Below are 144,179 nucleotides of genomic sequence, written 5' to 3'. Positions count from 1 at the left end.
TAACCACCCCCCCTTACGACATGCTTCAGAAACTAAAAAAATGGTCCGTTTTCAAATGTTGCCTCTTTGAACTACAATATACATTTGTACGTGGAAAATCACTTTTAAAGATAAAATGAGATGTTTAAAGTGATTTTCATGCTTCCAGTGGCCTTAAACACAAGATTTGAGGAATGGGTAAAAGTGAATGAAAATGGCCAATTTACTCACTCTGCGGCCTTAAAAAGTGTTTCTCCTCCACGGGAAGTGAATAAAATAACATTTGGAGGCCTTTATTGTTCAATCAAAAACGCCCGATTTTTGATGAAAGAGATAACCACCCCCCCTTACGACATGCTTCAGAAACGAAAAAAATGGTCCATTTTCAAATGTTGCGTCTTTGAACGACAATTCACATTTGTACGTGGATAATCACTTTTAGAGATGAAATTAGATGTTTAAAGTGATTTTCAAGCTTCCAGGGGCCCTAAACACAAGATTTGAGAAATGGGTAAATGTGAATGAAAATGGCCAATTTATTCACTCTGAGGCCTTAAAAAGTTTTTCTCCACCCAAGAAAGGGAATTAAATACCATTTGTAGGCCTTTATTGTTCAATCAAAAACGCCCGATTTTTGATGAAAGAGATAACCACCCCCCCTTACGACATGCTTCAGAAACTAAAAAAATGGTCCGTTTTCAAATGTTGCCTCTTTGAACTACAATTCACATTTGTACGTGGAAAATCACTTTTAAAGATAAAATGAGATGTTTAAAGTGATTTTCATGCTTCCAGGGGCCTTAAACACAAGATTTGAGGAATGGGTAGAAGTGAAAGAAAATGGCCAATTTACTCATTCTGAGGCCTTAAAAAGTGTTTCTCCTCCACGGAAAGTGAATTAAATAACATTTGTAGGCCTTTATTGTTCAAGCGAAAACGCCCGATTTTTGACGAAAGAGATAACCACCCCCCCTTACGACATGCTTCAGAAACTAAAAAAATGGTCCGTTTTCAAATGTTGCCTCTTTGAACTACAATTCACATTTGTACGTGGAAAATCACTTTTAAAGATAAAATGAGATGTTTAAAGTGATTTTCATGCTTCCAGGGGCCTTAAACACAAGATTTGAGGAATGGGTAAAAGTGAATGAAAATGGCCAGTTTACTCACTCTGCGGCCTTAAAAAGTGTTTCCCCTCCACGGGAAGTGAATAAAATAACATTTGGAGGCCTTTATTGTTCAATCAAAAACGCCCGATTTTTGATGAAAGAGATAACCACCCCACCTTACGACATGCTTCAGAAACGAAAAAAATGGTCCATTTTCAAATGTTGCGTCTTTGAACGACAATTCACATTTGTACGTGGATAATTACTTTTAGAGATGAAATTAGATGTTTAAAGTGATTTTCAAGCTTCCAGGGGCCCTAAACACAAGATTTGAGAAATGGGTAAATGTGAATGAAAATGGCCAATTTATTCACTCTGAGGCCTTAAAAAGTTTCTCTCCACCCAAGAAAGGGAATTAAATACCATTTGTAGGCCTTTATTGTTCAATCAAAAACGCCCGATTTTTGATGAAAGAGATAACCACCCCCCCCTTACGACATGCTTCAGAAACTAAAAAAATGGTCCGTTTTCAAATGTTGCCTCTTTGAACTACAATTCACATTTGTACGTGGAAAATCACTTTTAAAGATAAAATGAGATGTTTAAAGTGATTTTCATGCTTCCAGGGGCCTTAAACACAAGATTTGAGGAATGGGTAGAAGTGAAAGAAAATGGCCAATTTACTCATTCTGAGGCCTTAAAAAGTGTTTCTCCTCCACGGAAAGTGAATTAAATAACATTTGTAGGCCTTTATTGTTCAAGCGAAAACGCCCGATTTTTGACGAAAGAGATAACCACCCCCCCTTACGACATGCTTCAGAAACTAAAAAAATGGTCCGTTTTCAAATGTTGCCTCTTTGAACTACAATTCACATTTGTACGTGGAAAATCACTTTTAAAGATCAAATGAGATGTTTAAAGTGATTTTCATGCTTCCAGGGGCCTTAAACACAAGATTTGAGGAATGGGTAAAAGTGAATGAAAATGGCCAGTTTACTCACTCTGCGGCCTTAAAAAGTGTTTCTCCTCCACGGGAAGTGAATAAAATACCATTTGGAGGCTTTTATTGTTCAATCAAAAACGACTGTTTTTTGGAGAAAGAGATAACCACCCCCCCTTACGACATGCTTCAGAAACTAAAAAAATGGTCCGTTTTCAAATGTTGCCTCTTTGAACTACAATTCACATTTGTACGTGGAAAATCACTTTTAAAGATAAAATGAGATGTTTAAAGTGATTTTCATGCTTCCAGGGGCCTTAAACACAAGATATGAGGAATGGGTAGAAGTGAATGAAAATGGCCAATTTACTCATTCTGAGGCCTTAAAAATTGTTTCTCCTCCACGGGAAGTGAATTAAATAACATTTGTAGGCCTTTATTGTTCAAGCGAAAATGCCCGATTTTTGACGAAAGAGATAACCACCCCCCCTTACGACATGCTTCAGAAACTAAAAAAATGGTCCGTTTTCAAATGTTGCCTCTTTGAACTACAATTCACATTTGTACGTGGAAAATCACTTTTAAAGATAAAATGAGATGTTTAAAGTGATTTTCATGCTTTCAGGGGCCTTAAACACAAGATGTGAGGAATGGGTAAATGTGAATGAAAATGGTCAATTTATTCACTCTGAGGCCTTAAAAAGTTTTTCTCCACCCAAGAAAGGGAATTAAATACCATTTGTAGGCCTTTATTGTTCAATCAAAAACGCCCGATTTTTGATGAAAGAGATAACCACCCCCCCTTACGACATGCTTCAGAAACAAAAAAAATGGTCCGTTTTCAAATGTTGCCTCTTAGAACTACAATTCACATTTGTACGTGGAAAATCACTTTTAAAGATAAAATGAGATGTTTAAAGTGATTTTCATGCTTCCAGGGGCCTTAAACACAAGATTTGAGGAATGGGTAAAAGTGAATGAAAATGGCCAGTTTACTCACTCTGCGGCCTTAAAAAGTGTTTCTCCTCCACGGGAAGTGAATAAAATACCATTTGGAGGCTTTTATTGTTCAATCAAAAACGACTGTTTTTTGGAGAAAGAGATAACCACCCCCCTTACGACATGCTTCAGAAACTAAAAAAATGGTCCATTTTCAAATGTTGCGTCTTTGAACGACAATTCACATTTGTACGTGGATAATCACTTTTAAAGATTAAATGAGATGTTTAAAGTGATTTTCATGCTTCCAGTGGCCTTAAACACAAGATTTGAGGAATGGGTAGAAGTGAATGAAAATGGCCAATTTACTCATTCTGCGGCCTTAAAAAGTGTTTCTCCTCCACGGGAAGTGAATTAAGTAACATTTGGAGGCCTTTATTGTTCAAGCGAAAACGCCCGATTTTTAACGAAAGAGATAACCACCCCCCCTTACGACATGCTTCAGAAACTAAAAAAATGGTTCATTTTCAAATGTTGCCTCTTTGAACTACAATATACATTTGTACGTGGAAAATCACTTTTAAAGATAAAAGGAGATGTTTAAAGTGATTTTCATGCTTCCAGGGGCCTTAAACACAAGATTTGAGGAATGGGTAAAAGTGAATGAAAATGGCCAATTTACTCACTCTGCGGCCTTAAAAAGTGTTTCTCCTCCACGGGAAGTGAATAAAATAACATTTGGAGGCCTTTATTGTTCAATCAAAAACGCCCGATTTTTGATGAAAGAGATAACCACCCCCCCTTACGACATGCTTCAGAAACGAAAAAAATGGTCCATTTTCAAATGTTGCGTCTTTGAACGACAATTCACATTTGTACGTGGATAATCACTTTTAGAGATGAAATTAGATGTTTAAAGTGATTTTCAAGCTTCCAGGGGCCCTAAACACAAGATTTGAGAAATGGGTAAATGTGAATGAAAATGGCCAATTTATTCACTCTGAGGCCTTAAAAAGTTTTTCTCCACCCAAGAAAGGGAATTAAATACCATTTGTAGGCCTTTATTGTTCAATCAAAAACGCCTGATTTTTGATGAAAGAGATAACCACCCCCCCTTACGACATGCTTCAGAAACTAAAAAAATGGTCCGTTTTCAAATGTTGCCTCTTTGAACTACAATTCACATTTGTACGTGGAAAATCACTTTTAAAGATAAAATGAGATGTTTAAAGTGATTTTCATGCTTCCAGGGGCCTTAAACACAAGATTTGAGGAATGGGTAGAAGTGAAAGAAAATGGCCAATTTACTCATTCTGAGGCCTTAAAAAGTGTTTCTCCTCCACGGAAAGTGAATTAAATAACATTTGTAGGCCTTTATTGTTCAAGCGAAAACGCCCGATTTTTGACGAAAGAGATAACCACCCCCCCTTACGACATGCTTCAGAAACTAAAAAAATGGTCCGTTTTCAAATGTTGCCTCTTTGAACTACAATTCACATTTGTACATGGAAAATCACTTTTAAAGATAAAATGAGATGTTTAAAGTGATTTTCATGCTTCCAGGGGCCTTAAACACAAGATTTGAGGAATGGGTAAAAGTGAATGAAAATGGCCAGTTTACTCACTCTGCGGCCTTAAAAAGTGTTTCTCCTCCACGGGAAGTGAATAAAATACCATTTGGAGGCTGTTATTGTTCAATCAAAAACGACTGTTTTTTGGAGAAAGAGATAACCACCCCCCCTTACGACATGCTTCAGAAACTAAAAAAATGGTCAGTTTTCAAATGTTGCCTCTTTGAACTACAATTCACATTTGTACGTGGAAAATCACTTTTAAAGATAAAATGAGATGGTTAAAGTGATTTTCATGCTTCCAGGGGCCTTAAACACAAGATATGAGGAATGGGTAGAAGTGAATGAAAATGGCCAATTTACTCATTCTGAGGCCTTAAAAATTGTTTCTCCTCCACGGGAAGTGAATTAAATAACATTTGTAGGCCTTTATTGTTCAAGCGAAAACGCCCGATTTTTGACGAAAGAGATAACCACCCCCCCTTACGACATGCTTCCGAAACTAAAAAAATGGTCCGTTTTCAAATGTTGCCTCTTTGAACTACAATTCACATTTGTACGTGGAAAATCACTTTTAAAGATAAAATGAGATGTTTAAAGTGATTTTCATGCTTTCAGGGGCCTTAAACACAAGATTTGAGGAATGGGTAAATGTGAATGAAAATGGTCAATTTATTCACTCTTAGGCCTTAAAAAGTTTTTCTCCACCCAAGAAAGGGAATTAAATACCATTTGTAGGCCTTTATTGTTCAATCAAAAACGGCCGATTTTTGATGAAAGAGATAACCACCCCCCCTTACGACATGCTTCAGAAACAAAAAAAATGGTCCGTTTTCAAATGTTGCCTCTTTGAACTACAATTCACATTTGTACGTGGAAAATCACTTTTAAAGATAAAATGAGATGTTTAAAGTGATTTTCATGCTTCCAGGGGCCTTAAACACAAGATTTGAGGAATGGGTAAAAGTGAATGAAAATGGCCAGTTTACTCACTCTGTGGCCTTAAAAAGTGTTTCTCCTCCACGGGAAGTGAATAAAATACCATTTGGAGGCTTTTATTGTTCAATCAAAAACGACTGTTTTTTGGAGAAAGAGATAACCACCCCCCTTACGACATGCTTCAGAAACTAAAAAAATGGTCCATTTTCAAATGTTGCGTCTTTGAACGACAATTCACATTTGTACGTGGATAATCACTTTTAGAGATAAAATTAGATGTTTAAGGTGATTTTCAAGCTTCCAGGGGCCCTAAACACAAGATTAGAGAAATCGGTAAATGTGAATGAAAATGGCCAATTTATTCACTCTGAGGCCTTAAAAAGTTTTTCTCCACCCAAGAAAGGGAATTAAATACCATTTGTAGGCCTTTATTGTTCAATCAAAAACGCCCGATTTTTGATGAAAGAGATAACCACCCCCCCTTACGACATGCTTCAGAAACTAAAAAAATGGTCCGTTTTCAAATGTTGCCTCTTTGAACTACAATTCACATTTGTACGTGGAAAATCACTTTTAAAGATAAAATGAGATGTTTAAAGTGATTTTCATGCTTCCAGGGGCCTTAAACACAAGATTTGAGGAATGGGTAGAAGTGAATGAAAATGGCCAATTTACTCATTCTGAGGCCTTAAAAAGTGTTTCTCCTCCACGGAAAGTGAATTAAATAACATTTGTAGGCCTTTATTGTTCAAGCGAAAACGCCCGATTTTTGACGAAAGAGATAACCACCCCCCCTTACGACATGCTTCAGAAACTAAATAAATGGTCCGTTTTCAAATGTTGCCTCTTTGAACTACAATTCACATTTGTACGTGGATAATCACTTTTAGAGATAAAATTAGATGTTTAAAGTGATTTTCAAGCTTCCAGGGGCCCTAAACACAAGATTTGAGAAATGGGTAAACGTGAATGAAAATGGCCAATTTACTCACTCTGCGGCCTTAAAAAGTGTTTCTCCTCCACGGGAAGTGAATAAAATAACATTTGGAGGCCTTTATTGTTCAATCAAAAACGCCCGATTTTTGATGAAAGAGATAACCACCCCCCCCTTACGAAATGCTTCAGAAACGAAAAAAATGGTCCATTTTCAAATGTTGCGTCTTTGAACGACAATTCACATTTGTACGTGGATAATCACTTTTAGAGATGAAATTAGATGTTTAAAGTGATTTTCAAGCTTCCAGGGGCCCTAAACACAAGATTTGAGAAATGGGTAAATGTGAATGAAAATGGGCAATTTATTCACTCTGAGGCCTTAAAAAGTTTTTCTCCACCCAAGAAAGGGAATTAAATACCATTTGTAGGCCTTTATTGTTCAATCAAAAACGCCCGATTTTTGATGAAAGAGATAACCACCCCCCCTTACGACATGCTTCAGAAACTAAAAAAATGGTCCGTTTTCAAATGTTGCCTCTTTGAACTACAATTCACATTTGTACGTGGAAAATCACTTTTAAAGATAAAATGAGATGTTTAAAGTGATTTTCATGCTTCCAGGGGCCTTAAACACAAGATTTGAGGAATGGGTAGAAGTGAATGAAAATGGCCAATTTACTCATTCTGAGGCCTTAAAAAGTGTTTCTCCTCCACGGAAAGTGAATTAAATAACATTTGTAGGCCTTTATTGTTCAAGCGAAAACGCCCGATTTTTGACGAAAGAGATAACCACCCCCCCTTACGACATGCTTCAGAAACTAAAAAAATGGTCCGTTTTCAAATGTTGCCTCTTTGAACTACAATTCACATTTGTACGTGGAAAATCACTTTTAAAGATAAAATGAGATGTTTAAAGTGATTTTCATGCTTCCAGGGGCCTTAAACACAAGATTTGAGGAATGGGTAAAAGTGAATGAAAATGGCCAGTTTACTCACTCTGCGGCTTTAAAAAGTGTTTCTCCTCCACGGGAAGTGAATAAAATACCATTTGGAGGCTTTTATTGTTCAATCAAAAACGACTGTTTTTTGGAGAAAGAGATAACCACCCCCCCTTACGACATGCTTCAGAAACTAAAAAAATGGTCCGTTTTCAAATGTTGCCTCTTTGAACTACAATTCACATTTGTACGTGGAAAATCACTTTTAAAGATAAAATGAGATGTTTAAAGTGATTTTCATGCTTCCAGGGGCCTTAAACACAAGATATGAGGAATGGGTAGAAGTGAATGAAAATGGCCAATTTACTCATTCTGAGGCCTTAAAAAGTGTTTCTCCTCCACGGGAAGTGAATAAAATACCATTTGGAGGCTTTTATTGTTCAATCAAAAACGACTGTTTTTTGGAGAAAGAGATAACCACCCCCCTTACGACATGCTTCAGAAACTAAAAAAATGGTCCGTTTTCAAATGTTGCCTCTTTGAACTAAAATTCACATTTGTACGTGGAAAATCACTTTTAAAGATAAAATGAGATGTTTAAAGTGATTTTCATGCTTCCAGGGGCCTTAAACACAAGATTTGAGGAATGGGTAGAAGTGAATGAAAATGGCCAATTTACTCATTCTGAGGCCTTAAAAAGTGTTTCTCCTCCACGGGAAGTGAATTAAATAACATTTGTAGGCCTTTATTGTTCAAGCGAAAATGCCCGATTTTTGACGAAAGAGATAACCACCCCCCCTTACGACATGCTTCAGATATTAAAAAAATGGTCCGTTTTCAAATGTTGCCTCTTTGAACTACAATTCACATTTGTACGTGGAAAATCACTTTTAAAGATAAACAGAGATGTTTAAAGTGATTTTCATGCTTTCAGGGGCCTTAAACACAAGATTTGAGGATTGGGTAGAAGTGAATGAAAATGGCCAATTTACTCATTCTGAGGCCTTAAAAAGTGTTTCTCCTCCACTGGAAGTGAAATAAGTAACATTTGGAGGCCTTTATTGTTCAAGCGAAAACGCCCGATTTTTGACGAAAGAGATGACCACCCCCCCTTACGACATGCTTCAGAAACTAAAAAAATGGTCCGTTTTCAAATGTTGCCTCTTTGAACTACAATATACATTTGTACGTGGAAAATCACTTTTAAAGATAAAAGGAGATGTTTAAAGTGATTTTCATGCTTCCAGGGGCCTTAAACACAAGATTTGAGGAATGGGTAGAAGTGAATGAAAATGGCCAATTTACTCATTCTGAGGCCTTAAAAAGTGTTTCTCCTCCACGGGAAGTGAATAAAATACCATTTGGAGGCCTTTATTGTTCAATCAAAAACGACTGTTTTTTGGAGAAAGAGATAACCACCCCCCCTTACGACATGCTTCAGAAACGAAAAAAATGGTCCATTTTCAAATGTTGCGTCTTTGAACGACAATTCACATTTGTACGTGGATAATCACTTTTAGAGATAAAATTAGATGTTTAAAGTGATTTTCAAGCTTCCAGGGGCCCTAAACACAAGATTTGAGAAATGGGTAAATGTGAATGAAAATGGCCAATTTATTCACTCTGAGGCCTTAAAAAGTTTTTCTCCACCCAAGAAAGTGAATTAAATAACATTTGTAGGCCTTTATTGTTCAAGCGAAAACGCCCGATTTTTGACGAAAGAGATAACCACCCCCCCTTACGACATGCTTCAGAAACTAAAAAAATGGTCCGTTTTCAAATGTTGCCTCTTTGAACTACAATTCACATTTGTACGTGGAAAATCACTTTTAAAGATAAAATGAGATGTTTAAAGTGATTTTCATGCTTTCAGGGGCCTTAAACACAAGATTTGAGGAATGGGTAAATGTGAATGAAAATGGTCAATTTATTCACTCTGAGGCCTTAAAAAGTGTTTCTCCTCCACGGAAAGTGAATTAAATAACATTTGTAGGCCTTTATTGTTCAAGCGAAAACGCCCGATTTTTGACGAAAGAGATAACCACCCCCCCTTACGACATGCTTCAGAAACTAAAAAAATGGTCCGTTTTCAAATGTTGCCTCTTTGAACAACAATTCACATTTGTACGTGGAAAATCACTTTTAAAGATAAAATGAGATGTTTAAAGTGATTTTCATGCTTCCAGGGGCCTTAAACACAAGATTTGAGGAATGGGTAAAAGTGAATGAAAATGGCCAATTTACTCACTCTGCGGCCTTAAAAAGTGTTTCTCCTCCACGGGAAGTGAATAAAATAACATTTGGAGGCCTTTATTGTTCAATCAAAAATGACTGTTTTTTGGAGAAAGAGATAACCACCCCCCCTTACGACATGCTTCAGAAACTAAAAAAATGGTCCATTTTCAAATGTTGCGTCTTTGAACGACAATTCACATTTGTACGTGGATAATCACTTTTAGAGATAAAATTAGATGTTTAAAGTGATTTTCAAGCTTCCAGGGGCCCTAAACACAAGATTTGAGAAATGGGTAAATGTGAATGAAAATGGCCAATTTATTCACTCTGAGGCCTTAAAAAGTTTTTCTCCACCCAAGAAAGGGAATTAAATACCATTTGTAGGCCTTTATTGTTCAATCAAAAACGCCCGATTTTTGATGAAAGAGATAACCACCCCCCCTTACGACATGCTTCAGAAACTAAAAAAATGGTCCATTTTCAAATGTTGCCTCTTTGAACTACAATTCACATTTGTACGTGGAAAATCACTTTTAAAGATAAAATGAGATGTTTAAAGTGATTTTCATGCTTCCAGGGGCCTTAAACACAAGATTTGAGGAATGGGTAGAAGTGAAAGAAAATGGCCAATTTACTCATTCTGAGGCCTTAAAAAGTGTTTCTCCTCCACGGAAAGTGAATTAAATAACATTTGTAGGCCTTTATTGTTCAAGCGAAAACGCCCGATTTTTGACGAAAGAGATAACCACCCCCCCTTACGACATGCTTCAGAAACTAAAAAAATGGTCCGTTTTCAAATGTTGCCTCTTTGAACTACAATTCACATTTGTACGTGGAAAATCACTTTTAAAGATAAAATGAGATGTTTAAAGTGATTTTCATGCTTCCAGGGGCCTTAAACACAAGATTTGAGGAATGGGTAAAAGTGAATGAAAATGGCCAGTTTACTCACTCTGCGGCCTTAAAAAGTGTTTCTCCTCCACGGGAAGTGAATAAAATACCATTTGGAGGCTTTTATTGTTCAATCAAAAACCACTGTTTTTTGGAGAAAGAGATAACCACCCCCCTTACGACATGCTTCAGAAACTAAAAAAATGGTCAATTTTCAAATGTTGCGTCTTTGAACGACAATTCACATTTGTACGTGGATAATCACTTTTAGAGATAAAATTAGATGTTTAAAGTGATTTTCAAGCTTCCAGGGGCCCTAAACACAAGATTTGAGAAATGGGTAAACGTGAATGAAAATGGCCAATTTACTCACTCTGCGGCCTTAAAAAGTGTTTCTCCTCCACGGGAAGTGAATAAAATAACATTTGGAGGCCTTTATTGTTCAATCAAAAACGCCCGATTTTTGATGAAAGAGATAACCACCCCCCCTTACGAAATGCTTCAGAAACTAAAAAAATGGTCAGTTTTCAAATGTTGCCTCTTTGAACTACAATTCACATTTGTACGTGGAAAATCACTTTTAAAGATAAAATGAGATGTTTAAAGTGATTTTCATGCTTCCAGGGGCCTTAAACACAAGATTTGAGGAATGGGTAGAAGTGAAAGAAAATGGCCAATTTACTCATTCTGAGGCCTTAAAAAGTGTTTCTCCTCCACGGAAAGTGAATTAAATAACATTTGTAGGCCTTTATTGTTCAAGCGAAAACGCCCGATTTTTGACGAAAGAGATAACCACCCCCCCTTACGACATGCTTCAGAAACTAAAAAAAGGTCCGTTTTCAAATGTTGCCTCTTTGAACTACAATTCACATTTGTACGTGGAAAATCACTTTTAAAGATAAAATGAGATGTTTAAAGTGATTTTCATGCTTCCAGGGGCCTTAAACACAAGATTTGAGGAATGGGTAAAAGTGAATGAAAATGGCCAGTTTACTCACTCTGCGGCCTTAAAAAGTGTTTCTCCTCCACGGGAAGTGAATAAAATACCATTTGGAGGCTTTTATTGTTCAATCAAAAACGACTGTTTTTTGGAGAAAGAGATAACCACCCCCCCTTACGACATGCTTCAGAAACTAAAAAAATGGTCCGTTTTCAAATGTTGCCTCTTTGAACTACAATTCACATTTGTACGTGGAAAATCACTTTTAAAGATAAAATGAGATGTTTAAAGTGATTTTCATGCTTCCAGGGGCCTTAAACACAAGATATGAGGAATGGGTAGAAGTGAATGAAAATGGCCAATTTACTCATTCTGAGGCCTTAAAAAGTGTTTCTCCTCCACGGGAAGTGAATTAAATAACATTTGTAGGCCTTTATTGTTCAAGCAAAAACGCCCGATTTTTGACGAAAGAGATAACCACCCCCCCTTACGACATGCTTCAGAAACTAAAAAAATGGTCCGTTTTCAAATGTTGCCTCTTTGAACTACAATTCACATTTGTACGTGGAAAATCACTTTTAAAGATAAAATGAGATGTTTAAAGTGATTTTCATGCTTTCAGGGGCCTTAAACACAAGATTTGAGGAATGGGTAAATGTGAATGAAAATGGTCAATTTATTCACTCTGAGGCCTTAAAAAGTTTTTCTCCACCCAAGAAAGGGAATTAAATACCATTTGTAGGCCTTTATTGTTCAATCAAAAACGCCCGATTTTTGATGAAAGAGATAACCACCCCCCCTTACGACATGCTTCAGAAACCAAAAAAATGGTCCGTTTTCAAATGTTGCCTCTTTGAACTACAATTCACATTTGTACGTGGAAAATCACTTTTAAAGATAAAATGAGTTGTTTAAAGTGATTTTCATGCTTCCAGGGGCCTTAAACACAAGATTTGAGGAATGGGTAGAAGTGAATGAAAATGGCCAATTTACTCATTCTGAGGCCTTAAAAAGTGTTTCTCCTCCACGGAAAGTGAATTAAATAACATTTGTAGGCCTTTATTGTTCAAGCGAAAACGCCCGATTTTTGACGAACGAGATAACCACCCCCCCTTACGACATGCTTCAGAAACTAAAAAAATGGTCCGTTTTCAAATGTTGCCTCTTTGAACTACAATTCACATTTGTACGTGGAAAATCACTTTTAAAGATAAAATGAGATGTTTAAAGTGATTTTCATGCTTCCAGGGGCCTTAAACACAAGATTTGAGGAATGGGTAAAAGTGAATGAAAATGGCCAATTTACTCACTCTGCGGCCTTAAAAAGTGTTTCTCCTCCACGGGAAGTGAATAAAATACCATTTGGAGGCTTTTATTGTTCAATCAAAAACGACTGTTTTTTGGAGAAAGAGATAACCACCCCCCCTTACGACATGCTTCAGAAACTAAAAAAATGGTCCGTTTTCAAATGTTGCCTCTTTGAACTAAAATTCACATTTGTACGTGGAAAATCACTTTTAAAGATAAAATGAGATGTTTAAAGTGATTTTCATGCTTCCAGGGGCCTTAAACACAAGATTTGATGAATGGGTAGAAGTGAATGAAAATGGCCAATTTACTCATTCTGAGGCCTTAAAAAGTGTTTCTCCTCCACGGAAAGTGAATTAAATAACATTTGTAGGCCTTTATTGTTCAAGCGAAAACGCCCGATTTTTGACGAAAGAGATAACCACCCCCCCTTACGACATGCTTCAGAAACTAAAAAAATGGTCCGTTTTCAAATGTTGCCTCTTTGAACTACAATTCACATTTGTACGTGGAAAATCACTTTTAAAGATAAAATGAGATGTTTAAAGTGATTTTCATGCTTTCAGGGGTCTTAAACACAAGATTTGAGGAATGGGTAGAAGTGAATGAAAACGGCCAATTTACTCATTCTGAGGCCTTAAAAAGTGTTTCTCCTCCACGGGAAGTGAAATAAGTAACATTTGGAGGCCTTTATTGTTCAAGCGAAAACGCCCGATTTTTGACGAAAGAGATAACCACCCCCCCTTACGACATGCTTCAGAAACTAAAAAAATGGTCCGTTTTCAAATATTGCCTCTTTGAACTACAATATACATTTGTATGTGGAAAATCACTTTTAAAGATAAAAGGAGATGTTTAAAGTGATTTTCATGCTTCCAGGGGCCTTAAACACAAGATTTGAGGAATGGGTAGAAGTGAATGAAAATGGCCAATTTACTCATTCTGAGGCCTTAAAAAGTGTTTCTCCTCCACTGGAAGTGAAATAAGTAACATTTGGAGGCCTTTATTGTTCAAGCGAAAACACCCGATTTTTGACGAAAGAGATGACCACCCCCCCTTACGACATGCTTCAGAAACGAAAAAAATGGTCCATTTTCAAATGTTGCGTCTTTGAACGACAATTCACATTTGTACGTGGATAATCACTTTTAGAGATAAAATTAGATGTTTAAAGTGATTTTCAAGCTTCCAGGGGCCCTAAACACAAGATTTGAGAAATGGGTAAATGTGAATGAAAATGGCCAATTTATTCACTCTGAGGCCTTAAAAAGTTTTTCTCCACCCAAGAAAGTGAATTAAATAACATTTGTAGGCCTTTATTGTTCAAGCGAAAACGCCCGATTTTTGACGAAAGAGATAACCACCCCCCCTTACGACATGCTTCAGAAACTAAAAAAATGGTCCGTTTTCAAATGTTGCCTCTTTGAACTACAATTCACATTTGTACGTGGAAAATCACTTTTAAAGATAAAATGAGATGTTTAAAGTGATTTTCATGCTTTCAGGGGCCTTAAACACAAGATTTGAGGAATGGGTAAATGTGAATGAAAATGGTCAATTTATTCACTCTGAGGCCTTAAAAAGTGTTTCTCCTCCACGGAAAGTGAATTAAATACCATTTGTAGGCCTTTATTGTTCAAGCGAAAACGCCCGATTTTTGACGAAAGAGATAACCACCCCCCCTTACGACATGCTTCAGAAACTAAAAAAATGGTCCGTTTTCAAATGTTGCCTCTTTGAACAACAATTCACATTTGTACGTGGAAAATCACTTTTAAAGATAAAATGAGATGTTTAAAGTGATTTTCATGCTTCCAGGGGCCTTAAACACAAGATTTGAGGAATGGGTAAAAGTGAATGAAAATGGCCAATTTACTCACTCTGCGGCCTTAAAAAGTGTTTCTCCTCCACGGGAAGTGAATAAAATAACATTTGGAGGCCTTTATTGTTCAATCAAAAATGACTGTTTTTTGGAGAAAGAGATAACCACCCCCCCTTACGACATGCTTCAGAAACTAAAAAAATGGTCCATTTTCAAATGTTGCGTCTTTGAACGACAATTCACATTTGTACGTGGATAATCACTTTTAGAGATAAAATTAGATGTTTAAAGTGATTTTCAAGCTTCCAGGGGCCCTAAACACAAGATTTGAGAAATGGGTAAACGTGAATGAAAATGGCCAATTTACTCACTCTGCGGCCTTAAAAAGTGTTTCTCCTCCACGGGAAGTGAATAAAATAACATTTGGAGGCCTTTATTGTTCAATCAAAAACGCCCGATTTTTGATGAAAGAGATAACCACCCCCCCTTACGACATGCTTCAGAAACTAAAAAAATGGTCAGTTTTCAAATGTTGCCTCTTTGAACTACAATTCACATTTGTACGTGGAAAATCACTTTTAAAGATTAAATGAGATGTTTAAAGTGATTTTCATGCTTCCAGTGGCCTTAAACACAAGATTTGAGGAATGGGTAGAAGTGAATGAAAATGGCCAATTTACTCATTCTGCGGCCTTAAAAAGTCTTTCTTCTCCACGGGAAGTGAATTAAGTAACATTTGGAGGCCTTTATTGTTCAAGCGAAAACGCCCGATTTTTGACGAAAGAGATAACCACCCCCCCTTACGACATGCTTCAGAAACTAAAAAAATGGTCCGTTTTCAAATGTTGCCTCTTTGAACTACAATATACATTTGTACGTGGAAAATCACTTTTAAAGATAAAATGAGATGTTTAAAGTGATTTTCATGCTTCCAGTGGCCTTAAACACAAGATTTGAGGAATGGGTAAAAGTGAATGAAAATGGCCAATTTACTCACTCTGCGGCCTTAAAAAGTGTTTCTCCTCCACGGGAAGTGAATAAAATAACATTTGGAGGCCTTTATTGTTCAATCAAAAACGCCCGATTTTTGATGAAAGAGATAACCACCCCCCCTTACGACATGCTTCAGAAACGAAAAAAATGGTCCATTTTCAAATGTTGCGTCTTTGAACGACAATTCACATTTGTACGTGGATAATCACTTTTAGAGATGAAATTAGATGTTTAAAGTGATTTTCAAGCTTCCAGGGGCCCTAAACACAAGATTTGAGAAATGGGTAAATGTGAATGAAAATGGCCAATTTATTCACTCTGAGGCCTTAAAAAGTTTTTCTCCTCCACGGGAAGTGAATTAAGTAACATTTGGAGGCCTTTATTGTTCAAGCGAAAACGCCCGATTTTTGACGAAAGAGATAACCACCCCCCCTTACGACATGCTTCAGAAACTAAAAAAATGGTCCGTTTTCAAATGTTGCCTCTTTGAACTACAATATACATTTGTACGTGGAAAATCACTTTTAAAGATAAAATGAGATGTTTAAAGTGATTTTCATGCTTCCAGGGGCCTTAAACACAAGATTTGAGGAATGGGTAGAAGTGAAAGAAAATGGCCAATTTACTCATTCTGAGGCCTTAAAAAGTGTTTCTCCTCCACGGAAAGTGAATTAAATAACATTTGTAGGCCTTTATTGTTCAAGCGAAAACGCCCGATTTTTGACGAAAGAGATAACCACCCCCCCTTACGACATGCTTCAGAAACTAAAAAAATGGTCCGTTTTCAAATGTTGCCTCTTTGAACTACAATTCACATTTGTACGTGGAAAATCACTTTTAAAGATAAAATGAGATGTTTAAAGTGATTTTCATGCTTCCAGGGGCCTTAAACACAAGATTTGAGGAATGGGTAAAAGTGAATGAAAATGGCCAGTTTACTCACTCTGCGGCCTTAAAAAGTGTTTCTCCTCCACGGGAAGTGAATAAAATACCATTTGGAGGCTTTTATTGTTCAATCAAAAACGACTGTTTTTTGGAGAAAGAGATAACCACCCCCCTTACGACATGCTTCAGAAACTAAAAAAATGGTCCATTTTCAAATGTTGCGTCTTTGAACGACAATTCACATTTGTACGTGGATAATCACTTTTAGAGATAAAATTAGATGTTTAAAGTGATTTTCAAGCTTCCAGGGGCCCTAAACACAAGATTTGAGAAATGGGTAAACGTGAATGAAAATGGCCAATTTACTCACTCTGCGGCCTTAAAAAGTGTTTCTCCTCCACGGGAAGTGAATAAAATAACATTTGGAGGCCTTTATTGTTCAATCAAAAACGCCCGATTTTTGATGAAAGAGATAACCACCCCCCCTTACGACATGCTTCAGAAACTAAAAAAATGGTCAGTTTTCAAATGTTGCCTCTTTGAACTACAATTCACATTTGTACGTGGAAAATCACTTTTAAAGATTAAATGAGATGTTTAAAGTGATTTTCATGCTTCCAGTGGCCTTAAACACAAGATTTGAGGAATGGGTAGAAGTGAATGAAAATGGCCAATTTACTCATTCTGCGGCCTTAAAAAGTGTTTCTCCTCCACGGGAAGTGAATTAAGTAACATTTGGAGGCCTTTATTGTTCAAGCGAAAACGCCCGATTTTTGACGAAAGAGATAACCACCCCCCCTTACGACATGCTTCAGAAACTAAAAAAATGGTCCATTTTCAAATGTTGCCTCTTTGAACTACAATATACATTTGTACGTGGAAAATCACTTTTAAAGATAAAAGGAGATGTTTAAAGTGATTTTCATGCTTCCAGGGGCCTTAAACACAAGATTTGAGGAATGGGTAAAAGTGAATGAAAATGGCCAATTTACTCACTCTGCGGCCTTAAAAAGTGTTTCTCCTCCACGGGAAGTGAATAAAATAACATTTGGAGGCCTTTATTGTTCAATCAAAAACGCCCGATTTTTGATGAAAGAGATAACCACCCCCCCTTACGACATGCTTCAGAAACGAAAAAAATGGTCCATTTTCAAATGTTGCGTCTTTGAACGACAATTCACATTTGTACGTGGATAATCACTTTTAGAGATGAAATTAGATGTTTAAAGTGATTTTCAAGCTTCCAGGGGCCCTAAACACAAGATTTGAGAAATGGGTAAATGTGAATGAAAATGGCCAATTTATTCACTCTGAGGCCTTAAAAAGTTTTTCTCCACCCAAGAAAGGGAATTAAATACCATTTGTAGGCCTTTATTGTTCAATCAAAAACGCCCGATTTTTGATGAAAGAGATAACCACCCCCCCTTACGACATGCTTCAGAAACTAAAAAAATGGTCCGTTTTCAAATGTTGCCTCTTTGAACTACAATTCACATTTGTACGTGGAAAATCACTTTTAAAGATAAAATGAGATGTTTAAAGTGATTTTCATGCTTCCAGGGGCCTTAAACACAAGATTTGAGGAATGGGTAGAAGTGAAAGAAAATGGCCAATTTACTCATTCTGAGGCCTTAAAAAGTGTTTCTCCTCCACGGAAAGTGAATTAAATAACATTTGTAGGCCTTTATTGTTCAAGCGAAAACGCCCGATTTTTGACGAAAGAGATAACCACCCCCCCTTACGACATGCTTCAGAAACTAAAAAAATGGTCCGTTTTCAAATGTTGCCTCTTTGAACTACAATTCACATTTGTACGTGGAAAATCACTTTTAAAGATCAAATGAGATGTTTAAAGTGATTTTCATGCTTCCAGGGGCCTTAAACACAAGATTTGAGGAATGGGTAAAAGTGAATGAAAATGGCCAGTTTACTCACTCTGCGGCCTTAAAAAGTGTTTCTCCTCCACGGGAAGTGAATAAAATACCATTTGGAGGCTTTTATTGTTCAATCAAAAACGACTGTTTTTTGGAGAAAGAGATAACCACCCCCCCTTACGACATGCTTCAGAAACTAAAAAAATGGTCCGTTTTCAAATGTTGCCTCTTTGAACTACAATTCACATTTGTACGTGGAAAATCACTTTTAAAGATAAAATGAGATGTTTAAAGTGATTTTCATGCTTCCAGGGGCCTTAAACACAAGATATGAGGAATGGGTAGAAGTGAATGAAAATGGCCAATTTACTCATTCTGAGGCCTTAAAAAGTGTTTCTCCTCCACGGGAAGTGAATTAAATAACATTTGTAGGCCTTTATTGTTCAAGCAAAAACGCCCGATTTTTGACGAAAGAGATAACCACCTCCCCTTACGACATGCTTCAGAAACTAAAAAAATGGTCCGTTTTCAAATGTTGCCTCTTTGAACTACAATTCACATTTGTACGTGGAAAATCACTTTTAAAGATAAAATGAGATGTTTAAAGTGATTTTCATGCTTTCAGGGGCCTTAAACACAAGATTTGAGGAATGGGTAAATGTGAATGAAAATGGTCAATTTATTCACTCTGAGGCCTTAAAAAGTTTTTCTCCACCCAAGAAAGGGAATTAAATACCATTTGTAGGCCTTTATTGTTCAATCAAAAACGCCCGATTTTTGATGAAAGAGATAACCACCCCCCCTTACGACATGCTTCAGAAACTAAAAAAATGGTCAGTTTTCAAATGCTGCCTCTTTGAACTACAATTCACATTTGTACGTGGAAAATCACTTTTAAAGATTAAATGAGATGTTTAAAGTGATTTTCATGCTTCCAGTGGCCTTAAACACAAGATTTGAGGAATGGGTAGAAGTGAATGAAAATGGCCAATTTACTCATTCTGCGGCCTTAAAAAGTGTTTCTCCTCCACGGGAAGTGAATTAAGTAACATTTGGAGGCCTTTATTGTTCAAGCGAAAACGCCCGATTTTTGACGAAAGAGATAACCACCCCCCTTACGACATGCTTCAGAAACTAAAAAAAATGGTCCGTTTTCAAATGTTGCCTCTTTGAACTACAATATACATTTGTACGTGGAAAATCACTTTTAAAGATAAAAGGAGATGTTTAAAGTGATTTTCATGCTTCCAGGGGCCTTAAACACAAGATTTGAGGAATGGGTAGAAGTGAATGAAAATGGCCAATTTACTCATTCTGAGGCCTTAAAAAGTGTTTCTCCTCCACGGGAAGTGAATAAAATACCATTTGGAGGGCTTTATTGTTCAATCAAAAACGACTGTTTTTTGGAGAAAGAGATAACCACCCTCCCTTACGACATGCTTCAGAAACGAAAAAAAAGGTCCATTTTCTAATGTTGCGTCTTTGAACGACAATTCTCATTTGTACGTGGATAATCACTTTTAGAGATGAAATTAGATGTTTAAAGTGATTTTCAAGCTTCCAGGGGCCCTAAACACAAGATTTGAGAAATGGGTAAATGTGAATGAAAATGGCCAATTTATTCACTCTGAGGCCTTAAAAAGTTTTTCTCCACCCAAGAAAGTGAATTAAATAACATTTGTAGGCCTTTATTGTTCAATCAAAAACGCCCGATTTTTGATGAAAGAGATAACCACCCCCCCTTACGACATGCTTCAGAAACTAAAAAAATGGTCCGTTTTCAAATGTTGCCTCTTTGAACTACAATTCACATTTGTACGTGGAAAATCACTTTTAAAGATAAAATGAGATGTTTAAAGTGATTTTCATGCTTCCAGGTGCCTTAAACACAAGATATGAGGAATGGGTAGAAGTGAATGAAAATGGCCAATTTACTCATTCTGAGGCCTTAAAAAGTGTTTCTCCTCCACGGGAAGTGAATAAAATAACATTTGGAGGCCTTTATTGTTCAATCAAAAACGCCCGATTTTTGATGAAAGAGATAACCACCCCCCCTTACGACATGCTTCAGAAACTAAAAAAATGGTCAGTTTTCAAATGTTGCCTCTTTGAACTACAATTCACATTTGTACGTGGAAAATCACTTTTAAAGATTAAATGAGATGTTTAAAGTGATTTTCATGCTTCCAGGGGCCTTAAACACAAGATTTGAGGAATGGGTAAAAGTGAATGAAAATGGCCAATTTACTCACTCTGCGGCCTTAAAAAGTGTTTCTCCTCCACGGGAAGTGAATAAAATACCATTTGGAGGCTTTTATTGTTCAATCAAAAACGACTGTTTTTTGGAGAAAGAGATAACCACCCCCCCTTAAGACATGCTTCAGAAACTAAAAAAATGGTCCGTTTTCAAATGTTGCCTCTTTGAACTAAAATTCACATTTGTACGTGGAAAATCACTTTTAAAGATAAAATGAGATGTTTAAAGTGATTTTCATGCTTCCAGGGGCCTTAAACACAAGATTTGAGGAATGGGTAGAAGTGAATGAAAATGGCCAATTTACTCATTCTGAGGCCTTAAAAGTGTTTCTCCTCCATGGGAAGTGAATTAAATACCATTTGGAGGCCGTTATTGTTCAAGCGAAAACGCCTGATTTTTGATGAAAGAGATAACCACCGCCCCTTACGACATGCTTCTGAAACTAAAAAAATGGTCCGTTTTCAAATGTTGCCTCTTTGAACTACAATTCACATTTGTACGTGGAAAATCACTTTTAAAGATAAAATGAGATGTTTAAAGTGATTTTCATGCTTCCAGGGGCCTTAAACACAAGATTTGAGGAATGGGTAGAAGTGAATGAAAATGGCCAATTTACTCATTCTGAGGCCTTAAAAAGTGTTTCTCCTCCACGGGAAGTGAATTAAATAACATTTGTAGGCCTTTATTGTTCAAGCGAAAACGCCTGTTTTTTGGTGAAAGAGATAACCACCCCCCCTTACGACATGCTTCAGAAACGAAAAAAATGGTCCATTTTCAAATGTTGCCTCTTTGAACTACAATTCACATTTGTACGTGGATAATCACTTTTAGAGATAAAATTAGATGTTTAAAGTGATTTTCAAGCTTCCAGGGGCCCTAAACACAAGATTTGAGAAATGGGTAAATGTGAATGAAAATGGCCAATTTATTCACTCTGAGGCCTTAAAAAGTTTTTCTCCACCCAAGAAAGTGAATTAAATAACATTTGTAGGTCTTTATTGTTCAATCAAAAACGCCCGATTTTTGATGAAAGAGATAACCACCCCCCTTACGACATGCTTCAGAAACTAAAAAAATGGTCAGTTTTCAAATGTTGCCTCTTTGAACCACAATTCACATTTGTACGTGGAAAATCACTTTTAAAGATTAAATGAGATGTTTAAAGTGATTTTCATGCTTCCAGGGGCCCTAAACACAAGATTTGAGGAATGGGTAGAAGTGAATGAAAATGGCCAATTTACTCATTCTGAGGCCTTAAAAAGTGTTTCTCCTCCACGGGAAGTGAATTAAATAACAATTGTAGGCCTTTATTGTTCAAGCGAAAACGCCCGATTTTTGACGAAAGAGATAACCACCCTCCCTTACGACATGCTTCAGAAACTAAAAAATTGGTCCGTTTTCAAATGTTGCCTCTTTGAACTACAATTCACATTTGTACGTGGAAAATCACTTTTAAAGATAAAATGAGATGTTTAAAGTGATTTTCATGCTTCCAGGGGCCTTAAACACAAGATTTGAGGAATGGGTAGAAGTGAATGAAAATGGCCAATTTACTCATTCTGAGGACTTAAAAAGTGTTTCTCCTCCACGGGAAGTGAATTAAATAACAATTGTAGGCCTTTATTGTTCAAGCGAAAACGCCCGATTTTTGACGAAAGAGATAACCACCCTCCCTTACGACATGCTTCAGAAACTAAAAAAATGGTCCGTTTTCAAATGTTGCCTCTTTGAACTACAATTCACATTTGTACGTGGAAAATCACTTTTAAAGATAAAATGAGATGTTTAAAGTGATTTTCATGCTTCCAGGGGCCTTAAACACAAGATGTGAGGAATGGGTAGAAGTGAATGAAAATGGCCAATTTACTCATTCTGAGGCCTTAAAAAGTGTTTCTCCTCCACGGGAAGTGAATAAAATGCCATTTGGAGGCCTTTATTGTTCAATCAAAAACGACTGTTTTTTGGAGAAAGAGATAACCACCCCCCCCTTACGACATGCTTCAGAAACGAAAAAAATGGTCCATTTTCAAATGTTGCGTCTTTGAACGACAATTCACATTTGTACGTGGATAATCACTTTTAGAGATAAAATTAGATGTTTAAAGTGATTTTCAAGCTTCCAGGGGCCCTAAACACAAGATTTGAGAAATGGGTAAATGTGAATGAAAATGGCCAATTTATTCACTCTGAGGCCTTAAAAAGTTTTTCTCCACCCAAGAAAGTGAATTAAATAACATTTGTAGGCCTTTATTGTTCAATCAAAAACGCCTGATTTTTGATGAAAGAGATAACCACCCCCCCTTACGACATGCTTCAGAAACTAAAAAAATGGTCCATTTTCAAATGTTGCCTCTTTGAACTACAATTCACAATTGTACGTGGAAAATCACTTTTAAAGATAAAATGAGATGTTTTAAGTGATTTTCATGCTTCCAGGGGCCTTAAACACCAGATTTGAGGAATGGGTAGAAGTGAATGAAAATGGCCAATTTACTCATTCTGAGGCCTTAAAAAGTGTTTCTCCTCCACGGAAAGTGAATTAAATAACATTGTAGGCCTTTATTGTTCAAGCGAAAACGCCCGATTTTTGACGAAAGAGATAACCACCCCCCCTTACGACATGCTTCAGAAACTAAAAAAATGGTCCGTTTTCAAATGTTGCCTCTTTGAACTACAATTCACATTTGTACGTGGATAATCACTTTTAGAGATAAAATTAGATGTTTAAAGTGATTTTCAAGCTTCCAGGAGCCCTAAACACAAGATTTGAGGAATGGGTAAACGTGAATGAAAATGGCCAATTTACTCACTCTGCGGCCTTAAAAAGTGTTTCTCCTCCACGGGAAGTGAATAAAATAACATTTGGAGGCCTTTATTGTTCAATCAAAAACGCCTGTTTTTTGGTGAAAGAGATAACCACCCCCCCCTTACGACATGCTTCAGAAGCTAAAAAAATGGTCCGTTTTCAAATGTTGCCTCTTTGAACTACAATCCACATTTGTACGTGGAAAATCACTTTTAAAGATAAAATGAGATGTTTAAAGTGATTTTCATGCTTCCAGGGGCCTTAAACACAAGATTTGAGGAATGGGTAGAAGTGAATGAAAATGGCCAATTTACTCATTCTGAGGCCTTAAAAAGTGTTTCTCCTCCACCGGAAGTGAATTAAATACCATTTGTAGGCCTTTATTGTTCAAGCGAAAACGCCCGATTTTTGACGAAAGAGATAACCACCCCCCCTTACGACATGCTTCAGAAACTAAAAAAATGGTCCGTTTTCAAATGTTGCCTCTTTGAACTACAATTCACATTTGTACGTGGATAATCACTTTTAGAGAGACAATTAGATGTTTAAAGTGATTTTCAAGCTTCCAGGGGCCCTAAACACAAGATTTGAGAAATGGGTAAATGTGAATGAAAATGGCCAATTTATTCACTCTGAGGCCTTAAAAAGTTTTTCTCCACTCAAGAAAGTGAATTAAATAACATTTGTAGGCCTTTATTGTTCAATCAAAAACGCCTGATTTTTGATGAAAGAGATAACCACCCCCCCTTACGACATGCTTCAGAAACTAAAAAAATGGTCCATTTTCAAATGTTGCCTCTTTGAACTACAATTCACAATTGTACGTGGAAAATCACTTTTAAAGATAAAATGAGATGTTTTAAGTGATTTTCATGCTTCCAGGGGCCTTAAACACCAGATTTGAGGAATGGGTAGAAGTGAATGAAAATGGCCAATTTACTCATTCTGAGGCCTTAAAAAGTGTTTCTCCTCCACGGAAAGTGAATTAAATAACATTGTAGGCCTTTATTGTTCAAGCGAAAACGCCCGATTTTTGACGAAAGAGATAACCACCCCCCCTTACAACATGCTTCAGAAACTAAAAAAATGGTCCGTTTTCAAATGTTGCCTCTTTGAACTACAATTCATATTTGTACGTGGAAAATCGTATTTTAAAGATAAAATGAGATGTTTAAAGTGATTTTCATGCTTCCAGGGGCCTTAAACACAAGATTTGAGGAATGGGTAAAAGTGAATGAAAATGGCCAATTTACTCACTCTGCGGCCTTAAAAAGTGTTTCTCCTCCACGGGAAGTGAATAAAATACCATTTGGAGGCCTTTATTGTTCAATCAAAAACGACTGTTTTTTGGAGAAAGAGATAACCACCCCCCTTACGACATGCTTCTGAAACTAAAAAAATGGTTCATTTTCAAATGTTGCGTCTTTGAACTACAATTAACATTGTACTTGGATAATCATTTTTGAGATAAAATGAGATGTTTAAAGTGATTTTCTAGCTTCCAGGGGACCTAAACACAAGATTTGAGAAATGGGTAAACGTGAATGAAAATGGCCAATTTATTCACTCTGAGGCCTTAAAAAGTTTTTCTTCACCCAAGAAAGTGAATTAAACGACATTTGTAGGCTTTTATTGTTCAATCAAAACCGCCCGATTTTTGATGAAAGAGATAACCACCCTCCCTTACGACATGCTTCAGAAACGAAAAAAATGGTCCATTTTCAAATGTTGCCTCTTTGAACTACAATTCACATTTGTACGTGGATAATCACTTTTAGAGATAAAATTAGATGTTTAAAGTGATTTTCAAGCTTCCAGGGGCCCTAAACACAAGATTTGAGAAATGGGTAAATGTGAATGAAAATGGCCAATTTATTCACTCTGAGGCCTTAAAAAGTTTTTCTCCACCCAAGAAAGTGAATTAAATAACATTTGTAGGCCTTTATTGTTCAATCAAAAACGCCCGATTTTTGATGAAAGAGATAACCACCCCCCCTTACGACATGCTTCAGAAACCTAAAAAAATGGTCAGTTTTCAAATGTTGCCTCTTTGAACTACAATTCACATTTGTACGTGGAAAATCACTTTTAAAGATAAAATTAGATGTTTAAAGTGATTTTCATGCTTCCAGGGGCCTTAAACACAAGATTTGAGGAATGGGTAGAAGTGAATGAAAATGGCCAATTTACTCATTCTGAGGCCTTAAAAAGTGTTTCTCTTCCACGGGAAGTGAATAAAATACCATTTGGAGGCCTTTATTGTTCAATCAAAAACAACTGTTTTTTATAGAAAGAGATAACCACCCCCCCTTACGACATGTTTCAGAAACGAAAAAAATGGTCCATTTTCAAATGTTGCGTCTTTGAACGACAATTCACATTGGTACGTGGATAATCACTTTTAGAGATAAAATTAGATGTTTAAAGTGATTTTCAAGCTTCCAGGGGCCCTAAACACAAGATTTGAGAAATGGGTAAATGTGAATGAAAATGGCCAATTTACTCATTCTGAGGCCTTAAAAAGTGTTTCTCCTCCACGGGAAGTGAATTAAATAACAATTGTAGGCCTTTATTGTTCAAGCGAAAACGCCCGATTTTTGATGAAAGAGATAACCACCCCCCCTTACGACATGCTTCAGAAACTAAAAAAATGGTCAGTTTTCAAATGTTGCCTCTTTGAACTACAATTCACATTTGTACGTGGAAAATCACTTTTAAAGATAAAAGGAGATGTTTAAAGTGATTTTCATGCTTCCAGGGGCCTTAAACACAAGATTTGAGGAATGGGTAGAAGTGAATGAAAATGGCCAATTTACTCATTCTGAGGCCTTAAAAAGTGTTTCTCCTCCACGGGAAGTGAATAAAATACCATTTGGAGGCCTTTATTGTTCAATCAAAAACGACTCTTTTTTGGAGAAAGAGATAACCACCCCCCCTTACGACATGCTTCAGAAACTAAAAAAATGGTCCGTTTTCAAATGTTGCCTCTTTGAACTACAATTCACATTTGTACGTGGAAAATCACTTTTAAAGATAAAATGAGATGTTTAAAGTGATTTTCATGCTTCCAGGGGCCTTAAACACAAGATTTGAGGAATGGGTAGAAGTGAATGAAAATGGCCAATTTACTCATTCTGAGGCCTTAAAAAGTGTTTCTCCTCCACGGGAAGTGAATAAAATACCATTTGGAGGCCTTTATTGTTCAATCAAAAACGACTGTTTTTTGGAGAAAGAGATAACCACCCCCCCTTACGACATGTTTCAGAAACGAAAAAAATGGTCCATTTTCAAATGTTGCATCTTTGAACGACAATTCACATTGGTACGTGGATAATCACTTTTAGAGATAAAATTAGATGTTTAAAGTGATTTTCAAGCTTCCAGGGGCCCTAAACACAAGATTTGAGAAATGGGTAAATGTGAATGAAAATGGCCAATTTATTCACTCTGAGGCCTTAAAAAGTTTTTCTCCACCCAAGAAAGTGAATTAAATAACATTTGTAGGCCTTTATTGTTCAATCAAAAACGCCCGATTTTTGATGAAAGAGATAACCACCCCCCCTTACGACATGCTTCAGAAACTAAAAAATTGGTCCGTTTTCAAATGTTGCCTCTTTGAACTACAATTCACATTTGTACGTGGAAAATCACTTTTAAAGATAAAATGAGATGTTTAAAGTGATTTTCATGCTTCCAGGGGCCTTAAACACAAGATTTGAGGAATGGGTAGAAGTGAATGAAAATGGCCAATTTACTCATTCTGAGGCCTTAAAAAGTGTTTCTCCTCCACGGGAAGTGAATTAAATAACAATTGTAGGCCTTTATTGTTCAAGCGAAAACGCCCGATTTTTGACGAAAGAGATAACCACCCTCCCTTACGACATGCTTCAGAAACTAAAAAAATGGTCCGTTTTCAAATGTTGCCTCTTTGAACTACAATTCACATTTGTACGTGGAAAATCACTTTTAAAGATAAAATGAGATGTTTAAAGTGATTTTCATGCTTCCAGGGGCCTTAAACACAAGATGTGAGGAATGGGTAGAAGTGAATGAAAATGGCCAATTTACTCATTCTGAGGCCTTAAAAAGTGTTTCTCCTCCACGGGAAGTGAATAAAATGCCATTTGGAGGCCTTTATTGTTCAATCAAAAACGACTGTTTTTTGGAGAAAGAGATAACCACCCCCCCCCTTAGGACATGCTTCAGAAACGAAAAAAATGGTCCATTTTCAAATGTTGCGTCTTTGAACGACAATTCACATTTGTACGTGGATAATCACTTTTAGAGATAAAATTAGATGTTTAAAGTGATTTTCAAGCTTCCAGGGGCCCTAAACACAAGATTTGAGAAATGGGTAAATGTGAATGAAAATGGCCAATTTATTCACTCTGAGGCCTTAAAAAGTTTTTCTCCACCCAAGAAAGTGAATTAAACAACATTTGTAGGCCTTTATTGTTCAAGCGAAAACGCCCGATTTTTGACGAAAGAGATAACCACCCCCCCTTACGACATGCTTTAGAAACTAAAAAAATGGTCCGTTTTCAAATGTTGCCTCTTTGAACTACAATTCACATTTGTACGTGGATAATCACTTTTAGAGATAAAATTAGATGTTTAAAGTGATTTTCAAGCTTCCAGGGGCCCTAAACACAAGATTTGAGGAATGGGTAAACGTGAATGAAAATGGCCAATTTACTCACTCTGCGGCCTTAAAAAGTGTTTCTCCTCCACGGGAAGTGAATAAAATAACATTTGGAGGCCTTTATTGTTCAATCAAAAACGCCTGTTTTTTGGTGAAAGAGATAACCACACCCCCTTACGACATGCTTCAGAAACTAAAAAAATGGTCCGTTTTCAAATGTTGCCTCTTTGAACTACAATTCACATTTGTACGTGGATAATCACTTTTAGAGATAAAATTAGATGTTTAAAGTGATTTTCAAGCTTCCAGGGGCCCTAAACACAAGATTTGAGAAATGGGTAAATGTGAATGAAAATGGCCAATTTATTCACTCTGAGGCCTTAAAAAGTTTTTCTCCACCCAAGAAAGTGAATTAAATAACATTTGTAGGCCTTTATTGTTCAATCAAAAACGCCCGATTTTTGATGAAAGAGATAACCACCCCCCCTTACGACATGCTTCAGAAACTAAAAAATTGGTCCGTTTTCAAATGTTGCCTCTTTGAACTACAATTCACATTTGTACGTGGAAAATCACTTTTAAAGATAAAATGAGATGTTTAAAGTGATTTTCATGCTTCCAGGGGCCTTAAACACAAGATTTGAGGAATGGGTAGAAGTGAATGAAAATGGCCAATTTACTCATTCTGAGGCCTTAAAAAGTGTTTCTCCTCCACGGGAAGTGAATTAAATAACAATTGTAGGCCTTTATTGTTCAAGCGAAAACGCCCGATTTTTGACGAAAGAGATAACCACCCTCCCTTACGACATGCTTCAGAAACTAAAAAAATGGTCCGTTTTCAAATGTTGCCTCTTTGAACTACAATTCACATTTGTACGTGGAAAATCACTTTTAAAGATAAAATGAGATGTTTAAAGTGATTTTCATGCTTCCAGGGGCCTTAAACACAAGATGTGAGGAATGGGTAGAAGTGAATGAAAATGGCCAATTTACTCATTCTGAGGCCTTAAAAAGTGTTTCTCCTCCACGGGAAGTGAATAAAATGCCATTTGGAGGCCTTTATTGTTCAATCAAAAACGACTGTTTTTTGGAGAAAGAGATAACCACCCCCCCCCTTACGACATGCTTCAGAAACGAAAAAAATGGTCCATTTTCAAATGTTGCGTCTTTGAACGACAATTCACATTTGTACGTGGATAATCACTTTTAGAGATAAAATTAGATGTTTAAAGTGATTTTCAAGCTTCCAGGGGCCCTAAACACAAGATTTGAGAAATGGGTAAATGTGAATGAAAATGGCCAATTTATTCACTCTGAGGCCTTAAAAAGTTTTTCTCCACCCAAGAAAGTGAATTAAACAACATTTGTAGGCCTTTATTGTTCAAGCGAAAACGCCCGATTTTTGACGAAAGAGATAACCACCCCCCCTTACGACATGCTTTAGAAACTAAAAAAATGGTCCGTTTTCAAATGTTGCCTCTTTGAACTACAATTCACATTTGTACGTGGATAATCACTTTTAGAGATAAAATTAGATGTTTAAAGTGATTTTCAAGCTTCCAGGGGCCCTAAACACAAGATTTGAGGAATGGGTAAACGTGAATGAAAATGGCCAATTTACTCACTCTGCGGCCTTAAAAAGTGTTTCTCCTCCACGGGAAGTGAATAAAATAACATTTGGAGGCCTTTATTGTTCAATCAAAAACGCCTGTTTTTTGGTGAAAGAGATAACCACACCCCCTTACGACATGCTTCAGAAACTAAAAAAATGGTCCGTTTTCAAATGTTGCCTCTTTGAACTACAATTCACATTTGTACGTGGATAATCACTTTTAGAGATAAAATTAGATGTTTAAAGTGATTTTCAAGCTTCCAGGGGCCCTAAACACAAGATTTGAGAAATGGGTAAATGTGAATGAAAATGGCCAATTTATTCACTCTGAGGCCTTAAAAAGTTTTTCTCCACCCAAGAAAGTGAATTAAATAACATTTGTAGGCCTTTATTGTTCAATCAAAAACGCCCGATTTTTGATGAAAGAGATAACCACCCCCCCTTACGACATGCTTCAGAAACTAAAAAATTGGTCCGTTTTCAAATGTTGCCTCTTTGAACTACAATTCACATTTGTACGTGGAAAATCACTTTTAAAGATAAAATGAGATGTTTAAAGTGATTTTCATGCTTCCAGGGGCCTTAAACACAAGATTTGAGGAATGGGTAGAAGTGAATGAAAATGGCCAATTTACTCATTCTGAGGCCTTAAAAAGTGTTTCTCCTCCACGGGAAGTGAATTAAATAACAATTGTAGGCCTTTATTGTTCAAGCGAAAACGCCCGATTTTTGACGAAAGAGATAACCACCCTCCCTTACGACATGCTTCAGAAACTAAAAAAATGGTCCGTTTTCAAATGTTGCCTCTTTGAACTACAATTCACATTTGTACGTGGAAAATCACTTTTAAAGATAAAATGAGATGTTTAAAGTGATTTTCATGCTTCCAGGGGCCTTAAACACAAGATTTGAGGAATGGGTAAAAGTGAATGAAAATGGCCAATTTACTCACTCTGCGGCCTTAAAAAGTGTTATTCCTCCACGGGAAGTGAATAAAATAACATTTGGAGGCCTTTATTGTTCAATCAAAAACGACTGTTTTTTGGAGAAAGAGATACCCACCCCCCCTTACGACATGCTTCAGAAACTAAAAAAATGTCCATTTTCAAATGTTGCGTCTTTGAACGACAATTCACATTTGTACGTGGATAATCACTTTTAGAGAGAAAATTAGATGTTTAAAGTGATTTTCAAGCTTCCAGGGGCCCTAAACACAAGATTTGAGAAATGGGTAAACGTGAATGAAAATGGCCAATTTACTCACTCTGCAGCCTTAAAAAGTGTTTCTCCTCCACGGGAAGTAAATAAAATAACATTTGGAGGCCTTTATTGTTCAATCAAAAACGCCCGATTTTTGATGAAAGAGATAACCACCACCCCTTACGACATGCTTCAGAAACTAAAAAAATGGTCAGTTTTCAAATGTTGCCTCTTTGAACTACAATTCACATTTGTACGTGGAAAATCACTTTTAAAGATAAAATGAGATGTTTAAAGTGATTTTCATGCTTCCAGGGGCCTTAAACACAAGATTTGAGGAATGGGTAGAAGTGAATGAAAATGGCCAATTTACTCATTCTGAGGCCTTAAAAAGTGTTTCTCCTCCACGGGAAGTGAATAAAATACCATTTGGAGGCCTTTATTGTTCAAGCGAAAACGCCCGATTTTTGACGAAAGAGATAACCACCCCCCCTTACGACATGCTTCAGAAACGAAAAAAATGGTCCGTTTTCAAATGTTGCCTCTTTGAACTACAATTCACATTTGTACGTGGAAAATCGTATTTTAAAGATAAAATGAGATGTTTAAAGTGATTTTCATGCTTCCAGGGGCCTTAAACACAAGATTTGAGGAATGGGTAAAAGTGAATGAAAATGGCCAATTTACTCACTCTGCGGCCTTAAAAAGTGTTTCTCCTCCACGGGAAGTGAATAAAATACCATTTGGAGGCCTTTATTGTTCAATCAAAAACGACTGTTTTTTGGAGAAAGTGATAACCACCCCCCTTACGACATGCTTCTGAAACTAAAAAAATGGTTCATTTTCAAATGTTGCGTCTTTGAACTACAATTAACATTGTACTTGGATAATCATTTTTGAGATAAAATGAGATGTTTAAAGTGATTTTCTAGCTTCCAGGGGACCTAAACACAAGATTTGAGAAATGGGTAAACGTGAATGAAAATGGCCAATTTATTCACTCTGAGGCCTTAAAAAGTTTTTCTTCACCCAAGAAAGTGAATTAAACGACATTTGTAGGCTTTTATTGTTCAATCAAAACCGCCCGATTTTTGATGAAAGAGATAACCACCCTCCCTTACGACATGCTTCAGAAACGAAAAAAATGGTCCATTTTCAAATGTTGCCTCTTTGAACTACAATTCACATTTGTACGTGGATAATCACTTTTAGAGATAAAATTAGATGTTTAAAGTGATTTTCAAGCTTCCAGGGGCCTTAAACACAAGATTTGAGGAATGGGTAGAAGTGAATGAAAATGGCCAATTTACTCATTCTGAGGCCTTAAAAAGTGTTTCTCCTCCACGGGAAGTGAATAAAATACCATTTGGAGGCCTTTATTGTTCAATCAAAAACGACTGTTTTTTGGAGAAAGAGATAACCACCCCCCCTTACGACATGTTTCAGAAACGAAAGAAATGGTCCATTTTCAAATGTTGCGTCTTTGAACGACAATTCACATTGGTACGTGGATAATCACTTTTAGAGATAAAATTAGATGTTTAAAGTGATTTTCAAGCTTCCAGGGGCCCTAAACACAAGATTTGAGAAATGGGTAAATGTGAATGAAAATGGCCAATTTACTCATTCTGAGGCCTTAAAAAGTGTTTCTCCTCCACGGGAAGTGAATTAAATAACAATTGTAGGCCTTTATTGTTCAAGCGAAAACGCCCGATTTTTGACGAAAGAGATAACCACCCTCCCTTACGACATGCTTCAGAAACTAAAAAATTGGTCCGTTTTCAAATGTTGCCTCTTTGAACTACAATTCACATTTGTACGTGGAAAATCACTTTTAAAGATAAAATGAGATGTTTAAAGTGATTTTCATGCTTCCAGGGGCCTTAAACACAAGATTTGAGGAATGGGTAGAAGTGAATGAAAATGGCCAATTTACTCATTCTGAGGCCTTAAAAAGTGTTTCTCCTCCACCGGAAGTGAATTAAATACCATTTGTAGGCCTTTATTGTTCAAGCGAAAACGCCCGATTTTTGACGAAAGAGATAACCACCCCCCCTTACGACATGCTTCAGAAACTAAAAAAATGGTCCGTTTTCAAATGTTGCCTCTTTGAACTACAATTCACATTTGTACGTGGATAATCACTTTTAGAGATAAAATTAGATGTTTAAAGTGATTTTCAAGCTTCCAGGGGCCCTAAACACAAGATTTGAGAAATGGGTAAATGTGAATGAAAATGGCCAATTTATTCACTCTGAGGCCTTAAAAAGTTTTTCTCCACCCAAGAAAGTGAATTAAATAACAATTGTAGGCCTTTATTGTTCAAGCGAAAACGCCCGATTTTTGACGAAAGAGATAACCACCCTCCCTTACGACATGCTTCAGAAACTAAAAAAATGGTCCGTTTTCAAATGTTGCCTCTTTGAACTACAATTCACATTTGTACGTGGAAAATCACTTTTAAAGATAAAATGAGATGTTTAAAGTGATTTTCATGCTTCCAGGGGCCTTAAACACAAGATGTGAGGAATGGGTAGAAGTGAATGAAAATGGCCAATTTACTCATTCTGAGGCCTTAAAAAGTGTTTCTCCTCCACGGGAAGTGAATAAAATGCCATTTGGAGGCCTTTATTGTTCAATCAAAAACGACTGTTTTTTGGAGAAAGAGATAACCACCCCCCCCTTACGACATGCTTCAGAAACGAAAAAAATGGTCCATTTTCAAATGTTGCGTCTTTGAACGACAATTCACATTTGTACGTGGATAATCACTTTTAGAGATAAAATTAGATGTTTAAAGTGATTTTCAAGCTTCCAGGGGCCCTAAACACAAGATTTGAGAAATGGGTAAATGTGAATGAAAATGGCCAATTTATTCACTCTGAGGCCTTAAAAAGTTTTTCTCCACCCAAGAAAGTGAATTAAATAACATTTGTAGGCCTTTATTGTTCAATCAAAAACGCCTGATTTTTGATGAAAGAGATAACCACCCCCCCTTACGACATGCTTCAGAAACTAAAAAAATGGTCCATTTTCAAATGTTGCCTCTTTGAACTACAATTCACAATTGTACGTGGAAAATCACTTTTAAAGATAAAATGAGATGTTTTAAGTGATTTTCATGCTTCCAGGGGCCTTAAACACCAGATTTGAGGAATGGGTAGAAGTGAATGAAAATGGCCAATTTACTCATTCTGAGGCCTTAAAAAGTGTTTCTCCTCCACGGAAAGTGAATTAAATAACATTGTAGGCCTTTATTGTTCAAGCGAAAACGCCCGATTTTTGACGAAAGAGATAACCACCCCCCCTTACGACATGCTTCAGAAACTAAAAAAATGGTCCGTTTTCAAATGTTGCCTCTTTGAACTACAATTCACATTTGTACGTGGATAATCACTTTTAGAGATAAAATTAGATGTTTAAAGTGATTTTCAAGCTTCCAGGAGCCCTAAACACAAGATTTGAGGAATGGGTAAACGTGAATGAAAATGGCCAATTTACTCACTCTGCGGCCTTAAAAAGTGCTTCTCCTCCACGGGAAGTGAATAAAATAACATTTGGAGGCCTTTATTGTTCAATCAAAAACGCCTGTTTTTTGGTGAAAGAGATAACCACCCCCCCCCCTTACGACATGCTTCAGAAACTAAAAAAATGGTCCGTTTTCAAATGTTGCCTCTTTGAACTACAATCCACATTTGTACGTGGAAAATCACTTTTAAAGATAAAATGAGATGTTTAAAGTGATTTTCATGCTTCCAGGGGCCTTAAACACAAGATTTGAGGAATGGGTAGAAGTGAATGAAAATGGCCAATTTACTCATTCTGAGGCCTTAAAAAGTGTTTCTCCTCCACCGGAAGTGAATTAAATACCATTTGTAGGCCTTTATTGTTCAAGCGAAAACGCCCGATTTTTGACGAAAGAGATAACCACCCCCCCTTACGACATGCTTCAGAAACTAAAAAAATGGTCCGTTTTCAAATGTTGCCTCTTTGAACTACAATTCACATTTGTACGTGGATAATCACTTTTAGAGATACAATTAGATGTTTAAAGTGATTTTCAAGCTTCCAGGGGCCCTAAACACAAGATTTGAGAAATGGGTAAATGTGAATGAAAATGGCCAATTTATTCACTCTGAGGCCTTAAAAAGTTTTTCTCCACCCAAGAAAGTGAATTAAATAACATTTGTAGGCCTTTATTGTTCATTCAAAAACGCCTGATTTTTGATGAAAGAGATAACCACCCCCCCTTACGACATGCTTCAGAAACTAAAAAAATGGTCCATTTTCAAATGTTGCCTCTTTGAACTACAATTCACAATTGTACGTGGAAAATCATTTTAAAGATAAAATGAGATGTTTTAAGTGATTTTCATGCTTCCAGGTGCCTTAAACACCAGATTTGAGGAATGGGTAGAAGTGAATGAAAATGGCCAATTTACTCATTCTGAGGCCTTAAAAAGTGTTTCTCCTCCACGGAAAGTGAATTAAATAACATTGTAGGCCTTTATTGTTCAAGCGAAAACGCCCGATTTTTGACGAAAGAGATAACCACCCCCCCTTACGACATGCTTCAGAAACTAAAAAAATGGTCCGTTTTCAAATGTTGCCTCTTTGAACTACAATTCACATTTGTACGTGGATAATCACTTTTAGAGATAAAATTAGATGTTTAAAGTGATTTTCAAGCTTCCAGGAGCCCTAAACACAAGATTTGAGGAATGGGTAAACGTGAATGAAAATGGCCAATTTACTCACTCTGCGGCCTTAAAAAGTGTTTCTCCTCCACGGGAAGTGAATAAAATAACATTTGGAGGCCTTTATTGTTCAATCAAAAACGCCTGTTTTTTGGTGAAAGAGATAACCACACCCCCTTACGACATGCTTCAGAAACTAAAAAAATGGTCCGTTTTCAAATGTTGCCTCTTTGAACTACAATCCACATTTGTACGTGGAAAATCACTTTTAAAGATAAAATGAGATGTTTAAAGTGATTTTCATGCTTCCAGGGGCCTTAAACACAAGATTTGAGGAATGGGTAGAAGTGAATGAAAATGGCCAATTTACTCATTCTGAGGCCTTAAAAAGTGTTTCTCCTCCACCGGAAGTGAATTAAATACCATTTGTAGGCCTTTATTGTTCAAGCGAAAACGCCCGATTTTTGACGAAAGAGATAACCACCCCCCCTTACGACATGCTTCAGAAACTAAAAAAATGGTCCGTTTTCAAATGTTGCCTCTTTGAACTACAATTCACATTTGTACGTGGATAATCACTTTTAGAGATACAATTAGATGTTTAAAGTGATTTTCAAGCTTCCAGGGGCCCTAAACACAAGATTTGAGAAATGGGTAAATGTGAATGAAAATGGCCAATTTATTCACTCTGAGGCCTTAAAAAGTTTTTCTCCACCCAAGAAAGTGAATTAAATAACATTTGTAGGCCTTTATTGTTCATTCAAAAACGCCTGATTTTTGATGAAAGAGATAACCACCCCCCCTTACGACATGCTTCAGAAACTAAAAAAATGGTCCATTTTCAAATGTTGCCTCTTTGAACTACAATTCACAATTGTACGTGGAAAATCACTTTTAAAGATAAAATGAGATGTTTTAAGTGATTTTCATGCTTCCAGGTGCCTTAAACACCAGATTTGAGGAATGGGTAGAAGTGAATGAAAATGGCCAATTTACTCATTCTGAGGCCTTAAAAAGTGTTTCTCCTCCACGGAAAGTGAATTAAATAACATTGTAGGCCTTTATTGTTCAAGCGAAAACGCCCGATTTTTGACGAAAGAGATAACCACCCCCCCTTACGACATGCTTCAGAAACTAAAAAAATGGTCCGTTTTCAAATGTTGCCTCTTTGAACTACAATTCACATTTGTACGTGGATAATCACTTTTAGAGATAAAATTAGATGTTTAAAGTGATTTTCAAGCTTCCAGGAGCCCTAAACACAAGATTTGAGGAATGGGTAAACGTGAATGAAAATGGCCAATTTACTCACTCTGCGGCCTTAAAAAGTGTTTCTCCTCCACGGGAAGTGAATAAAATAACATTTGGAGGCCTTTATTGTTCAATCAAAAACGCCTGTTTTTTGGTGAAAGAGATAACCACACCCCCTTACGACATGCTTCAGAAACTAAAAAAATGGTCCGTTTTCAAATGTTGCCTCTTTGAACTACAATCCACATTTGTACGTGGAAAATCACTTTTAAAGATAAAATGAGATGTTTAAAGTGATTTTCATGCTTCCAGGGGCCTTAAACACAAGATTTGAGGAATGGGTAGAAGTGAATGAAAATGGCCAATTTACTCATTCTGAGGCCTTAAAAAGTGTTTCTCCTCCACCGGAAGTGAATTAAATACCATTTGTAGGCCTTTATTGTTCAAGCGAAAACGCCCGATTTTTGACGAAAGAGATAACCACCCCCCCTTACGACATGCTTCAGAAACTAAAAAAATGGTCCGTTTTCAAATGTTGCCTCTTTGAACTACAATTCACATTTGTACGTGGATAATCACTTTTAGAGATAAAATTAGATGTTTAAAGTGATTTTCAAGCTTCCAGGGGCCCTAAACACAAGATTTGAGAAATGGGTAAATGTGAATGAAAATGGCCAATTTATTCACTCTGAGGCCTTAAAAAGTTTTTCTCCACCCAAGAAAGTGAATTAAATAACATTTGTAGGCCTTTATTGTTCAATCAAAAACGCCCGATTTTTGATGAGAGAGATAACCACCCCCCCTTACGACATGCTTCAGAAACTAAAAAAATGGTCCGTTTTCAAATGTTGCCTCTTTGAACTACAATCCACATTTGTACGTGGAAAATCACTTTTAAAGAAAAAATGAGATGTTTAAAGTGATTTTCATGCTTCCAGGGGCCTTAAACACAAGATTTGAGGAATGGGTAGAAGTGAATGAAAATGGCCAATTTACTCATTCTGAGGCCTTAAAAAGTGTTTCTCCTCCACGGGAAGTGAATTAAATACCATTTGTAGGCGTTTATTGTTCAAGCGAAAACGCCCGATTTTTGACGAAAGAGATAACCACCCCCCCCTTACGACATGCTTCAGAAACTAAAAAAATGGTCCGTTTTCAAATGTTGCCTCTTTGAACTACAATTCACATTTGTACGTGGAAAATCACTTTTAAAGATAAAATGAGATGTTTAAAGTGATTTTCATGCTTCCAGGGGCCTTAAACACAAGATTTGAGGAATGGGTAGAAGTGAATGAAAATGGCCAATTTACTCACTCTGCGGCCTTAAAAAGTGTTTCTCCTCCACGGGAAGTGAATAAAATACCATTTGGAGGCCTTTATTGTTCAATCAAAAACGACTGTTTTTTGGAGAAAGAGATAACCACCCCCCTTACGACATGCTTCTGAAACTAAAAAAATGGTTCATTTTCAAATGTTGCGTCTTTGAACTACAATTAACATTGTACTTGGATAATCATTTTTGAGATAAAATGAGATGTTTAAAGTGATTTTCAAGCTTCCAGGGGACCTAAACACAAGATTTGAGAAATGGGTAAACGTGAATGAAAATGGCCAATTTATTCACTCTGAGGCCTTAAAAAGTTTTTCTTCACCCAAGAAAGTGAATTAAACGACATTTGTAGGCTTTTATTGTTCAATCAAAAACGCCCGATTTTTGATGAAAGAGATAACCACCCTCCCTTACGACATGCTTCAGAAACGAAAAAAATGGTCCATTTTCAAATGTTGCCTCTTTGAACTACAATTCACATTTGTACGTGGATAATCACTTTTAGAGATAAAATTAGATGTTTAAAGTGATTTTCAAGCTTCCAGGGGCCTTAAACACAAGATTTGAGGAATGGGTAGAAGTGAATGAAAATGGCCAATTTACTCATTCTGAGGCCTTAAAAAGTGTTTCTCCTCCACGGGAAGTGAATAAAATACCATTTGGAGGCCTTTATTGTTCAATCAAAAACAACTGTTTTTTGGAGAAAGAGATAACCACCCCCCCTTACGACATGTTTCAGAAACGAAAGAAATGGTCCATTTTCAAATGTTGCGTCTTTGAACGACAATTCACATTGGTACGTGGATAATCACTTTTAGAGATAAAATTAGATGTTTAAAGTGATTTTCAAGCTTCCAGGGGCCCTAAACACAAGATTTGAGAAATGGGTAAATGTGAATGAAAATGGCCAATTTACTCATTCTGAGGCCTTAAAAAGTGTTTCTCCTCCACGGGAAGTGAATTAAATAACAATTGTAGGCCTTTATTGTTCAAGCGAAAACGCCCGATTTTTGACGAAAGAGATAACCACCCTCCCTTACGACATGCTTCAGAAACTAAAAAATTGGTCCGTTTTCAAATGTTGCCTCTTTGAACTACAATTCACATTTGTACGTGGAAAATCACTTTTAAAGATAAAATGAGATGTTTAAAGTGATTTTCATGCTTCCAGGGGCCTTAAACACAAGATTTGAGGAATGGGTAGAAGTGAATGAAAATGGCCAATTTACTCATTCTGAGGACTTAAAAAGTGTTTCTCCTCCACGGGAAGTGAATTAAATAACAATTGTAGGCCTTTATTGTTCAAGCGAAAACGCCCGATTTTTGACGAAAGAGATAACCACCCTCCCTTACGACATGCTTCAGAAACTAAAAAAATGGTCCGTTTTCAAATGTTGCCTCTTTGAACTACAATTCACATTTGTACGTGGAAAATCACTTTTAAAGATAAAATGAGATGTTTAAAGTGATTTTCATGCTTCCAGGGGCCTTAAACACAAGATGTGAGGAATGGGTAGAAGTGAATGAAAATGGCCAATTTACTCATTCTGAGGCCTTAAAAAGTGTTTCTCCTCCACGGGAAGTGAATAAAATGCCATTTGGAGGCCTTTATTGTTCAATCAAAAACGACTGTTTTTTGGAGAAAGAGATAACCACCCCCCCCTTACGACATGCTTCAGAAACGAAAAAAATGGTCCATTTTCAAATGTTGCGTCTTTGAACGACAATTCACATTTGTACGTGGATAATCACTTTTAGAGATAAAATTAGATGTTTAAAGTGATTTTCAAGCTTCCAGGGGCCCTAAACACAAGATTTGAGAAATGGGTAAATGTGAATGAAAATGGCCAATTTATTCACTCTGAGGCCTTAAAAAGTTTTTCTCCACCCAAGAAAGTGAATTAAATAACATTTGTAGGCCTTTATTGTTCAATCAAAAACGCCTGATTTTTGATGAAAGAGATAACCACCCCCCCTTACGACATGCTTCAGAAACTAAAAAAATGGTCCATTTTCAAATGTTGCCTCTTTGAACTACAATTCACAATTGTACGTGGAAAATCACTTTTAAAGATAAAATGAGATGTTTTAAGTGATTTTCATGCTTCCAGGGGCCTTAAACACCAGATTTGAGGAATGGGTAGAAGTGAATGAAAATGGCCAATTTACTCATTCTGAGGCCTTAAAAAGTGTTTCTCCTCCACGGAAAGTGAATTAAATAACATTGTAGGCCTTTATTGTTCAAGCGAAAACGCCCGATTTTTGACGAAAGAGATAACCACCCCCCCTTACGACATGCTTCAGAAACTAAAAAAATGGTCCGTTTTCAAATGTTGCCTCTTTGAACTACAATTCACATTTGTACGTGGATAATCACTTTTAGAGATAAAATTAGATGTTTAAAGTGATTTTCAAGCTTCCAGGAGCCCTAAACACAAGATTTGAGGAATGGGTAAACGTGAATGAAAATGGCCAATTTACTCACTCTGCGGCCTTAAAAAGTGTTTCTCCTCCACGGGAAGTGAATAAAATAACATTTGGAGGCCTTTATTGTTCAATCAAAAACGCCTGTTTTTTGGTGAAAGAGATAACCACACCCCCTTACGACATGCTTCAGAAACTAAAAAAATGGTCCGTTTTCAAATGTTGCCTCTTTGAACTACAATCCACATTTGTACGTGGAAAATCACTTTTAAAGATAAAATGAGATGTTTAAAGTGATTTTCATGCTTCCAGGGGCCTTAAACACAAGATTTGAGGAATGGGTAGAAGTGAATGAAAATGGCCAATTTACTCATTCTGAGGCCTTAAAAAGTGTTTCTCCTCCACCGGAAGTGAATTAAATACCATTTGTAGGCCTTTATTGTTCAAGCGAAAACGCCCGATTTTTGACGAAAGAGATAACCACCCCCCCCTTACGACATGCTTCAGAAACTAAAAAAATGGTCCGTTTTCAAATGTTGCCTCTTTGAACTACAATTCACATTTGTACGTGGATAATCACTTTTAGAGATAAAATTAGATGTTTAAAGTGATTTTCAAGCTTCCAGGGGCCCTAAACACAAGATTTGAGAAATGGGTAAATGTGAATGAAAATGGCCAATTTATTCACTCTGAGGCCTTAAAAAGTTTTTCTCCACCCAAGAAAGTGAATTAAATAACATTTGTAGGCCTTTATTGTTCAATCAAAAATGCCCGATTTTTGATGAAAGAGATAACCACCCCCCCTTACGACATGCTTCAGAAACGAAAAAAATGGTCCGTTTTCAAATGTTGCCTCTTTGAACTACAATTCACATTTGTACGTGGAAAATCGTATTTTAAAGATAAAATGAGATGTTTAAAGTGATTTTCATGCTTCCAGGGGCCTTAAACACAAGATTTGAGGAATGGGTAAAAGTGAATGAAAATGGCCAATTTACTCACTCTGCGGCCTTAAAAAGTGTTTCTCCTCCACGGGAAGTGAATAAAATACCATTTGGAGGCCTTTATTGTTCAATCAAAAACGACTGTTTTTTGGAGAAAGAGATAACCACCCCCCTTACGACATGCTTCTGAAACTAAAAAAATGGTTCATTTTCAAATGTTGCGTCTTTGAACTACAATTAACATTGTACTTGGATAATCATTTTTGAGATAAAATGAGATGTTTAAAGTGATTTTCTAGCTTCCAGGGGACCTAAACACAAGATTTGAGAAATGGGTAAACGTGAATGAAAATGGCCAATTTATTCACTCTGAGGCCTTAAAAAGTTTTTCTTCACCCAAGAAAGTGAATTAAACGACATTTGTAGGCTTTTATTGTTCAATCAAAACCGCCCGATTTTTGATGAAAGAGATAACCACCCTCCCTTACGACATGCTTCAGAAACGAAAAAAATGGTCCATTTTCAAATGTTGCCTCTTTGAACTACAATTCACATTTGTACGTGGATAATCACTTTTAGAGATAAAATTAGATGTTTAAAGTGATTTTCAAGCTTCCAGGGGCCCTAAACACAAGATTTGAGAAATGGGTAAATGTGAATGAAAATGGCCAATTTATTCACTCTGAGGCCTTAAAAAGTTTTTCTCCACCCAAGAAAGTGAATTAAATAACATTTGTAGGCCTTTATTGTTCAATCAAAAACGCCCGATTTTTGATGAAAGAGATAACCACCCCCCCTTACGACATGCTTCAGAAACCTAAAAAAATGGTCAGTTTTCAAATGTTGCCTCTTTGAACTACAATTCACATTTGTACGTGGAAAATCACTTTTAAAGATAAAATTAGATGTTTAAAGTGATTTTCATGCTTCCAGGGGCCTTAAACACAAGATTTGAGGAATGGGTAGAAGTGAATGAAAATGGCCAATTTACTCATTCTGAGGCCTTAAAAAGTGTTTCTCCTCCACGGGAAGTGAATAAAATACCATTTGGAGGCCTTTATTGTTCAATCAAAAACAACTGTTTTTTGGAGAAAGAGATAACCACCCCCCCTTACGACATGTTTCAGAAACGAAAAAAATGGTCCATTTTCAAATGTTGCGTCTTTGAACGACAATTCACATTGGTACGTGGATAATCACTTTTAGAGATAAAATTAGATGTTTAAAGTGATTTTCAAGCTTCCAGGGGCCCTAAACACAAGATTTGAGAAATGGGTAAATGTGAATGAAAATGGCCAATTTACTCATTCTGAGGCCTTAAAAAGTGTTTCTCCTCCACGGGAAGTGAATTAAGTAATATTTGGAGGCCTTTATTGTTCAAGCGAAAACGCCCGATTTTTGATGAAAGAGATAACCACCCCCCCCTTACGACATGCTTCAGAAACTAAAAAAATGGTCCGTTTTCAAATGTTGCCTCTTTGAACTACAATATACATTTGTACGTGGAAAATCACTTTTAAAGATAAAAGGAGATGTTTAAAGTGATTTTCATGCTTCCAGGGGCCTTAAACACAAGATTTGAGGAATGGGTAGAAGTGAATGAAAATGGCCAATTTACTCATTCTGAGGCCTTAAAAAGTGTTTCTCCTCCACGGGAAGTGAATTAAGTAACATTTGGAGGCCTTCATTGTTCAAGCGAAAACGCCCGATTTTTGACGAAAGAGATAACCACCCCCCCTTACGACATGCTTCAGAAACTAAAAAAATGGTCCGTTTTCAAATGTTGCCTCTTTGAACTACAATTCACATTTGTACGTGGAAAATCGTATTTTAAAGATAAAATGAGATGTTTAAAGTGATTTTCATGCTTCCAGGGGCCTTAAACACAAGATTTGAGGAATGGGTAAAAGTGAATGAAAATGGCCAATTTACTCACTCTGCGGCCTTAAAAAGTGTTTCTCCTCCACGGGAAGTGAATAAAATACCATTTGGAGGCCTTTATTGTTCAATCAAAAACGACTGTTTTTTGGAGAAAGAGATAACCACCCCCCTTACGACATGCTTCTGAAACTAAAAAAATGGTTCATTTTCAAATGTTGCGTCTTTGAACTACAATTAACATTGTACTTGGATAATCATTTTTGAGATAAAATGAGATGTTTAAAGTGATTTTCTAGCTTCCAGGGGACCTAAACACAAGATTTGAGAAATGGGTAAACGTGAATGAAAATGGCCAATTTATTCACTCTGAGGCCTTAAAAAGTTTTTCTTCACCCAAGAAAGTGAATTAAACGACATTTGTAGGCTTTTATTGTTCAATCAAAACCGCCCGATTTTTGATGAAAGAGATAACCACCCTCCCTTACGACATGCTTCAGAAACGAAAAAAATGGTCCATTTTCAAATGTTGCCTCTTTGAACTACAATTCACATTTGTACGTGGATAATCACTTTTAGAGATAAAATTAGATGTTTAAAGTGATTTTCAAGCTTCCAGGGGCCCTAAACACAAGATTTGAGAAATGGGTAAATGTGAATGAAAATGGCCAATTTATTCACTCTGAGGCCTTAAAAAGTTTTTCTCCACCCAAGAAAGTGAATTAAATAACATTTGTAGGCCTTTATTGTTCAATCAAAAACGCCCGATTTTTGATGAAAGAGATAACCACCCCCCCTTACGACATGCTTCAGAAACCTAAAAAAATGGTCAGTTTTCAAATGTTGCCTCTTTGAACTACAATTCACATTTGTACGTGGAAAATCACTTTTAAAGATAAAATTAGATGTTTAAAGTGATTTTCATGCTTCCAGGGGCCTTAAACACAAGATTTGAGGAATGGGTAGAAGTGAATGAAAATGGCCAATTTACTCATTCTGAGGCCTTAAAAAGTGTTTCTCCTCCACGGGAAGTGAATAAAATACCATTTGGAGGCCTTTATTGTTTAATCAAAAACAACTGTTTTTTGGAGAAAGAGATAACCACCCCCCCTTACGACATGTTTCAGAAACGAAAAAAATGGTCCATTTTCAAATGTTGCGTCTTTGAACGACAATTCACATTGGTACGTGGATAATCACTTTTAGAGATAAAATTAGATGTTTAAAGTGATTTTCAAGCTTCCAGGGGCCCTAAACACAAGATTTGAGAAATGGGTAAATGTGAATGAAAATGGCCAATTTACTCATTCTGAGGCCTTAAAAAGTGTTTCTCCTCCACGGGAAGTGAATTAAATAACAATTGTAGGCCTTTATTGTTCAAGCGAAAACGCCCGATTTTTGATGAAAGAGATAACCACCCTCCCTTACGACATGCTTCAGAAACAAAAAAATTGGTCCGTTTTCAAATGTTGCCTCTTTGAACTACAATTCACATTTGTACGTGGAAAATCACTTTTAAAGATAAAATGAGATGTTTAAAGTGATTTTCATGCTTCCAGGGGCCTTAAACACAAGATTTGAGGAATGGGTAGAAGTGAATGAAAATGGCCAATTTACTCATTCTGAGGCCTTAAAAAGTGTTTCTCCTCCACGGGAAGTGAATTAAATAACAATTGTAGGAATTTATTGTTCAAGCGAAAACGCCCGATTTTTGACGAAAGAGATAACCACCCTCCCTTACGACATGCTTCAGAAACTAAAAAAATGGTCCGTTTTCAAATGTTGCATCTTTGAACTACAATTCACATTTGTACGTGGAAAATCACTTTTAAAGATAAAATGAGATGTTTAAAGTGATTTTCATGCTTCCAGGGGCCTTAAACACAAGATGTGAGGAATGGGTAGAAGTGAATGAAAATGGCCAATTTACTCATTCTGAGGCCTTAAAAAGTGTTTCTCCTCCACGGGAAGTGAATAAAATGCCATTTGGAGGCCTTTATTGTTCAATCAAAAACGACTGTTTTTTGGAGAAAGAGATAACCACCCCCCCCTTACGACATGCTTCAGAAACGAAAAAAATGGTCCATTTTCAAATGTTGCGTCTTTGAACGACAATTCACATTTGTACGTGGATAATCACTTTTAGAGATAAAATTAGATGTTTAAAGTGATTTTCAAGCTTCCAGGGGCCCTAAACACAAGATTTGAGAAATGGGTAAATGTGAATGAAAATGGCCAATTTATTCACTCTGCGGCCTTAAAAAGTGTTTCTCCTCCACGGGAAGTGAATAAAATAACATTTGGAGGCCTTTATTGTTCAATCAAAAACGCCTGTTTTTTGGTGAAAGAGATAACCACCCCCCCTTACGACATGCTTCTGAAACTAAAAAAATGGTTCATTTTCAAATGTTGCGTCTTTGAACTACAATTAACATTGTACTTGGATAATCATTTATGAGATAAAATGAGATGTTTAAAGTGATTTTCAAGCTTCCAGGGGACCTAAACACAAGATTTGAGAAATGGGTAAACGTGAATGAAAATGGCCAATTTATTCACTCTGAGGCCTTAACAAGTTTTTCTTCACCCAAGAAAGTGAATTAAACGACATTTGTAGGCCTTTATTGTTCAATCAAAAACGCCCGATTTTTGATGAAAGAGATAACCACCCCCCTTACGACATGCTTCAGAAACTAAAAAAATGGTCAGTTTTCAAATGTTGCCTCTTTGAACTACAATTCACATTTGTACGTGGAAAATCACTTTTAAAGATAAAATGAGATGTTTAAAGTGATTTTCATGCTTCCAGGGGCCTTAAACACAAGATTTGAGGAATGGGTAGAAGTGAATGAAAATGGCCAATTTAGGGAGGAGCCTAGCGCGCAACCAAGATGGCCGCGTAGGTGCGAGGCTCCCGAGGACCTCCGTGACCTCCTACACATATCCTGAAAATATCCTGTCCTAGATGAGGGGACTGTGTTGGTGAGCCCGAGCTGAGGTGGCACCCGTTTTCCGCTTCCAAATTGGACCTCGGACACCGGCGGGAGCACCGATCGAGGTTTGCGGCCTTCTCCACGCCGAACCCCGGATTGGAGCTGTGGGGCGATCCGGAGACAAAGTGAACAACAGCGGCGGGCAGGGCTCGGCGACTCGCGTACCCCGCACTTTCACTTTCGCTTTTGCACCCTCCTTGCTGCCTCGGCGAGGTTGGGTCGCGGGGCACTGTGAGGTGGTGTGGCCTCGTTGGGGTACCCTGCCGGCCCGCCGGCTGTGATCCACCCCGCGGACCTGTGGTGGCCCCCACCCGGAGCCCGTGAACCGGCTTGCCTGCCCTTTACGACGTGATTGGCACGATCGGGGGACTGGAACCATGTCCACAAAGCAAGATGGTGACCGGGCAAAGGTGAAATCGACCCGACGTGGCGCAATCCATCAGTCTAACAGCATGGACCGTTACACCCTCCAGAAGGGATCTCCCGAGGTGCCGCGTAGGTCCCCTGAGGGCCCGACTGATGTTCCTGCTCTGCCCGCGGATCTGACCCTGCGGGATGTCATGGGCGCTATCGCCGAGATGAAGGCCTCGGTGGGCCAGCGTTTTGATACACTGGCGCAGAAGATTGACTCGGTCCTCGTGGATGTTGGCCTGGTGAGGGCCGATCTATCCAAGACCAATGACCGGGTCGATTCTTTGGCCCACACCACATCGGGCCTCACGACGGATGTGGCGGCCCTCCAAAAGGAGGTGCGCCGGCTTGGCCAGGCGAGTGCGCTGATGGATCGCCGCCTGGAGGATTCCGAGGGTCAGGCCCGGAGGAACAATGTCCGCATTATCGGGGTGCCTGAGGGACGTGAGGAGGCGGCGGCGGACCTATTTGTGGAGGACTTGATTCTCACCCATCTCCAGCCCCGGGGGCTGAGTAAATTCTTCGCGGTGGAACGGGCCCACAGGGTTCCCGGGGGAAGGCCTAAGGCCGGAGCCCCTCCGAGGCCTCTCATTGCCCGGATTTTCAACTTTCGGGACAGAGACGCTATCCTGCAATCCTCCAGACTACAGGGACCGGTCAGACTCGACAATATGGACATACATTTTTATCCTGATTTCACCCCAGCGGTCCAAAAGCAGAGACTGAGCTTTCTCGGAGTCAAACATCGTCTACGGGACCTAAACCTCAAGTATGCAATGCTTTTCCCAGCTAAGTTGCGAGTGGAGGTGGATGGCCACACGCACTTTTTTGATTGTCCCGAAGCGGCCGGGGACTGGCTGGATACTTTGTCTGGGGATCGGGATCGGGGGGGTGGGGGGGGAGCGGCTGGGGGAGAGGGCTCGCCGGATCAGGACTGAGGGACTAATATTAGGCCTCGCTCTGGACAAAATTGATGTCACTTTTGACTGTTCGTCTGTTCGAGTAAGTTCCCCTCCTGTGGAGGTCGTGTGGGGTCTCTTGGGGGTTCTCCCTCCTCCTCTGGGGGCTTAGTTAGTTTAACCATCTATGGGGCGACAGGCACACTGCACTTTGGGGGGGCTGTTCGGGCTCATGCAGGGGTGCAGGGAGGGGGGAGTTCTGTTGGGGTGGGTGGGTTGGGGTGGGGTGTTGTTCGTTTTTACCACAAGGCAAACCCTTTTTTGTATTGGTTTTAAGGTGCTCTCGGGGGGACGAATGATGGCTTCTGTGTGTGATGGGGGGTAGGGATTTGACTGTGTTGTCTTGGAACGTTAATGGACTGGGGGATAGGATCAAACGAGGTGTGGTCCTGCAGTATTTGAAACGAATCTCACCCGATGTAGTCTTTCTGCAGGAGACACACCTTATTGGTAATTCTTTTTGTGCCATGAATCGGCGTGGCTACCGTTTGGTGGCCCACTCGGGCTTCACGTCGGGCTCACGGGGTGTGGGCATCATGGTGAAGAACTCGCTCCCGTTGGAAATTGATGAGGTGCTCCATGATGATAGGGGACGCTACACTGTCTTGGTGGGGAGAATGGAGGGCAAAGTAGTTGTCTTTGTATCAGTATACGTCCCACCGGGGCTACAGTCGACCACTTTTGCAGACCTGGGGCGCCTCCTCCTTGGCCTTCCGGGGGGGCTTCTGGTGGTTGGGGGGGACTTCAATGCGGTGGTTTCTGGGACTGTGGATCGTCACCCCCCTAGGGACCTCCCCCGGGCACAGGCGTGGCTATCCGGCCTCCTGGATACACTGGGATTGGTGGACTGCTGGCGCTTAAAACATCCCACGCAGCTGCGGTACACTTTCCACTCGGGGGCCCATGGTAGCCTCTCACGGCTTGATTATGTCCTTGTCCCGGCGGCCTATGCTGGGAGGGTAGGAGAGGTGCGCCATTTGGCGCGGGGTATCTCAGATCACTCCCCGCTCCTGTTACACTTTGATGTCTTCCCGAGGGGTGAGGGCAGGGTAGTTCCAATCAATGCCTGGTACCTGCGCGACCCCACCATTCGCGCTGACTTGATTAAATCCTTGCAGCGATACTTTGATGAGAATGTGGGGTCCGTCCTTTCGGCTATCTCCCTGTGGGAAGCCTTCAAGACAGTTCTCAGAGGGGAGGCCCTATCCCTTATTTCCCATGCCCGGAGGCGCGAGCAGGAGGAGGTGACCCGGGTGGAGGCCGAAATTGCCGAATTGGAGGGTGATCTAGAGGGTGGGGTGACGGATGCTGCGCTACATGTCCTACAACTTAAGCAGGCGGCCTACAGGGCCCTTGTTACGGAGGCGGCCAGGGGCCTCAGTAGGGAGCAACAGGGGTGACTGTATGATGTGGGTGATAAGGCTGGTAAACTGCTTGCGTGGTTGGATAAAAAGGAGAGAGCGAATCGTGTGGTCCCGCTGATTGAGAGGATGGATGGTGTGAGTGTAACCGAGCCAGAAGAAATTGTCTCCTGTTTCGCGGATTATTTCCGCGAGGTGTATTCCCCGGTTTCTCCCTGCTCGGAGGAGGATTCCCATGCCCTGCTTAGGGATATCGCGCTGCCTTCCCTCTCGGAGGAGGACAGGGTGTCGTTGGATGCCACTCCCACCTCCGACGAAATTGCCCTCGCCATACGCTCGGTTGCCTCCGGCAAGGCCATGGGCCCGAATGGCATCCCTATCGAGTTGTATAAGTTGCGACCGGATGTACTGGCACCCCACCTCCGCGCGATGTTCCTGGCGGCCCACTCGCTGGGCTCCCTCCCGCTGGACCAGCGTCTGGCTACAATCGTGGTGATCCACAAGGAAGGGAGACCTCGGGACCGGGTTACATCCTATCGGCCTATCTCGCTCTTGAATGCGGAGCCCAAAATTCCCGCCAAGGTGCTGGCCAATCGGCTGGTCGGCGTGGTGGGCGATCTGGTCCACCAAGACCAGTCCGGCTTTATTCCCCATCGCAACACGGCCCTTAATCTGCGGCGCTTGCACGGGGTGCTCGCACGTGTCCCATTCGTGCGGGAGCCGGCCATATTGGCGTCCTTAGACGCCACCATGGCGTTTGACACGCTTGAGTGGCCATACATTTGGGCGATGCTGGCGAAGTTTGGATTTGGCCCGGGGTTCATCAGTTGGGTCAAATTGTTGTATTCGGGCCCATTGGCGCAGGTGGTGGTGAATGGAAGAGTATCGCCCCATTCGAGCTGGGCCGGGGCACGCGACAGGGCTGCCCCTTGTCGCCGCTCCTGTTTGCGCTGGCCTTGGAGCCCCTGGCGGAGTGGCTGCGGTGGCATCCTTCCATCCGGGGTCTCCGTTGGACCCCCGAGTACGAGGACCGCGTGTCCCTATACGCTGACGACATCCTTTTGTACCTAGCCTCCCCACGTAAATCACTGATAGTCCTGGTTGATGTTTTACGTTCATTCGGCCGCAACTCAGGCCTTGTCATCAACTGGGCTAAATCATGTGTGTATGTGCTCTCCGGGGAGGCTCCCGTCCTCCCGCGGGGCTGTCCGATCCAGATTGCCTCTCAGGGGTTTAGGTACCAGGGTGTCTACATTACTCTGGACCCGGACGCCCGCTACGAGCGGAACTTGCTTCCCCCCCTCCAGCGCTTGAAGGAAGACGTCGCGCGCTGGCGGCGCCTGCCGCTTTCGCCGCTCGGCCGGGCGGCGTTGTTTAAGATGATGTCGTTGCCACGCTTCCTGTACGCTCTCCAGAACACTATGGACTTAGTCCCGGCGCGCTACTTCCGTGAGGTGGAGAGTCTACAGCGCCGCCTGTTCTGGGACGGGAGGCCGCGTATTGCCCTGGCGAAGTTGACGCTCCCATGGTACGACGGGGGGATTGCCCTCCCGGATATTAAACGGTATTACTGGGCCTCCCAGCTAGCTGCAATTAACCATGGCCTCTACGGGCCCGCCTTAAACCCGGCATTTGAAATGGACAAGATGCTACTGCCCGGTGGCGACTACAATCGAGCGCTCTACTCTGGCGCGCCCGACGCTCACCTGACGGGACCTACGCGTGTCATGGTGCGAGTATGGCACGCGGCTAATGCAGCTATGGGGTGGAAGGACCGTTTGACTCGGGCGTCACCGCTGTACGCGTCTGAGAGGTTGGGCTCCCTGTGGACCTCGAAGGGCTTCGAGAAGTGGGACACGATAGGCATCAGTAAAGTGGGGGATCTCTGGACGAGGGGGGGATTTAAAACATTCGAGACGCTGCAGACGGAGTTTCAGCTGCAGGGCAGTGAATACTTTCGGTACTTGCAGGTCCGTCATGCACTGGGCTCCGTCTTCCCAGACGTTGCCTCCATCCCGGAGTCTTCCCCCCTGGAGGATAGAGTGCTAGATGGCCACGTCCCAGACAGCACGATCTCACTTATTTACAAAAAACTGATCAATGACCGCTCGGGCTTGCTGACTGGCCTCCGAGAGGCTTGGGTTGCCGATGGGCTGGAGTTGGACGACGAGGACTGGATTTCCGCGGTGGCCTCTCCGAAGGAGGTGGCCATACCGGCTCGCCTTCGCTTCGTCCAGCTTAAGATACTCCACCGGGTCTACATGACGGGGCCAAGGCTTCTGCGTATGGGCTATGCTGAGGATGGGTTGTGTAAGCGTGGGTGTGGTGCTTTGGCGACCTTTTTGCATATCTTGTGGGAATGCCCGAAGGTGGAGCGATTCTGGCATGGTGTGCACGAGGTCCTGCGAGTGGTTACGCGTGTCGCGCTGCTGCCTGAAGCGAGGAGATGCCTGTTGAATGTGTGGGAACCAACTGACTACTCGGCTCCGCAGACGTGGTGGGTGACTCTGGGATATATGATAGCTAAGCGTGATATTGCTCAACTGTGGGGATCCCAGAAGCCCCCGGCGGTGTCGGCCTGGAAAGAACACATGGACTGGTGCATGTTTCGAGAAAAGGTGGTGTATGTGGCGAGGGGTAAGCCTGGGACATGGGTGAAAGTATGGGGCCCCTGGAACGCCTACAGCGGGGGTATCTGCGCGCCACCATTGCTGCCTGCTGCCTCACCAGCCCCGTCCCCTTAGCTGACTCCTTCCCCCAGCCCCAGGCACAGGGTTCCCCCAGTCCTCGCTCTGTTCCCCTTCCCCTCTTTAGACTCCTGTGGATAGTTGGGGTCCCCCATTCGGGGAGCACATGCTGCTACTTTCGATTGCGGGTTGCCTTGTGGGTGTGGTTTTTCTTGTTGTTTGTATAAAATGAAACCGTATTGTGGGGTCTGACTGATGTGGCCCACGACGTTGATACCTCCTGATTATGCTCCTCTGCAACGCCAAGTGTTTTATGAACGTATGTCATATGCTCCTGTCATTCCTAGCGGCCGGCCGGAAGGTTGTAGGCCCATACTTGTATATTCTTGAGATTTGTAATAAACGGTTTCAAAAAAAAAAAAAAAAAAAAAAAAAGAAAATGGCCAATTTACTCATTCTGAGGCCTTAAAAGGTGTTTCTCCTCCACGGGAAGTGAATTAAGTAACATTTGGAGGCCTTTATTGTTCAAGCGAAAACGCCCGATTTTTGACGAAAGAGATAACCACCCCCCCTTACGACATGCTTCAGAAACTAAAAAAATGGTCCGTTTTCAAATGTTGCCTCTTTGAACTACAATTCACATTTGTACGTGGATAATCACTTTTAGAGATAAAATTAGATGTTTAAAGCGATTTTCAAGCTTCCAGGGGCCCTAAACACAAGATTTGAGGAATGGGTAGAAGTGAATGAAAATGGCCAATTTACTCATTCTGAGGCCTTAAAAAGTGTTTCTCCTCCACGGAAAGTGAATTAAATAACATTTGTAGGCCTTTATTGTTCAAGCGAAAACGCCCGATTTTTGACGAAAGAGATAACCACCCCCCTTACGACATGCTTCAGAAACTAAAAAAATGGTCCGTTTTCAAATGTTGCCTCTTTGAACTACAATTCACATTTGTACGCGGATAATCACTTTTAGAGATAAAATTAGATGTTTAAAGTGATTTTCAAGCTTCCAGGGGCCCTAAACACAAGATTTGAGGAATGGGTAAACGTGAATGAAAATGGCCAATTTACTCACTCTGCGGCCTTAAAAAGTGTTTCTCCTCCACGGGAAGTGAATAAAATAACATTTGGAGGCCTTTATTGTTCAATCAAAAACGCCTGTTTTTTGGTGAAAGAGATAACCACACCCCCTTACGACATGCTTCAGAAACTAAAAAAATGGTCCGTTTTCAAATGTTGCCTCTTTGAACTACAATCCACATTTGTACGTGGAAAATCACTTTTAAAGATAAAATGAGATGTTTAAAGTGATTTTCATGCTTCCAGGGGCCTTAAACACAAGATTTGAGGAATGGATAGAAGTGAATGAAAATGGCCAATTTACTCATTCTGAGGCCTTAAAAAGTGTTTCTCCTCCACGGGAAGTGAATTAAATAACATTTGTAGGCCTTTATTGTTCAAGCGAAAACGCCCGATTTTTGACGAAAGAGATAACCACCCCCCCTTACGACATGCTTCAGAAACTAAAAAAATGGTCCGCTTTCAAATGTTGCCTCTTTGAACTACAATTCACATTTGTACGTGGAAAATCACTTTTAAAGATAAAATGAGATGTTTAAAGTGATTTTCATGCTTTTAGGGGCCTTAAACACAAGATTTGAGGACTGGGTAGAAGTGAATGAAAATGGCCAATTTACTCATTCTGAGGCCTTAAAAAGTGTTTCTCCTCCACGGGAAGTGAATTAAGTAACATTTGGAGGCCTTTATTGTTCAAGCGAAAACGCCCGATTTTTGACGAGAGAGATAACCACCCCCCCTTACGACATGCTTCAGAAACTAAAAAAATGGTCCGTTTTCAAATGTTGCCTCTTTGAACTACAATTCACATTTGTACGTGGAAAATCACTTTTAAAGATAAAATGAGATGTTTAAAGTGATTTTCATGCTTTCAGGGGCCTTAAACACAAGATTTGAGGAATGGGTAGAAGTGAATGAAAATGGCCAATTTACTCATTCTGAGGCCTTAAAAAGTGTTTCTCCTCCACAGGAAGTGAATTAAGTAACATTTGGAGGCCTTTATTGTTCAAGCGAAAACGCCCGATTTTTGACGAAAGAGATAACCACCCCCCCTTACGACATGCTTCAGAAACTAAAAAAATGGTCCGTTTTCAAATGTTGCCTCTTTGAACTACAATATACATTTGTACGTGGAAAATCACTTTCAGAGATAAAATTAGATGTTTAAAGTGATTTTCAAGCTTCCAGGGGCCCTAAACACAAGATTTGAGAAATGGGTAGAAGTGAATGAAAATGGCCAATTTACTCATTCTGAGGCCTTAAAAAGTGTTTCTCCTCCACGGGAAGTGAATTAAGTAACATTTGGAGGCCTTTATTGTTCAAGCGAAAACGCCCGATTTTTGACGAAAGAGATAACCACCCCCCCTTACGACATGCTTCAGAAACTAAAAAAATGGTCCGTTTTCAAATGTTGCCTCTTTGAAACTACAATTCACATTTGTACGTGGAAAATCACTTTTAAAGATAAAATGAGATGTTTAAAGTGATTTTCATGCTTCCAGGGGCCTTAAACACAAGATTTGAGGAATGGGTAGAAGTGAATGAAAATGGCCAATTTACTCATTCTGAGGCCTTAAAAAGTGTTTCTCCTCCACGGAAAGTGAATTAAATAACATTTGTAGGCCTTTATTGTTCAAGCGAAAACGCCCGATTTTTGACGAAAGAGATAACCACCCCCCCTTACGACATGCTTCAGAAACTAAAAAAATGGTCCGTTTTCAAATGTTGCCTCTTTGAACTACAATTCACATTTGTACGTGGAAAATCACTTTTAAAGATAAAATGAGATGTTTAAAGTGATTTTCATGCTTCCAGGGGCCTTAAACACAAGATTTGAGGAATGGGTAGAAGTGAATGAAAATGGCCAATTTACTCATTCTGAGGCCTTAAAAAGTGTTTCTCCTCCACGGGAAGTGAATTAAATAACATTTGTAGGCCTTTATTGTTCAAGCGAAAACGCCCGATTTTTGACGAAAGAGATAACCACCCCCCCTTACGACATGCTTCAGAAACTAAAAAAATGGTCCGTTTTCAAATGTTGCCTCTTTGAACTACAATTCACATTTGTACGTGGAAAATCACTTTTAAAGATAAAATGAGATGTTTAAAGTGATTTTCATGCTTCCAGGGGCCTTAAACACAAGATTTGAGGAATGGGTAGTAGTGAATGAAAATGGCCAATTTACTCATTCTGAGGCCTTAAAAAGTGTTTCTCCTCCACGGGAAGTGAATTAAGTAACATTTGGAGGCCTTCATTGTTCAAGCGAAAACGCCCGATTTTTGACGAAAGAGATAACCACCCCCCCTTACGACATGCTTCAGAAACGAAAAAAATGGTCCATTTTCAAATGTTGCGTCTTTGAACGACAATTCACATTTGTACGTGGATAATCACTTTTAGAGATAAAATTAGATGTTTAAAGTGATTTTCAAGCTTCCAGGGGCCCTAAACACAAGATTTGAGAAATGGGTAAAAATGAATGAAAATGGCCAATTTACTCATTCTGAGGCCTTAAAAGTGTTTCTCCTCCATGGGAAGTGAATTAAATACCATTTGGAGGCCGTTATTGTTCAAGCGAAAACGCCTGATTTTTGATGAAAGAGATAACCACCCCCCTTACGACATGCTTCTGAAACTAAAAAAATGGTTCATTTTCAAATGTTGCGTCTTTGAACTACAATTAACATTGTACTTGGATAATCATTTTTGAGATAAAATGAGATGTTTAAAGTGATTTTCAAGCTTCCAGGGGACCTAAACACAAGATTTGAGAAATGGGTAAACGTGAATGAAAATGGCCAATTTATTCACTCTGAGGCCTTAAAAAGTTTTTCTTCACCCAAGAAAGTGAATTAAACGACATTTGTAGGCCTTTATTGTTCAATCAAAAACGCCCGATTTTTGATGAAAGAGATAACCACCCCCCCTTACGACATGCTTCAGAAACTAAAAAAATGGTCAGTTTTCAAATGTTGCCTCTTTGAACTACAATTCACATTTGTACGTGGAAAATCACTTTTAAAGATAAAATGGGATGTTTAAAGTGATTTTTATGCTTCCAGGGGCCTTAAACACAAGATTTGAGGAATGGGTAGAAGTGAATGAAAATTGCCAATTTACTCATTCTGAGGCCTTAAAAAGTGTTTCTCCTCCACGGGAAGTGAATTAAGTAATTTTTGGAGGCCTTTATTGTTCAAGCGAAAACGCCCGATTTTTGACGAAAGAGATAACCATCCCCCCTTACGACATGCTTCAGAAACTAAAAAAATGGTCCGTTTTCAAATGTTGCCTCTTTGAACTACAATTCACATTTGTACGTGGATAATCACTTTTAGAGATAAAATTAGATGTTTAAAGCGATTTTCAAGCTTCCAGGGGCCCTAAACACAAGATTTGAGGAATGGGTAGAAGTGAATGAAAATGGCCAATTTACTCATTCTGAGGCCTTAAAAAGTGTTTCTCCTCCACGGAAAGTGAATTAAATAACATTTGTAGGCCTTTATTGTTCAAGCGAAAACGCCCGATTTTTGACGAAAGAGATAACCACCCCCCTTACGACATGCTTCAGAAACTAAAAAAATGGTCCGTTTTCAAATGTTGCCTCTTTGAACTACAATTCACATTTGTACGCGGATAATCACTTTTAGAGATAAAATTAGATGTTTAAAGTGATTTTCAAGCTTCCAGGGGCCCTAAACACAAGATTTGAGGAATGGGTAAACGTGAATGAAAATGGCCAATTTACTCACTCTGCGGCCTTAAAAAGTGTTTCTCCTCCACGGGAAGTGAATAAAATAACATTTGGAGGCCTTTATTGTTCAATCAAAAACGCCTGTTTTTTGGTGAAAGAGATAACCACACCCCCTTACGACATGCTTCAGAAACTAAAAAAATGGTCCGTTTTCAAATGTTGCCTCTTTGAACTACAATCCACATTTGTACGTGGAAAATCACTTTTAAAGATAAAATGAGATGTTTAAAGTGATTTTCATGCTTCCAGGGGCCTTAAACACAAGATTTGAGGAATGGATAGAAGTGAATGAAAATGGCCAATTTACTCATTCTGAGGCCTTAAAAAGTGTTTCTCCTCCACGGGAAGTGAATTAAATAACATTTGTAGGCCTTTATTGTTCAAGCGAAAACGCCCGATTTTTGACGAAAGAGATAACCACCCCCCCTTACGACATGCTTCAGAAACTAAAAAAATGGTCCGCTTTCAAATGTTGCCTCTTTGAACTACAATTCACATTTGTACGTGGAAAATCACTTTTAAAGATAAAATGAGATGTTTAAAGTGATTTTCATGCTTTTAGGGGCCTTAAACACAAGATTTGAGGACTGGGTAGAAGTGAATGAAAATGGCCAATTTACTCATTCTGAGGCCTTAAAAAGTGTTTCTCCTCCACGGGAAGTGAATTAAGTAACATTTGGAGGCCTTTATTGTTCAAGCGAAAACGCCCGATTTTTGACGAGAGAGATAACCACCCCCCCTTACGACATGCTTCAGAAACTAAAAAAATGGTCCGTTTTCAAATGTTGCCTCTTTGAACTACAATTCACATTTGTACGTGGAAAATCACTTTTAAAGATAAAATGAGATGTTTAAAGTGATTTTCATGCTTTCAGGGGCCTTAAACACAAGATTTGAGGAATGGGTAGAAGTGAATGAAAATGGCCAATTTACTCATTCTGAGGCCTTAAAAAGTGTTTCTCCTCCACAGGAAGTGAATTAAGTAACATTTGGAGGCCTTTATTGTTCAAGCGAAAACGCCCGATTTTTGACGAAAGAGATAACCACCCCCCCTTACGACATGCTTCAGAAACTAAAAAAATGGTCCGTTTTCAAATGTTGCCTCTTTGAACTACAATATACATTTGTACGTGGAAAATCACTTTCAGAGATAAAATTAGATGTTTAAAGTGATTTTCAAGCTTCCAGGGGCCCTAAACACAAGATTTGAGAAATGGGTAGAAGTGAATGAAAATGGCCAATTTACTCATTCTGAGGCCTTAAAAAGTGTTTCTCCTCCACGGGAAGTGAATTAAGTAACATTTGGAGGCCTTTATTGTTCAAGCGAAAACGCCCGATTTTTGACGAAAGAGATAACCACCCCCCCTTACGACATGCTTCAGAAACTAAAAAAATGGTCCGTTTTCAAATGTTGCCTCTTTGAAACTACAATTCACATTTGTACGTGGAAAATCACTTTTAAAGATAAAATGAGATGTTTAAAGTGATTTTCATGCTTCCAGGGGCCTTAAACACAAGATTTGAGGAATGGGTAGAAGTGAATGAAAATGGCCAATTTACTCATTCTGAGGCCTTAAAAAGTGTTTCTCCTCCACGGAAAGTGAATTAAATAACATTTGTAGGCCTTTATTGTTCAAGCGAAAACGCCCGATTTTTGACGAAAGAGATAACCACCCCCCCTTACGACATGCTTCAGAAACTAAAAAAATGGTCCGTTTTCAAATGTTGCCTCTTTGAACTACAATTCACATTTGTACGTGGAAAATCACTTTTAAAGATAAAATGAGATGTTTAAAGTGATTTTCATGCTTCCAGGGGCCTTAAACACAAGATTTGAGGAATGGGTAGAAGTGAATGAAAATGGCCAATTTACTCATTCTGAGGCCTTAAAAAGTGTTTCTCCTCCACGGGAAGTGAATTAAATAACATTTGTAGGCCTTTATTGTTCAAGCGAAAACGCCCGATTTTTGACGAAAGAGATAACCACCCCCCCTTACGACATGCTTCAGAAACTAAAAAAATGGTCCGTTTTCAAATGTTGCCTCTTTGAACTACAATTCACATTTGTACGTGGAAAATCACTTTTAAAGATAAAATGAGATGTTTAAAGTGATTTTCATGCTTCCAGGGGCCTTAAACACAAGATTTGAGGAATGGGTAGTAGTGAATGAAAATGGCCAATTTACTCATTCTGAGGCCTTAAAAAGTGTTTCTCCTCCACGGGAAGTGAATTAAGTAACATTTGGAGGCCTTCATTGTTCAAGCGAAAACGCCCGATTTTTGACGAAAGAGATAACCACCCCCCCTTACGACATGCTTCAGAAACGAAAAAAATGGTCCATTTTCAAATGTTGCGTCTTTGAACGACAATTCACATTTGTACGTGGATAATCACTTTTAGAGATAAAATTAGATGTTTAAAGTGATTTTCAAGCTTCCAGGGGCCCTAAACACAAGATTTGAGAAATGGGTAAAAATGAATGAAAATGGCCAATTTACTCATTCTGAGGCCTTAAAAGTGTTTCTCCTCCATGGGAAGTGAATTAAATACCATTTGGAGGCCGTTATTGTTCAAGCGAAAACGCCTGATTTTTGATGAAAGAGATAACCACCCCCCCTTACGACATGCTTCTGAAACTAAAAAAATGGTTCATTTTCAAATGTTGCGTCTTTGAACTACAATTAACATTGTACTTGGATAATCATTTTTGAGATAAAATGAGATGTTTAAAGTGATTTTCAAGCTTCCAGGGGACCTAAACACAAGATTTGAGAAATGGGTAAACGTGAATGAAAATGGCCAATTTATTCACTCTGAGGCCTTAAAAAGTTTTTCTTCACCCAAGAAAGTGAATTAAACGACATTTGTAGGCCTTTATTGTTCAATCAAAAACGCCCGATTTTTGATGAAAGAGATAACCACCCCCCCTTACGACATGCTTCAGAAACTAAAAAAATGGTCAGTTTTCAAATGTTGCCTCTTTGAACTACAATTCACATTTGTACGTGGAAAATCACTTTTAAAGATAAAATGGGATGTTTAAAGTGATTTTTATGCTTCCAGGGGCCTTAAACACAAGATTTGAGGAATGGGTAGAAGTGAATGAAAATTGCCAATTTACTCATTCTGAGGCCTTAAAAAGTGTTTCTCCTCCACGGGAAGTGAATTAAGTAATTTTTGGAGGCCTTTATTGTTCAAGCGAAAACGCCCGATTTTTGACGAAAGAGATAACCATCCCCCCTTACGACATGCTTCAGAAACTAAAAAAATGGTCCGTTTTCAAATGTTGCCTCTTTGAACTACAATTCACATTTGTACGTGGAAAATCACTTTTAAAGATAAAATGAGATGTTTAAAGTGATTTTCATGCTTCCAGGGGCCTTAAACACAAGATTTGAGGAATCGGTAGAAGTGAATGAAAATGGCCAATTTACTCATTCTGAGGCCTTAAAAAGTTTTTCTCCACCCAAGAAAGTGAATTAAATAACATTTGTAGGCCTTTATTGTTCAATCAAAAACGCCCGATTTTTGATGAAAGAGATAACCACCCCCCCTTACGACATGCTTCAGAAACTAAAAAAATGGTCAGTTTTCAAATGTTGCCTCTTTGAACTACAATTCACATTTGTACGTGGAAAATCACTTTTAAAGATAAAATGAGATGTTTAAAGTGATTTTCATGCTTCCAGGGGCCTTAAACACAAGATTTGAGGAATGGGTAGAAGTGAATGAAAATGGCCAATTTACTCATTCTGAGGCCTTAAAAAGTGTTTCTCCTCCACAGGAAGTGAATTAAATACCATTTGTAGGCGTTTATTGTTCAAGCGAAAACGCCCGATTTTTGACGAAAGAGATAACCACCCCCCCTTACGACATGCTTCAGAAACTAAAAAAATGGTCCGTTTTCAAATGTTGCCTCTTTGAACTACAATTCACATTTGTACGTGGAAAATCACTTTTAAAGATAAAATGAGATGTTTAAAGTGATTTTCATGCTTCCAGGGGCCTTAAACACAAGATTTGAGGAATGGGTAGAAGTGAATGAAAATGGCCAATTTACTCATTCTGAGGCCTTAAAAAGTGTTTCTCCTCCACGGGAAGTGAATTAAGTAACATTTGGAGGCCTTCATTGTTCAAGCGAAAACGCCCGATTTTTGACGAAAGAGATAACCACCCCCCCTTACGACATGCTTCAGAAACGAAAAAAATGGTCCGTTTTCAAATGTTGCCTCTTTGAACTACAATTCACATTTGTACATGGAAAATCGTATTTTAAAGATAAAATGAGATGTTTAAAGTGATTTTCATGCTTCCAGGTGCCTTAAACACAAGATTTGAGGAATGGGTAAAAGTGAATGAAAATGGCCAATTTACTCACTCTGCGGCCTTAAAAAGTGTTTCTCCTCCACGGGAAGTGAATAAAATACCATTTGGAGGCCTTTATTGTTCAATCAAAAACGACTGTTTTTTGGAGAAAGAGATAACCACACCCCTTACGACATGCTTCTGAAACTAAAAAAATGGTTCATTTTCAAATGTTGCGTCTTTGAACTACAATTAACATTGTACTTGGATAATCATTTTTGAGATAAAATGAGATGTTTAAAGTGATTTTCAAGCTTCTAGGGGACCTAAACACAAGATTTGAGAAATGGGTAAATGTGAATGAAAATGGCCAATTTATTCACTCTGAGGCCTTAAAAAGTTTTTCTTCACCCAAGAAAGTGAATTAAACGACATTTGTAGGCTTTTATTGTTCAATCAAAAACGCCCGATTTTTGATGAAAGAGATAACCACCCCCCCTTACGACATGCTTCAGAAACTAAAAAAATGGTCCGTTTTCAAATGTTGCCTCTTTGAACTACAATTCACATTTGTACGTGGAAAATCACTTTTAAAGATAAAATGAGATGTTTAAAGTGATTTTCATGCTTCCAGGGGCCTTAAACACAAGATTTGAGGAATGGGTAGAAGTGAATGAAAATGGCCAATTTACTCATTCTGAGGCCTTAAAAAGTGTTTCTCCTCCACGGAAAGTGAATTAAATAACATTTGTAGGCCTTTATTGTTCAAGCGAAAACGCCCGATTTTTGACGAAAGAGATAACCACCCCCCCTTACGACATGCTTCAGAAACTAAAAAAATGGTCCGTTTTCAAATGTTGCCTCTTTGAACTACAATTCACATTTGTACGTGGAAAATCACTTTTAAAGATAAAATGAGATGTTTAAAGTGATTTTCATGCTTCCAGGGGCCTTAAACACAAGATTTGAGGAATGGGTAGAAGTGAATGAAAATGGCCAATTTACTCATTCTGAGGCCTTAAAAAGTGTTTCTCCTCCACGGGAAGTGAATTAAATAACATTTGTAGGCCTTTATTGTTCAAGCGAAAACGCCCGATTTTTGACGAAAGAGATAACCACCCCCCCTTACGACATGCTTCAGAAACGAAAAAAATGGTCCATTTTCAAATGTTGCGTCTTTGAACGACAATTCACATTTGTACGTGGATAATCACTTTTAGAGATAAAATTAGATGTTTAAAGTGATTTTCAAGCTTCCAGGGGCCCTAAACACAAGATTTGAGAAATGGGTAAAAATGAATGAAAATGGCCAATTTACTCATTCTGAGGCCTTAAAAGTGTTTCTCCTCCATGGGAAGTGAATTAAATACCATTTGGAGGCCGTTATTGTTCAAGCGAAAACGCCTGATTTTTGATGAAAGAGATAACCACCCCCCCTTACGACATGCTTCTGAAACTAAAAAAATGGTTCATTTTCAAATGTTGCGTCTTTGAACTACAATTAACATTGTACTTGGATAATCATTTTTGAGATAAAATGAGATGTTTAAAGTGATTTTCAAGCTTCCAGGGGACCTAAACACAAGATTTGAGAAATGGGTAAACGTGAATGAAAATGGCCAATTTATTCACTCTGAGGCCTTAAAAAGTTTTTCTTCACCCAAGAAAGTGAATTAAACGACATTTGTAGGCCTTTATTGTTCAATCAAAAACGCCCGATTTTTGATGAAAGAGATAACCACCCCCCCTTACGACATGCTTCAGAAACTAAAAAAATGGTCAGTTTTCAAATGTTGCCTCTTTGAACTACAATTCACATTTGTATGTGGAAAATCACTTTTAAAGATAAAATGGGATGTTTAAAGTGATTTTTATGCTTCCAGGGGCCTTAAACACAAGATTTGAGGAATGGGTAGAAGTGAATGAAAATTGCCAATTTACTCATTCTGAGGCCTTAAAAAGTGTTTCTCCTCCACGGGAAGTGAATTAAGTAATTTTTGGAGGCCTTTATTGTTCAAGCGAAAACGCCCGATTTTTGACGAAAGAGATAACCACCCCCCCTTACGACATGCTTCAGAAACTAAAAAAATGGTCCGTTTTCAAATGTTGCCTCTTTGAACTACAATTCACATTTGTACGTGGAAAATCACTTTTAAAGATAAAATGAGATGTTTAAAGTGATTTTCATGCTTCCAGGGGCCTTAAACACAAGATTTGAGGAATCGGTAGAAGTGAATGAAAATGGCCAATTTACTCATTCTGAGGCCTTAAAAAGTTTTTCTCCACCCAAGAAAGTGAATTAAATAACATTTGTAGGCCTTTATTGTTCAATCAAAAACGCCCGATTTTTGATGAAAGAGATAACCACCCCCCCTTACGACATGCTTCAGAAACTAAAAAAATGGTCAGTTTTCAAATGTTGCCTCTTTGAACTACAATTCACATTTGTACGTGGAAAATCACTTTTAAAGATAAAATGAGATGTTTAAAGTGATTTTCATGCTTCCAGGGGCCTTAAACACAAGATTTGAGGAATGGGTAGAAGTGAATGAAAATGGCCAATTTACTCATTCTGAGGCCTTAAAAAGTGTTTCTCCTCCACAGGAAGTGAATTAAATACCATTTGTAGGCGTTTATTGTTCAAGCGAAAACGCCCGATTTTTGACGAAAGAGATAACCACCCCCCCTTACGACATGCTTCAGAAACTAAAAAAATGGTCCGTTTTCAAATGTTGCCTCTTTGAACTACAATTCACATTTGTACGTGGAAAATCACTTTTAAAGATAAAATGAGATGTTTAAAGTGATTTTCATGCTTCCAGGGGCCTTAAACACAAGATTTGAGGAATGGGTAGAAGTGAATGAAAATGGCCAATTTACTCATTCTGAGGCCTTAAAAAGTGTTTCTCCTCCACGGGAAGTGAATTAAGTAACATTTGGAGGCCTTCATTGTTCAAGCGAAAACGCCCGATTTTTGACGAAAGAGATAACCACCCCCCCCTTACGACATGCTTCAGAAACGAAAAAAATGGTCCGTTTTCAAATGTTGCCTCTTTGAACTACAATTCACATTTGTACATGGAAAATCGTATTTTAAAGATAAAATGAGATGTTTAAAGTGATTTTCATGCTTCCAGGTGCCTTAAACACAAGATTTGAGGAATGGGTAAAAATGAATGAAAATGGCCAATTTACTCACTCTGCGGCCTTAAAAAGTGTTTCTTCTCCACGGGAAGTGAATAAAATACCATTTGGAGGCCTTTATTGTTCAATCAAAAACGACTGTTTTTTGGAGAAAGAGATAACCACACCCCTTACGACATGCTTCTGAAACTAAAAAAAATGGTTCATTTTCAAATGTTGCGTCTTTGAACTACAATTAACATTGTACTTGGATAATCATTTTTGAGATAAAATGAGATGTTTAAAGTGATTTTCAAGCTTCTAGGGGACCTAAACACAAGATTTGAGAAATGGGTAAACGTGAATGAAAATGGCCAATTTATTCACTCTGAGGCCTTAAAAAGTTTTTCTTCACCCAAGAAAGTGAATTAAACGACATTTGTAGGCTTTTATTGTTCAATCAAAAACGCCCGATTTTTGATGAAAGAGATAACCACCCTCCCTTACGACATGCTTCAGAAACGAAAAAAATGGTCCATTTTCAAATGTTGCCTCTTTGAACTACAATTCACATTTGTACGTGGATAATCACTTTTAGAGATAAGATTAGATGTTTAAAGTGATTTTCAAGCTTCCAGGGGCCCTAAACACAAGATTTGAGAAATGGGTAAATGTGAATGAAAATGGCCAATTTATTCACTCTGAGGCCTTAAAAAGTTTTTCTCCACCCAAGAAAGTGAATTAAATAACATTTGTAGGCCTTTATTGTTCAATCAAAAACGCCCGATTTTTGATGAAAGAGATAACCACCCCCCCTTACGACATGCTTCAGAAACCAAAAAAATGGTCCGTTTTCAAATGTTGCCTCTTTGAACTACAATTCACATTTGTACGTGGGAAATCACTTTTAAAGATAAAATGAGATGTTTAAAGTGATTTTCATGCTTCCAGGGGCCTTAAACACAAGATGTGAGGAATGGGTAGAAGTGAATGAAAATGGCCAATTTACTCATTCTGAGGCCTTAAAAAGTGTTTCTCCTCCACGGGAAGTGAATAAAATACCATTTGGAGGCCTTTATTGTTCAATCAAAAACAACTGTTTTTTGGAGAAAGAGATAACCACCCCCCCTTACGACATGCTTCAGAAACGAAAAAAATGGTCCATTTTCAAATGTTGCGTCTTTGAACGACAATTCACATTTGTACGTGGATAATCACTTTTAGAGATAAAATTAGATGTTTAAAGTGATTTTCAAGCTTCCAGGGGCCCTAAACACAAGATTTGAGAAATGGGTAAATGTGAATGAAAATGGCCAATTCATTCACTCTGAGGCCTTAAAAAGTTTTTCTCCACCCAAGAAAGTGAATTAAATAACATTTGTAGGCCTTTATTGTTCAATCAAAAACGCCCGATTTTTGATGAAAGAGATAACCACCCCCCCTTACGACATGCTTCAGAAACTAAAAAAATGGTCCGTTTTCAAATGTTGCCTCTTTGAACTACAATTCACAATTGTACGTGGAAAATCACATTTAAAGATAAAATGAGATGTTTTAAGTGATTTTCATGCTTCCAGGGGCCTTAAACACAAGATTTGAAGAATGGGTAGAAGTGAATGAAAATGGCCAATTTACTCATTCTGAGGCCTTAAAAAGTGTTTCTCCTCCACGGAAAGTGAATTAAATAACATTTGTAGGCCTTTATTGTTCAAGCGAAAACGCCCGATTTTTGACGAAAGAGATAACCACCCCCCCTTACGACATGCTTCAGAAACTAAAAAAATAGTCCGTTTTCAAATGTTGCCTCTTTGAACTACAATTCACATTTGTACGTGGATAATCACTTTTAGAGATAAAATTAGATGTTTAAAGTGATTTTCAAGCTTCCAGGGGCCCTAAACACAAGATTTGAGGAATGGGTAAACGTGAATGAAAATGGCCAATTTACTCACTCTGCGGCCTTAAAAAGTGTTTCTCCTCCACGGGAAGTGAATAAAATAACATTTGGAGGCCTTTATTGTTCAATCAAAAACGCCTGTTTTTTGGTGAAAGAGATAACCACACCCCCTTACGACATGCTTCAGAAACTAAAAAAATGGTCCGTTTTCAAATGTTGCCTCTATGAACTACAATCCACATTTGTACGTGGAAAATCACTTTTAAAGATAAAATGAGATGTTTAAAGTGATTTTCATGCTTCCAGGGGCCTTAAACACAAGATTTGAGGAATGGGTAGAAGTGAATGAAAATGGCCAATTTACTCATTCTGAGGCCTTAAAAAGTGTTTCTCCTCCACGGGAAGTGAATTAAATAACATTTGTAGGCCTTTATTGTTCAAGCGAAAACGCCCGATTTTTGACGAAAGAGATAACCACCCCCCCTTACGACATGCTTCAGAAACTAAAAAAATGGTCCGTTTTCAAATGTTGCCTCTTTGAACTACAATTCACATTTGTACGTGGAAAATCACTTTTAAAGATTAAATGAGATGTTTAAAGTGATTTTCATGCTTCCAGTGGCCTTAAACACAAGATTTGAGGAATGGTTAGAAGTGAATGAAAATGGCCAATTTACTCATTCTGAGGCCTTAAAAAATGTTTCTCCTCCACGGGAAGTGAATTAAATAACATTTGTGGGCCTTTATTGTTCAAGCGAACACGCCAGATCCGATATTTGACGAAAGAGATAACCACCCCCCCTTACGATATGCTTCAGAAACTAAAAAAATGGTCAGTTTTCAAATGTTGCCTCTTTGAACTACAATTCACATTTGTACGTGGAAAATCACTTTTAAAGATAAAATGAGATGTTTAAAGTGATTTTCATGCTTCCAGGGGCCTTAAACACAAGATTTGAGGAATGGGTAGAAGTGAATGAAAATGGCCAATTTACTCATTCTGAGGCCTTAAAAAGTGTTTCTCCTCCACGGGAAGTGAATTAAGTAATATTTGGAGGCCTTTATTGTTCAAGCGAAAACGCCCGATTTTTGACGAAAGAGATAACCACCCCCCCTTACGACATGCTTCAGAAACTAAAAAAATGGTCCGTTTTCAAATGTTGCCTCTTTGAACTACAATATACATTTGTACGTGGAAAATCACTTTTAAAGATAAAAGGAGATGTTTAAAGTGATTGTCATGCTTCCAGGGGCCTTAAACACAAGATTTGAGGAATGGGTAGAAGTGAATGAAAATGGCCAATTTACTCATTCTGAGGCCTTAAAAAGTGTTTCTCCTCCACGGGAAGTGAATAAAATACCATTTGGAGGCCTTTATTGTTCAATCAAAAACGACTGTTTTTTGGAGAAAGAGATAACCACCCCCCTTACGACATGCTTCAGAAACGAAAAAAATGGTCCATTTTCAAATGTTGCGTCTTTTAACGACAATTCACATTTGTACGTGGATAATCACTTTTAGAGATAAAGTTAGATGTTTAAAGTGATTTTCAAGCTTCCAGGGGCCCTAAACACAAGATTTGAGAAATGGGTAAATGTGAATGAAAATGGCCAATTTATTCACTCTGAGGCCTTAAAAAGTTTTTCTCCACCCAAGAAAGTGAATTAAATAACATTTGTAGGCCTTTATTGTTCAATCAAAAACGCCCGATTTTTGATGAAAGAGATAACCACCCCCCCTTACGACATGCTTCAGAAACTAAAAAAATGGTCCGTTTTCAAATGTTGCCTCTTTGAACTACAATTCACATTTGTACGTGGAAAATCACTTTTAAAGATAAAATGAGATGTTTAAAGTGATTTTCATGCTTCCAGGGGCCTTAAACACAAGATTTGAGGAATGGGTAGAAGTGAATGAAAATGGCCAATTTACTCATTCTGAGGCCTTAAAAAGTGTTTCTCCTCCACGGAAAGTGAATTAAATAACATTTGTAGGCCTTTATTGTTCAAGCGAAAACGCCCAATTTTTGACGAAAGAGATAACCACCCCCCCTTACGACATGCTTCAGAAACTAAAAAAATGGTCCATTTTCAAATATTGCCTCTTTGAACTACAATTCACATTTGTACGTGGAAAATCACTTTTAAAGATAAAATGAGATGTTTAAAGTGATTTTCATGCTTCCAGGGGCCTTAAACACAAGATTTGCGGAATGGGTAAAAGTGAATGAAAATGGCCAATTTACTCACTCTGCGGCCTTAAAAAGTGTTTCTCCTCCACGGGAAGTGAATAAACTACCATTTGGAGGCCTTTATTGTTCAATCAAAAACGACTGTTTTTTGGAGAAAGAGATAACCACCCCCCCTTACGATATGCTTCAGAAACTAAAAAAATGGTCCATTTTCAAATGTTACGTCTTTGAACGACAATTCACATTTGTACGTGGATAATCACTTTTAGAGATAAAATTAGATGTTTAAAGTGATTTTCAAGCTTCCAGGGGCCCTAAACACAAGATTTGAGAAATGGGTAAACGTGAATGAAAATGGCCAATTTACTCACTCTGCGGCCTTAAAAAGTGTTTCTCCTCCACGGGAAGTGAATAAAATAACATTTGGAGGCCTTTATTGTTCAATCAAAAACGCCCGATTTTTGATGAAAGAGATAACCACCCCCCCTTACGACATGCTTCAGAAACTAAAAAAATGGTCAGTTTTCAAATGTTGCCTCTTTGAACTACAATTCACATTTGTACGTGGAAAATCACTTTTAAAGATAAAATTAGATGTTTAAAGTGATTTTCAAGCTTCCAGGGGCCCTAAACACAAGATTTAAGAAATGGGTAAATGTGAATGAAAATGGCCAATTTATTCACTCTGAGGCCTTAAAAAGTATTTCTCCACCCAAGAAAGTGAATTAAATAACATTTGTAGGCCTTTATTGTTCAATCAAAAAACGCCCGATTTTTGATGAAAGAGATAACCACCCCCCCTTACGACATGCTTCAGAAACTAAAAAAATGGTCCGTTTTCAAATGTTGCCTCTTTGAACTACAATTCACGTTTGTACGTGGAAAATCACTTTTAAAGATAAAATGAGATGTTTAAAGTGATTTTCATGCTTCGAGGGGCCTTAAACACAAGATTTGAGGAATGGGTAAAAGTGAATGAAAATGGCCAATTTACTCACTCTGCGGCCTTAAAAAGTGTTTCTCCTCCACGGGAAGTGAATAAAATACCATTTGGAGGCCTTTATTGTTCAATCAAAAACGACTGTTTTTTGGAGAAAGAGATAACCACCCCCCCTTACGACATGCTTCAGAAACAAAAAAAATGGTCCATTTTCAAATGTTGCATCTTTGAATGACAATTCACATTTGTACGTGGATAATCACTTTTAGAGATAAAATTAGATGTTTAAAGTGATTTTCAAGCTTCCAGGGGCCCTAAACACAAGATTTAAGAAATGGGTAAACGTGAATGAAAATGGCCAATTTACTCACTCTGCGGCCTTAAAAAGTGTTTCTCCTCCACGGGAAGTGAATAAAATAACATTTGGAGGCCTTTATTGTTCAATCAAAAACGCCCGATTTTTGATGAAAGAGATAACCACCCCCCCTTACGACATGCTTCTGAAACTAAAAAAATGGTTCATTTTCAAATGTTACGTCTTTGAACTACAATTTACATTGTACTTGGATAATCATTTTTGAGATAAAATGAGATGTTTAAAGTGATTTTCAAGCTTCCAGGGGACCTAAACACAAGATTTGAGAAATGGGTAAACGTGAATGAAAATGGCCAATTTATTCACTCTGAGGCCTTAAAAAGTTTTTCTCCACCCAAGAAAGTGAATTAAATGACATTTGTAGGCTTTTATTGTTCAATCAAAAATGCCCGATTTTTGATGAAAGAGATAACCACCCTCCCTTACGACATGCTTCAGAAACGAAAAAATGGTCCATTTTCAAATGTTGCCTCTTTGAACTACAATTCACATTTGTACGTGGAAAATCACTTTTAAGGATAAAATGAGATGTTTAAAGTGATTTTCATGCTTCCAGGGGCCTTAAACACAAGATTTGAGGAATGGGTAGAAGTGAATGAAAATGGCCAATTTACTCATTCTGAGGCCTTAAAAAGTGTTTCTCCTCCACGGGAAGTGAATTAAATAACATTTGTAGGCCTTTATTGTTCAAGCGAAAACGCCCGATTTTTGACGAAAGAGATAACCACCCCCCCTTACGACATGCTTCAGAAACTAAAAAAATGGTCCGTTTTCAAATGTTGCCTCTTTGAACTACAATTCACATTTGTACGTGGAAAATCACTTTTAAAGATAAAATGAGATGTTTAAAGTGATTTTCATGCTTCCAGGTGCCTTAAACACAAGATGTGAGGAATGGGTAGAAGTGAATGAAAATGGCCAATTTACTCATTCTGAGGCCTTAAAAAGTGTTTCTCCTCCACGGGAAGTGAATAAAATACCATTTGGAGGCCTTTATTGTTCAATCAAAAACGACTGTTTTTTGGAGAAAGAGATAACCACCCCCCCCTTACGACATGCTTCAGAAACAAAAAAAATGGTCCATTTTCAAATGTTGCCTCTTTGAACTACAATTCACATTTGTACGTGGAAAATCACTTTTAAAGATAAAATGAGATGTTTAAAGTGATTTTCATGCTTCCAGGGGCCTTAAACACAAGATTTGAGGAATGGGTAGAAGTGAATGAAAATGGCCAATTTACTCACTCTGCGGCCTTAAAAAGTGTTTCTCCTCCACGGGAAGTGAATAAAATACCATTTGGAGGCCTTTATTGTTCAATCAAAAACGACTGTTTTTTGGAGAAAGAGATAACCACCCCCTTACGACATGCTTCTGAAACTAAAAAAACTGGTTCATTTTCAAATGTTGCGTCTTTGAACTACAATTAACATTGTACTTGGATAATCATTTTTGAGATAAAATGAGATGTTTAAAGTGATTTTCAAGCTTCCAGGGGACCTAAACACAAGATTTGAGAAATGGGTAAACGTGAATGAAAATGGCCAATTTATTCACTCTGAGGCCTTAAAAAGTTTTTCTTCACCCAAGAAAGTGAATTAAACGACATTTGTAGGCTTTTATTGTTCAATCAAAAACGACTGTTTTTTGGAGAAAGAGATAACCACCCCCCCTTACGACATGCTTCAGAAACTAAAAAATGGTCCATTTTCAAATGTTACGTCTTTGAACGACAATTCACATTTGTACGTGGATAATCACTTTTAGAGATAAAATTAGATGTTTAAAGTGATTTTCAAGCTTCCAGGGGCCCTAAACACAAGATTTGAGAAATGGGTAAACGTGAATGAAAATGGCCAATTTACTCACTCTGCGGCCTTAAAAAGTGTTTCTCCTCCACGGGAAGTGAATTAAATAACATTTGTAGGCCTTTATTGTTCAAGCGAAAACGCCAGATCCGATATTTGACGAAAGAGATAACCACCCCCCCTTACGACATGCTTCAGAAACTAAAAAAATGGTCAGTTTTCAAATGTTGCCTCTTTGAACTACAATTCACATTTGTACGTGGAAAATCACTTTTAAAGATAAAATGAGATGTTTAAAGTGATTTTCATGCTTCCAGGGGCCTTAAACACAAGATTTGAGGAATGGGTAGAAGTGAATGAAAATGGCCAATTTACTCATTCTGAGGCCTTAAAAAGTGTTTCTCCTCCAAGGAAAGTGAATTAAATAACATTTGTAGGCCTTTATTGTTCAATCAAAAACGACTGTTTTTTGGAGAAAGAGATAACCACCCCCCCTTACGACATGCTTCAGAAACGAAAAAAATGGTCCATTTTCAAATGTTGCGTCTTTGAACGACAATTCACATTTGTACGTGGATAATCACTTTTAGAGATGAAATTAGATGTTTAAAGTGATTTTCAAGCTTCCAGGGGCCCTAAACACAAGATTTGAGAAATGGGTAAAAATGAACGAAAATGCCCAATTTACTCATTCTGAGGCCTTAAAAGTGTTTCTCCTCTATGGGAAGTGAATTAAATACCATTTGGAGGCCTTCATTGTTCAAGCGAAAACGCCTGATTTTTGATGAAAGAGATAACCACCCCCCCTTACGACATGCTTCTGAAACTATAAAAATGGTTCATTTTCAAATGTTGCGTCTTTGAACTACAATTAACATTGTACTTGGATAATCATTTTTGAGATAAAATGAGATGTTTAAAGTGATTTTCAAGCTTCCAGGGGACCTAAACACAAGATTTGAGAAATGGGTAAACGTGAATGAAAATGGCCAATTTATTCACTCTGAGGCCTTAAAAAGTTTTTCTTCACCCAAGAAAGTGAATTAAACGACATTTGTAGGCCTTTATTGTTCAATCAAAAACGCCCAATTTTTGATGAAAGAGATAACCACCCCCCCTTACGACATGCTTCAGAAACTAAAAAAATGGTCCGTTTTCAAATGTTGACTCTTTGAACTACAATTCACATTTGTACATGGAAAATCACTTATAAAGATAAAATGAGATGTTTAAAGTGATTTTCATGCTTCCAGGGGCCTTAAACACAAGATTTGAGGAATGGGTAGAAGTGAATGAAAATGGCCAATTTACTCATTCTGAGGCCTTAAAAAGTGTTTCTCCTCCACGGGAAGTGAATTAAGTAATATTTGGAGGCCTTTATTGTTCAAGCGAAAACGCCCGATTTTTGACGAAAGAGATAACCACCCCCCCTTACGACATGCTTCAGAAACTAAAAAAATGGTCCGTTTTCAAATGTTGCCTCTTTGAACTACAATATACATTTGTACGTGGAAAATCACTTTTAAAGATAAAAGGAGATGTTTAAAGTGATTTTCATGCTTCCAGGGGCCTTAAACACAAGATTTGAGGAATGGGTAGAAGTGAATGAAAATGGCCAATTTACTCATTCTGAGGCCTTAAAAAGTGTTTCTCCTCCACGGGAAGTGAATAAAATACCATTTGGAGGCCTTTATTGTTCAATCAAAAACGACTGTTTTTTGGAGAAAGAGATAACCACCCCCCCTTACGACATGCTTCAGAAACGAAAAAAATGGTCCATTTTCAAATGTTGCGTCTTTTAACGACAATTCACATTTGTACGTGGATAACCACTTTTAGAGATAAAATTAGATGTTTAAAGTGATTTTCAAGCTTCCAGGGGCCCTAAACACAAGATTTGAGAAATGGGTAAATGTGAATGAAAATGGCCAATTTATTCACTCTGAGGCCTTAAAAAGTTTTTCTCCACCTAAGAAAGTGAATTAAATAACATTTGTAGGCCTTTATTGTTCAATCAAAAACGCCCGATTTTTGATGAAAGAGATAACCACCCCCCCTTACGACATGCTTCAGATACTAAAAAAATGGTCCGTTTTCAAATGTTGCCTCTTTGAACTACAATTCACATTTGTACGTGGAAAATCACTTTTAAAGATAAAATGAGATGTTTAAAGTGATTTTCATGCTTCCAGGGGCCTTAAACACAAGATTTGAGGAATGGGTAGAAGTGAATGAAAATGGCCAATTTACTCATTCTGCGGCCTTAAAAAGTGTTTCTCCTCCACGGGAAGTGAATAAAATACCATTTGGAGGCCTTTATTGTTCAATCAAAAACGACTGTTTTTTGGAGAAAGAGATAACCACCCCCCCTTACGACATGCTTCAGAAACTAAAAAATGGTCCATTTTCAAATGTTACGTCTTTGAACGACAATTCACATTTGTACGTGGATAATCACTTTTAGAGATAAAATTAGATGTTTAAAGTGATTTTCAAGCTTCCAGGGGCCCTAAACACAAGATTTGAGAAATGGGTAAACGTGAATGAAAATGGCCAATTTACTCACTCTGCGGCCTTAAAAAGTGTTTCTCCTCCACGGGAAGTGAATAAAATAACATTTGGAGGCCTTTATTGTTCAATCAAAAACGCCCGATTTTTGATGAAAGAGATAACCACCCCCCCTTACGACATGCTTCAGAAACTAAAAAAATGGTCAGTTTTCAAATGTTGCCTCTTTGAACTACAATGCACATTTGTACGTGGAAAATCACTTTTAAAGATAAAATGAGATGTTTAAAGTGATTTTCATGCTTCCAGGGGCCTTAAACACAAGATTTGAGAAATGGGTAAATGTGACTGAAAATGGCCAATTTATTCACTCTGAGGCCTTAAAACGTTTTTTTCCGCCCAAGAAAGTGAATTAAATAACATTTGTAGGCCTTTATTGTTCAAGCGAAAACGCCCGATTTTTGACGAAAGAGATAACCACCCCCCTTACGACATGCTTCAGAAACTAAATAAATGGTCCGTTTTCAAATGTTGCCTCTTTGAACTACAATTCACATTTGTACGTGGAAAATCGTATTTTAAAGATAAAATGAGATGTTTAAAGTGATTTTCATGCTTCCAGGTGCCTTAAACACAAGATGTGAGGAATGGGTAGAAGTGAATGAAAATGGCCAATTTACTCATTCTGAGGCCTTAAAAAGTGTTTCTCCTCCACGGGAAGTGAATAAAATACCATTTGGAGGCCTTTATTGTTCAATCAAAAACGACTGTTTTTTGGAGAAAGAGATAACCACCCCCCCCTTACGACATGCTTCAGAAACGAAAAAAATGGTCCATTTTCAAATGTTGCCTCTTTGAACTACAATTCACATTTGTACGTGGAAAATCACTTTTAAAGATAAAATGAGATGTTTAAAGTGATTTTCATGCTTCCAGGGGCCTTAAACACAAGATTTGAGGAATGGGTAGAAGTGAATGAAAATGGCCAATTTACTCACTCTGCGGCCTTAAAAAGTGTTTCTCCTCCACGGGAAGTGAATAAAATACCATTTGGAGGCCTTTATTGTTCAATCAAAAACGACTGTTTTTTGGAGAAAGAGATAACCACCCCCTTACGACATGCTTCTGAAACTAAAAAAACTGGTTCATTTTCAAATGTTGCGTCTTTGAACTACAATTAACATTGTACTTGGATAATCATTTTTGAGATAAAATGAGATGTTTAAAGTGATTTTCAAGCTTCCAGGGGACCTAAACACAAGATTTGAGAAATGGGTAAACGTGAATGAAAATGGCCAATTTATTCACTCTGAGGCCTTAAAAAGTTTTTCTTCACCCAAGAAAGTGAATTAAACGACATTTGTAGGCTTTTATTGTTCAATCAAAAACGCCCGATTTTTGATGAAAGAGATAACCACCCTCCCTTACGACATGCTTCAGAAACGAAAAAAATGGACCATTTTCAAATGTTGCCTCTTTGAACTACAATTCACATTTGTACGTGGATAATCACTTTTAGAGATAAAATTAGATGTTTAAAGTGATTTTCAAGCTTCCAGGGGCCCTAAACACAAGATTTGAGAAATGGGTAAATGTGAATGAAAATGGCCAATTTATTCACTCTGAGGCCTTAAAAAGTTTTTCTCCACCCAAGAAAGTGAATTAAATAACATTTGTAGGCCTTTATTGTTCAATCCAAAATGCCCGTTTTTTGATGAAAGAGATAACCACCCCCCCTTACGACATGCTTCAGAAACTAAAAAAATGGTCAGTTTTCAAATGTTGCCTCTTTGAACTACAATGCACATTTGTACGTGGAAAATCACTTTTAAAGATAAAATGAGATGTTTAAAGTGATTTTCATGCTTCCAGGGGCCTTAAACACAAGATTTGAGAAATGGGTAAATGTGACTGAAAATGGCCAATTTATTCACTCTGAGGCCTTAAAACGTTTTTTTCCGCCCAAGAAAGTGAATTAAATAACATTTGTAGGCCTTTATTGTTCAAGCGAAAACGCCCGATTTTTGACGAAAGAGATAACCACCCCCCCTTACGACATGCTTCAGAAACTAAATAAATGGTCCGTTTTCAAATGTTGCCTCTTTGAACTACAATTCACATTTGTACGTGGAAAATCGTATTTTAAAGATAAAATGAGATGTTTAAAGTGATTTTCATGCTTCCAGGTGCCTTAAACACAAGATGTGAGGAATGGGTAGAAGTGAATGAAAATGGCCAATTTACTCATTCTGAGGCCTTAAAAAGTGTTTCTCCTCCACGGGAAGTGAATAAAATACCATTTGGAGGCCTTTATTGTTCAATCAAAAACGACTGTTTTTTGGAGAAAGAGATAACCACCCCCCCCTTACGACATGCTTCAGAAACGAAAAAAATGGTCCATTTTCAAATGTTGCCTCTTTGAACTACAATTCACATTTGTACGTGGAAAATCACTTTTAAAGATAAAATGAGATGTTTTAAGTGATTTTCATGCTTCCAGGGGCCTTAAACACAAGGTTTGAGGAATGGGTAAAAGTGAATGAAAATGGCCAATTTACTCACTCTGCGGCCTTAAAAAGTGTTTCTCCTCCACAGGAAGTGAATAAAATACCATTTGGAGGCCTTTATTGTTCAATCAAAAACGACAGTTTTTTGGAGGAAGAGATAACCACCCCCCCTTACGACATGCTTCAGAAACGAAAAAAATGGTCCGTTTTCAAATGTTGCCTCTTTGAACTACAATTCACATTTGTACGTGGAAAATCGCTTTTAGAGATAAAATTAGATGTTTAAAGTGATTTTCAAGCTTCCAGGGGCCCTAAACACAAGATTTGAGAAATGGGTAAACGTGAATGAAAATGGCCAATTTACTCATTCTGATGCCTTAAAAAGTGTTTCTCCTCCACGGGAAGTGAATTAAGTAACATTTGGAGGCCTTCATTGTTCAAGCGAAAACGCCCGATTTTTGATGAAAGAGATAACCACCCCCCCTTACGACATGCTTCAGAAACGAAAAAAATGGTCCGTTTTCAAATGTTGCCTCTTTGAACTACAATTCACATTTGTACGTGGAAAATCGTATTTTAAAGATAAAATGAGATGTTTAAAGTGATTTTCATGCTTCCAGGGGCCTTAAACACAAGATTTGAGGAATGGGTAAAAGTGAATGAAAATGGCCAATTTACTCACTCTGCGGCCTTCAAAAGTGTTTCTCCTCCACGGGAAGTGAATAAAATACCATTTGGAGGCCTTTATTGTTCAATCAAAAATGACTGTTTTGTGGAGAAAGAGATAACCACCCCCCTTACGACATGCTTCTGAAACTAAAAAAACTGGTTCATTTTCAAATGTTGCGTCTTTGAACTACAATTAACATTGTACTTGGATAATCATTTTTGAGATAAAATGAGATGTTTAAAGTGATTTTCAAGCTTCCAGGGGACCTAAACACAAGATTTGAGAAATGGGTAAACGTGAATGAAAATGGCCAATTTATTCACTCTGAGGCCTTAAAAAGTTTTTCTTCACCCAAGAAAGTGAATTAAACGACATTTGTAGGCTTTTATTGTTCAATCAAAAACGCCCGATTTTTGATGAAAGAGATAACCAACTCCCTTACGACATGCTTCAGAAACGAAAAAAATGGTCCATTTTCAAATGTTGCCTCTTTGAACTACAATTCACATTTGTACGTGGATAATCACTTTTAGAGATAAAATTAGATGTTTAAAGTGATTTTCAAGCTTCCAGGGGAACTAAACACAAGATTTGAGAAATGGGTAAATGTGAATGAAAATGGCCAATTTATTCACTCTGAGGCCTTAAAAAGTTTTTCTCCACCCAAGAAAGTGAATTAAATAACATTTGTAGGCCTTTATTGTTCAATCAAAAATGCCCGATTTTTGATGAAAGAGATAACCACCCCCCCTTACGACATGCTTCAGAAACTAAAAAAATGGTCAGTTTTCAAATGTTGCCTCTTTGAACTACAATTCACATTTGTACGTGGAAAATCACTTTTAAAGATAAAATGAGATGTTTAAAGTGATTTTCATGCTTCCAGGGGCCTTAAACACAAGATTTGAGGAATGGGTAGAAGTGAATGAAAATTGCCAAATTACTCATTCTGAGGCCTTAAAAAGTGTTTCTCCTCCACGGGAAGTGAATAAAATACCATTTGGAGGCCTTTATTGTTCAATCAAAAACAACTGTTTTTTGGAGAAAGAGATAACCACCCCCCCTTACGACATGTTTCAGAAACGAAAAAAATGGTCCATTTTCAAATGTTGCGTCTTTGAACGACAATTCACATTTGTACGTGGATAATCACTTTTAGAGATAAAATTAGATGTTTAAAGTGATTTTCAAGCTTCCAGGGGCCGTAAACACAAGATTTGAGAAATGGGTAAATGTGAATGAAAATGGCCAATTTATTCACTCTGAGGCCTTAAAAAGTTTTTCTCCACCCAAGAAAGTGAATTAAATAACATTTGTAGGCCTTTATTGTTCAATCAAAAACGCCCGATTTTTGATGAAAGAGATAACCACCCCCCCTTACGACATGCTTCAGAAGCTAAAAAAATGGTCCGTTTTCAAATGTTGCCTCTTTGAACTACAATTCACATTTGTACGTGGAAAATCACTTTTAAAGATAAAATGAGATGTTTAAAGTGATTTTCATGCTTCCAGGGGCCTTAAACACAAGATTTGAGGAATGGGTAGAAGTGAATGAAAATGGCCAATTTACTCATTCTGAGGCCTTAAAAAGTGTTTCTCCTCCACGGGAAGTGAATAAATAACAATTGTAGGCCTTTATTGTTCAAGCGAAAACGCCCGATTTTTGACGAAAGAGATAACCACCCCCCCTTACGACATGCTTCAGAAACTAAAAAAATGGTCCGTTTTCAAATGTTGCCTCTTTGAACTACAATTCACATTTGTACGTGGAAAATCACTTTTAAAGATAAAATGAGATGTTTAAAGTGATTTTCATGCTTCCAGGGGCCTTAAACACAAGATGTGAGGAATGGGTAGAAGTGAATGAAAATGGCCAATTTACTCATTCTGAGGCCTTAAAAAGTGTTTCTCCTCCACGGGAAGTGAATAAAATACCATTTGGAGGCCTTTATTGTTCAATCAAAAACGACTGTTTTTTGGAGAAAGAGATAACCACCCCCCCTTACGACATGCTTCAGAAACGAAAAAAATGGTCCATTTTCAAATGTTGCCTCTTTGAACTACAATTCACATTTGTACGTGGAAAATCACTTTTAAAGATAAAATGAGATGTTTTAAGTGATTTTCATGCTTCCAGGGGCCTTAAACACAAGATTTGAGGAATGGGTAAAAGTGAATGAAAATGGCCAATTTACTCACTCTGCGGCCTTAAAAAGTGTTTCTCCTCCACGGGAAGTGAATAAAATACCATTTGGAGGCCTTTATTGTTCAATCAAAAACGACAGTTTTTTGGAGAAAGAGATAACCACCCCCCCCCTTACGACATGCTTCAGAAACTAAAAAAATGGTCCATTTTCAAATGTTGCCTCTTTGAACTACAATTCACATTTGTACGTGGAAAATCACTTTTAGAGATAAAATTAGATGTTTAAAGTGATTTTCAAGCTTCCAGGGGCCCTAAACACAAGATTTGAGAAATGGGTAAACGTGAATGAAAATGGCCAATTTACTCACTCTGCGGCCTTAAAAAGTGTTTCTCCTCCACGGGAAGTGAATAAAATAACATTTGGAGGCCTTTATTGTTCAATCAAAAACGACTGTTTTTTGGAGAAAGAGATAACCACCCCCCCTTACGACATGCTTCTGAAACTAAAAAAATGGTTCATTTTCAAATGTTGCGTCTTTGAACTACAATTAACATTGTACTTGGATAATCATTTTTGAGATAAAATGAGATGTTTAAAGTGATTTTCAAGCTTCCAGGGGACCTAAACACTAGATTTGAGAAATGGGTAAACGTGAACGAAAATGGCCAATTTATTCACTCTGAGGCCTTAAAAAGTTTTTCTCCACCCAAGAAAGTGAATTAAATACCATTTGTAGGCCTTTATTGTTCAATCAAAAACGCCTGATTTTTGATGAAAGAGATAACACCCCCCCTTACGACATGCTTCAGAAACTAAAAAAATGGTCCGTTTTCAAATGTTGCCTCTTTGAACTACAATTCACATTTGTACGTGGAAAATCACTTTTAAAGATAAAATGAGATGTTTAAAGTGATTTTCATGCTTCCAGGGGCCTTAAACACAAGATTTGAGGAATGGGTAAAAGTGAATGAAAATGGCCAATTTACTCACTCTGCGGCCTTAAAAAGTGTTTCTCCTCCACGGGAAGTGAATAAAATACCATTTGGAGGCCTTTATTGTTCAATCAAAAACGACTGTTTTTTGGAGAAAGAGATAACCACCCCCCCTTACGACATGCTTCAGAAACTAAAAAAATGGTCCATTTTTAAATATTGCGTCTTTGAACGACAATTCACATTTGTACGTGGATAATCACTTTTAGAGATAAAATTAGATGTTTAAAGTGATTTTCAAGCTTCCAGGGGCCCTAAACACAAGAATTGAGAAATGGGTAAACGTGAATGAAAATGGCCAATTTACTCACTCTGCGGCCTTAAAAAGTGTTTCTCCTCCACGGGAAGTGAATAAAATAACATTTGGAGGCCTTTATTGTTCAATCAAAAACGCCCGATTTTTGATGAAAGAGATAACCACCCCCCCTTACGACATGCTTCAGAAACCTAAAAAATGGTCAGTTTTCAAATGTTGCCTCTTTGAACTACAATTCACATTTGTACGTGGAAAATCACTTTTAAAGATTAAATGAGATGTTTAAAGTGATTTTCATGCTTCCAGTGGCCTTAAACACAAGATTTGAGGAATGGGTAGAAGTGAATGAAAATGGCCAATTTACTCATTCTGAGGCCTTAAAAAATGTTTCTCCACCACGGGAAGTGAATTAAATAACATTTGTAGGCCTTTATTGTTCAAGCGAAAACGCCAGATCCGATTTTTGACGAAAGAGATAACCACCCCCCCTTACGACATGCTTCAGAAACTAAAAAAATGGTCAGTTTTCAAATGTTGCCTCTTTGAACTACAATTCACATTTGTACGTGGAAAATCACTTTTAAAGATAAAATGAGATGTTTAAAGTGATTTTCATGCTTCCAGGGGCCTTAAACACAAGATTTGAGGAATGGGTAGAAGTGAATGAAAATGGCCAATTTACTCATTCTGAGGCCTTAAAAAGTGTTTCTCCTCCACGGGAAGTGAATTAAATAACATTTGTAGGCCTTTATTGTTCAAGCGAATACGCCCGATTTTTGACGAAAGAGATAACCACCCCCCCTTACAACATGCTTCAGAAACTAAAAAAATGGTCCGTTTTCAAATGTTGCCTCTTTGAACTACAATTCACATTTGTACGTGGAAAATCACTTTTAAAGATAAAATTAGATGTTTAAAGTGATTTTCAAGCTTCCAGGGGCCCTAAACACAAGATTTAAGAAATGGGTAAATGTGAATGAAAATGGCCAATTTACTCATTCTGAGGCCTTAAAAGTGTTTCTCCTCCATGGGAAGTGAATTAAATAACATTTGGAGGCTGTTATTGTTCAAGCGAAAACGCCCGATTTTTGACGAAAGAGATAACCACCCCCCCTTACGACATGCTTCAGAAACTAAAAAAATGGTCCGTTTTCAAATGTTGCCTCTTTGAACTACAATTCACATTTGTACGTGGAAAATCACTTTTAAAGATAAAATGAGATGTTTAAAGTGATTTTCATGCTTCCAGGGGCCTTAAACACAAGATGTGAGGAATGGGTAGAAGTGAATGAAAATGGCCAATTTACTCATTCTGAGGCCTTAAAAAGTGTTTCTCCTCCACGGAAAGTGAATTAAATAACATTTGTAGGCCTTTATTGTTCAAGCGAAAACGCCCGATTTTTGACAAAAGAGATAACCACCCCCCCTTACGACATGCTTCAGAAACTAAAAAAATGGTCCGTTTTCAAATGTTGCCTCTTTGAACTACAATTCACATTTGTACGTGGAAAATCACTTTTAAAGATAAAATGAGATGTTTAAAGTGATTTTCATGCTTCCAGGGGCCTTAAACACAAGATTTGAGGAATGGGTAAAAGTGAATGAAAATGGCCAATTTACTCACTCTGCGGCCTTAAAAAGTGTTTCTCCTCCACGGGAAGTGAATAAAATACCATTTGGAGGCCTTTATTGTTCAATCAAAAATGACAGTTTTTTGGAGAAAGAGATAACCACCCCCCCTTACGACATGCTTCAGAAACTAAAAAAATGGTCCGTTTTCAAATGTTGCCTCTTTGAACAACAATTCACATTTGTACGTGGATAATCACTTTTAGAGATAAAATTAGATGTTTAAAGTGATTTTCAAGCTTCCAGGGGCCATAAACACAAGATTTGAGAAATGGGTAAACGTGAATGAAAATGGCCAATTTACTCACTCTGCGGCCTTAAAAAGTGTTTCTCCTCCACGGGAAGTGAATAAAATAACATTTGGAGGCCTTTATTGTTCAATCAAAAATGCCTGTTTTTTGGTGAAAGAGATAACCACACCCCCTTACGACATGCTTCAGAAACGAAAAAAATGGTCCATTTTCAAATGTTGCCTCTTTGAACTACAATTCACATTTGTATGTGGATAATCACTTTTAGAGATAAAATTAGATGTTTAAAGTGATTTTCAAGCTTCCAGGGGCCCTAAACACAAGATTTGAGAAATGGGTAAATGTGAATGAAAATGGCCAATTTATTCACTCTGAGGCCTTAAAAAGTTTTTCTCCACCCAAGAAAGTGAATTAAATAACATTTGTAGGCCTTTATTGTTCAATCAAAAACGCCCGATTTTTGATGAAAGAGATAACCACCCCCCTTTACGACATGCTTCAGAAACGAAAAAAATGGTCCGTTTTCAAATGTTGCCTCTTTGAACTACAATTCACATTTGTACGTGGAAAATCGCTTTTAGAGATAAAATTAGATGTTTAAAGTGATTTTCAAGCTTCCAGGGGCCCTAAACACAAGATTTGAGAAATGGGTAAACGTGAATGAAAATGGCCAATTTACTCATTCTGATGCCTTAAAAAGTGTTTCTCCTCCACGGGAAGTGAATTAAGTAACATTTGGAGGCCTTCATTGTTCAAGCGAAAACGCCCGATTTTTGATGAAAGAGATAACCACCCCCCCTTACGACATGCTTCAGAAACGAAAAAAATGGTCCGTTTTCAAATGTTGCCTCTTTGAACTACAATTCACATTTGTACGTGGAAAATCGTATTTTAAAGATAAAATGAGATGTTTAAAGTGATTTTCATGCTTCCAGGGGCCTTAAACACAAGATTTGAGGAATGGGTAAAAGTGAATGAAAATGGCCAATTTACTCACTCTGCGGCCTTCAAAAGTGTTTCTCCTCCACGGGAAGTGAATAAAATACCATTTGGAGGCCTTTATTGTTCAATCAAAAATGACTGTTTTGTGGAGAAAGAGATAACCACCCCCCTTACGACATGCTTCTGAAACTAAAAAAACTGGTTCATTTTCAAATGTTGCGTCTTTGAACTACAATTAACATTGTACTTGGATAATCATTTTTGAGATAAAATGAGATGTTTAAAGTGATTTTCAAGCTTCCAGGGGACCTAAACACAAGATTTGAGAAATGGGTAAACGTGAATGAAAATGGCCAATTTATTCACTCTGAGGCCTTAACAAGTTTTTCTTCACCCAAGAAAGTGAATTAAACGACATTTGTAGGCTTTTATTGTTCAATCAAAAACGCCCGATTTTTGATGAAAGAGATAACCAACTCCCTTACGACATGCTTCAGAAACGAAAAAAATGGTCCATTTTCAAATGTTGCCTCTTTGAACTACAATTCACATTTGTACGTGGATAATCACTTTTAGAGATAAAATTAGATGTTTAAAGTGATTTTCAAGCTTCCAGGGGAACTAAACACAAGATTTGAGAAATGGGTAAATGTGAATGAAAATGGCCAATTTATTCACTCTGAGGCCTTAAAAAGTTTTTCTCCACCCAAGAAAGTGAATTAAATAACATTTGTAGGCCTTTATTGTTCAATCAAAAATGCCCGATTTTTGATGAAAGAGATAACCACCCCCCCTTACGACATGCTTCAGAAACTAAAAAAATGGTCAGTTTTCAAATGTTGCCTCTTTGAACTACAATTCACATTTGTACGTGGAAAATCACTTTTAAAGATAAAATGAGATGTTTAAAGTGATTTTCATGCTTCCAGGGGCCTTAAACACAAGATTTGAGGAATGGGTAGAAGTGAATGAAAATTGCCAAATTACTCATTCTGAGGCCTTAAAAAGTGTTTCTCCTCCACGGGAAGTGAATAAAATACCATTTGGAGGCCTTTATTGTTCAATCAAAAACGACTGTTTTTTGGAGAAAGAGATAACCACCCCCCCTTACGACATGTTTCAGAAACGAAAAAAATGGTCCATTTTCAAATGTTGCGTCTTTGAACGACAATTCACATTTGTACGTGGATAATCACTTTTAGAGATAAAATTAGATGTTTAAAGTGATTTTCAAGCTTCCAGGGGCCGTAAACACAAGATTTGAGAAATGGGTAAATGTGAATGAAAATGGCCAATTTATTCACTCTGAGGCCTTAAAAAGTTTTTCTCCACCCAAGAAAGTGAATTAAATAACATTTGTAGGCCTTTATTGTTCAATCAAAAACGCCCGATTTTTGATGAAAGAGATAACCACCCCCCCTTACGACATGCTTCAGAAGCTAAAAAAATGGTCCGTTTTCAAATGTTGCCTCTTTGAACTACAATTCACATTTGTACGTGGAAAATCACTTTTAAAGATAAAATGAGATGTTTAAAGTGATTTTCATGCTTCCAGGGGCCTTAAACACAAGATTTGAGGAATGGGTAGAAGTGAATGAAAATGGCCAATTTACTCATTCTGAGGCCTTAAAAAGTGTTTCTCCTCCACGGGAAGTGAATTAAATAACAATTGTAGGCCTTTATTGTTCAAGCGAAAACGCCCGATTTTTGACGAAAGAGATAACCACCCCCCCTTACGACATGCTTCAGAAACTAAAAAAATGGTCCGTTTTCAAATGTTGCCTCTTTGAACTACAATTCACATTTGTACGTGGAAAATCACTTTTAAAGATAAAATGAGATGTTTAAAGTGATTTTCATGCTTCCAGGGGCCTTAAACACAAGATGTGAGGAATGGGTAGAAGTGAATGAAAATGGCCAATTTACTCATTCTGAGGCCTTAAAAAGTGTTTCTCCTCCACGGGAAGTGAATAAAATACCATTTGGAGGCCTTTATTGTTCAATCAAAAACGACTGTTTTTTGGAGAAAGAGATAACCACCCCCCCTTACGACATGCTTCAGAAACGAAAAAAATGGTCCATTTTCAAATGTTGCCTCTTTGAACTACAATTCACATTTGTACGTGGAAAATCACTTTTAAAGATAAAATGAGATGTTTTAAGTGATTTTCATGCTTCCAGGGGCCTTAAACACAAGATTTGAGGAATGGGTAAAAGTGAATGAAAATGGCCAATTTACTCACTCTGCGGCCTTAAAAAGTGTTTCTCCTCCACGGGAAGTGAATAAAATACCATTTGGAGGCCTTTATTGTTCAATCAAAAACGACAGTTTTTTGGAGAAAGAGATAACCACCCCCCCCCTTACGACATGCTTCAGAAACTAAAAAAATGGTCCGTTTTCAAATGTTGCCTCTTTGAACTACAATTCACATTTGTACGTGGAAAATCACTTTTAGAGATAAAATTAGATGTTTAAAGTGATTTTCAAGCTTCCAGGGGCCCTAAACACAAGATTTGAGAAATGGGTAAACGTGAATGAAAATGGCCAATTTACTCACTCTGCGGCCTTAAAAAGTGTTTCTCCTCCACGGGAAGTGAATAAAATAACATTTGGAGGCCTTTATTGTTCAATCAAAAACGACTGTTTTTTGGAGAAAGAGATAACCACCCCCCCTTACGACATGCTTCTGAAACTAAAAAAATGGTTCATTTTCAAATGTTGCGTCTTTGAACTACAATTAACATTGTACTTGGATAATCATTTTTGAGATAAAATGAGATGTTTAAAGTGATTTTCAAGCTTCCAGGGGACCTAAACACTAGATTTGAGAAATGGGTAAACGTGAATGAAAATGGCCAATTTATTCACTCTGAGGCCTTAAAAAGTTTTTCTCCACCCAAGAAAGTGAATTAAATACCATTTGTAGGCCTTTATTGTTCAATCAAAAACGCCTGATTTTTGATGAAAGAGATAACACCCCCCCTTACGACATGCTTCAGAAACTAAAAAAATGGTCCGTTTTCAAATGTTGCCTCTTTGAACTACAATTCACATTTGTACGTGGAAAATCACTTTTAAAGATAAAATGAGATGTTTAAAGTGATTTTCATGCTTCCAGGGGCCTTAAACACAAGATTTGAGGAATGGGTAAAAGTGAATGAAAACTGCCAATTTACTCACTCTGCGGCCTTAAAAAGTGTTTCTCCTCCACGGGAAGTGAATAAAATACCATTTGGAGGCCTTTATTGTTCAATCAAAAACGACTGTTTTTTGGAGAAAGAGATAACCACCCCCCCTTACGACATGCTTCAGAAACTAAAAAAATGGTCCATTTTTAAATATTGCGTCTTTGAACGACAATTCACATTTGTACGTGGATAATCACTTTTAGAGATAAAAGTAGATGTTTAAAGTGATTTTCAAGCTTCCAGGGGCCCTAAACACAAGAATTGAGAAATGGGTAAACGTGAATGAAAATGGCCAATTTACTCACTCTGCGGCCTTAAAAAGTGTTTCTCCTCCACGGGAAGTGAATAAAATAACATTTGGAGGCCTTTATTGTTCAATCAAAAACGCCCGATTTTTGATGAAAGAGATAACCACCCCCCCTTACGACATGCTTCAGAAACCTAAAAAATGGTCAGTTTTCAAATGTTGCCTCTTTGAACTACAATTCACATTTGTACGTGGAAAATCACTTTTAAAGATTAAATGAGATGTTTAAAGTGATTTTCATGCTTCCAGTGGCCTTAAACACAAGATTTGAGGAATGGGTAGAAGTGAATGAAAATGGCCAATTTACTCATTCTGAGGCCTTAAAAAATGTTTCTCCACCACGGGAAGTGAATTAAATAACATTTGTAGGCCTTTATTGTTCAAGCGAAAACGCCAGATCCGATTTTTGACGAAAGAGATAACCACCCCCCCTTACGACATGCTTCAGAAACTAAAAAAATGGTCAGTTTTCAAATGTTGCCTCTTTGAACTACAATTCACATTTGTACGTGGAAAATCACTTTTAAAGATAAAATGAGATGTTTAAAGTGATTTTCATGCTTCCAGGGGCCTTAAACACAAGATTTGAGGAATGGGTAGAAGTGAATGAAAATGGCCAATTTACTCATTCTGAGGCCTTAAAAAGTGTTTCTCCTCCACGGGAAGTGAATTAAATAACATTTGTAGGCCTTTATTGTTCAAGCGAATACGCCCGATTTTTGACGAAAGAGATAACCACCCCCCCTTACAACATGCTTCAGAAACTAAAAAAATGGTCCGTTTTCAAATGTTGCCTCTTTGAACTACAATTCACATTTGTACGTGGAAAATCACTTTTAAAGATAAAATTAGATGTTTAAAGTGATTTTCAAGCTTCCAGGGGCCCTAAACACAAGATTTAAGAAATGGGTAAATGTGAATGAAAATGGCCAATTTACTCATTCTGAGGCCTTAAAAGTGTTTCTCCTCCATGGGAAGTGAATTAAATAACATTTGGAGGCTGTTATTGTTCAAGCGAAAACGCCCGATTTTTGACGAAAGAGATAACCACCCCCCCTTACGACATGCTTCAGAAACTAAAAAAATGGTCCGTTTTCAAATGTTGCCTCTTTGAACTACAATTCACATTTGTACGTGGAAAATCACTTTTAAAGATAAAATGAGATGTTTAAAGTCATTTTCATGCTTCCAGGGGCCTTAAACACAAGATGTGAGGAATGGGTAGAAGTGAATGAAAATGGCCAATTTACTCATTCTGAGGCCTTAAAAAGTGTTTCTCCTCCACGGAAAGTGAATTAAATAACATTTGTAGGCCTTTATTGTTCAAGCGAAAACGCCCGATTTTTGACAAAAGAGATAACCACCCCCCCTTACGACATGCTTCAGAAACTAAAAAAATGGTCCGTTTTCAAATGTTGCCTCTTTGAACTACAATTCACATTTGTACGTGGAAAATCACTTTTAAAGATAAAATGAGATGTTTAAAGTGATTTTCATGCTTCCAGGGGCCTTAAACACAAGATTTGAGGAATGGGTAAAAGTGAATGAAAATGGCCAATTTACTCACTCTGCGGCCTTAAAAAGTGTTTCTCCTCCACGGGAAGTGAATAAAATACCATTTGGAGGCCTTTATTGTTCAATCAAAAATGACAGTTTTTTGGAGAAAGAGATAACCACCCCCCCTTACGACATGCTTCAGAAACTAAAAAAATGGTCCGTTTTCAAATGTTGCCTCTTTGAACAACAATTCACATTTGTACGTGGATAATCACTTTTAGAGATAAAATTAGATGTTTAAAGTGATTTTCAAGCTTCCAGGGGCCATAAACACAAGATTTGAGAAATGGGTAAACGTGAATGAAAATGGCCAATTTACTCACTCTGCGGCCTTAAAAAGTGTTTCTCCTCCACGGGAAGTGAATAAAATAACATTTGGAGGCCTTTATTGTTCAATCAAAAATGCCTGTTTTTTGGTGAAAGAGATAACCACACCCCCTTACGACATGCTTCAGAAACGAAAAAAATGGTCCATTTTCAAATGTTGCCTCTTTGAACTACAATTCACATTTGTATGTGGATAATCACTTTTAGAGATAAAATTAGATGTTTAAAGTGATTTTCAAGCTTCCAGGGGCCCTAAACACAAGATTTGAGAAATGGGTAAATGTGAATGAAAATGGCCAATTTATTCACTCTGAGGCCTTAAAAAGTTTTTCTCCACCCAAGAAAGTGAATTAAATAACATTTGTAGGCCTTTATTGTTCAATCAAAAACGCCCGATTTTTGATGAAAGAGATAACCACCCCCCTTTACGACATGCTTCAGAAACTAAAAAAATGGTCCGTTTTCAAATGTTGCCTCTTTGAACTACAATCCACATTTGTACGTGGAAAATCACTTTTAAAGATAAAATGAGATGTTTAAAGTGATTTTCATGCTTCCAGGGGCCTTAAACACAAGATTTGAGGAATGGGTAGAAGTGAATGAAAATGGCCAATTTACTCATTCTGAGGCCTTAAAAAGTGTTTCTCCTCCACGGGAAGTGAATTAAGTAATTTTTGGAGGCCTTTATTGTTCAAGCGAAAACACCCGATTTTTGATGAAAGAGATAACCACCCCCCCTTACGACATGCTTCCGAAACTAAAAAAATGGTCCGTTTTCAAATGTTGCCTCTTTTAACTACAATTCACATTTGTACGTGGAAAATCACTTTTAAAGATAAAATGAGATGTTTAAAGTGATTTTCATGCTTCCAGGGGCCTTAAACACAAGATTTGAGGAATGGGTAGAAGTGAATGAAAATGGCCAATTTACTCATTCTGAGGCCTTAAAAAGTGTTTCTCCTCCACGGGAAGTGAATTAAATAACAATTGTAGGCCTTTATTGTTCAAGCGAAAACGCCCGATTTTTGACGAAAGAGATAACCACCCCCCCTTATGACATGCTTCAGAAACTAAAAAAATGGTCCGTTTTCAAATGTTGCCTCTTTGAACTACAATTCACATTTGTACGTGGAAAATCACTTTTAGAGATAAAATTAGATGTTTAAAGTGATTTTCAAGCTTCCAGGGGCCCTAAACACAAGATTTGAGAAATGGGTAAATGTGAATGAAAATGGCCAATTTATTCACTCTGAGGCCTTAAAAAGTTTTTCTCCACCCAAGAAAGTGAATTAAATAACATTTGTAGGCCTTTATTGTTCAATCAAAAACACCCGATTTTTGATGAAAGAGATAACCACCCCCCCTTACGACATGCTTCAGAAACTAAAAAAATGGTCCGTTTTCAAATGTTGCCTCTTTGAACGACAATTCACATTTGTACGTGGATAATCACTTTTAGAGATAAAATTAGATGTTTAAAGTGATTTTCAAGCTTCCAGGGGCCCTAAACACAAGATTTGAGAAATGGGTAAACGTGAATGAAAATGGCCAATTTACTCACTCTGCGGCCTTAAAAAGTGTTTCTCCTCCACGGGAAGTGAATAAAATACCATTTGGAGGCCTTTATTGTTCAATCAAAAACGACTGTTTTTTGGAGAAAGAGTTAACCACCCCCCCTTACGTTATGCTTCAGAAACTAAAAAAATGGTCCGTTTTCAAATGTTGCCTCTTTGAACTACAATTCACATTTGTACGTGGAAAATCACTTTTAAAGATAAAATGAGATGTTTAAAGTGATTTTCATGCTTCCAGGGGCCTTAAACACAAGATTTGAGGAATGGGTAGAAGTGAATGAAAATGGCCAATTTACTCATTCTGAGGCCTTAAAAAGTGTTTCTCCTCCACGGGAAGTGAATTAAATAACATTTGTAGGCCTTTATTGTTCAAGCGAAAACGCCCGATTTTTGACGAAAGAGATAACCACCCCCCCTTACGACATGCTTCAGAAACTAAAAAAATGGTCCGTTTTCAAATGTTGCCTCTTTGAACTACAATTCACATTTGTACGTGGAAAATCACTTTTAAAGATAAAATGAGATGTTTAAAGTGATTTTCATGCTTTCAGGGGCCTTAAACGCAAGATTTGAGGAATGGGTAGAAGTGAATGAAAATGGCCAATTTACTCATTCTGAGGCCTTAAAAAGTGTTTCTCCTCCACGGGAAGTGAATAAAATACCATTTGGAGGCCTTTATTGTTCAAGCGAAAACGCCCGATTTTTGACGAAAGAGATAACCACCCCCCCTTACGACATGCTTCAGAAACTAAAAAAATGGTCCATTTTCAAATGTTGCCTCTTTGAACTACAATTCACATTTGTACGTGGAAAATCACTTTTAAAGATAAAATGAGATGTTTAAAGTGATTTTCATGCTTCCAGGGGCCTTAAACACAAGATTTGAGGAATGGGTAGAAGTGAATGAAAATGGCCAATTTACTCATTCTGAGGCCTTAAAAAGTGTTTCTCCTCCACGGGAAGGGAATAAAATACCATTTGGAGGCCTTTATTGTTCAATCAAAAACGACTGTTTTTTGGAGAAAGAGATAACCACCCCCCCCCTTACGACATGCTTCAGAAACGAAAAAAATGGTCCATTTTCAAATGTTGCGTCTTTGAACGACAATTCACATTTGTACGTGGATAATCACTTTTAGAGATAAAATTAGATGTTTAAAGTGATTTTCAAGCTTCCAGGGGCCCTAAACACAAGATTTGAGAAATGGGTAAAAGTGAATGAAAATGGCCAATTTACTCACTCTGCGGCCTTAAAAAGTGTTTCTCCTCCACGGGAAGTGAATAAAATACCATTTGGAGGCCTTTATTGTTCAATCAAAAATGACAGTTTTTTGGAGAAAGAGATAACCACCCCCCCTTACGACATGCTTCAGAAACTAAAAAAATGGTCCGTTTTCAAATGTTGCCTCTTTGAACAACAATTCACATTTGTACGTGGATAATCACTTTTAGAGATAAAATTAGATGTTTAAAGTGATTTTCAAGCTTCCAGGGGCCATAAACACAAGATTTGAGAAATGGGTAAACGTGAATGAAAATGGCCAATTTACTCACTCTGCGGCCTTAAAAAGTGTTTCTCCTCCACGGGAAGTGAATAAAATAACATTTGGAGGCCTTTATTGTTCAATCAAAAATGCCTGTTTTTTGGTGAAAGAGATAACCACACCCCCTTACGACATGCTTCAGAAACGAAAAAAATGGTCCATTTTCAAATGTTGCCTCTTTGAACTACAATTCACATTTGTATGTGGATAATCACTTTTAGAGATAAAATTAGATGTTTAAAGTGATTTTCAAGCTTCCAGGGGCCCTAAACACAAGATTTGAGAAATGGGTAAATGTGAATGAAAATGGCCAATTTATTCACTCTGAGGCCTTAAAAAGTTTTTCTCCACCCAAGAAAGTGAATTAAATAACATTTGTAGGCCTTTATTGTTCAATCAAAAACGCCCGATTTTTGATGAAAGAGATAACCACCCCCCTTTACGACATGCTTCAGAAACTAAAAAAATGGTCCGTTTTCAAATGTTGCCTCTTTGAACTACAATCCACATTTGTACGTGGAAAATCACTTTTAAAGATAAAATGAGATGTTTAAAGTGATTTTCATGCTTCCAGGGGCCTTAAACACAAGATTTGAGGAATGGGTAGAAGTGAATGAAAATGGCCAATTTACTCATTCTGAGGCCTTAAAAAGTGTTTCTCCTCCACGGGAAGTGAATTAAGTAATTTTTGGAGGCCTTTATTGTTCAAGCGAAAACACCCGATTTTTGATGAAAGAGATAACCACCCCCCCTTACGACATGCTTCCGAAACTAAAAAAATGGTCCGTTTTCAAATGTTGCCTCTTTTAACTACAATTCACATTTGTACGTGGAAAATCACTTTTAAAGATAAAATGAGATGTTTAAAGTGATTTTCATGCTTCCAGGGGCCTTAAACACAAGATTTGAGGAATGGGTAGAAGTGAATGAAAATGGCCAATTTACTCATTCTGAGGCCTTAAAAAGTGTTTCTCCTCCACGGGAAGTGAATTAAATAACAATTGTAGGCCTTTATTGTTCAAGCGAAAACGCCCGAGTTTTGACGAAAGAGATAACCACCCCCCCTTATGACATGCTTCAGAAACTAAAAAAATGGTCCGTTTTCAAATGTTGCCTCTTTGAACTACAATTCACATTTGTACGTGGAAAATCACTTTTAGAGATAAAATTAGATGTTTAAAGTGATTTTCAAGCTTCCAGGGGCCCTAAACACAAGATTTGAGAAATGGGTAAATGTGAATGAAAATGGCCAATTTATTCACTCTGAGGCCTTAAAAAGTTTTTCTCCACCCAAGAAAGTGAATTAAATAACATTTGTAGGCCTTTATTGTTCAATCAAAAACACCCGATTTTTGATGAAAGAGATAACCACCCCCCCTTACGACATGCTTCAGAAACTAAAAAAATGGTCCGTTTTCAAATGTTGCCTCTTTGAACGACAATTCACATTTGTACGTGGATAATCACTTTTAGAGATAAAATTAGATGTTTAAAGTGATTTTCAAGCTTCCAGGGGCCCTAAACACAAGATTTGAGAAATGGGTAAACGTGAATGAAAATGGCCAATTTACTCACTCTGCGGCCTTAAAAAGTGTTTCTCCTCCACGGGAAGTGAATAAAATACCATTTGGAGGCCTTTATTGTTCAATCAAAAACGACTGTTTTTTGGAGAAAGAGTTAACCACCCCCCCTTACGTTATGCTTCAGAAACTAAAAAAATGGTCCGTTTTCAAATGTTGCCTCTTTGAACTACAATTCACATTTGTACGTGGAAAATCACTTTTAAAGATAAAATGAGATGTTTAAAGTGATTTTCATGCTTCCAGGGGCCTTAAACACAAGATTTGAGGAATGGGTAGAAGTGAATGAAAATGGCCAATTTACTCATTCTGAGGCCTTAAAAAGTGTTTCTCCTCCACGGGAAGTGAATTAAATAACATTTGTAGGCCTTTATTGTTCAAGCGAAAACGCCCGATTTTTGACGAAAGAGATAACCACCCCCCCTTACGACATGCTTCAGAAACTAAAAAAATGGTCCGTTTTCAAATGTTGCCTCTTTGAACTACAATTCACATTTGTACGTGGAAAATCACTTTTAAAGATAAAATGAGATGTTTAAAGTGATTTTCATGCTTTCAGGGGCCTTAAACGCAAGATTTGAGGAATGGGTAGAAGTGAATGAAAATGGCCAATTTACTCATTCTGAGGCCTTAAAAAGTGTTTCTCCTCCACGGGAAGTGAATAAAATACCATTTGGAGGCCTTTATTGTTCAAGCGAAAACGCCCGATTTTTGACGAAAGAGATAACCACCCCCCCTTACGACATGCTTCAGAAACTAAAAAAATGGTCCATTTTCAAATGTTGCCTCTTTGAACTACAATTCACATTTGTACGTGGAAAATCACTTTTAAAGATAAAATGAGATGTTTAAAGTGATTTTCATGCTTCCAGGGGCCTTAAACACAAGATTTGAGGAATGGGTAGAAGTGAATGAAAATGGCCAATTTACTCATTCTGAGGCCTTAAAAAGTGTTTCTCCTCCACGGGAAGGGAATAAAATACCATTTGGAGGCCTTTATTGTTCAATCAAAAACGACTGTTTTTTGGAGAAAGAGATAACCACCCCCCCCCTTACGACATGCTTCAGAAACGAAAAAAATGGTCCATTTTCAAATGTTGCGTCTTTGAACGACAATTCACATTTGTACGTGGATAATCACTTTTAGAGATAAAATTAGATGTTTAAAGTGATTTTCAAGCTTCCAGGGGCCCTAAACACAAGATTTGAGAAATGGGTAAACGTGAATGAAAATGGCCAATTTATTCACTCTGAGGCCTTAAAAAGTTTTTCTCCACCCAAGAAAGTGAATTAAATAACATTTGTAGGCCTTTATTGTTCAATCAAAAACGCCCGATTTTTGATGAAAGAGATAACCACCCCCCCTTACGACATGCTTCAGAAACTAAAAAAATGGTCCGTTTTCAAATGTTGCCTCTTTGAACTACAATTCACATTTGTACGTGGAAAATCACTTTTAAAGATAAAATGAGATGTTTAAAGTGATTTTCATGCTTCCAGGGGCCTTAAACACCAGATTTGAGGAATGGGTAGAAGTGAATGAAAATGGCCAATTTACTCATTCTGAGGCCTTAAAAAGTGTTTCTCCTCCACGGAAAGTGAATTAAATAACATTTGTAGGCCTTTATTGTCCAAGCGAAAACACCCGATTTTTGACGAAAGAGATAACCACCCCCCCTTACGACATGCTTCAGAAACTAAAAAAATGGTCCGTTTTCAAATGTTGCCTCTTTGAACTACAATTCACATTTGTACGTGGAAAATCACTTTTAAAGATAAAATGAGATGTTTAAAGTGATTTTCATGCTTCCAGGGGCCTGAAACACAAGATTTGAGGAATGGGTAAAAGTGAATGAAAATGGCCAATTTACTCACTCTGCGGCCTTAAAAAGTGTTTCTCCTCCACGGGAAGTGAATAAAATACCATTTGAAGGCCTTTATTGTTCAATCAAAAACGACTGTTTTTTGGAGAAAGAGATAACCACCCCCCCTTATGACATGCTTCAGAAACGAAAAAAATGGTCCATTTTCAAATGTTGCGTCTTTGAACGACAATTCACATTTGTACGTGGATAATCACTTTTAGAGATAAAATTAGATGTTTAAAGTGATTTTCAAGCTTCCAGGGGCCCTAAACACAAGATTTAAGAAATGGGTAAAAATGAATGAAAATGGCCAATTTACTCATTCTGAGGCCTTAAAAGTGTTTCTCCTCCATGGGAAGTGAATTAAATAACATTTGGAGGCTGTTATTGTTCAAGTGAAAACGCCTGATTTTTGATGAAAGAGATAACCACCCCCCCTTACGACATGCTTCTGAAACTAAAAAAATGGTTCATTTTAAAATGTTGCGTCTTTGAACTACAATTAACATTGTACTTGGATAATCATTTTTGAGATAAAATGAGATGTTTAAAGTGATTTTCAAGCTTCCAGGGGACCTAAACACAAGATTTGAGAAATGGGTAAACGTGAATGAAAATGGCCAATTTATTCACTCTGAGGCCTTAAAAAGTTTTTCTCCACCCAAGAAAGTGAATTAAATGACATTTGTAGGCTTTTATTGTTCAATCAAAAACGCCCGATTTTTGATGAAAGAGATAACCACCCTCCCTTACGACATGCTTCAGAAACGAAAAAAATGGTCGATTTTCAAATGTTGCCTCTTTGAACTACAGTTCACATTTGTACGTGGATAATCACTTTTAGAGATTAAATGAGATGTTTAAAGTGATTTTCATGCTTCCAGTGGCCTTAAACACAAGATTTGAGGAATGGGTAGAAGTGAATGAAAATGGCCAATTTACTCATTCTGAGGCCTTAAAAAATGTTTCTCCACCACGGGAAGTGAATTAAATAACATTTGTAGGCCTTTATTGTTCAAGCGAAAACGCCCGATCCGATTTTTGACGAAAGAGATAACCACCCCCCCTTACGACATGCTAAAAAAATGGTCAGTTTTCAAATGTTGCCTCTTTGAACTACAATTCACATTTGTACGTGGAAAATCACTTTTAAAGATAAAATGAGATGTTTAAAGTGATTTTCATGCTTCCAGGGGCCTTAAACACAAGATTTGAGGAATGGGTAGAAGTGAATGAAAATGGCCAATTTACTCATTCTGAGGCCTTAAAAAGTGTTTCTCCTCCACGGGAAGTGAATTAAATAACATTTGTAGGCCTTTATTGTTCAAGCGAATACGCCCGATTTTTGACGAAAGAGATAACCACCCCCCCTTATGACATGCTTCAGAAACTAAAAAAATGGTCCATTTTCAAATGTTGCGTCTTTGAACGACAATTCACATTTGTACGTGGATAATCACTTTTAGAGATAAAATTAGATGTTTAAAGTGATTTTCAAGCTTCCAGGGGCCCTAAACACAAGATTTAAGAAATGGGTAAAAATGAATGAAAATGGCCAATTTACTCATTCTGAGGCCTTAAAAGTGTTTCTCCTTCATGGGAAGTGAATTAAATAACATTTGGAGGCTGTTATTGTTCAAGTGAAAACGCCTGATTTTTGATGAAAGAGATAACCACCCCCCCTTACGACATGCTTCTGAAACTAAAAAAATGGTTCATTTTCAAATGTTGCGTCTTTGAACTACAATTAACATTGTACTTGCATAATCATTTTTGAGATAAAATGAGATGTTTAAAGTGATTTTCAAGCTTCCAGGGGCCCTAAACACAAGATTTAAGAAATGGGTAAATGTGAATGAAAATGGCCAATTTATTCACTCTGAGGCCTTAAAAAGTTTTTCTCCACCCAAGAAAGTGAATTAAATACCATTTGTAGGCCTTTATTGTTCAATCAAAAACGCCCGATTTTTGATGAAAGAGATAACCACCCCCCCTTACGACATGCTTCAGAAACTAAAAAAATGGTCCGTTTTCAAATGTTGCCTCTTTGAACGACAATTCACATTTGTACGTGGATAATCACTTTTAGAGATAAAATTAGATGTTTAAAGTGATTTTCAAGCTTCCAGGGGCCCTAAACACAAGATTTGAGAAATGGGTAAACGTGAATGAAAATGGCCAATTTACTCACTCTGTGGCCTTAAAAAGTGTTTCTCCTCCACGGGAAGTGAATAAAATAACATTTGGAGGCCTTTATTGTTCAATCAAAAACGCCCGATTTTTGATGAAAGAGATAACCACCCCCCCTTACGACATGCTTCAGAAACGAAAAAAATGGTAGATTTTCAAATGTTGCCTCTTTGAACTACAATGCACATTTGTACGTGGATAATCACTTTTAGAGATAAAATTAGATGTTTAAAGTGATTTTCAAGCTTCCAGGGGCCTTAAACACAAGATTTGAGAAATTGGTAAATGTGAATGAAAATGGCCAATTTATTCACTCTGAGGCCTTAGAAAGTTTTTCTCCACCCAAGAAAGTGAATTAAATGACATTTGTAGGCTTTTATTGTTCAATCAAAAACGCCCGATTTTTGATGAAAGAGATAACCACCCCCCCTTACGACATGCTTCAGAAACGAAAAAAAGGGTCCGTTTTCAAATGTTGCCTCTTTGAACTACAATTCACATTTGTACGTGGAAAATCGTATTTTAAAGATAAAATGAGATGTTTAAAGTGATTTTCATGCTTCCAGGGGCCTTAAACACAAGATTTGAGGAATGGGTAAAAGTGAATGAAAATGGCCAATTTACTCACTCTGCGGCCTTAAAAAGTGTTTCTCCTCCACGGGAAGTGAATAAAATACCATTTGGAGGCCTTTATTGTTCAATCAAAAACGACTGTTTTTTGGAGAAAGAGATAACCACCCCCCCTTACGACATGCTTCAAAAACGAAAAAAATGGTCCATTTTCAAATGTTGCGTCTTTGAACGACAATTCACATTTGTACGTGGATAATCACTTTTAGAGATAAATTTAGATGTTTAAAGTGATTTTCAAGCTTCCAGGGGCCCTAAACACAAGATTTGAGAAATGGGTAAAAATGAATGAAAATGGCCAATTTACTCATTCTGAGGCCTTAAAAGTGTTTCTCCTCCATGGGAAGTGCATTAAATAACATTTGGAGGCTGTTATTGTTCAAGCGAAAACGCCTCATTTTTGATGAAAGAGATAACCACCCCCCCTTACGACATGCTTCTGAAACTAAAAAAATGGTTCATTTTCAAATGTTGCGTCTTTGAACTACAATTAACATTGTACTTGGATAATCATTTTTGAGATAAAATGAGATGTTTGAAGTGATTTTCAAGCTTCCAGGGGACCTAAACACAAGATTTGAGAAATGGGTAAACGTGAATGAAAATGGCCAATTTATTCACTCTGAGGCCTTAAAAAGTTTTTCTCCACCCAAGAAAGTGAATTAAATAACATTTGTAGGCCTTTATTGTTCAATCAAAAACGCCCGATTTTTGATGAAAGAGATAACCACCCCCCCTTACGACATGCTTCAGAAACTAAAAAAATGGTCCGTTTTCAAATGTTGCCTCTTTGAACTACAATTCACATTTGTACGTGGAAAATCACTTTTAAAGATAAAATGAGATGTTTAAAGTGATTTTCAAGCTTCCAGGGGCCCTAAACACAAGATTTGAGAAATGGGTAAACGTGAATGAAAATGGCCAATTTACTCACTCTGCGGCCTTAAAAAGTGTTTCTCCTCCACGGGAAGTGAATAAAATAACATTTGGAGGCCTTTATTGTTCAATCAAAAACGCCCGATTTTTGATGAAAGAGATAACCACCCCCCCTTACGACATGCTTCAGAAACTAAAATAATGGTCAGTTTTCAAATGTTGCCACTTTGAACTACAATTCACATTTGTACGTGAAAAATCACTTTTAAAGATTAAATGAGATGTTTAAAGTGATTTTCATGCTTCCAGTGGCCTTAAACACAAGATTTGAGGAATGAGTAGAAGTGAATGAAAATGGCCAATTTACTCATTCTGAGGCCTTAAAAAATGTTTCTCCACACGGGAAGTGAATTAAATAACATTTGTAGGCCTTTATTGTTCAAGCGAAAACGCCCGATCCGATTTTTGACGAAAGAGATAACCACCCCCCCTTACGACATGCTTCAGAAACGAAAAAAATGGTCCGTTTTCAAATGTTGCCTCTTTGAACTACAATTCACATTTGTACGTGGAAAATCACTTTTAAAGATAAAATGAGATGTTTAAAGTGATTTTCATGCTTCCAGGGGCCTTAAACACAAGATTTGAGGAATGGGTAGAAGTGAATGAAAATGGCCAATTTACTCATTCTGAGGCCTTAAAAAGTGTTTCTCCTCCACGGGAAGTGAATTAAATAACATTTGTAGGCCTTTATTGTTCAAGCGAATACGCCCGATTTTTGACGAAAGAGATAACCACCCCCCTTACGACATGCTTCAGAAACTAAAAAAATGGTCCGTTTTCAAATGTTTCCTCTTTGAACTACAATTCCCATTTGTACGTGGAAAATCGTATTTTAAAGATAAAATGAGATGTTTAAAGTGATTTTCATGCTTCCAGGGGCCTTAAACACAAGATTTTAGGAATGGGTAAAAGTGAATGAAAATGGCCAATTTACTCACTCTGCGGCCTTAAAAAGTGTTTCTCCTCCACGGGAAGTGAATAAAATACCATTTGGAGGCCTTTATTGTTCAATCAAAAACAACTGTTTTTTGGAGAAAGAGATAACCACCCCCCCTTACGACATGCTTCAGAAACGAAAAAAATGGTCCCTTTTCAAATGTTGCGTCTTTGAACGACAATTCACATTTGTACGTGGATAATCACTTTTAGAGATAAAATTAGATGTTTAAAGTGATTTTCAAGCTTCCAGGGGCCCTAAACACAAGATTTGAGAAATGGGTAAAAATGAATGAAAATGGCCAATTTACTCATTCTGAGGCCTTAAAAGTGTTTCTCCTCCATGGGAAGTGAATTAAATAACATTTGGAGGCTGTTATTGTTCAAGCGAAAACGCCTGATTTTTGATGAAAGAGATAACCACCCCCCCTTACGACATGCTTCTGAAACTAAAAAAATGGTTCATTTTCAAATGATGCGTCTTTGAACTACAATTAACATTTGTACGTGGAAAAGCACTTTTAAAGATAAAATGAGATGTTTAAAGTGATTTTCATGCTTCCAGGGGCCTTAAACACAAGATTTGAGGAATGGGTAGAAGTGAATGAAAATGGCCAATTTATTCACTCTGAGGCCTTAAAAAGTTTTTCTCCACCCAAGAAAGTGAATTAAATACCATTTGTAGGCCTTTATTGTTCAATCAAAAACGCCCGATTTTTGATGAAAGAGATAACCACCCCCCCTTACGACATGCTTCAGAAACTAAAAAAATGGTCAGTTTTCAAATGTTGCCTCTTTGAACTACAATTCACATTTGTACGTGGAAAATCACTTTTAAAGATAAAATGAGATGTTTAAAGTGATTTTCATGCTTCCAGGGGCCTTAAACACAAGATTTGAGGAATGGGTAGAAGTGAATGAAAATGGCCAATTTACTCATTCTGAGGCCTTAGAAAGTGTTTCTCCTCCACGGGAAGTGAATTAAATAACATTTGTAGGCCTTTATTGTTCAAGCGAAAACGCCCGATTTTTGACGGAAGAGATAACCACCCCCCCTTACGACATGCTTCAGAAACTAAAAAAATGGTCCGTTTTCAAATGTTGCCTCTTTGAACGACAATTCACATTTGTACGTGGATAATCACTTTTAGAGATAAAATTAGATGTTTAAAGTGATTTTCAAGCTTCCAGGGGCCCTAAACACAAGATTTGAGAAATGGGTAAACGTGAATGAAAATGGCCAATTTACTCACTCTGTGGCCTTAAAAAGTGTTTCTCCTCCACGGGAAGTGAATAAAATAACATTTGGAGGCCTTTATTGTTCAATCAAAAACGCCCGATTTTTTATGAAAGAGATAACCACCCCCCCTTACGACATGCTTCAGAAACTAAAAAAATGGTCAGTTTTCAAATGTTGCCTCTTTGAACTACAATTCACATTTGTACGTGGAAAATCACTTTTAAAGATAAAATGAGATGTTTAAAGTGATTTTCATGCTTCCAGGGGCCTTAAACACAAGATTTGAGAAATGGGTAAATGTGAATGAAAATGGCCAATTTATTCACTCTGAGGCCTTAAAAAGTTTTTCTCCACCCAAGAAAGTGAATTAAATAACATTTGTAGGACTTTATTGCTCAATCAAAAACGCCTGATTTTTGATGAAAGAGATAACCACCCCCCCTTACGACATGCTTCAGAAACGAAAAAAATGGTCCGTTTTCAAATGTTGCCTCTTTGAACTACAATTCACATTTGTACGTGGAAAATCGTATTTTAAAGATAAAATGAGATGTTTAAAGTGATTTTCATGCTTCCAGGGGCCTTAAACACAAGATTTGAGGAATGGGTAAAAGTGAATGAAAATGGCCAATTTACTCACTCTGCGGCCTTAAAAAGTGTTTCTCCTCCACGGGGAGTGAATAAAATACCATTTGGAGGCCTTTATTGTTCAATCAAAAACGACTGTTTTCTGGAGAAAGAGATAACCACCCCTCCTTACGACATGCTTCAGAAACGAAAAAAATGGTCCATTTTCAAATGTTGCGTCTTTGAAGGACAATTCACATTTGTACGTGGATAATCACTTTTAGAGATAAATTTAAATGTTTAAAGTGATTTTCAAGCTTCCAGGGGCCCTAAACACAAGATTTGAGAAATGGGTAAAAATGAATGAAAATGGCCAATTTACTCATTCTGAGGCCTTAAAAGTGTTTCTCCTCCATGGGAAGTGCATTAAATAACATTTGGAGGCTGTTATTGTTCAAGCGAAAACGCCTGATTTTTGATGAAAGAGATAACCACCCCCCCTTACGACATGCTTCTGAAACTAAAAAAATGGTTCATTTTCAAATGTTGCGTCTTTGAACTACAATTAACATTGTACTTGGATAATCATTTTTGAGATAAAATGAGATGTTTAAAGTGATTTTCAAGCTTCCAGGGGACCTAATTACAAGATTTGAGAAATGGGTAAACGTGAATGAAAATGGCCAATTTATTCACTCTGAGGCCTTAGAAAGTTTTTCTCCACCCAGGAAAGTGAATTAAATGACATTTGTAGGCTTTTATTGTTCAATCAAAAACGCCCGATTTTTGATGAAAGAGATAACCACCCTCCCTTACGACATGCTTCAGAAACGAAAAAAATGGTAGATTTTCAAATGTTGCCTCTTTGAACTACAATGCACATTTGTACGTGGATAATCACTTTTAGAGATAAAATTAGATGTTTAAAGTGATTTTCAAGCTTCCAGGGGCCTTAAACACAAGATTTGAGAAATTGGTAAATGTGAATGAAAATGGCCAATTTATTCACTCTGAGGCCTTAGAAAGTTTTTCTCCACCCAAGAAAGTGAATTAAATGACATTTGTAGGCTTTTATTGTTCAATCAAAAACGCCCGATTTTTGATGAAAGAGATAACCACCCCCCCTTACGACATGCTTCAGAAACGAAAAAAAGGGTCCGTTTTCAAATGTTGCCTCTTTGAACTACAATTCACATTTGTACGTGGAAAATCGTATTTTAAAGATAAAATGAGATGTTTAAAGTGATTTTCATGCTTCCAGGGGCCTTAAACACAAGATTTGAGGAATGGGTAAAAGTGAATGAAAATGGCCAATTTACTCACTCTGCGGCCTTAAAAAGTGTTTCTCCTCCACGGGAAGTGAATAAAATACCATTTGGAGGCCTTTATTGTTCAATCAAAAACGACTGTTTTTGGAGAAAGAGATAACCACCCCCCCTTACGACATGCTTCAGAAACGAAAAAAATGGTCCATTTTCAAATGTTGCGTCTTTGAACGACAATTCACATTTGTACGTGGATAATCACTTTTAGAGATAAATTTAGATGTTTAAAGTGATTTTCAAGCTTCCGGGGGCCCTAAACACAAGATTTGAGAAATGGGTAAAAATGAATGAAAATGGCCAATTTACTCATTCTGAGGCCTTAAAAGTGTTTCTCCTCCATGGGAAGTGCATTAAATAACATTTGGAGGCTGTTATTGTTCAAGCGAAAACGCCTCATTTTTGATGAAAGAGATAACCACCCCCCCTTACGACATGCTTCTGAAACTAAAAAAATGGTTCATTTTCAAATGTTGCGTCTTTGAACTACAATTAACATTGTACTTGGATAATCATTTTTGAGATAAAATGAGATGTTTGAAGTGATTTTCAAGCTTCCAGGGGACCTAAACACAAGATTTGAGAAATGGGTAAACGTGAATGAAAATGGCCAATTTATTCACTCTGAGGCCTTAAAAAGTTTTTCTCCACCCAAGAAAGTGAATTAAATAACATTTGTAGGCCTTTATTGTTCAATCAAAAATGCCCGATTTTTGATGAAAGAGATAACCACCCCCCCTTACGACATGCTTCAGAAACTAAAAAAATGGTCCGTTTTCAAATGTTGCCTCTTTGAACTACAATTCACATTTGTACGTGGAAAATCACTTTTAAAGATAAAATGAGATGTTTAAAGTGATTTTCATGCTTCCAGGGGCCTTAAACACAAGATTTGAGGAATGGGTAAAAGTGAATGAAAATGGCCAATTTACTCACTCTGCGGCCTTAAAAAGTGTTTCTCCTCCACGGGAAGTGAATAAAATACCATTTGGAGGCCTTTATTGTTCAATCAAAAACGACAGTTTTTTGGAGAAAGAGATAACCACCCCCCCTTACGACATGCTTCAGAAACTAAAAAAATGGTCCGTTTTCAAATGTTGCCTCTTTGAACTACAATTCACATTTGTACGTGGATAATCACTTTTAGAGATAAAATTAGATGTTTAAAGTGATTTTCAAGCTTCCAGGGGCCCTAAACACAAGATTTGAGAAATGGGTAAACGTGAATGAAAATGGCCAATTTACTCACTCTGCGGCCTTAAAAAGTGTTTCTCCTCCATGGGAAGTGAATAAAATAACATTTGGAGGCCTTTATTGTTCAATCAAAAACGCCCGATTTTTGATGAAAGAGATAACCACCCCCCCTTACGACATGCTTCAGAAACTAAAATAATGGTCAGTTTTCAAATGTTGCCACTTTGAACTTCAATTCACATTTGTACGTGGAAAATCACTTTTAAAGATTAAATGAGATGTTTAAAGTGATTTTCATGCTTCCAGTGGCCTTAAACACAAGATTTGAGGAATGAGTAGAAGTGAATGAAAATGGCCAATTTACTCATTCTGAGGCCTTAAAAAATGTTTCTCCACACGGGAAGTGAATTAAATAACATTTGTAGGCCTTTATTGTTCAAGCGAAAACGCCCGATCCGATTTTTGACGAAAGAGATAACCACCCCCCCTTACGACATGCTTCAGAAACGAAAAAAATGGTCCGTTTTCAAATGTTGCCTCTTTGAACTACAATTCACATTTGTACGTGGAAAATCACTTTTAAAGATAAAATGAGATGTTTAAAGTGATTTTCATGCTTCCAGGGGCCTTAAACACAAGATTTGAGGAATGGGTAGAAGTGAATGAAAATGGCCAATTTACTCATTCTGAGGCCTTAAAAAGTGTTTCTCCTCCACGGGAAGTGAATTAAATAACATTTGTAGGCCTTTATTGTTCAAGCGAATACGCCTGATTTTTGACGAAAGAGATAACCACCCCCCTTACGACATGCTTCAGAAACTAAAAAAATGGTCCGTTTTCAAATGTTTCCTCTTTGAACTACAATTCCCATTTGTACGTGGAAAATCGTATTTTAAAGATAAAATGAGATGTTTAAAGTGATTTTCATGCTTCCAGGGGCCTTAAACACAAGATTTTAGGAATGGGTAAAAGTGAATGAAAATGGCCAATTTACTCACTCTGCGGCCTTAAAAAGTGTTTCTCCTCCACGGGAAGTGAATAAAATACCATTTGGAGGCCTTTATTGTTCAATCAAAAACAACTGTTTTTTGGAGAAAGAGATAACCACCCCCCCTTACGACATGCTTCAGAAACGAAAAAAATGGTCCCTTTTCAAATGTTGCGTCTTTGAACGACAATTCACATTTGTACGTGGAAAAGCACTTTTAAAGATAAAATGAGATGTTTAAAGTGATTTTCATGCTTCCAGGGGCCTTAAACACAAGATTTGAGGAATGGGTAGAAGTGAATGAAAATGGCCAATTTACTCATTCTGAGGCCTTAAAAAGTGTTTCTCCTCCACGGGAAGTGAATTAAGTAACATTTGGAGGCCTTCATTGTTCAAGCGAAAACGCCCGATTTTTGACGAAAGAGATAACCACCCCCCCTTACGACATGCTTCAGAAACGAACAAAATGGTCCGTTTTCAAATGTTGCCTCTTTGAACTACAATTCACATTTGTACGTGGAAAATCGTATTTTAAAGATAAAATGAGATGTTTAAAGTGATTTTCATGCTTCCAGGGGCCTTAAACACAAGATTTGAGGAATGGGTAAAAGTGAATGAAAATGGCCAATTTACTCACTCTGCGGCCTTAAAAAGTGTTTCTCCTCCACGGGAAGTGAATAAAATACCATTTGAAAGCCTTTATTGTTCAATCAAAAACGACTGTTTTTTGGAGAAAGAGATAACCACCCCCCTTACGACATGCTTCTGAAACTAAAAAAATGGTTCATTTTCAAATGTTGCGTCTTTGAACTACAATTACCATTGTACTTGGATAATCATTTTTGAGATAAAATGAGATGTTTAAAGTGATTTTCAAGCTTCCATGGGCCTTAAACACAAGATTTGAGGAATGGGTAGAAGTGAATGAAAATGGCCAATTTACTCATTCTGAGGCCTTAAAAAGTGTTTCTCCTCCACGGGAAGTGAATAAAATACCATTTGGAGGCCTTTATTGTTCAATCAAAAACGACTGTTTTTTGGAGAAAGAGATAACCACCCCCCCTTACGACATGTTTCAGAAACGAAAAAAATGGTCCATTTTCAAATGTTGCGTCTTTGAACGACAATTCACATTTGTACGTGGAAAATCACTTTTAAAGATAAAATGAGATGTTTAAAGTGATTTTCATGCTTCCAGGGGCCTTAAACACAAGATTTGAGGAATGGGTAGAAGTGAATGAAAATGGCCAATTTACTCATTCTGAGGCCTTAAAAAGTGTTTCTCCTCCACGGGAAGTGAATTAAATAACAATTGTAGGCCTTTATTGTTCAAGCGAAAACGCCCGATTTTTGACGAAAGAGATAACCACCCCCCCTTACGACATGCTTCAGAAACTAAAAAAATGGTCCGTTTTCAAATGTTGCCTCTTTGAACTACAATTCACATTTGTACGTGGAAAATCACTTTTAAAGATAAAATGAGATGTTTAAAGTGATTTTCATGCTTCCAGGGGCCTTAAACACAAGATTTGAGGAATGGGTAAAAGTGAATGAAAATGGCCAATTTACTCACTCTGCGGCCTTAAAAAGTGTTTCTCCTCCACGGGAAGTGAATAAAATACCATTTGGAGGCCTTTATTGTTCAATCAAAAACGACAGTTTTTTGGAGAAAGAGATAACCACCCCCCCTTACGACATGCTTCAGAAACTAAAAAAATGGTCCGTTTTCAAATGTTGCCTCTTTGAACTACAATTCACATTTGTACGTGGATAATCACTTTTAGAGATAAAATTAGATGTTTAAAGTGATTTTCAAGCTTCCAGGGGCCCTAAACACAAGATTTGAGAAATGGGTAAACGTGAATGAAAATGGCCAATTTACTCACTCTGCGGCCTTAAAAAGTGTTTCTCCTCCACGGGAAGTGAATAAAATAACATTTGGAGGCCTTTATTGTTCAATCAAAAATGCCTGTTTTTTGGTGAAAGAGATAACCACACCCCCTTACGACATGCTTCAGAAACGAAAAAAATGGTCCATTTTCAAATGTTGCCTCTTTGAACTACAATTCACATTTGTATGTGGATAATCACTTTTAGAGATAAAATTAGATGTTTAAAGTGATTTTCAAGCTTCCAGGGGCCCTAAACACAAGATTTGAGAAATGGGTAAATGTGAATGAAAATGGCCAATTTATTCACTCTGAGGCCTTAAAAAGTTTTTCTCCACCCAAGAAAGTGAATTAAATACCATTTGTAGGCCTTTATTGTTCAATCAAAAACGCCCGATTTTTGATGAAAGAGATAACCACCCCCCCTTACGACATGCTTCAGAAACTAAAAAAATGGTCCGTTTTCAAATGTTGCCTCTTTGAACTACAATCCACATTTGTACGTGGAAAATCACTTTTAAAGATAAAATGAGATGTTTAAAGTGATTTTCATGCTTCCAGGGGCCTTAAACACAAGATTTGAGGAATGGGTAGAAGTGAATGAAAATGGCCAATTTACTCATTCTGAGGCCTTAAAAAGTGTTTCTCCTCCACGGGAAGTGAATTAAGTAATTTTTGGAGGCCTTTATTGTTCAAGCGAAAACACCCGATTTTTGATGAAAGAGATAACCACCCCCCCTTACGACATGCTTCCGAAACTAAAAAAATGGTCCGTTTTCAAATGTTGCCTCTTTGAACTACAATTCACATTTGTACGTGGAAAATCACTTTTAAAGATAAAATGAGATGTTTAAAGTGATTTTCATGCTTCCAGGGGCCTTAAACACAAGATTTGAGGAATGGGTAGAAGTGAATGAAAATGGCCAATTTACTCATTCTGAGGCCTTAAAAAGTGTTTCTCCTCCACGGGAAGTGAATTAAATAACAATTGTAGGCCTTTATTGTTCAAGCGAAAACGCCCGATTTTTGACGAAAGAGATAACCACCCCCCCTTACGACATGCTTCAGAAACTAAAAAAATGGTCCGTTTTCAAATGTTGCCTCTTTGAACTACAATTCACATTTGTACGTGGAAAATCACTTTTAGAGATAAAATTAGATGTTTAAAGTGATTTTCAAGCTTCCAGGGGCCCTAAACACAAGATTTGAGAAATGGGTAAATGTGAATGAAAATGGCCAATTTATTCACTCTGAGGCCTTAAAAAGTTTTTCTCCACCCAAGAAAGTGAATTAAATAACATTTGTAGGCCTTTATTGTTCAATCAAAAACACCCGATTTTTGATGAAAGAGATAACCACCCCCCCTTACGACATGCTTCAGAAACTAAAAAAATGGTCCGTTTTCAAATGTTGCCTCTTTGAACTACAATTCACATTTGTACGTGGATAATCACTTTTAGAGATAAAATTAGATGTTTAAAGTGATTTTCAAGCTTCCAGGGGCCCTAAACACAAGATTTGAGAAATGGGTAAACGTGAATGAAAATGGCCAATTTACTCACTCTGCGGCCTTAAAAAGTGTTTCTCCTCCACGGGAAGTGAATAAAATAACATTTGGAGGCCTTTATTGTTCAATCAAAAACGCCTGTTTTTTGGTGAAAGAGATAACCACACCCCCTTACGACATGCTTCAGAAACTAAAAAAATGGTCCATTTTCAAATGTTGCCTCTTTGAACTACAATTCACATTTGTATGTGGATAATCACTTTTAGAGATAAAATTAGATGTTTAAAGTGATTTTCAAGCTTCCAGGGGCCCTAAACACAAGATTTGAGAAATGGGTAAATGTGAAAGAAAATGGCCAATTTATTCACTCTGAGGCCTTAAAAAGTTTTTCTCCACCCAAGAAAGTGAATTAAATAACATTTGTTGGCCTTTATTGTTCAATCAAAAACGCCCGATTTTTGATGAAAGAGATAACCACCCCCCCTTACGACATGCTTCAGAAACTAAAAAAATGGTCCGTTTTCAAATGTTGCCTCTTTGAACTACAATCCACATTTGTACGTGGAAAATCACTTTTAAAGATAAAATGAGATGTTTAAAGTGATTTTCATGCTTCCAGGGGCCTTAAACACAAGATTTGAGGAATGGGTAGAAGTGAATTAAAATGGCCAATTTACTCATTCTGAGGCCTTAAAAAGTGTTTCTCCTCCACGGGAAGTGAATTAAGTAATATTTGGAGGTCTTTATTGTTCAAGCGAAAACACCCGATTTTTGACGAAAGAGATAACCACCCCCCCTTACGACATGCTTCAGAAACTAAAAAAATGGTCCGTTTTCAAATGTTGCCTCTTTGAACTACAATTCACATTTGTACGTGGAAAATCACTTTTAAAGATAAAATTAGATGTTTAAAGTGATTTTCATGCTTCCAGGGGCCTTAAACACAAGATTTGAGAAATGGGTAAACGTGAATGAAAATGGCCAATTTACTCACTCTGCGGCCTTAAAAAGTGTTTCTCCTCCACGGGAAGTGAATAAAATAACATTTGGAGGCCTTTATTGTTCAATCAAAAACGCCCGATTTTTGATGAAAGAGATAACCACCCCCCCTTACGACATGCTTCAGAAACTAAAATAATGGTCAGTTTTCAAATGTTGCCACTTTGAACTACAATTCACATTTGTACGTGGAAAATCACTTTTAAAGATTAAATGAGATGTTTAAAGTGATTTTCATGCTTCCAGTGGCCTTAAACACAAGATTTGAGGAATGAGTAGAAGTGAATGAAAATGGCCAATTTACTCATTCTGAGGCCTTAAAAAGTGTTTCTCCTCCACGGAAAGTGAATTAAATAACATTTGTAGGCCTTTATTGTTCAAGCGAAAACGCCCGATTTTTGACGAAAGAGATAACCACCCCCCCTTACGACATGCTTCAGAAACTAAAAAAATTGTCCGTTTTCAAATGTTGCCTCTTTGAACTACAATTCACATTTGTACGTGGAAAATCACTTTTAAAGATAAAATGAGATGTTTAAAGTGATTTTCATGCTTCCAGGGGCCTTAAACACAAGATTTGAGGAATGGGTAGAATTGAATGAAAATGGCCAATTTACTCATTCTGAGGCCTTAAAAAGTGTTTCTCCTCCACGGGAAGTGAATTAAATAACATTTGTAGGCCTTTATTGTTCAAGCGAATACGCCCGATTTTTGACGAAAGAGATAACCACCCCCCTTACGACATGCTTCAGAAACTAAAAAAATGGTCCGTTTTCAAATGTTTCCTCTTTGAACTACAATTCCCATTTGTACGTGGAAAATCGTATTTTAAAGATAAAATGAGATGTTTACAGTGATTTTCATGCTTCCAGGGGCCTTAAACACAAGATTTTAGGAATGGGTAAAAGTGAATGAAAATGGCCAATTTACTCACTCTCCGGCCTTAAAAAGTGTTTCTCCTCCACGGGAAGTGAATAAAATACCATTTGGAGGCCTTTATTGTTCAATCAAAAACAACTGTTTTTTGGAGAAAGAGATAACCACCCCCCCTTACGACATGCTTCAGAAACGAAAAAAATGGTCCCTTTTCAAATGTTGCGTCTTTGAACGACAATTCACATTTGTACGTGGATAATCACTTTTAGAGATAAAATTAGATGTTTAAAGTGATTTTCAAGCTTCCAGGGGCCCTAAACACAAGATTTGAGAAATGGGTAAAAATGAATGAAAATGGCCAATTTACTCATTCTGAGGCCTTAAAAGTGTTTCTCCTCCATGGGAAGTGAATTAAATAACATTTGGAGGCTGTTATTGTTCAAGCGAAAACGCCTGATTTTTGATGAAAGAGATAACCACCCCCCCTTACGACATGCTTCAGAAACGAAAAAAATGGTCCGTTTTCAAATGTTGCCTCTTTGAACTACAATTCACATTTGTACGTGGAAAATCGTATTTTAAAGATAAAATGAGATGTTTAAAGTGATTTTCATGCTTCCAGGGGCCTTAAACACAAGATTTGAGGAATGGGTAAAAGTGAATGAAAATGGCCAATTTATTCACTCTGAGGCCTTAAAAAGTTTTTCTCCACCCAAGAAAGTGAATTAAATAACATTTGTAGGCCTTTATTGTTCAATCAAAAACACCCGATTTTTGATGAAAGAGATAACCACCCCCCCTTACGACATGCTTCAGAAACTAAAAAAATGGTCCATTTTTAAATGTTGCTTCTTTGAACGACAATTCACATTTGTACGTGGATAATCACTTTTAGAGATAAAATTAGATGTTTAAAGTGATTTTCATGCTTCCAGGGGCCTTAAACACAAGATTTGAGGAATGCGTAGAAGTGAATGAAAATGGCCAATTTATTCACTCTGAGGCCTTAAAAAGTTTTTCTCCACCCAAGAAAGTGAATAAAATACCATTTGGAGGCCTTTATTGTTCAATCAAAAACGACTGTTTTTTGGAGAAAGAGATAACCACCCCCCCTTACGACATGCTTCAGAAACGAAAAAAATGGTCCATTTTCAAATGTTGCGTCTTTGAACGACAATTCACATTTGTACGTGGATAATCACTTTTAGAGATAAAATTAGATGTTTAAAGTGATTTTCAAGCTTCCAGGGGCCCTAAACACAAGATTTGAGAAATGGGTAAATGTGAATGAAAATGGCCAATGTATTCACTCTGAGGCCTTAAAAAGTTTTTCTCCACCCAAGAAAGTGAATTAAATAACATTTGTAGGCCTTTATTGTTCAATCAAAAACACCCGATTTTTGATGAAAGAGATAACCACCCCCCCTTACGACATGCTTCAGAAACTAAAAAAATGGTCAGTTTTCAAATGTTGCCTCTTTGAACTACAATTCACATTTGTACGTGGAAAATCACTTTTAAAGATAAAATTAGATGTTTAAAGTGATTTTCATGCTTCCAGGGGCCTTAAACACAAGATTTGAGGAATGGGTAGAAGTGAATGAAAATGGCCAATTTACTCATTCTGAGGCCTTAAAAAGTGTTTCTCCTCCACGGGAAGTGAATTAAATAACAATTGTAGGCCTTTATTGTTCAAGCGAAAACGCCCGATTTTTGACGAAAGAGATAACCACCCCCCCTTACGACATGCTTCAGAAACTAAAAAAATGGTCCGTTTTCAAATGTTGCCTCTTTGAACTACAATTCACATTTGTACGTGGAAAATCACTTTTAGAGATAAAATTAGATGTTTAAAGTGATTTTCAAGCTTCCAGGGGCCCTAAACACAAGATTTGAGAAATGGGTAAATGTGAATGAAAATGGCCAATGTATTCACTCTGAGGCCTTAAAAAGTTTTTCTCCACCCAAGAAAGTGAATTAAATAACATTTGTAGGCCTTTATTGTTCAATCAAAAACACCCGATTTTTGATGAAAGAGATAACCACCCCCCCTTACGACATGCTTCAGAAACTAAAAAAATGGTCAGTTTTCAAATGTTGCCTCTTTGAACTACAATTCACATTTGTACGTGGAAAATCACTTTTAAAGATAAAATGAGATGTTTAAAGTGATTTTCATGCTTCCAGGGGCCTTAAACACAAGATTTGAGGAATGGGTAGAAGTGAATGAAAATGGCCAATTTACTCATTCTGAGGCCTTAAAAAGTGTTTCTCCTCCACGGGAAGTGAATTAAATAACAATTGTAGGCCTTTATTGTTCAAGCGAAAACGCCCGATTTTTGACGAAAGAGATAACCACCCCCCCTTACGACATGCTTCAGAAACTAAAAAAATGGTCCGTTTTCAAATGTTGCCTCTTTGAACTACAATTCACATTTGTACGTGGAAAATCACTTTTAGAGATAAAATTAGATGTTTAAAGTGATTTTCAAGCTTCCAGGGGCCCTAAACACAAGATTTGAGAAATGGGTAAATGTGAATGAAAATGGCCAATTTATTCACTCTGAGGCCTTAAAAAGTTTTTCTCCACCCAAGAAAGTGAATTAAATAACATTTGTAGGCCTTTATTGTTCAATCAAAAACACACGATTTTTGATGAAAGAGATAACCACCCCCCCTTACGACATGCTTCAGAAACTAAAAAAATGGTCCGTTTTCAAATGTTGCCTCTTTGAACTACAATTCACATTTGTACGTGGAAAATCACTTTTAAAGATAAAATGAGATGTTTAAAGTGATTTTCATGCCTCCAGGGGCCTTAAACACAAGATTTGAGGAATGGGTAGAAGTGAATGAAAATGGCCAATTTACTCATTCTGAGGCCTTAAAAAGTGTTTCTCCTCCACGGGAAGTGAATTAAATAACAATTGTAGGCCTTTATTGTTCAAGCGAAAACGCCCGATTTTTGACGAAAGAGATAACCACCCCCCCTTACGACATGCTTCAGAAACTAAAAAAATGGTCCGTTTTCAAATGTTGCCTCTTTGAACTACAATTCACATTTGTACGTGGAAAATCACTTTTTAAAGATAAAATGAGATGTTTAAAGTGATTTTCATGCTTCCAGGGGCCTTAAACACAAGATTTGAGGAATGGGTAGAAGTGAATGAAAATGGCCAATTTACTCATTCTGAGGCCTTAAAAAGTGTTTCTCCTCCACGGGAAGTGAATAAAATACCATTTGGAGGCCTTTATTGTTCAATCAAAAACGACTGTTTTTTGGAGAAAGAGATAACCACCCCCCCTTACGACATGCTTCAGAAACGAAAAAAAATGGTCCATTTTCAAATGTTGCGTCTTTGAACGACAATTCACATTTGTACGTGGATAATCACTTTTAGAGATAAAATTAGATGTTTAAAGTGATTTTCAAGCTTCCAGGGGCCCTAAACACAAGATTTGAGAAATGGGTAAATGTGAATGAAAATGGCCAATTTATTCACTCTGAGGCCTTAAAAAGTTTTTCTCCACCCAAGAAAGTGAATTAAATAACATTTGTAGGCCTTTATTGTTCAATCAAAAACGCCCGATTTTTGATGAAAGAGATAACCACCCCCCCCTTACGACATGCTTCAGAAACTAAAAAAATGGTCCGTTTTCAAATGTTGCCTCTTTGAACTACAATTCACATTTGTACGTGGAAAATCACTTTTAGAGATAAAATTAGATGTTTAAAGTGATTTTCAAGCTTCCAGGGGCCCTAAACACAAGATTTGAGAAATGGGTAAACGTGAATGAAAATGGCCAATTTACTCACTCTGCGGCCTTAAAAAGTGTTTCTCCTCCACGGGAAGTGAATAAAATAACATTTGGAGGCCTTTATTGTTCAATCAAAAACGCCTGTTTTTTGGTGAAAGAGATAACCACACCCCCTTACGACATGCTTCAGAAACGAAAAAAATGGTCCATTTTCAAATGTTGCCTCTTTGAACTACAATTCACATTTGTATGTGGATAATCATTTTTAGAGATAAAATTAGATGTTTAAAGTGATTTTCAAGCTTCCAGGGGCCCTAAACACAAGATTTGAGAAATGGGTAAATGTGAATGAAAATGGCCAATTTATTCACTCTGAGGCCTTAAAAAGTTTTTCTCCACCCAAGAAAGTGAATTAAATACCATTTGTAGGCCTTTATTGTTCAATCAAAAACGCCCGATTTTTGATGAAAGAGATAACCACCCCCCCTTACGACATGCTTCAGAAACTAAAAAAATGGTCCGTTTTCAAATGTTGCCTCTTTGAACTACAATTCACATTTGTACGTGGAAAATCACTTTTAAAGATAAAATGAGATGTTTAAAGTGATTTTCATGCTTCCAGGGGCCTTAAACACAAGATTTGAGGAATGGGTAGAAGTGAATGAAAATGGCCAATTTACTCATTCTGAGGCCTTAAAAAGTGTTTCTCCTCCACGGAAAGTGAATTAAATACCATTTGTAGGCCTTTATTGTTCAAGCGAAAACGCCCGATTTTTGACGAAAGAGATAACCACCGCCCCTTACGACATGCTTCAGAAACTAAAAAAATGGTCCGTTTTCAAATGTTGCCTCTTTGAACTACAATTCACATTTGTACGTGGAAAATCACTTTTAAAGATAAAATGAGATGTTTAAAGTGATTTTCATGCTTCCAGGGGCCTTAAACACAAGATTTGAGGAATGGGTAAAAGTGAATGAAAATGGCCAATTTACTCACTCTGCGGCCTTAAAAAGTGTTTCTCCTCCACGGGAAGTGAATAAAATACCATTTGGAGGCCTTTATTGTTCAATCAAAAACGACTGTTTTTTGGAGAAAGAGTTAACCACCCCCCCTTACGTTATGCTTCAGAAACTAAAAAAATGGTCCGTTTTCAAATGTTGCCTCTTTGAACTACAATTCACATTTGTACGTGGAAAATCACTTTTAAAGATAAAATGAGATGTTTAAAGTGATTTTCATGCTTCCAGGGGCCTTAAACACAAGATTTGAGGAATGGGTAGAAGTGAATGAAAATGGCCAATTTACTCATTCTGAGGCCTTAAAAAGTGTTTCTCCTCCACGGGAAGTGAATTAAATAACATTTGTAGGCCTTTATTGTTCAAGCGAAAACGCCCGATTTTTGACGAAAGAGATAACCACCCCCCCTTACGACATGCTTCAGAAACTAAAAAAATGGTCCGTTTTCAAATGTTGCCTCTTTGAACTACAATTCACATTTGTACGTGGAAAATCACTTTTAAAGATAAAATGAGATGTTTAAAGTGATTTTCATGCTTCCAGGGGCCTTAAACACAAGATTTGAGGAATGGGTAGAAGTGAATGAAAATGGCCAATTTACTCATTCTGAGGCCTTAAAAAATGTTTCTCCACCACGGGAAGTGAATTAAATAACATTTGTAGGCCTTTATTGTTCAAGCGAAAACGCCCGATCCGATTTTTGACGAAAGAGATAACCACCCCCCCTTACGACATGCTAAAAAAATGGTCAGTTTTCAAATGTTGCCTCTTTGAACTACAATTCACATTTGTACGTGGAAAATCACTTTTAAAGATAAAATGAGATGTTTAAAGTGATTTTCATGCTTCCAGGGGCCCTAAACACAAGATTTAAGAAATGGGTAAATGTGAATGAAAATGGCCAATTTATTCACTCTGAGGCCTTAAAAAGTTTTTCTCCACCCAAGAAAGTGAATTAAATACCATTTGTAGGCCTTTATTGTTCAATCAAAAACGCCCGATTTTTGACGAAAGAGATAACCACCCCCCCTTATGACATGCTTCAGAAACGAAAAAAATGGTCCATTTTCAAATGTTGCGTCTTTGAACGACAATTCACATTTGTACGTGGATAATCACTTTTAGAGATAAAATTAGATGTTTAAAGTGATTTTCAAGCTTCCAGGGGCCCTAAACACAAGATTTAAGAAATGGGTAAAAATGAATGAAAATGGCCAATTTACTCATTCTGAGGCCTTAAAAGTGTTTCTCCTCCATGGGAAGTGAATTAAATAACATTTGGAGGCTGTTATTGTTCAAGTGAAAACGCCTGATTTTTGATGAAAGAGATAACCACCCCCCCTTACGACATGCTTCTGAAACTAAAAAAATGGTTCATTTTCAAATGTTGCGTCTTTGAACTACAATTAACATTGTACTTGGATAATCATTTTTGAGATAAAATGAGATGTTTAAAGTGATTTTCAAGCTTCCAGGGGACCTAAACACAAGATTTGAGAAATGGGTAAACGTGAATGAAAATGGCCAATTTATTCACTCTGAGGCCTTAAAAAGTTTTTCTCCACCCAAGAAAGTGAATTAAATGACATTTGTAGGCTTTTATTGTTCAATCAAAAACGCCCGATTTTTGATGAAAGAGATAACCACCCTCCCTTACGACATGCTTCAGAAACGAAAAAAATGGTCGATTTTCAAATGTTGCCTCTTTGAACTACAATTCACATTTGTACGTGGATAATCACTTTTAGAGATAAAATTAGATGTTTAAAGTGATTTTCAAGCTTCCAGGGGCCCTAAACACAAGATTTAAGAAATGGGTAAATGTGAATGAAAATGGCCAATTTATTCACTCTGAGGCCTTAAAAAGTTTTTCTCCACCCAAGAAAGTGAATTAAATACCATTTGTAGGCCTTTATTGTTCAATCAAAAACGCCCGATTTTTGATGAAAGAGATAACCACCCCCCCTTACGACATGCTTCAGAAACTAAAAAAATGGTCAGTTTTCAAATGTTGCCTCTTTGAACTACAATTCACATTTGTACGTGGAAAATCACTTTTAAAGATAAAATGAGATGTTTAAAGTGATTTTCATGCTTCCAGGGGCCTTAAACACAAGATTTGAGGAATGGGTAGAAGTGAATGAAAATGGCCAATTTACTCATTCTGAGGCCTTAAAAAGTGTTTCTCCTCCACGGGAAGTGAATTAAATAACATTTGTAGGCCTTTATTGTTCAAGCGAAAACGCCCGATTTTTGACGAAAGAGATAACCACCCCCCCTTACGACATGCTTCAGAAACTAAAAAAATGGTCCGTTTTCAAATGTTGCCTCTTTGAACTACAATTCACATTTGTACGTGGAAAATCACTTTTAAAGATAAAATGAGATGTTTAAAGTGATTTTCATGCTTCCAGGGGCCTTAAACACAAGATTTGAGGAATGGGTAGAAGTGAATGAAAATGGCCAATTTACTCATTCTGAGGCCTTAAAAAGTGTTTCTCCTCCACGGGAAGTGAATAAAATACCATTTGGAGGCCTTTATTGTTCAATCAAAAACGACTGTTTTTTGGAGAAAGAGATAACCACCCCCCCTTACGACATGCTTCAGAAACGAAAAAAAATGGTCCATTTTCAAATGTTGCGTCTTTGAACGACAATTCACATTTGTACGTGGATAATCACTTTTAGAGATAAAATTAGATGTTTAAAGTGATTTTCAAGCTTCCAGGGGCCCTAAACACAAGATTTGAGAAATGGGTAAATGTGAATGAAAATGGCCAATTTATTCACTCTGAGGCCTTAAAAAGTTTTTCTCCACCCAAGAAAGTGAATTAAATAACATTTGTAGGCCTTTATTGTTCAATCAAAAACGCCCGATTTTTGATGAAAGAGATAACCACCCCCCCCTTACGACATGCTTCAGAAACTAAAAAAATGGTCCGTTTTCAAATGTTGCCTCTTTGAACTACAATTCACATTTGTACGTGGAAAATCACTTTTAGAGATAAAATTAGATGTTTAAAGTGATTTTCAAGCTTCCAGGGGCCCTAAACACAAGATTTGAGAAATGGGTAAACGTGAATGAAAATGGCCAATTTACTCACTCTGCGGCCTTAAAAAGTGTTTCTCCTCCACGGGAAGTGAATAAAATAACATTTGGAGGCCTTTATTGTTCAATCAAAAACGCCTGTTTTTTGGTGAAAGAGATAACCACACCCCCTTACGACATGCTTCAGAAACGAAAAAAATGGTCCATTTTCAAATGTTGCCTCTTTGAACTACAATTCACATTTGTATGTGGATAATCATTTTTAGAGATAAAATTAGATGTTTAAAGTGATTTTCAAGCTTCCAGGGGCCCTAAACACAAGATTTGAGAAATGGGTAAATGTGAATGAAAATGGCCAATTTATTCACTCTGAGGCCTTAAAAAGTTTTTCTCCACCCAAGAAAGTGAATTAAATACCATTTGTAGGCCTTTATTGTTCAATCAAAAACGCCCGATTTTTGATGAAAGAGATAACCACCCCCCCTTACGACATGCTTCAGAAACTAAAAAAATGGTCCGTTTTCAAATGTTGCCTCTTTGAACTACAATTCACATTTGTACGTGGAAAATCACTTTTAAAGATAAAATGAGATGTTTAAAGTGATTTTCATGCTTCCAGGGGCCTTAAACACAAGATTTGAGGAATGGGTAGAAGTGAATGAAAATGGCCAATTTACTCATTCTGAGGCCTTAAAAAGTGTTTCTCCTCCACGGAAAGTGAATTAAATACCATTTGTAGGCCTTTATTGTTCAAGCGAAAACGCCCGATTTTTGACGAAAGAGATAACCACCGCCCCTTACGACATGCTTCAGAAACTAAAAAAATGGTCCGTTTTCAAATGTTGCCTCTTTGAACTACAATTCACATTTGTACGTGGAAAATCACTTTTAAAGATAAAATGAGATGTTTAAAGTGATTTTCATGCTTCCAGGGGCCTTAAACACAAGATTTGAGGAATGGGTAAAAGTGAATGAAAATGGCCAATTTACTCACTCTGCGGCCTTAAAAAGTGTTTCTCCTCCACGGGAAGTGAATAAAATACCATTTGGAGGCCTTTATTGTTCAATCAAAAACGACTGTTTTTTGGAGAAAGAGTTAACCACCCCCCCTTACGTTATGCTTCAGAAACTAAAAAAATGGTCCGTTTTCAAATGTTGCCTCTTTGAACTACAATTCACATTTGTACGTGGAAAATCACTTTTAAAGATAAAATGAGATGTTTAAAGTGATTTTCATGCTTCCAGGGGCCTTAAACACAAGATTTGAGGAATGGGTAGAAGTGAATGAAAATGGCCAATTTACTCATTCTGAGGCCTTAAAAAGTGTTTCTCCTCCACGGGAAGTGAATTAAATAACATTTGTAGGCCTTTATTGTTCAAGCGAAAACGCCCGATTTTTGACGAAAGAGATAACCACCCCCCCTTACGACATGCTTCAGAAACTAAAAAAATGGTCCGTTTTCAAATGTTGCCTCTTTGAACTACAATTCACATTTGTACGTGGAAAATCACTTTTAAAGATAAAATGAGATGTTTAAAGTGATTTTCATGCTTCCAGGGGCCTTAAACACAAGATTTGAGGAATGGGTAGAAGTGAATGAAAATGGCCAATTTACTCATTCTGAGGCCTTAAAAAATGTTTCTCCACCACGGGAAGTGAATTAAATAACATTTGTAGGCCTTTATTGTTCAAGCGAAAACGCCCGATCCAATTTTTGACGAAAGAGATAACCACCCCCCCTTACGACATGCTAAAAAAATGGTCAGTTTTCAAATGTTGCCTCTTTGAACTACAATTCACATTTGTACGTGGAAAATCACTTTTAAAGATAAAATGAGATGTTTAAAGTGATTTTCATGCTTCCAGGGGCCCTAAACACAAGATTTAAGAAATGGGTAAATGTGAATGAAAATGGCCAATTTATTCACTCTGAGGCCTTAAAAAGTTTTTCTCCACCCAAGAAAGTGAATTAAATACCATTTGTAGGCCTTTATTGTTCAATCAAAAACGCCCGATTTTTGACGAAAGAGATAACCACCCCCCCTTATGACATGCTTCAGAAACGAAAAAAATGGTCCATTTTCAAATGTTGCGTCTTTGAACGACAATTCACATTTGTACGTGGATAATCACTTTTAGAGATAAAATTAGATGTTTAAAGTGATTTTCAAGCTTCCAGGGGCCCTAAACACAAGATTTAAGAAATGGGTAAAAATGAATGAAAATGGCCAATTTACTCATTCTGAGGCCTTAAAAGTGTTTCTCCTCCATGGGAAGTGAATTAAATAACATTTGGAGGCTGTTATTGTTCAAGTGAAAACGCCTGATTTTTGATGAAAGAGATAACCACCCCCCCTTACGACATGCTTCTGAAACTAAAAAAATGGTTCATTTTCAAATGTTGCGTCTTTGAACTACAATTAACATTGTACTTGGATAATCATTTTTGAGATAAAATGAGATGTTTAAAGTGATTTTCAAGCTTCCAGGGGACCTAAACACAAGATTTGAGAAATGGGTAAACGTGAATGAAAATGGCCAATTTATTCACTCTGAGGCCTTAAAAAGTTTTTCTCCACCCAAGAAAGTGAATTAAATGACATTTGTAGGCTTTTATTGTTCAATCAAAAACGCCCGATTTTTGATGAAAGAGATAACCACCCTCCCTTACGACATGCTTCAGAAACGAAAAAAATGGTCGATTTTCAAATGTTGCCTCTTTGAACTACAATTCACATTTGTACGTGGATAATCACTTTTAGAGATAAAATTAGATGTTTAAAGTGATTTTCAAGCTTCCAGGGGCCCTAAACACAAGATTTAAGAAATGGGTAAATGTGAATGAAAATGGCCAATTTATTCACTCTGAGGCCTTAAAAAGTTTTTCTCCACCCAAGAAAGTGAATTAAATACCATTTGTAGGCCTTTATTGTTCAATCAAAAACGCCCGATTTTTGATGAAAGAGATAACCACCCCCCCTTACGACATGCTTCAGAAACTAAAAAAATGGTCAGTTTTCAAATGTTGCCTCTTTGAACTACAATTCACATTTGTACGTGGAAAATCACTTTTAAAGATAAAATGAGATGTTTAAAGTGATTTTCATGCTTCCAGGGGCCTTAAACACAAGATTTGAGGAATGGGTAGAAGTGAATGAAAATGGCCAATTTACTCATTCTGAGGCCTTAAAAAGTGTTTCTCCTCCACGGGAAGTGAATTAAATAACATTTGTAGGCCTTTATTGTTCAAGCGAAAACGCCCGATTTTTGACGAAAGAGATAACCACCCCCCCCTTACGACATGCTTCAGAAACTAAAAAAATGGTCCGTTTTCAAATGTTGCCTCTTTGAACTACAATTCACATTTGTACGTGGAAAATCACTTTTAAAGATAAAATGAGATGTTTAAAGTGATTTTCATGCTTCCAGGGGCCTTAAACACAAGATTTGAGGAATGGGTAGAAGTGAATGAAAATGGCCAATTTACTCATTCTGAGGCCTTAAAAAGTGTTTCTCCTCCACGGGAAGTGAATTAAATAACAATTGTAGGCCTTTATTGTTCAAGCGAAAACGCCCGATTTTTGACGAAAGAGATAACCACCCCCCCTTACGACATGCTTCAGAAACTAAAAAAATGGTCCGTTTTCAAATGTTGCCTCTTTGAACTACAATTCACATTTGTACGTGGAAAATCACTTTTAGAGATAAAATTAGATGTTTAAAGTGATTTTCAAGCTTCCAGGGGCCCTAAACACAAGATTTGAGAAATGGGTAAATGTGAATGAAAATGGCCAATTTATTCACTCTGAGGCCTTAAAAAGTTTTTCTCCACCCAAGAAAGTGAATTAAATAACATTTGTAGGCCTTTATTGTTCAATCAAAAACACCCGATTTTTGATGAAAGAGATAACCACCCCCCCTTACGACATGCTACAGAAACTAAAAAAATGGTCCGTTTTCAAATGTTGCCTCTTTGAACTACAATTCACATTTGTACGTGGAAAATCACTTTTAAAGATAAAATTAGATGTTTAAAGTGATTTTCATGCTTCCAGGGGCCTTAAACACAAGATTTGAGGAATGGGTAAAAGTGAATGAAAATGGCCAATTTACTCACTCTGCGGCCTTAAAAAGTGTTTCTCCTCCACGGGAAGTGAATAAAATACCATTTGGAGGCCTTTATTGTTCAATCAAAAACGACTGTTTTCTGGAGAAAGAGATAACCACCCCTCCTTACGACATGCTTCAGAAACGAAAAAAATGGTCCATTTTCAAATGTTGCGTCTTTGAAGGACAATTCACATTTGTACGTGGATAATCACTTTTAGAGATAAATTTAAATGTTTAAAGTGATTTTCAAGCTTCCAGGGGCCCTAAACACAAGATTTGAGAAATGGGTAAAAATGAATGAAAATGGCCAATTTACTCATTCTGAGGCCTTAAAAGTGTTTCTCCTCCATGGGAAGTGCATTAAATAACATTTGGAGGCTGTTATTGTTCAAGCGAAAACGCCTGATTTTTGATGAAAGAGATAACCACCCCCCCTTACGACATGCTTCTGAAACTAAAAAATGGTTCATTTTCAAATGTTGCGTCTTTGAACTACAATTAACATTGTACTTGGATAATCATTTTTGAGATAAAATGAGATGTTTAAAGTGATTTTCAAGCTTCCAGGGGACCTAATTACAAGATTTGAGAAATGGGTAAACGTGAATGAAAATGGCCAATTTATTCACTCTGAGGCCTTAGAAAGTTTTTCTCCACCCAAGAAAGTGAATTAAATGACATTTGTAGGCTTTTATTGTTCAATCAAAAACGCCCGATTTTTGATGAAAGAGATAACCACCCTCCCTTACGACATGCTTCAGAAACGAAAAAAAATGGTAGATTTTCAAATGTTGCCTCTTTGAACTACAATGCACATTTGTACGTGGATAATCACTTTTAGAGATAAAATTAGATGTTTAAAGTGATTTTCAAGCTTCCAGGGGCCCTAAACACAAGATTTGAGAAATTGGTAAATGTGAATGAAAATGGCCAATTTATTCACTCTGAGGCCTTAAAAAGTGTTTCTCCACCCAAGAAAGTGAATTAAATAACATTTGTAGGACTTTATTGTTCAATCAAAAACGCCCGATTTTTGATGAAAGAGATAACCACCCCCCCTTACGACATGCTTCAGAAACGAAAAAAATGGTCCGTTTTCAAATGTTGCCTCTTTGAACTACAATTCACATTTGTACGTGGAAAATCGTATTTTAAAGATAAAATGAGATGTTTAAAGTGATTTTCATGCTTCCAGGGGCCTTAAACACAAGATTTGAGGAATGGGTAAAAGTGAATGAAAATGGCCAATTTACTCACTCTGCGGCCTTAAAAAGTGTTTCTCCTCCACGGGAAGTGAATAAAATACCATTTGGAGGCCTTTATTGTTCAATCAAAAACGACTGTTTTTTGGAGAAAGAGATAACCACCCCCCCTTACGACATGCTTCAGAAACGAAAAAAATGGTCCATTTTCAAATGTTGCGTCTTTGAACGACAATTCACATTTGTACGTGGATAATCACTTTTAGAGATAAATTTAGATGTTTAAAGTGATTTTCAAGCTTCCAGGGGCCCTAAACACAAGATTTGAGAAATGGGTAAAAATGAATGAAAATGGCCAATTTACTCATTCTGAGGCCTTAAAAGTGTTTCTCCTCCATGGGAAGTGCATTAAATAACATTTGGAGGCTGTTATTGTTCAAGCGAAAACGCCTCATTTTTGATGAAAGAGATAACCGCCCCCCCTTACGACATGCTTCTGAAACTAAAAAAATGGTTCATTTTCAAATGTTGCGTCTTTGAACTACAATTAACATTGTACTTGGATAATCATTTTTGAGATAAAATGAGATGTTTGAAGTGATTTTCAAGCTTCCAGGGGACCTAAACACAAGATTTGAGAAATGGGTAAACGTGAATGAAAATGGCCAATTTATTCACTCTGAGGCCTTAAAAAGTTTTTCTCCACCCAAGAAAGTGAATTAAATAACATTAGTAGGCCTTTATTGTTCAATCAAAAACGGCCGATTTTTGATGAAAGAGATAACCACCCCCCCTTACGACATGCTTCAGAAACTAAAAAAATGGTCCGTTTTCAAATGTTGCCTCTTTGAACTACAATTCACATTTGTACGTGGATAATCACTTTTAGAGATAAAATTAGATGTTTAAAGTGATTTTCAAGCTTCCAGGGGCCCTAAACACAAGATTTGAGAAATGGGTAAACGTGAATGAAAATGGCCAATTTACTCACTCTGCGGCCTTAAAAAGTGTTTCTCCTCCACGGGAAGTGAATAAAATAACATTTGGAGGCCTTTATTGTTCAATCAAAAACGCCCGATTTTTGATGAAAGAGATAACCACCCCCCCTTACGACATGCTTCAGAAACTAAAATAATGGTCAGTTTTCAAATGTTGCCACTTTGAACTACAATTCACATTTGTACGTGGAAAATCACTTTTAAAGATTAAATGAGATGTTTAAAGTGATTTTCATGCTTCCAGTGGCCTTAAACACAAGATTTGAGGAATGAGTAGAAGTGAATGAAAATGGCCAATTTACTCATTCTGAGGCCTTAAAAAATGTTTCTCCACACGGGAAGTGAATTAAATAACATTTGTAGGCCTTTATTGTTCAAGCGAAAACGCCCGATCCGATTTTTGACGAAAGAGATAACCACCCCCCCTTACGACATGCTTCAGAAACGAAAAAAATGGTCCGTTTTCAAATGTTGCCTCTTTGAACTACAATTCACATTTGTACGTGGAAAATCACTTTTAAAGATAAAATGAGATGTTTAAAGTGATTTTCATGCTTCCAGGGGCCTTAAACACAAGATTTGAGGAATGGGTAGAAGTGAATGAAAATGGCCAATTTACTCATTCTGAGGCCTTAAAAAGTGTTTCTCCTCCACGGGAAGTGAATTAAATAACATTTGTAGGCCTTTATTGTTCAAGCGAATACGCCTGATTTTTGACGAAAGAGATAACCACCCCCCTTACGACATGCTTCAGAAACTAAAAAAATGGTCCGTTTTCAAATGTTTCCTCTTTGAACTACAATTCCCATTTGTACGTGGAAAATCGTATTTTAAAGATAAAATGAGATGTTTAAAGTGATTTTCATGCTTCCAGGGGCCTTAAACACAAGATTTTAGGAATGGGTAAAAGTGAATGAAAATGGCCAATTTACTCACTCTGCGGCCTTAAAAAGTGTTTCTCCTCCACGGGAAGTGAATAAAATACCATTTGGAGGCCTTTATTGTTCAATCAAAAACAACTGTTTTTTGGAGAAAGAGATAACCACCCCCCCTTACGACATGCTTCAGAAACGAAAAAAATGGTCCCTTTTCAAATGTTGCGTCTTTGAACGACAATTCACATTTGTACGTGGAAAAGCACTTTTAAAGATAAAATGAGATGTTTAAAGTGATTTTCATGCTTCCAGGGGCCTTAAACACAAGATTTGAGGAATGGGTAGAAGTGAATGAAAATGGCCAATTTACTCATTCTGAGGCCTTAAAAAGTGTTTCTCCTCCACGGGAAGTGAATTAAGTAACATTTGGAGGCCTTCATTGTTCAAGCGAAAACGCCCGATTTTTGACGAAAGAGATAACCACCCCCCCTTACGACATGCTTCAGAAACGAAAAAAATGGTCCGTTTTCAAATGTTGCCTCTTTGAACTACAATTCACATTTGTACGTGGAAAATCGTATTTTAAAGATAAAATGAGATGTTTAAAGTGATTTTCATGCTTCCAGGGGCCTTAAACACAAGATTTGAGGAATGGGTAAAAGTGAATGAAAATGGCCAATTTACTCACTCTGCGGCCTTAAAAAGTGTTTCTCCTCCACGGGAAGTGAATAAAATACCATTTGAAAGCCTTTATTGTTCAATCAAAAACGACTGTTTTTTGGAGAAAGAGATAACCACCCCCCTTACGACATGCTTCTGAAACTAAAAAAATGGTTCATTTTCAAATGTTGCGTCTTTGAACTACAATTACCATTGTACTTGGATAATCATTTTTGAGATAAAATGAGATGTTTAAAGTGATTTTCAAGCTTCCATGGGCCTTAAACACAAGATTTGAGGAATGGGTAGAAGTGAATGAAAATGGCCAATTTACTCATTCTGAGGCCTTAAAAAGTGTTTCTCCTCCACGGGAAGTGAATAAAATACCATTTGGAGGCCTTTATTGTTCAATCAAAAACGACTGTTTTTTGGAGAAAGAGATAACCACCCCCCCTACGACATGTTTCAGAAACGAAAAAAATGGTCCATTTTCAAATGTTGCGTCTTTGAACGACAATTCACATTTGTACGTGGAAAATCACTTTTAAAGATAAAATGAGATGTTTAAAGTGATTTTCATGCTTCCAGGGGCCTTAAACACAAGATTTGAGGAATGGGTAGAAGTGAATGAAAATGGCCAATTTACTCATTCTGAGGCCTTAAAAAGTGTTTCTCCTCCACGGGAAGTGAATTAAATAACAATTGTAGGCCTTTATTGTTCAAGCGAAAACGCCCGATTTTTGACGAAAGAGATAACCACCCCCCCTTACGACATGCTTCAGAAACTAAAAAAATGGTCCGTTTTCAAATGTTGCCTCTTTGAACTACAATTCACATTTGTACGTGGAAAATCACTTTTAAAGATAAAATGAGATGTTTAAAGTGATTTTCATGCTTCCAGGGGCCTTAAACACAAGATTTGAGGAATGGGTAAAAGTGAATGAAAATGGCCAATTTACTCACTCTGCGGCCTTAAAAAGTGTTTCTCCTCCACGGGAAGTGAATAAAATACCATTTGGAGGCCTTTATTGTTCAATCAAAAACGACAGTTTTTTGGAGAAAGAGATAACCACCCCCCCTTACGACATGCTTCAGAAACTAAAAAAATGGTCCGTTTTCAAATGTTGCCTCTTTGAACTACAATTCACATTTGTACGTGGATAATCACTTTTAGAGATAACATTAGATGTTTAAAGTGATTTTCAAGCTTCCAGGGGCCCTAAACACAAGATTTGAGAAATGGGTAAACGTGAATGAAAATGGCCAATTTACTCACTCTGCGGCCTTAAAAAGTGTTTCTCCTCCACGGGAAGTGAATAAAATAACATTTGGAGGCCTTTATTGTTCAATCAAAAATGCCTGTTTTTTGGTGAAAGAGATAACCACACCCCCTTACGACATGCTTCAGAAACGAAAAAAATGGTCCATTTTCAAATGTTGCCTCTTTGAACTACAATTCACATTTGTATGTGGATAATCACTTTTAGAGATAAAATTAGATGTTTAAAGTGATTTTCAAGCTTCCAGGGGCCCTAAACACAAGATTTGAGAAATGGGTAAATGTGAATGAAAATGGCCAATTTATTCACTCTGAGGCCTTAAAAAGTTTTTCTCCACCCAAGAAAGTGAATTAAATAACATTTGTAGGCCTTTATTGTTCAATCAAAAACGCCCGATTTTTGATGAAAGAGATAACCACCCCCCCTTACGACATGCTTCAGAAACTAAAAAAATGGTCCGTTTTCAAATGTTGCCTCTTTGAACTACAATCCACATTTGTACGTGGAAAATCACTTTTAAAGATAAAATGAGATGTTTAAAGTGATTTTCATGCTTCCAGGGGCCTTAAACACAAGATTTGAGGAATGGGTAGAAGTGAATGAAAATGGCCAATTTACTCATTCTGAGGCCTTAAAAAGTGTTTCTCCTCCACGGGAAGTGAATTAAGTAATTTTTGGAGGCCTTTATTGTTCAAGCGAAAACACCCGATTTTTGATGAAAGAGATAACCACCCCCCCTTACGACATGCTTCCGAAACTAAAAAAATGGTCCGTTTTCAAATGTTGCCTCTTTGAACTACAATTCACATTTGTACGTGGAAAATCACTTTTAAAGATAAAATGAGATGTTTAAAGTGATTTTCATGCTTCCAGGGGCCTTAAACACAAGATTTGAGGAATGGGTAGAAGTGAATGAAAATGGCCAATTTACTCATTCTGAGGCCTTAAAAAGTGTTTCTCCTCCACGGGAAGTGAATTAAATAACAATTGTAGGCCTTTATTGTTCAAGCGAAAACGCCCGATTTTTGACGAAAGAGATAACCACCCCCCCTTACGACATGCTTCAGAAACTAAAAAAATGGTCCGTTTTCAAATGTTGCCTCTTTGAACTACAATTCACATTTGTACGTGGAAAATCACTTTTAGAGATAAAATTAGATGTTTAAAGTGATTTTCAAGCTTCCAGGGGCCCTAAACACAAGATTTGAGAAATGGGTAAATGTGAATGAAAATGGCCAATTTATTCACTCTGAGGCCTTAAAAAGTTTTTCTCCACCCAAGAAAGTGAATTAAATAACATTTGTAGGCCTTTATTGTTCAATCAAAAACACCCGATTTTTGATGAAAGAGATAACCACCCCCCCTTACGACATGCTTCAGAAACTAAAAAAATGGTCCGTTTTCAAATGTTGCCTCTTTGAACTACAATTCACATTTGTACGTGGATAATCACTTTTAGAGATAAAATTAGATGTTTAAAGTGAATTTCAAGCTTCCAGGGGCCCTAAACACAAGATTTGAGAAATGGGTAAACGTGAATGAAAATGGCCAATTTACTCACTCTGCGGCCTTAAAAAGTGTTTCTCCTCCACGGGAAGTGAATAAAAAAACATTTGGAGGCCTTTATTGTTCAATCAAAAACGCCTGTTTTTTGGTGAAAAAGATAACCACACCCCCTTACGACATGCTTCAGAAACTAAAAAAATGGTCCATTTTCAAATGTTGCCTCTTTGAACTACAATTCACATTTGTATGTGGATAATCACTTTTAGAGATAAAATTAGATGTTTAAAGTGATTTTCAAGCTTCCAGGGGCCCTAAACACAAGATTTGAGAAATGGGTAAATGTGAAAGAAAATGGCCAATTTATTCACTCTGAGGCCTTAAAAAGTTTTTCTCCACCCAAGAAAGTGAATTAAATAACATTTGTTGGCCTTTATTGTTCAATCAAAAACGCCCGATTTTTGATGAAAGAGATAACCACCCCCCCTTACGACATGCTTCAGAAACTAAAAAAATGGTCCGTTTTCAAATGTTGCCTCTTTGAACTACAATCCACATTTGTACGTGGAAAATCACTTTTAAAGATAAAATGAGATGTTTAAAGTGATTTTCATGCTTCCAGGGGCCTTAAACACAAGATTTGAGGAATGGGTAGAAGTGAATGAAAATGGCCAATTTACTCATTCTGAGGCCTTAAAAAGTGTTTCTCCTCCACGGGAAGTGAATTAAGTAATTTTTGGAGGCCTTTATTGTTCAAGCGAAAACGCCCGATTTTTGACGAAAGAGATAACCACCCCCCCTTACGACATGCTTCAGAAACTAAAAAAATGGTCCGTTTTCAAATGTTGCCTCTTTGAACTACAATTCACATTTGTACGTGGAAAATCACTTTTAAAGATAAAATTAGATGTTTAAAGTGATTTTCATGCTTCCAGGGGCCTTAAACACAAGATTTGAGGAATGGGTAGAAGTGAATTAAAATGGCCAATTTACTCATTCTGAGGCCTTAAAAAGTGTTTCTCCTCCACGGGAAGTGAATTAAGTAATATTTGGAGGTCTTTATTGTTCAAGCGAAAACACCCGATTTTTGACGAAAGAGATAACCACCCCCCCTTACGACATGCTTCAGAAACTAAAAAAATGGTCCGTTTTCAAATGTTGCCTCTTTGAACTACAATTCACATTTGTACGTGGAAAATCACTTTTAAAGATAAAATTAGATGTTTAAAGTGATTTTCATGCTTCCAGGGGCCTTAAACACAAGATTTGAGAAATGGGTAAACGTGAATGAAAATGGCCAATTTACTCACTCTGCGGCCTTAAAAAGTGTTTCTCCTCCACGGGAAGTGAATAAAATAACATTTGGAGGCCTTTATTGTTCAATCAAAAACGCCCGATTTTTGATGAAAGAGATAACCACCCCCCCTTACGACATGCTTCAGAAACTAAAATAATGGTCAGTTTTCAAATGTTGCCACTTTGAACTACAATTCACATTTGTACGTGGAAAATCACTTTTAAAGATTAAATGAGATGTTTAAAGTGATTTTCATGCTTCCAGTGGCCTTAAACACAAGATTTGAGGAATGAGTAGAAGTGAATGAAAATGGCCAATTTACTCATTCTGAGGCCTTAAAAAATGTTTCTCCACACGGGAAGTGAATTAAATAACATTTGTAGGCCTTTATTGTTCAAGCGAAAACGCCCGATCCGATTTTTGACGAAAGAGATAACCACCCCCCCTTACGACATGCTTCAGAAACTAAAAAAATTGTCCGTTTTCAAATGTTGCCTCTTTGAACTACAATTCACATTTGTACGTGGAAAATCACTTTTAAAGATAAAATGAGATGTTTAAAGTGATTTTCATGCTTCCAGGGGCCTTAAACACAAGATTTGAGGAATGGGTAGAATTGAATGAAAATGGCCAATTTACTCATTCTGAGGCCTTAAAAAGTGTTTCTCCTCCACGGGAAGTGAATTAAATAACATTTGTAGGCCTTTATTGTTCAAGCGAATACGCCCGATTTTTGACGAAAGAGATAACCACCCCCCTTACGACATGCTTCAGAAACTAAAAAAATGGTCCGTTTTCAAATGTTTCCTCTTTGAACTACAATTCCCATTTGTACGTGGAAAATCGTATTTTAAAGATAAAATGAGATGTTTAAAGTGATTTTCATGCTTCCAGGGGCCTTAAACACAAGATTTGAGGAATGGGTAAAAGTGAATGAAAATGGCCAATTTATTCACTCTGAGGCCTTAAAAAGTTTTTCTCCACCCAAGAAAGTGAATTAAATAACATTTGTAGGCCTTTATTGTTCAATCAAAAACACCCGATTTTTGATGAAAGAGATAACCACCCCCCCTTACGACATGCTTCAGAAACTAAAAAAATGGTCAGTTTTCAAATGTTGCCTCTTTGAACTACAATTCACATTTGTACGTGGAAAATCACTTTTAAAGATAAAATGAGATGTTTAAAGTGATTTTCATGCTTCCAGGGGCCTTAAACACAAGATTTGAGGAATGGGTAGAAGTGAATGAAAATGGCCAATTTACTCATTCTGAGGCCTTAAAAAGTGTTTCTCCTCCACGGGAAGTGAATTAAATAACAATTGTAGGCCTTTATTGTTCAAGCGAAAACGCCCGATTTTTGACGAAAGAGATAACCACCCCCCCTTACGACATGCTTCAGAAACTAAAAAAATGGTCCGTTTTCAAATGTTGCCTCTTTGAACTACAATTCACATTTGTACGTGGAAAATCACTTTTAAAGATAAAATGAGATGTTTAAAGTGATTTTCATGCTTCCAGGGGCCTTAAACACAAGATTTGAGGAATGGGTAGAAGTGAATGAAAATGGCCAATTTACTCATTCTGAGGCCTTAAAAAGTGTTTCTCCTCCACGGGAAGTGAATTAAATAACAATTGTAGGCCTTTATTGTTCAAGCGAAAACGCCCGATTTTTGACGAAAGAGATAACCACCCCCCCTTACGACATGCTTCAGAAACTAAAAAAATGGTCCGTTTTCAAATGTTGCCTCTTTGAACTACAATTCACATTTGTACGTGGAAAATCACTTTTAGAGATAAAATTAGATGTTTAAAGTGATTTTCAAGCTTCCAGGGGCCCTAAACACAAGATTTGAGAAATGGGTAAATGTGAATGAAAATGGCCAATTTATTCACTCAGAGGCCTTAAAAAGTTTTTCTCCACCCAAGAAAGTGAATTAAATAACATTTGTAGGCCTTTATTGTTCAATCAAAAACACACGATTTTTGATGAAAGAGATAACCACCCCCCCTTACGACATGCTTCAGAAACTAAAAAAATGGTCCGTTTTCAAATGTTGCCTCTTTGAACTACAATTCACATTTGTACGTGGAAAATCACTTTTAAAGATAAAATGAGATGTTTAAAGTGATTTTCATGCCTCCAGGGGCCTTAAACACAAGATTTGAGGAATGGGTAGAAGTGAATGAAAATGGCCAATTTACTCATTCTGAGGCCTTAAAAAGTGTTTCTCCTCCACGGGAAGTGAATTAAATAACAATTGTAGGCCTTTATTGTTCAAGCGAAAACGCCCGATTTTTGACGAAAGAGATAACCACCCCCCCTTACGACATGCTTCAGAAACTAAAAAAATGGTCCGTTTTCAAATGTTGCCTCTTTGAACTACAATTCACATTTGTACGTGGAAAATCACTTTTTAAAGATAAAATGAGATGTTTAAAGTGATTTTCATGCTTCCAGGGGCCTTAAACACAAGATTTGAGGAATGGGTAAAAGTGAATGAAAATGGCCAATTTACTCACTCTGCGGCCTTAAAAAGTGTTTCTCCTCCACGGGAAGTGAATAAAATACCATTTGGAGGCCTTTATTGTTCAATCAAAAACGACTGTTTTTTGGAGAAAGAGATAACCACCCCCCCTTACGACATGCTTCAGAAACGAAAAAAAATGGTCCATTTTCAAATGTTGCGTCTTTGAACGACAATTCACATTTGTACGTGGATAATCACTTTTAGAGATAAAATTAGATGTTTAAAGTGATTTTCAAGCTTCCAGGGGCCCTAAACACAAGATTTGAGAAATGGGTAAATGTGAATGAAAATGGCCAATTTATTCACTCTGAGGCCTTAAAAAGTTTTTCTCCACCCAAGAAAGTGAATTAAATAACATTTGTAGGCCTTTATTGTTCAATCAAAAACGCCCGATTTTTGATGAAAGAGATAACCACCCCCCCCTTACGACATGCTTCAGAAACTAAAAAAATGGTCCGTTTTCAAATGTTGCCTCTTTGAACTACAATTCAAATTTGTACGTGGAAAATCACTTTTAGAGATAAAATTAGATGTTTAAAGTGATTTTCAAGCTTCCAGGGGCCCTAAACACAAGATTTGAGAAATGGGTAAACGTGAATGAAAATGGCCAATTTACTCACTCTGCGGCCTTAAAAAGTGTTTCTCCTCCACGGGAAGTGAATAAAATAACATTTGGAGGCCTTTATTGTTCAATCAAAAACGCCTGTTTTTTGGTGAAAGAGATAACCACACCCCCTTACGACATGCTTCAGAAACGAAAAAAATGGTCCATTTTCAAATGTTGCCTCTTTGAACTACAATTCACATTTGTATGTGGATAATCATTTTTAGAGATAAAATTAGATGTTTAAAGTGATTTTCAAGCTTCCAGGGGCCCTAAACACAAGATTTGAGAAATGGGTAGAAGTGAATGAAAATGGCCAATTTACTCATTCTGAGGCCTTAAAAAATGTTTCTCCACCACGGGAAGTGAATTAAATAACATTTGTAGGCCTTTATTGTTCAAGCGAAAACGCCCGATCCGATTTTTGACGAAAGAGATAACCACCCCCCCTTACGACATGCTAAAAAAATGGTCAGTTTTCAAATGTTGCCTCTTTGAACTACAATTCACATTTGTACGTGGAAAATCACTTTTAAAGATAAAATGAGATGTTTAAAGTGATTTTCATGCTTCCAGGGGCCCTAAACACAAGATTTAAGAAATGGGTAAATGTGAATGAAAATGGCCAATTTATTCACTCTGAGGCCTTAAAAAGTTTTTCTCCACCCAAGAAAGTGAATTAAATACCATTTGTAGGCCTTTATTGTTCAATCAAAAACGCCCGATTTTTGACGAAAGAGATAACCACCCCCCCTTATGACATGCTTCAGAAACGAAAAAAATGGTCCATTTTCAAATGTTGCGTCTTTGAACGACAATTCACATTTGTACGTGGATAATCACTTTTAGAGATAAAATTAGATGTTTAAAGTGATTTTCAAGCTTCCAGGGGCCCTAAACACAAGATTTAAGAAATGGGTAAAAATGAATGAAAATGGCCAATGTACTCATTCTGAGGCCTTAAAAGTGTTTCTCCTCCATGGGAAGTGAATTAAATAACATTTGGAGGCTGTTATTGTTCAAGTGAAAACGCCTGATTTTTGATGAAAGAGATAACCACCCCCCCTTACGACATGCTTCTGAAACTAAAAAAATGGTTCATTTTCAAATGTTGCGTCTTTGAACTACAATTAACATTGTACTTGGATAATCATTTTTGAGATAAAATGAGATGTTTAAAGTGATTTTCAAGCTTCCAGGGGACCTAAACACAAGATTTGAGAAATGGGTAAACGTGAATGAAAATGGCCAATTTATTCACTCTGAGGCCTTAAAAAGTTTTTCTCCACCCAAGAAAGTGAATTAAATGACATTTGTAGGCTTTTATTGTTCAATCAAAAACGCCCGATTTTTGATGAAAGAGATAACCACCCTCCCTTACGACATGCTTCAGAAACGAAAAAAATGGTCGATTTTCAAATGTTGCCTCTTTGAACTACAATTCACATTTGTACGTGGATAATCACTTTTAGAGATAAAATTAGATGTTTAAAGTGATTTTCAAGCTTCCAGGGGCCCTAAACACAAGATTTAAGAAATGGGTAAATGTGAATGAAAATGGCCAATTTATTCACTCTGAGGCCTTAAAAAGTTTTTCTCCACCCAAGAAAGTGAATTAAATACCATTTGTAGGCCTTTATTGTTCAATCAAAAACGCCCGATTTTTGATGAAAGAGATAACCACCCCCCCTTACGACATGCTTCAGAAACTAAAAAAATGGTCAGTTTTCAAATGTTGCCTCTTTGAACTACAATTCACATTTGTACGTGGAAAATCACTTTTAAAGATAAAATGAGATGTTTAAAGTGATTTTCATGCTTCCAGGGGCCTTAAACACAAGATTTGAGGAATGGGTAGAAGTGAATGAAAATGGCCAATTTACTCATTCTGAGGCCTTAAAAAGTGTTTCTCCTCCACGGGAAGTGAATTAAATAACATTTGTAGGCCTTTATTGTTCAAGCGAAAACGCCCGATTTTTGACGAAAGAGATAACCACCCCCCCTTACGACATGCTTCAGAAACTAAAAAAATGGTCCGTTTTCAAATGTTGCCTCTTTGAACTACAATTCACATTTGTACGTGGAAAATCACTTTTAAAGATAAAATGAGATGTTTAAAGTGATTTTCATGCTTCCAGGGGCCTTAAACACAAGATTTGAGGAATGGGTAGAAGTGAATGAAAATGGCCAATTTACTCATTCTGAGGCCTTAAAAAGTGTTTCTCCTCCACGGAAAGTGAATTAAATAACATTTGTAGGCCTTTATTGTTCAAGCGAAAACGCCCGATTTTTGACGAAAGAGATAACCACCCCCCCTTACGACATGCTTCAGAAACTAAAAAAATGGTCCATTTTCAAATGTTGCGTCTTTGAACGACAATTCACATTTGTACGTGGATAATCACTTTTAGAGATAAAATTAGATGTTTAAAGTGATTTTCAAGCTTCCAGGGGCCCTAAACACAAGATTTGAGAAATGGGTAAACGTGAATGAAAATGGCCAATTTACTCACTCTGTGGCCTTAAAAAGTGTTTCTCCTCCACGGGAAGTGAATAAAATAACATTTGGAGGCCTTTATTGTTCAATCAAAAACGCCCGATTTTTGATGAAAGAGATAACCACCCCCCCTTACGACATGCTTCTGAAACTAAAAAAATGGTTCATTTTCAATTGTTGCGTCTTTGAACTACAATTAACATTGTACTTGGATAATCATTTTTGAGATAAAATGAGATGTTTAAAGTGATTTTCAAGCTTCCAGGGGACCTAATTACAAGATTTGAGAAATGGGTAAACGTGAATGAAAATGGCCAATTTATTCACTCTGAGGCCTTAGAAAGTTTTTCTCCACCCAAGAAAGTGAATTAAATGACATTTGTAGGCTTTTATTGTTCAATCAAAAACGCCCGATTTTTGATGAAAGAGATAACCACCCTCCCTTACGACATGCTTCAGAAACGAAAAAAATGGTCCGTTTTCAAATGTTGCCTCTTTGAACTACAATTCACATTTGTACGTGGAAAATCGTATTTTAAAGATAAAATGAGATGTTTAAAGTGATTTTCATGCTTCCAGGGGCCTTAAACACAAGATTTGAGGAATGGGTAAAAGTGAATGAAAATGGCCAATTTACTCACTCTGCGGCCTTAAAAAGTGTTTCTCCTCCACGGGAAGTGAATAAAATACCATTTGGAGGCCTTTATTGTTCAATCAAAAACGACTGTTTTTTGGAGAAAGAGATAACCACCCCCCCTTACGACATGCTTCAGAAACGAAAAAAATGGTCCATTTTCAAATGTTGCGTCTTTGAACGACAATTCACATTTGTACGTGGATAATCACTTTTAGAGATAAATTTAGATGTTTAAAGTGATTTTCAAGCTTCCAGGGGCCCTAAACACAAGATTTGAGAAATTGGTAAATGTGAATGAAAATGGCCAATTTATTCACTCTGAGGCCTTAAAAAGTGTTTCTCCACCCAAGAAAGTGAATTAAATAACATTTGTAGGACTTTATTGTTCAATCAAAAACGCCCGATTTTTGATGAAAGAGATAACCACCCCCCCTTACGACATGCTTCAGAAACGAAAAAAATGGTCCGTTTTCAAATGTTGCCTCTTTGAACTACAATTCACATTTGTACGTGGAAAATCGTATTTTAAAGATAAAATGAGATGTTTAAAGTGATTTTCATGCTTCCAGGGGCCTTAAACACAAGATTTGAGGAATGGGTAAAAGTGAATGAAAATGGGCAATTTACTCACTCTGCGGCCTTAAAAAGTGTTTCTCCTCCACGGGAAGTGAATAAAATACCATTTGGAGGCCTTTATTGTTCAATCAAAAACGACTGTTTTTTGGAGAAAGAGATAACCACCCCCCCTTACGACATGCTTCAGAAACGAAAAAAATGGTCCATTTTCAAATGTTGCGTCTTTGAACGACAATTCACATTTGTACGTGGATAATCACTTTTAGAGATAAATTTAGATGTTTAAAGTGATTTTCAAGCTTCCAGGGGCCCTAAACACAAGATTTGAGAAATGGGTAAAAATGAATGAAAATGGCCAATTTACTCATTCTGAGGCCTTAAAAGTGTTTCTCCTCCATGGGAAGTGCATTAAATAACATTTGGAGGCTGTTATTGTTCAAGCGAAAACGCCTCATTTTTGATGAAAGAGATAACCACCCCCCCTTACGACATGCTTCTGAAACTAAAAAAATGGTTCATTTTCAAATGTTGCGTCTTTGAACTACAATTAACATTGTACTTGGATAATCATTTTTGAGATAAAATGAGATGTTTGAAGTGATTTTCAAGCTTCCAGGGGACCTAAACACAAGATTTGAGAAATGGGTAAACGTGAATGAAAATGGCCAATTTATTCACTCTGAGGCCTTAAAAAGTTTTTCTCCACCCAAGAAAGTGAATTAAATAACATTTGTAGGCCTTTATTGTTCAATCAAAAACGCCCGATTTTTGATGAAAGAGATAACCACCCCCCCTTACGACATGCTTCAGAAACTAAAAAAATGGTCCGTTTTCAAATGTTGCCTCTTTGAACTACAATTCACATTTGTACGTGGAAAATCACTTTTAAAGATAAAAATGAGATGTTTAAAGTGATTTTCATGCTTCCAGGGGCCTTAAACACAAGATTTGAGGAATGGGTAAAAGTGAATGAAAATGGCCAATTTACTCACTCTGCGGCCTTAAAAAGTGTTTCTCCTCCACGGGAAGTGAATTAAATGACATTTGTAGGCTTTTATTGTTCAATCAAAAACGCCCGATTTTTGATGAAAGAGATAACCACCCTCCCTTACGACATGCTTCAGAAACGAAAAAAATGGTCGATTTTCAAATGTTGCCTCTTTGAACTACAATTCACATTTGTACGTGGATAATCACTTTTAGAGATAAAATTAGATGTTTAAAGTGATTTTCAAGCTTCCAGGGGCCCTAAACACAAGATTTAAGAAATGGGTAAATGTGAATGAAAATGGCCAATTTATTCACTCTGAGGCCTTAAAAAGTTTTTCTCCACCCAAGAAAGTGAATTAAATACCATTTGTAGGCCTTTATTGTTCAATCAAAAACGCCCGATTTTTGATGAAAGAGATAACCACCCCCCCTTACGACATGCTTCAGAAACTAAAAAATGGTCCATTTTCAAATGTTGCGTCTTTGAACGACAATTCACATTTGTACGTGGATAATCACTTTTAGAGATAAAATTGGATGTTTAAAGTGATTTTCAAGCTTCCAGGGGCCCTAAACACAAGATTTGAGAAATGGGTAAACGTGAATGAAAATGGCCAATTTACTCACTCTGTGGCCTTAAAAAGTGTTTCTCCTCCACGGGAAGTGAATAAAATAACATTTGGAGGCCTTTATTGTCCAATCAAAAACGCCCGATTTTTGATGAAAGAGATAACCACCCCCCCTTACGACATGCTTCAGAAACTAAAAAAATGGTCAGTTTTCAAATGTTGCCTCTTTGAACTACAATTCACATTTGTGCGTGGAAAATCACTTTTAAAGATTAAATGAGATGTTTAAAGTGATTTTCATGCTTCCAGTGGCCTTAAACACAAGATTTGAGGAATGGGTAGAAGTGAATGAAAATGGCCAATTTACTCATTCTGAGGCCTTAAAAAATGTTTCTCCACCACGGGAAGTGAATTAAATAACATTTGTAGGCCTTTATTGTTCAAGCGAAAACGCCCGATCCGATTTTTGACGAAAGAGATAACCACCCCCCCTTACGACATGCTTCAGAAACTAAAAAAATGGTCAGTTTTCAAATGTTGCCTCTTTGAACTACAATTCACATTTGTACGTGGAAAATCACTTTTAAAGATAAAATGAGATGTTTAAAGTGATTTTCATGCTTCCAGGGGCCTTAAACACAAGATTTGAGAAATGGGTAAATGTGAATAAAAATGGCCAATTTATTCACTCTGAGGCCTTAAAAAGTTTTTCTCCACCCAAGAAAGTGAATTAAATAACATTTGTAGGACTTTATTGTTCAATCAAAAACGCCCGATTTTTGATGAAAGAGATAACCACCCCCCTTACGACATGCTTCAGAAACGAAAAAAATGGTCCGTTTTCAAATGTTGCCTCTTTGAACTATAATTCACATTTGTACGTGGAAAATCGTATTTTAAAGATAAAATGAGATGTTTAAAGTGATTTTCATGCTTCCAGGGGCCTTAAACACAAGATTTGAGGAATGGGTAAAAGTGAATGAAAATGGCCAATTTACTCACTCTGCGGCCTTAAAAAGTGTTTCTCCTCCACGGGGAGTGAATAAAATACCATTTGGAGGCCTTTATTGTTCAATCAAAAACGACTGTTTTCTGGAGAAAGAGATAACCACCCCTCCTTACAACATGCTTCAGAAACGAAAAAAATGGTCCATTTTCAAATGTTGCGTCTTTGAAGGACAATTCACATTTGTACGTGGATAATCACTTTTAGAGATAAATTTAAATGTTTAAAGTGATTTTCAAGCTTCCAGGGGCCCTAAACACAAGATTTGAGAAATGGGTAAAAATGAATGAAAATGGCCAATTTACTCATTCTGAGGCCTTAAAAGTGTTTCTCCTCCATGGGAAGTGCATTAAATAACATTTGGAGGCTGTTATTGTTCAAGCGAAAACGCCTGATTTTTGATGAAAGAGATAACCACCCCCCCTTACGACATGCTTCTGAAACTAAAAAAATGGTTCATTTTCAAATGTTGCGTCTTTGAACTACAATTAACATTGTACTTGGATAATCATTTTTGAGATAAAATGAGATGTTTAAAGTGATTTTCAAGCTTCCAGTGGACCTAATTACAAGATTTGAGAAATGGGTAAACGTGAATGAAAATGGCCAATTTATTCACTCTGAGGCCTTAGAAAGTTTTTCTCCACCCAAGAAAGTGAATTAAATGACATTTGTAGGCTTTTATTGTTCAATCAAAAACGCCCGATTTTTGATGAAAGAGATAACCACCCTCCCTTACGACATGCTTCAGAAACGAAAAAAATGGTAGATTTTCAAATGTTGCCTCTTTGAACTACAATGCACATTTGTACGTGGATAATCACTTTTAGAGATAAAATTAGATGTTTAAAGTGATTTTCAAGCTTCCAGGGGCCCTAAACACAAGATTTGAGAAATTGGTAAATGTGAATGAAAATGGCCAATTTATTCACTCTGAGGCCTTAAAAAGTGTTTCTCCACCCAAGAAAGTGAATTAAATAACATTTGTAGGACTTTATTGTTCAATCAAAAACGCCCGATTTTTGATGAAAGAGATAACCACCCCCCCTTACGACATGCTTCAGAAACTAAAAAAATGGTCCGTTTTCAAATGTTGCCTCTTTGAACTACAATTCACATTTGTACGTGGAAAATCACTTTTAAAGATAAAATGAGATGTTTAAAGTGATTTTCATGCTTCCAGGGGCCTTAAACACAAGATTTGAGGAATGGGTTGAAGTGAATGAAAATGGCCAATTTACTCATTCTGAGGCCTTAAAAAGTGTTTCTCCTCCACGGAAAGTGAATTAAATAACATTTGTAGGCCTTTATTGTTCAAGCGAAAACGCCCGATTTTTGACGAAAGAGATAACCACCCCCCCTTACGACATGCTTCAGAAACTAAAAAAATGGTCCGTTTTCAAATGTTGCCTCTTTGAACTACAATTCACATTTGTACGTGGAAAATCACTTTTAAAGATAAAAATGAGATGTTTAAAGTGATTTTCATGCTTCCAGGGGCCTTAAACACAAGATTTGAGGAATGGGTAAAAGTGAATGAAAATGGCCAATTTACTCACTCTGCGGCCTTAAAAAGTGTTTCTCCTCCACGGGAAGTGAATAAAATACCATTTGGAGGCCTTTATTGTTCAATCAAAAACGACTGTTTTTTGGAGAAAGAGATAACCACCCCCCTTACGACATGCTTCAGAAACTAAAAAAATGGTCCATTTTCAAATGTTGCGTCTTTGAACGACAATTCACATTTGTACGTGGATAATCACTTTTAGAGATAAAATTAGATGTTTAAAGTGATTTTCAAGCTTCCAGGGGCCCTAAACACAAGAATTGAGAAATGGGTAAACGTGAATGAAAATGGCCAATTTACTCACTCTGTGGCCTTAAAAAGTGTTTCTCCTCCACGGGAAGTGAATAAAATAACATTTGGAGGCTGTTATTGTTCAAGTGAAAACGCCTGATTTTTGATGAAAGAGATAACCACCCCCCCTTACGAGATGCTTCTGAAACTAAAAAAATGGTTCATTTTCAAATGTTGCGTCTTTGAACTACAATTAACATTGTACTTGGATAATCATTTTTGAGATAAAATGAGATGTTTAAAGTGATTTTCAAGCTTCCAGGGGACCTAAACACAAGATTTGAGAAATGGGTAAACGTGAATGAAAATGGCCAATTTATTCACTCTGAGGCCTTAAAAAGTTTTTCTCCACCCAAGAAAGTGAATTAAATGACATTTGTAGGCTTTTATTGTTCAATCAAAAACGCCCGATTTTTGATGAAAGAGATAACCACCCTCCCTTACGACATGCTTCAGAAACGAAAAAAATGGTCGATTTTCAAATGTTGCCTCTTTGAACTACAATTCACATTTGTACGTGGATAATCACTTTTAGAGATAAAATTAGATGTTTAAAGTGATTTTCAAGCTTCCAGGGGCCCTAAACACAAGATTTAAGAAATGGGTAAATGTGAATGAAAATGGCCAATTTATTCACTCTGAGGCCTTAAAAAGTTTTTCTCCACCCAAGAAAGTGAATTAAATACCATTTGTAGGCCTTTATTGTTCAATCAAAAACGCCCGATTTTTGATGAAAGAGATAACCACCCCCCCCTTACGACATGCTTCAGAAACTAAAAAAATGGTCAGTTTTCAAATGTTGCCTCTTTGAACTACAATTCACATTTGTACGTGGAAAATCACTTTTAAAGATAAAATGAGATGTTTAAAGTGATTTTCATGCTTCCAGGGGCCTTAAACACAAGATTTGAGGAATGGGTAAAAGTGAATGAAAATGGCCAATTTACTCACTCTGCGGCCTTAAAAAGTGTTTCTCCTCCACGGGAAGTGAATAAAATACCATTTGGAGGCCTTTATTGTTCAATCAAAAACGACTGTTTTTTGGAGAAAGAGATAACCACCCCCCCTTACGACATGCTTCAGAAACTAAAAAAATGGTCCGTTTTCAAATGTTGCCTCTTTGAACTACAATTCACATTTGTACGTGGAAAATCACTTTTAAAGATAAAATGAGATGTTTAAAGTGATTTTCATGCTTCCAGGGGCCTTAAACACAAGATTTGAGGAATGGGTAAAAGTGAATGAAAATGGCCAATTTACTCATTCTGAGGCCTTAAAAAGTGTTTCTCCTCCACGGGAAGTGAATTAAATAACATTTGTAGGCCTTTATTGTTTAAGCGAAAACGCCCGATTTTTGACGAAAGAGATAACCACCCCCCCTTACGACATGCTTCAGAAACTAAAAAAATGGTCCGTTTTCAAATGTTGCCTCTTTGAACTACAATTCACATTTGTACGTGGAAAATCACTTTTAAAGATAAAATGAGATGTTTAAAGTGATTTTCATGCTTCCAGGGGCCTTAAACACAAGATTTGAGGAATGGGTAGAAGTGAATGAAAATGGCCAATTTACTCATTCTGAGGCCTTAAAAAGTGTTTCTCCTCCACGGGAAGTGAATAAAATACCATTTGGAGGCCTTTATTGTTCAATCAAAAACGACTGTTTTTTGGAGAAAGCGATAACCACCCCCCCCTTACGACATGCTTCAGAAACTAAACAAATGGTCCGTTTTCAAATGTTGCCATTTTGAACTACAATTCACATTTGTACGTGGAAAATCACTTTTAAAGATAAAATGAGATGTTTAAAGTGATTTTCAAGCTTCCAGGGGCCCTAAACACAAGATTTGAGAAATGGGTAAATGTGAATGAAAATGGCCAATTTATTCACTCTGAGGCCTTAAAAAGTTTTTCTCCACCCAAGAAAGTGAATTAAATACCATTTGTAGGCCTTTATTGTTCAATCAAAAACGCCTGATTTTTGATGAAAGAGATAACCACCCCCCCTTACGACATGCTTCAGAAACTAAAAAAATGGTCCGTTTTCAAATGTTGCCTCTTTGAACTACAATTCACATTTGTACGTGGAAAATCACTTTTAAAGATAAAATGAGATGTTTAAAGTGATTTTCATGCTTCCAGGGGCCTTAAACAGAAGATTTGAGGAATGGGTAGACGTGAATGAAAATGGCCAATTTACTCACTCTGCGGCCTTAAAAAGTGTTTCTCCTCCACGGGAAGTGAATAAAATAACATTTGGATGCCTTTATTGTTCAATCAAAAACGCCTGTTTTTTGGTGAAAGAGATAACCACACCCCCTTACGACATGCTTCAGAAACGAAAAAAATGGTCCATTTTCAAATGTTGCCTCTTTGAACTACAATTCACATTTGTATGTGGATAATCACTTTTAGAGATAAAATTAGATGTTTAAAGTGATTTTCAAGCTTCCAGGGGCCCTAAACACAAGATTTGAGAAATGGGTAAATGTGAATGAAAATGGCCAACTTATTCACTCTGAGGCCTTAAAAAGTTTTTCTCCACCCAAGAAAGTGAATTAAATAACATTTGTAGGCCTTTATTGTTCAATCAAAAACGCCCGATTTTTGATGAAAGAGATAACCACCCCCCCTTACGACATGCTTCAGAAACTAAAAAAATGGTCCGTTTTCAAATGTTGCCTCTTTGAACTACAATCCACATTTGTACGTGGAAAATCACTTTTAAAGATAAAATGAGATGTTTAAAGTGATTTTCATGCTTCCAGGGGCCTTAAACACAAGATTTGAGGAATGGGTAGAAGTGAATGAA

This window comes from Triturus cristatus, chromosome 8, assembly GCF_964204655.1.
Source record: "Triturus cristatus chromosome 8, aTriCri1.1, whole genome shotgun sequence".
In the NCBI taxonomy this organism is placed as follows: domain Eukaryota; kingdom Metazoa; phylum Chordata; class Amphibia; order Caudata; family Salamandridae; genus Triturus; species Triturus cristatus.
The sequence above is the reverse complement of the archived record's forward strand: the minus strand, read 5'-3'. Positions refer to the sequence as shown.